Below are 144,179 nucleotides of genomic sequence, written 5' to 3'. Positions count from 1 at the left end.
AACGTCATAGTATAGTATGGCGTTTTTTTCGGGCAAAAAAAGTCAAAATTTTTTTGGACCTCAAAAACTCATAAAAAACGTCATAGTATAGTATGGCGTTTTTTTCGGACAAAAAAAGTCAAAAATTTTTTTGACCTCAAAATGTCATAAAAAACGTCATAGTATAGTAAGGCGTCAAAATCGGACAAAAAAAGTCAAAATTTTTTTGGACCTCAAAATGTCATAAAAAACGTCATAGTATACTATGGCGTTTTTTTCGGGCAAAAAAAGTCAAAATTTTTTTTGACCTCAAAATTTCATAAAAAACGTCATAGTATAGTAAGGCGTCAAAATCGGACAAAAATAGTCAAAAAAATTTTTGACCTCAAAATGTCATAAAAAACGTCATAGTATACTATGGCGTTTTTTTCGGGCAAAAAAAGTCAAAATTTTTTTCGACCTCAAAAAGTCATAAAAAACGTCATAGTATAGTAAGGCGTCAAAATCGGACAAAAAAAGTCAAAAATTTTTTGGACCTCAAAAAGTCATAAAAAACGTCATAGTATAGTATGGCGTTTTTTTCGGGCAAAAAAAGTCAAAATTTTTTTGGACCTCAAAAACTCATAAAAAACGTCATAGTATAGTATGGCGTTTTTTTCGGTCAAAAAAAGTCAAAATTTTTTTCGACCTCAAAAAGTCATAAAAAACGTCATAGTATAGTATGGCGTTTTTTTCGGGCAAAAAAAGTCAAAAATTTTTTTGACCTCAAAATGTCATAAAAAACGTCATAGTATAGTAAGGCGTCAAAATCAGACAAAAAAAGTCAAAATTTTTTTTGACCTCAAAATGTCATAAAAAACGTCATAGTATACTATGGCGTTTTTTTCGGGCAAAAAAAGTCAAAATTTTTTTTGACCTCAAAATGTCATAAAAAACGTCATAGTATAGTAAGGCGTCAAAATCGGACAAAAATAGTCAAAAAAATTTTTGACCTCAAAATGTCATAAAAAACGTCATAGTATACTATGGCGTTTTTTGAGGCAAAAAAAGTCAAAATTTTTTTCGACCTCAAAAAGTCATAAAAAACGTCATAGTATAGTATGGCGTTTTTTTCGGTCAAAAAAAGTCAAAATTTTTTTCGACCTCAAAAAGTCATAAAAAATGTCATAGTATAGTATGGCGTTTTTTTCGGACAAAAAAAGTCAAAAATTTTTTCGACCTCAAAATGTCATAAAAAACGTCATAGTATAGTATGGCGTTTTTTTCGGGCAAAAAAAGTCAAAATTTTTTTTGACTTCAAAAACTCAAAAAAAACGTCATAGTATACTATGGCGTTTTTTTCGGGTAAAAAAAGTCAAAAATTTTTTCGACCTCAAAAAGTCATAAAAAACGTCATAGTATAGTAAGGCGTCAAAATCGGAAAAAAAAAAGTCAAAATTTTTTTTGACCTCAAAATGTCAAAAAAAAACGTCATAGTATAGTAAGGCGTTTTTTTCAGGCAAAAAAAGTCAAAATTTTTTTCGACCTCAAAAAGTCATAAAAAACGTCATAGTATACTATGGCGTTTTTTTCGGGCAAAAAAAGTCAAAATTTTTTTCGACCTCAAAAAGTCATAAAAAACGTCATAGTATAGTATGGCGTTTTTTTCGGACAAAAAAAGTCAAAAATTTTTTTTGACCTCAAAATGTCATAAAAAACGTCATAGTATAGTAAGGCGTCAAAATCGGACAAAAAAAGTCAAAAATTTTTTTGACCTCAAAATGTCAAAAAAAACGTCATAGTATACTATGGCGTCAAAATCGGACAAAAAAAGTCAAAATTTTTTTTGACCTCAAAAAGTCATAAAAAATGTCATAGTATACTATGGCGTTTTTTTCATACAAAAAAAGTCAAAATGTTTTTTGACCTCAAAAAGTCATAAAAAACGTCATAGTATAGTATGGCTTTTTTTCGGGCAAAAAAAGTCAAAATTTTTTTGGAACTCAAAAAGTCATAAAAAACGTCATAGTATAGTATGGCGTTTTTTTTCGGGCAAAAAAAGTCAAAATTTTTTTGGACCTCAAAAAGTCATAAAAAACGTCATAGTATAGTATGGCATCAAAATCGGACAAAAAAAGTCAAAAAAAATTTTGACCTCAAAAAGTCATAAAAAACGTCATAGTATAGTAAGGCGTCAAAATCAGACAAAAAAAGTCAAAATTTTTTTGGACCTCAAAATGTCATAAAAAATGTCATAGTATAGTATGGCGTCAAAATCGGACAAAAAAAGTCAAAAATTTTTTTGACCTCAAAATGTCAAAAAAAACGTCATAGTATACTATGGCGTCAAAATCGGACAAAAAAAGTCAAAATTTTTTTTGACCTCAAAAAGTCATAAAAAATGTCATAGTATACTATGGCGTTTTTTTCATACAAAAAAAGTCAAAATGTTTTTTGACCTCAAAAAGTCATAAAAAACGTCATAGTATAGTATGGCTTTTTTTCGGGCAAAAAAAGTCAAAATTTTTTTGGAACTCAAAAAGTCATAAAAAACGTCATAGTATAGTATGGCGTTTTTTTTCGGGCAAAAAATGTCAAAATTTTTTTGGACCTCAAAAAGTCATAAAAAACGTCATAGTATAGTATGGCGTCAAAATCGGACAAAAAAAGTCAAAAAAAATTTTGACCTCAAAAAGTCATAAAAAACGTCATAGTATAGTAAGGCGTCAAAATCAGACAAAAAAAGTCAAAATTTTTTTGGACCTCAAAATGTCATAAAAAATGTCATAGTATAGTATGGCGTCAAAATCGGACAAAAAAAGTCAAAAAAATTTTTGACCTCAAAATGTCATAAAAAACGTCATAGTATAGTAAGGCGTCAAAATCGGACAAAAAAAGTCAAAAATTTTTTTGACCTCAAAATGTCAAAAAAAACGTCATAGTATAGTATGGCGTTTTTTCGGGCAAAAAAAGTCAAAATTTTTTTGGACCTCAAAAAGTCATAAAAAACGTCATAGTATACTATGGCGTTTTTTTCGGGCAAAAAAAGTCAAAATTTTTTTTCGACCTCAAAAAGTCATAAAAAACGTCATAGTATAGTATGGCGTTTTTTTCGGGCAAAAAAAGTCAAAAATTTTTTGGACCTCAAAATGTCATAAAAAACGTCATAGTATACTATGGCGTCAAAATCGGACAAAAAAAGTCAAAATTTTTTTTTACCTCAAAATGTCATAAAAAACATCATAGTATACTATGGCGTTTTTTTCGGGCAAAAAAAGTTAAAATTTTTTTGACCTCAAAATGTCAAAAAAAACGTCATAGTATAGTATGGCGTTTTTTTCGGGCAAAAAAAGTCAAAATTTTTTTTGACCTCAAAATGTCATAAAACACGTCATAGTATAGTAAGGCGTCAAAATCGGACAAAAAAAGTCAAAAATTTTTTTGACCTCAAAATGTCATAAAAAACGTCATAGTATACTATGGCGTTTTTTTCGGGCAAAAAAAGTCAAAATTTTTTTTGACCTCAAAATGTCATAAAAAACGTCATAGTATAGTATGGCGTTTTTTTCGGACAAAAACAGTCAAAAATTTTTTGGACCTCAAAATGTCATAAAAAACGTCATAGTATAGTATGGCTTTCTTTTCGGGCAAAAAAAGTCAAAAATTTTTTCGACCTCAAAAAGTCATAAAAAACGTCATAGTATAGTAAGGCGTTTTTTTCGGGCAAAAAAAGTCAAAATTTTTTTCGACCTCAAAAAGTCATAAAAAACGTCATAGTATACTATGGCGTTTTTTTCGGGCAAAAAAAGTCAAAATTTTTTTCGACCTCAAAAAGTCATAAAAAACGTCATAGTATAGTATGGCGTTTTTTTCGGGCAAAAAAAGTCAAAAATTTTTTTGACCTCAAAATGTCATAAAAAACGTCATAGTATAGTAAGGCGTCAAAATCAGACAAAAAAAGTCAAAATTTTTTTTGACCACAAAATGTCATAAAAAACGTCATAGTATACTATGGCGTTTTTTTCGGGCAAAAAAAGTCAAAATTTTTTTTGACCTCAAAATGTCATAAAAAACGTCATAGTATAGTAAGGCGTCAAAATCGGACAAAAAAAGTCAAAAATTTTTTTGACCTCAAAATGTCATAAAAAACGTCATAGTATACTATGGCGTTTTTTTCGGGCAAAAAAAGTCAAAATTTTTTTGGACCTCAAAATGTCATAAAAAACGTCATAGTATAGTATGGCGTTTTTTTCGGACAAAAAAAGTCAAAAATTTTTTGGACCTCAAAATGTCATAAAAAACGTCATAGTATAGTATGGCTTTCTTTTCGGGCAAAAAAAGTCAAAAATTTTTTCGACCTCAAAAAGTCATAAAAAACGTCATAGTATAGTAAGGCGTTTTTTTCAGGCAAAAAAAGTCAAAATTTTTTTCGACCTCAAAAAGTCATAAAAAACGTCATAGTATACTATGGCGTTTTTTTCGGGCAAAAAAAGTCAAAATTTTTTTCGACCTCAAAAAGTCATAAAAAACGTCATAGTATAGTATGGCGTTTTTTTCGGGCAAAAAAAGTCAAAAATTTTTTTGACCTCAAAATGTCATAAAAAACGTCATAGTATAGTAAGGCGTCAAAATCAGACAAAAAAAGTCAAAATTTTTTTTGACCACAAAATGTCATAAAAAACGTCATAGTATACTATGGCGTTTTTTTCGGGCAAAAAAAGTCAAAATTTTTTTTGACCTCAAAATGTCATAAAAAACGTCATAGTATAGTAAGGCGTCAAAATCGGACAAAAATAGTCAAAAAAATTTTTGACCTCAAAATGTCATAAAAAACGTCATAGTATACTATGGCGTTTTTTTCGGGCAAAAAAAGTCAAAATTTTTTTCGACCTCAAAAAGTCATAAAAAACGTCATAGTATAGTATGGCGTTTTTTTCGGTCAAAAAAAGTCAAAATTTTTTTCGACCTCAAAAAGTCATAAAAAACGTCATAGTATAGTATGGCGTTTTTTTCGGACAAAAAAAGTCAAAAAATTTTTCGACCTCAAAATGTCATAAAAAACGTCATAGTATAGTATGGCGTTTTTTTCGGGCAAAAAAAGTCAAAATTTTTTTTGACCTCAAAAACTCAAAAAAAACGTCATAGTATACTATGGCGTTTTTTTCGGGTAAAAAAAGTCAAAAATTTTTTCGACCTCAAAAAGTCATAAAAAACGTCATAGTATAGTAAGGCGTCAAAATCGGGAAAAAAAAGTCAAAATTTTTTTTGACCTCAAAATGTCAAAAAAAACGTCATAGTATACTATGGCGTTTTTTTCGGGCAAAAAAAGTCAAAAATTTTTTTGACCTCAAAATGTCATAAAAAACGTCATAGTATAGTATGGCGTTTTTTTCGGACAAAAAAAGTCAAAAAATTTTTTGACCTCAAAATGTCAAAAAAAACGTCATAGTATACTATGGCGTTTTTTTCGGACAAAAAAGTCAAAATTTTTTTCGACCTCAAAAAGTCACAAAAAACGTCATAGTATAGTAAGGCGTCAAAATCGGACAAAAAAAGTCAAAATTTTTTTGACCTCAAAATGTCAAAAAAAACGTCATAGTATAGTATGGCGTTTTTTCGGGCAAAAAAAGTCAAAATTTTTTTGGACCTCAAAAAGTCATAAAAAACGTCATAGTATACTATGCCGTTTTTTTTCGGGCAAAAAAAGTCAAAATTTTTTTCGACCTCAAAAAGTCATAAAAAACGTCATAGTATAGTAAGGCGTCAAAATCGGACAAAAAAAGTCAAAATTTTTTTTGACCTCAAAATGTCATAAAAAATGTCATAGTATAGTATGGCGTCAAAATCGGACAAAAAAAGTCAAAAAAATTTTTAACCTCAAAATGTCATAAAAAACGTCATAGTATAGTAAGGCGTCAAAATCGGACAAAAAAAGTCAAAATTTTTTTTGACCTCAAAATGTCATAAAAAATGTCATAGTATACTATGGCGTTTTTTTCGGGCAAAAAAAGTCAAAAATTTTTTGGACCTCAAAATGTCATAAAAAACGTCATAGTATAGTATGGCGTTTTTTTCGGACAAAAAAAGTCAAAAATTTTTTGGACCTCAAAATGTCATAAAAAACGTCATAGTATAGTAAGGCGTTTTTTTCAGGCAAAAAAAGTCAAAATTTTTTTCGACCTCAAAAAGTCATAAAAAACGTCATAGTATACTATGGCGTTTTTTTCGGGCAAAAAAAGTCAAAATTTTTTTCGACCTCAAAAAGTCATAAAAAACGTCATAGTATAGTATGGCGTTTTTTTCGGACAAAAAAAGTCAAAAATTTTTTTTGACCTCAAAATGTCATAAAAAACGTCATAGTATAGTAAGGCGTCAAAATCGGACAAAAAAAGTCAAAAATTTTTTTGACCTCAAAATGTCAAAAAAAACGTCATAGTATACTATGGCGTCAAAATCGGACAAAAAAAGTCAAAATTTTTTTTGACCTCAAAAAGCCATAAAAAATGTCATAGTATACTATGGCGTTTTTTTCATACAAAAAAAGTCAAAATGTTTTTTGACCTCAAAAAGTCATAAAAAACGTCATAGTATAGTATGGCTTTTTTTCGGGCAAAAAAAGTCAAACTTTTTTTCGACCTCAAAAAGTCATAAAAAACGTCATAGTATAGTAAGGCGTTTTTTTCAGGCAAAAAAAGTCAAAATTTTTTTCGACCTCAAAAAGTCATAAAAAACGTCATAGTATACTATGGCGTTTTTTTCGGGCAAAAAAAGTCAAAATTTTTTTCGACCTCAAAAAGTCATAAAAAACGTCATAGTATAGTATGGCGTTTTTTTCGGGCAAAAAAAGTCAAAAATTTTTTTGACCTCAAAATGTCATAAAAAACGTCATAGTATAGTAAGGCGTCAAAATCAGACAAAAAAAGTCAAAATTTTTTTTGACCACAAAATGTCATAAAAAACGTCATAGTATACTATGGCGTTTTTTTTCGGGCAAAAAAAGTCAAAATTTTTTTTGACCTCAAAATGTCATAAAAAACGTCATAGTATAGTAAGGCGTCAAAATCGGACAAAAATAGTCAAAAAAATTTTTGACCTCAAAATGTCATAAAAAACGTCATAGTATACTATGGCGTTTTTTTCGGGCAAAAAAAGTCAAAATTTTTTTCGACCTCAAAAAGTCATAAAAAACGTCATAGTATAGTATGGCGTTTTTTTTCGGTCAAAAAAAGTCAAAATTTTTTTCGACCTCAAAAAGTCATAAAAAACGTCATAGTATAGTATGGCGTTTTTTTCGGACAAAAAAAGTCAAAAAATTTTTCGACCTCAAAATGTCATAAAAAACGTCATAGTATAGTATGGCGTTTTTTTCGGGCAAAAAAAGTCAAAATTTTTTTTGACCTCAAAAACTCAAAAAAAACGTCATAGTATACTATGGCGTTTTTTTCGGGTAAAAAAAGTCAAAAATTTTTTCGACCTCAAAAAGTCATAAAAAACGTCATAGTATAGTAAGGCGTCAAAATCGGAAAAAAAAAGTCAAAATTTTTTTTGACCTCAAAATGTCAAAAAAAAACGTCATAGTATACTATGGCGTTTTTTTCGGGCAAAAAAAGTCAAAAATTTTTTTGACCTCAAAATGTCATAAAAAACGTCATAGTATAGTATGGCGTTTTTTTCGGACAAAAAAAGTCAAAAAATTTTTTGACCTCAAAATGTCAAAAAAAACGTCATAGTATACTATGGCGTTTTTTTCGGACAAAAAAGTCAAAATTTTTTTCGACCTCAAAAAGTCACAAAAAACGTCATAGTATAGTAAGGCGTCAAAATCGGACAAAAAAAGTCAAAATTTTTTTTGACCTCAAAATGTCAAAAAAAAAACGTCATAGTATACTATGGCGTTTTTTTCGGGCAAAAAAAGTCAAAAATTTTTTTGACCTCAAAATGTCATAAAAAACGTCATAGTATAGTATGGCGTTTTTTTCGGACAAAAAAAGTCAAAAAATTTTTTGACCTCAAAATGTCAAAAAAAACGTCATAGTATACTATGGCGTTTTTTTCGGACAAAAAAGTCAAAATTTTTTTCGACCTCAAAAAGTCACAAAAAACGTCATAGTATAGTAAGGCGTCAAAATCGGACAAAAAAAGTCAAAATTTTTTTGACCTCAAAATGTCAAAAAAAACGTCATAGTATAGTATGGCGTTTTTTCGGGCAAAAAAAGTCAAAATTTTTTTGGACCTCAAAAAGTCATAAAAAACGTCATAGTATACTATGCCGTTTTTTTTCGGGCAAAAAAAGTCAAAATTTTTTTCGACCTCAAAAAGTCATAAAAAACGTCATAGTATAGTAAGGCGTCAAAATCGGACAAAAAAAGTCAAAAATTTTTTTGACCTCAAAATGTCATAAAAAATGTCATAGTATAGTATGGCGTCAAAATCGGACAAAAAAAGTCAAAAAAATTTTTGACCTCAAAATGTCATAAAAAACGTCATAGTATAGTAAGGCGTCAAAATCGGACAAAAAAAGTCAAAATTTTTTTTGACCTCAAAATGTCATAAAAAATGTCATAGTATACTATGGCGTTTTTTTCGGGCAAAAAAAGTCAAAAATTTTTTGGACCTCAAAATGTCATAAAAAACGTCATAGTATAGTATGGCGTTTTTTTCGGACAAAAAAAGTCAAAAATTTTTTGGACCTCAAAATGTCATAAAAAACGTCATAGTATAGTAAGGCGTTTTTTTCAGGCAAAAAAAGTCAAAATTTTTTTCGACCTCAAAAAGTCATAAAAAACGTCATAGTATACTATGGCGTTTTTTTCGGGCAAAAAAAGTCAAAATTTTTTTCGACCTCAAAAAGTCATAAAAAACGTCATAGTATAGTATGGCGTTTTTTTCGGACAAAAAAAGTCAAAAATTTTTTTTGACCTCAAAATGTCATAAAAAACGTCATAGTATAGTAAGGCGTCAAAATCGGACAAAAAAAGTCAAAAATTTTTTTGACCTCAAAATGTCAAAAAAAACGTCATAGTATACTATGGCGTCAAAATCGGACAAAAAAAGTCAAAATTTTTTTTGACCTCAAAAAGTCATAAAAAATGTCATAGTATACTATGGCGTTTTTTTCATACAAAAAAAGTCAAAATGTTTTTTGACCTCAAAAAGTCATAAAAAACGTCATAGTATAGTATGGCTTTTTTTCGGGCAAAAAAAGTCAAACTTTTTTTGGAACTCAAAAAGTCATAAAAAACGTCATAGTATAGTATGGCGTTTTTTTTTCGGGCAAAAAAAGTCAAAATTTTTTTGGACCTCAAAAAGTCATAAAAAACGTCATAGTATAGTATGGCATCAAAATCGGACAAAAAAAGTCAAAAAAAATTTTGACCTCAAAAAGTCATAAAAAACGTCATAGTATAGTAAGGCGTCAAAATCAGACAAAAAAAGTCAAAAATTTTTTTGACCTCAAAATGTCATAAAAAATGTCATAGTATAGTATGGCGTCAAAATCGGACAAAAAAAGTCAAAAAAATTTTTGACCTCAAAATGTCATAAAAAACGTCATAGTATAGTAAGGCGTCAAAATCGGACAAAAAAAGTCAAAATTTTTTTTGACCTCAAAATGTCAAAAAAAACGTCATAGTATAGTATGGCGTTTTTTCGGGCAAAAAAAGTCAAAATTTTTTTGGACCTCAAAAAGTCATAAAAAACGTCATAGTATACTATGGCGTTTTTTTTCGGGCAAAAAAAGTCAAAATTTTTTTTCGACCTCAAAAAGTCATAAAAAACGTCATAGTATAGTATGGCGTTTTTTTCGGGCAAAAAAAGTCAAAAATTTTTTGGACCTCAAAATGTCATAAAAAACGTCATAGTATACTATGGCGTTTTTTTCGGGCAAAAAAAGTCAAAAAAAATTTTTTACCTCAAAATGTCATAAAAAATGTCATAGTATAGTAAGGCGTCAAAATCGGACAAAAAAAGTCAAAAATTTTTTTTACCTCAAAATGTCATAAAAAACATCATAGTATACTATGGCGTTTTTTTCGGGCAAAAAAAGTTAAAATTTTTTTGACCTCAAAATGTCAAAAAAAACGTCATAGTATAGTATGGCGTTTTTTTCGGGCAAAAAAAGTCAAAATTTTTTTTGACCTCAAAATGTCATAAAAAACGTCATAGTATAGTAAGGCGTCAAAATCGGACAAAAAAAGTCAAAAATTTTTTTGACCTCAAAATGTCATAAAAAACGTCATAGTATACTATGGCGTTTTTTTCGGGCAAAAAAAGTCAAAATTTTTTTTGACCTCAAAATGTCATAAAAAACGTCATAGTATAGTAAGGCGTCAAAATCGGACAAAAAAAGTCAAAATTTTTTTTCGACCTCAAAAAGTCATAAAAAACGTCATAGTATAGTATGGCGTTTTTTTCGGACAAAAAAAGTCAAAAATTTTTTGGACCTCAAAATGTCATAAAAAACGTCATAGTATAGTATGGCTTTCTTTTCGGGCAAAAAAAGTCAAAAATTTTTTCGACCTCAAAAAGTCATAAAAAACGTCATAGTATAGTAAGGCGTCAAAATCGGAAAAAAAAAAGTCAAAATTTTTTCGACCTCAAAAAGTCATAAAAAACGTCATAGTATAGTAAGGCGTCAAAATCGGAAAAAAAAAAGTCAAAATTTTTTTTGACCTCAAAATGTCAAAAAAAACGTCATAGTATACTATGGCGTTTTTTTCGGGCAAAAAAAGTCAAAAATTTTTTGGACCTCAAAATGTCATAAAAAACGTCATAGTATAGTATGGCGTTTTTTTCGGACAAAAAAAGTCAAAAATTTTTTGGACCTCAAAATGTCATAAAAAACGTCATAGTATAGTAAGGCGTTTTTTTCAGGCAAAAAAAGTCAAAATTTTTTTCGACCTCAAAAAGTCATAAAAAACGTCATAGTATACTATGGCGTTTTTTTCGGGCAAAAAAAGTCAAAATTTTTTTCGACCTCAAAAAGTCATAAAAAACGTCATAGTATAGTATGGCGTCAAAATCGGACAAAAAAAGTCAAAAAAATTTTTGACCTCAAAATGTCATAAAAAACGTCATAGTATAGTAAGGCGTCAAAATCGGACAAAAAAAGTCAAAATTTTTTTTGACCTCAAAATGTCATAAAAAACGTCATAGTATAGTATGGCGTCAAAATCGGACAAAAAAAGTCAAAAAAATTTTTGACCTCAAAATGTCATAAAAAACGTCATAGTATAGTAAGGCGTCAAAATCGGACAAAAAAAGTCAAAATTTTTTTTGACCTCAAAATGTCATAAAAAATGTCATAGTATACTATGGCGTTTTTTTCGGGCAAAAAAAGTCAAAAATTTTTTGGACCTCAAAATGTCATAAAAAACGTCATAGTATAGTATGGCGTTTTTTTCGGACAAAAAAAGTCAAAAATTTTTTGGACCTCAAAATGTCATAAAAAACGTCATAGTATAGTAAGGCGTTTTTTTCAGGCAAAAAAAGTCAAAATTTTTTTCGACCTCAAAAAGTCATAAAAAACGTCATAGTATACTATGGCGTTTTTTTCGGGCAAAAAAAGTCAAAATTTTTTGGACCTCAAAATGTCATAAAAAACGTCATAGTATAGTATGGCTTTCTTTTCGGGCAAAAAAAGTCAAAAATTTTTTCGACCTCAAAAAGTCATAAAAAACGTCATAGTATAGTAAGGCGTCAAAATCGGAAAAAAAAAAGTCAAAATTTTTTTTGACCTCAAAATGTCAAAAAAAACGTCATAGTATACTATGGCGTTTTTTTCGGGCAAAAAAAGTCAAAAATTTTTTGGACCTCAAAATGTCATAAAAAACGTCATAGTATAGTATGGCGTTTTTTTCGGACAAAAAAAGTCAAAAATTTTTTGGACCTCAAAATGTCATAAAAAACGTCATAGTATAGTAAGGCGTTTTTTTCAGGCAAAAAAAGTCAAAATTTTTTTCGACCTCAAAAAGTCATAAAAAACGTCATAGTATACTATGGCGTTTTTTTCGGACAAAAAAAGTCAAAAATTTTTTTGACCTCAAAATGTCATAAAAAACGTCATAGTATAGTAAGGCGTCAAAATCGGACAAAAAAAGTCCAATTTTTTTTTGACCTCAAAATGTCATAAAAAACGTCATAGTATACTATGGCGTTTTTTCGGGCAAAAAAAGTCAAAAATTTTTTCGACCTCAAAAAGTCATAAAAAACGTCATAGTATAGTAAGGCGTCAAAATCGGACAAAAAAAGTCAAAATTTTTTTTGACCTCAAAATGTCATAAAAAACGTCATAGTATACTATGGCGTTTTTTTCGGGCAAAAAAAGTCAAAATTTTTTTTGACCTCAAAATGTCATAAAAAACGTCATAGAATAGTATGGCGTTTTTTGGGGGCAAAAAAAGTCAAAAATTTTTTTGACCTCAAAATGTCATAAAAAACGTCATAGTATAGTATGGCGTTTTTTTCGGACAAAAAAAGTCAAAAAATTTTTTGACCTCAAAATGTCATAAAAAACGTCATAGTATAGTATGGCGTTTTTTTCGGACAAAAAAAGTCAAAAATTTTTTTTGACCTCAAAATGTCATAAAAAACGTCATAGTATAGTAAGGCGTCAAAATCGGACAAAAAAAGTCAAAAATTTTTTTGACCTCAAAATGTCAAAAAAAACGTCATAGTATACTATGGCGTCAAAATCGGACAAAAAAAGTCAAAATTTTTTTTGACCTCAAAAAGTCATAAAAAATGTCATAGTATACTATGGCGTTTTTTTCATACAAAAAAAGTCAAAATGTTTTTTGACCTCAAAAAGTCATAAAAAACGTCATAGTATAGTATGGCTTTTTTTCGGGCAAAAAAAGTCAAAATTTTTTCGACCTCAAAATGTCAAAAAAAACGTCATAGTATAGTATGGCGTTTTTTTCGGGCAAAAAAAGTCAAAAATTTTTTGGACCTCAAAATGTCATAAAAAACGTCATAGTATACTATGGCGTTTTTTTCGGGCAAAAAAAGTCAAAAAAAATTTTTTACCTCAAAATGTCATAAAAAATGTCATAGTATAGTAAGGCGTCAAAATCGGACAAAAAAAGTCAAAATTTTTTTTTACCTCAAAATGTCATAAAAAACATCATAGTATACTATGGCGTTTTTTTCGGGCAAAAAAAGTCAAAATTTTTTCGACCTCAAAATGTCATAAAAAACGTCATAGTATAGTATGGCGTTTTTTGGGGGCAAAAAAAGTCAAACATTTTTTTGACCTCAAAATGTCAAAAAAAACGTCATAGTATAGTATGGCGTTTTTTTCGGGCAAAAAAAGTCAAAATTTTTTTTGACCTCAAAATGTCATAAAAAACGTCATAGTATAGTAAGGCGTCAAAATCGGACAAAAAAAGTCAAAAAATTTTTTGACCTCAAAATGTCATAAAAAACGTCATAGTATACTATGGCGTTTTTTTCGGGCAAAAAAAGTCAAAATTTTTTTTGACCTCAAAATGTCATAAAAAACGTCATAGTATAGTAAGGCGTCAAAATCGGACAAAAAAAGTGAAAATTTTTTTTCGACCTCAAAAAGTCATAAAAAACGTCATAGTATAGTATGGCGTTTTTTTCGGACAAAAAAAGTCAAAAATTTTTTGGACCTCAAAATGTCATAAAAAACGTCATAGTATAGTATGGCTTTCTTTTCGGGCAAAAAAAGTCAAAAATTTTTTCGACCTCAAAAAGTCATAAAAAACGTCATAGTATAGTAAGGCGTCAAAATCGGAAAAAAAAAAGTCAAAATTTTTTTTGACCTCAAAATGTCAAAAAAAACGTCATAGTATACTATGGCGTTTTTTTCGGGCAAAAAAAGTCAAAAATTTTTTGGACCTCAAAATGTCATAAAAAACGTCATAGTATAGTATGGCGTTTTTTTCGGACAAAAAAAGTCAAAAATTTTTTGGACCTCAAAATGTCATAAAAAACGTCATAGTATAGTAAGGCGTTTTTTTCAGGCAAAAAAAGTCAAAATTTTTTTCGACCTCAAAAAGTCATAAAAAACGTCATAGTATACTATGGCGTTTTTTTCGGGCAAAAAAAGTCAAAATTTTTTTCGACCTCAAAAAGTCATAAAAAACGTCATAGTATAGTATGGCGTCAAAATCGGACAAAAAAAGTCAAAAAAATTTTTGACCTCAAAATGTCATAAAAAACGTCATAGTATAGTAAGGCGTCAAAATCGGACAAAAAAAGTCAAAATTTTTTTTGACCTCAAAATGTCATAAAAAACGTCATAGTATAGTAAGGCGTCAAAATCGGACAAAAAAAGTCAAAATTTTTTTTGACCTCAAAATGTCATAAAAAACGTCATAGTATACTATGGCGTTTTTTTCGGACAAAAAAAGTCAAAAATTTTTTTGACCTCAAAATGTCATAAAAAACGTCATAGTATAGTAAGGCGTCAAAATCGGACAAAAAAAGTCCAATTTTTTTTTGACCTCAAAATGTCATAAAAAACGTCATAGTATACTATGGCGTTTTTTCGGGCAAAAAAAGTCAAAAATTTTTTCGACCTCAAAAAGTCATAAAAAACGTCATAGTATAGTAAGGCGTCAAAATCGGACAAAAAAAGTCAAAAATTTTTTTGACCTCAAAATGTCATAAAAAACGTCATAGTATACTATGGCGTTTTTTTCGGGCAAAAAAAGTCAAAATTTTTTTTGACCTCAAAATGTCATAAAAAACGTCATAGAATAGTATGGCGTTTTTTGGGGGCAAAAAAAGTCAAAAATTTTTTTGACCTCAAAATGTCATAAAAAACGTCATAGTATAGTATGGCGTTTTTTTCGGACAAAAAAAGTCAAAAAATTTTTTGACCTCAAAATGTCAAAAAAAAACGTCATAGTATACTATGGCGTTTTTTTCGGACAAAAAAGTCAACATTTTTTTCCACCTCAAAAAGTCATAAAAAACGTCATAGTATAGTAAGGCGTCAAAATCGGACAAAAAAAGTCAAAAAAATTTTTGACCTCAAAATGTCATAAAAAACGTCATAGTATAGTAAGGCGTTTTTTTCGGGCAAAAAAAGTCAAAATTTTTTTTGACCTCAAAATGTCATAAAAAACGTCATAGTATAGTAAGGCGTCAAAATCGGACAAAAAAAGTCAAAAAAATTTTTGACCTCAAAATGTCATAAAAAACGTCATAGTATAGTAAGGCGTCAAAATCGGACAAAAAAAGTCAAAATTTTTTTTGACCTCAAAATGTCATAAAAAACGTCATAGTATAGTAAGGCGTCAAAATCGGACAAAAAAAGTCAAAATTTTTTTTGACCTCAAAATGTCATAAAAAACGTCATAGTATACTATGGCGTTTTTTTCGGACAAAAAAAGTCAAAAATTTTTTTGACCTCAAAATGTCATAAAAAACGTCATAGTATAGTAAGGCGTCAAAATCGGACAAAAAAAGTCAAAATTTTTTTTGACCTCAAAATGTCAAAAAAAAACGTCATAGTATACTATGGCGTTTTTTTCGGGCAAAAAAAGTCAAAAATTTTTTTTGACCTCAAAAAGTCATAAAAAACGTCATAGTATAGTAAGGCGTTTTTTTTCGGGCAAAAAAAGTCAAAAATTTTTTTTGACCTCAAAATGTCATAAAAAACGTCATAGTATAGTAAGGCGTTTTTTTCGGGCAAAAAAAGTCAAAAATTTTTTGGACCTCAAAAAGTCATAAAAACGTCATAGTATAGTAAGGCGTCAAAATCGGACAAAAAAAGTCAAAATTTTTTTTGACCTCAAAATGTCATAAAAAACGTCATAGTATACTATGGCGTTTTTTTCGGACAAAAAAAGTCAAAAATTTTTTTGACCTCAAAATGTCATAAAAAACGTCATAGTATAGTAAGGCGTCAAAATCGGACAAAAAAAGTCAAAAATTTTTTTGACCTCAAAATGTCAAAAAAAACGTCATAGTATACTATGGCGTCAAAATCGGACAAAAAAAGTCAAAATTTTTTTTGACCTCAAAAAGTCATAAAAAATGTCATAGTATACTATGGCGTTTTTTTCATACAAAAAAAGTCAAAATGTTTTTTGACCTCAAAAAGTCATAAAAAACGTCATAGTATAGTATGGCTTTTTTTTCGGGCAAAAAAAGTCAAACTTTTTTTGGAACTCAAAAAGTCATAAAAAACGTCATAGTATAGTATGGCGTTTTTTTTCGGGCAAAAAAAGTCAAAATTTTTTTGGACCTCAAAAAGTCATAAAAAACGTCATAGTATAGTATGGCATCAAAATCGGACAAAAAAAGTCAAAAAAAATTTTGACCTCAAAAAGTCATAAAAAACGTCATAGTATAGTAAGGCGTCAAAATCAGACAAAAAAAGTCAAAAATTTTTTTGACCTCAAAATGTCATAAAAAATGTCATAGTATAGTATGGCGTCAAAATCGGACAAAAAAAGTCAAAAAAATTTTTGACCTCAAAATGTCATAAAAAACGTCATAGTATAGTAAGGCGTCAAAATCGGACAAAAAAAGTCAAAATTTTTTTTGACCTCAAAATGTCAAAAAAAACGTCATAGTATAGTATGGCGTTTTTTCGGGCAAAAAAAGTCAAAATTTTTTTGGACCTCAAAAAGTCATAAAAAACGTCATAGTATACTATGGCGTTTTTTTCGGGCAAAAAAAGTCAAAATTTTTTTTCGACCTCAAAAAGTCATAAAAAACGTCATAGTATAGTATGGCGTTTTTTTCGGGCAAAAAAAGTCAAAAATTTTTTGGACCTCAAAATGTCATAAAAAACGTCATAGTATACTATGGCGTTTTTTTCGGGCAAAAAAAGTCAAAAAAAATTTTTTACCTCAAAATGTCATAAAAAATGTCATAGTATAGTAAGGCGTCAAAATCGGACAAAAAAAGTCAAAAATTTTTTTTACCTCAAAATGTCATAAAAAACATCATAGTATACTATGGCGTTTTTTTCGGGCAAAAAAAGTTAAAATTTTTTTGACCTCAAAATGTCAAAAAAAACGTCATAGTATAGTATGGCGTTTTTTTCGGGCAAAAAAAGTCAAAATTTTTTTTGACCTCAAAATGTCATAAAAAACGTCATAGTATAGTAAGGCGTCAAAATCGGACAAAAAAAGTCAAAAATTTTTTTGACCTCAAAATGTCATAAAAAACGTCATAGTATACTATGGCGTTTTTTTCGGGCAAAAAAAGTCAAAATTTTTTTTGACCTCAAAATGTCATAAAAAACGTCATAGTATAGTAAGGCGTCAAAATCGGACAAAAAAAGTCAAAATTTTTTTTCGACCTCAAAAAGTCATAAAAAACGTCATAGTATAGTATGGCGTTTTTTTCGGACAAAAAAAGTCAAAAATTTTTTGGACCTCAAAATGTCATAAAAAACGTCATAGTATAGTATGGCTTTCTTTTCGGGCAAAAAAAGTCAAAAATTTTTTCGACCTCAAAAAGTCATAAAAAACGTCATAGTATAGTAAGGCGTCAAAATCGGAAAAAAAAAAGTCAAAATTTTTTCGACCTCAAAAAGTCATAAAAAACGTCATAGTATAGTAAGGCGTCAAAATCGGAAAAAAAAAAGTCAAAATTTTTTTTGACCTCAAAATGTCAAAAAAAACGTCATAGTATACTATGGCGTTTTTTTTCGGGCAAAAAAAGTCAAAAATTTTTTGGACCTCAAAATGTCATAAAAAACGTCATAGTATAGTATGGCGTTTTTTTCGGACAAAAAAAGTCAAAAATTTTTTGGACCTCAAAATGTCATAAAAAACGTCATAGTATAGTAAGGCGTTTTTTTCAGGCAAAAAAAGTCAAAATTTTTTTCGACCTCAAAAAGTCATAAAAAACGTCATAGTATACTATGGCGTTTTTTTCGGGCAAAAAAAGTCAAAATTTTTTTCGACCTCAAAAAGTCATAAAAAACGTCATAGTATAGTATGGCGTCAAAATCGGACAAAAAAAGTCAAAAAAATTTTTGACCTCAAAATGTCATAAAAAACGTCATAGTATAGTAAGGCGTCAAAATCGGACAAAAAAAGTCAAAATTTTTTTTGACCTCAAAATGTCATAAAAAACGTCATAGTATAGTATGGCGTCAAAATCGGACAAAAAAAGTCAAAAAAATTTTTGACCTCAAAATGTCATAAAAAACGTCATAGTATAGTAAGGCGTCAAAATCGGACAAAAAAAGTCAAAATTTTTTTTGACCTCAAAATGTCATAAAAAATGTCATAGTATACTATGGCGTTTTTTTCGGGCAAAAAAAGTCAAAAATTTTTTGGACCTCAAAATGTCATAAAAAACGTCATAGTATAGTATGGCGTTTTTTTCGGACAAAAAAAGTCAAAAATTTTTTGGACCTCAAAATGTCATAAAAAACGTCATAGTATAGTAAGGCGTTTTTTTCAGGCAAAAAAAGTCAAAATTTTTTTCGACCTCAAAAAGTCATAAAAAACGTCATAGTATACTATGGCGTTTTTTTCGGGCAAAAAAAGTCAAAATTTTTTGGACCTCAAAATGTCATAAAAAACGTCATAGTATAGTATGGCTTTCTTTTCGGGCAAAAAAAGTCAAAAATTTTTTCGACCTCAAAAAGTCATAAAAAACGTCATAGTATAGTAAGGCGTCAAAATCGGAAAAAAAAAAGTCAAAATTTTTTTTGACCTCAAAATGTCAAAAAAAACGTCATAGTATACTATGGCGTTTTTTTCGGGCAAAAAAAGTCAAAAATTTTTTGGACCTCAAAATGTCATAAAAAACGTCATAGTATAGTATGGCGTTTTTTTCGGACAAAAAAAGTCAAAAATTTTTTGGACCTCAAAATGTCATAAAAAACGTCATAGTATAGTAAGGCGTTTTTTTCAGGCAAAAAAAGTCAAAATTTTTTTCGACCTCAAAAAGTCATAAAAAACGTCATAGTATACTATGGCGTTTTTTTTCGGACAAAAAAAGTCAAAAATTTTTTTGACCTCAAAATGTCATAAAAAACGTCATAGTATAGTAAGGCGTCAAAATCGGACAAAAAAAGTCCAATTTTTTTTTGACCTCAAAATGTCATAAAAAACGTCATAGTATACTATGGCGTTTTTTCGGGCAAAAAAAGTCAAAAATTTTTTCGACCTCAAAAAGTCATAAAAAACGTCATAGTATAGTAAGGCGTCAAAATCGGACAAAAAAAGTCAAAATTTTTTTTGACCTCAAAATGTCATAAAAAACGTCATAGTATACTATGGCGTTTTTTTTCGGGCAAAAAAAGTCAAAATTTTTTTTGACCTCAAAATGTCATAAAAAACGTCATAGAATAGTATGGCGTTTTTTGGGGGCAAAAAAAGTCAAAAATTTTTTTGACCTCAAAATGTCATAAAAAACGTCATAGTATAGTATGGCGTTTTTTTCGGACAAAAAAAGTCAAAAAATTTTTTGACCTCAAAATGTCATAAAAAACGTCATAGTATAGTATGGCGTTTTTTTCGGACAAAAAAAGTCAAAAATTTTTTTTGACCTCAAAATGTCATAAAAAACGTCATAGTATAGTAAGGCGTCAAAATCGGACAAAAAAAGTCAAAAATTTTTTTGACCTCAAAATGTCAAAAAAAACGTCATAGTATACTATGGCGTCAAAATCGGACAAAAAAAGTCAAAATTTTTTTTGACCTCAAAAAGTCATAAAAAATGTCATAGTATACTATGGCGTTTTTTTCATACAAAAAAAGTCAAAATGTTTTTTGACCTCAAAAAGTCATAAAAAACGTCATAGTATAGTATGGCTTTTTTTCGGGCAAAAAAAGTCAAAATTTTTTCGACCTCAAAATGTCAAAAAAAACGTCATAGTATAGTATGGCGTTTTTTTCGGGCAAAAAAAGTCAAAAATTTTTTGGACCTCAAAATGTCATAAAAAACGTCATAGTATACTATGGCGTTTTTTTCGGGCAAAAAAAGTCAAAAAAAATTTTTTACCTCAAAATGTCATAAAAAATGTCATAGTATAGTAAGGCGTCAAAATCGGACAAAAAAAGTCAAAATTTTTTTTTACCTCAAAATGTCATAAAAAACATCATAGTATACTATGGCGTTTTTTTCGGGCAAAAAAAGTCAAAATTTTTTCGACCTCAAAATGTCATAAAAAACGTCATAGTATAGTATGGCGTTTTTTGGGGGCAAAAAAAGTCAAACATTTTTTTGACCTCAAAATGTCAAAAAAAACGTCATAGTATAGTATGGCGTTTTTTTCGGGCAAAAAAAGTCAAAATTTTTTTTGACCTCAAAATGTCATAAAAAACGTCATAGTATAGTAAGGCGTCAAAATCGGACAAAAAAAGTCAAAAAATTTTTTGACCTCAAAATGTCATAAAAAACGTCATAGTATACTATGGCGTTTTTTTCGGGCAAAAAAAGTCAAAATTTTTTTTGACCTCAAAATGTCATAAAAAACGTCATAGTATAGTAAGGCGTCAAAATCGGACAAAAAAAGTGAAAATTTTTTTTCGACCTCAAAAAGTCATAAAAAACGTCATAGTATAGTATGGCGTTTTTTTCGGACAAAAAAAGTCAAAAATTTTTTGGACCTCAAAATGTCATAAAAAACGTCATAGTATAGTATGGCTTTCTTTTCGGGCAAAAAAAGTCAAAAATTTTTTCGACCTCAAAAAGTCATAAAAAACGTCATAGTATAGTAAGGCGTCAAAATCGGAAAAAAAAAAGTCAAAATTTTTTTTGACCTCAAAATGTCAAAAAAAACGTCATAGTATACTATGGCGTTTTTTTCGGGCAAAAAAAGTCAAAAATTTTTTGGACCTCAAAATGTCATAAAAAACGTCATAGTATAGTATGGCGTTTTTTTCGGACAAAAAAAGTCAAAAATTTTTTGGACCTCAAAATGTCATAAAAAACGTCATAGTATAGTAAGGCGTTTTTTTCAGGCAAAAAAAGTCAAAATTTTTTTCGACCTCAAAAAGTCATAAAAAACGTCATAGTATACTATGGCGTTTTTTTCGGGCAAAAAAAGTCAAAATTTTTTTCGACCTCAAAAAGTCATAAAAAACGTCATAGTATAGTATGGCGTCAAAATCGGACAAAAAAAGTCAAAAAAATTTTTGACCTCAAAATGTCATAAAAAACGTCATAGTATAGTAAGGCGTCAAAATCGGACAAAAAAAGTCAAAATTTTTTTTGACCTCAAAATGTCATAAAAAACGTCATAGTATAGTAAGGCGTCAAAATCGGACAAAAAAAGTCAAAATTTTTTTTGACCTCAAAATGTCATAAAAAACGTCATAGTATACTATGGCGTTTTTTTCGGACAAAAAAAGTCAAAAATTTTTTTGACCTCAAAATGTCATAAAAAACGTCATAGTATAGTAAGGCGTCAAAATCGGACAAAAAAAGTCCAATTTTTTTTTGACCTCAAAATGTCATAAAAAACGTCATAGTATACTATGGCGTTTTTTCGGGCAAAAAAAGTCAAAAATTTTTTCGACCTCAAAAAGTCATAAAAAACGTCATAGTATAGTAAGGCGTCAAAATCGGACAAAAAAAGTCAAAAATTTTTTTGACCTCAAAATGTCATAAAAAACGTCATAGTATACTATGGCGTTTTTTTCGGGCAAAAAAAGTCAAAATTTTTTTTGACCTCAAAATGTCATAAAAAACGTCATAGAATAGTATGGCGTTTTTTGGGGGCAAAAAAAGTCAAAAATTTTTTTGACCTCAAAATGTCATAAAAAACGTCATAGTATAGTATGGCGTTTTTTTCGGACAAAAAAAGTCAAAAAATTTTTTGACCTCAAAATGTCAAAAAAAAACGTCATAGTATACTATGGCGTTTTTTTCGGACAAAAAAGTCAACATTTTTTTCCACCTCAAAAAGTCATAAAAAACGTCATAGTATAGTAAGGCGTCAAAATCGGACAAAAAAAGTCAAAAAAATTTTTGACCTCAAAATGTCATAAAAAACGTCATAGTATAGTAAGGCGTTTTTTTCGGGCAAAAAAAGTCAAAATTTTTTTTGACCTCAAAATGTCATAAAAAACGTCATAGTATAGTAAGGCGTCAAAATCGGACAAAAAAAGTCAAAAAAATTTTTGACCTCAAAATGTCATAAAAAACGTCATAGTATAGTAAGGCGTCAAAATCGGACAAAAAAAGTCAAAATTTTTTTTGACCTCAAAATGTCATAAAAAACGTCATAGTATAGTAAGGCGTCAAAATCGGACAAAAAAAGTCAAAATTTTTTTTGACCTCAAAATGTCATAAAAAACGTCATAGTATACTATGGCGTTTTTTTCGGACAAAAAAAGTCAAAAATTTTTTTGACCTCAAAATGTCATAAAAAACGTCATAGTATAGTAAGGCGTCAAAATCGGACAAAAAAAGTCAAAATTTTTTTTGACCTCAAAATGTCAAAAAAAACGTCATAGTATACTATGGCGTTTTTTTCGGGCAAAAAAAGTCAAAAATTTTTTTGACCTCAAAAAGTCATAAAAAACGTCATAGTATAGTAAGGCGTTTTTTTCGGGCAAAAAAAGTCAAAAATTTTTTTTGACCTCAAAATGTCATAAAAAACGTCATAGTATAGTAAGGCGTTTTTTTCGGGCAAAAAAAGTCAAAAATTTTTTGGACCTCAAAAAGTCATAAAAACGTCATAGTATAGTAAGGCGTCAAAATCGGACAAAAAAAGTCAAAATTTTTTTTGACCTCAAAATGTCATAAAAAACGTCATAGTATAGTAAGGCGTCAAAATCGGACAAAAAAAGTCAAAATTTTTTTTGACCTCAAAATGTCATAAAAAAGGTCATAGTATACTATGGCGTTTTTTTTGGGCAAAAAAAGTCAAAATTTTTTTTGACCTCAAAATGTCAAAAAAAACGTCATAGTATACTATGGCGTTTTTTTCGGGTAAAAAAAGTCAAAAATTTTTTGGACCTCAAAAAGTCATAAAAAACATCATAGTATAGTATGGCGTCAAAATCGGACAAAAAAAGTCAAAATTTTTTTTGACCTCAAAAAGTCATAAAAAACGTCATAGTATAGTATGGCGTTTTTTTCGGGCAAAAAAAGTCAAAATTTTTTTCGACCTCAAAAAGTCATAAAAAACGTCATAGTATACTATGGCGTTTTTTTCGGGCAAAAAAAGTCAAAATTTTTTTCGACCTCAAAAAGTCATAAAAAACGTCATAGTATAGTATGGCGTCAAAATCGGACAAAAAAAGTCAAAAAAAATTTTGACCTCAAAATGTCATAAAAAACGTCATAGTATAGTAAGGCGTCAAAATCGGACAAAAAAAGTCAAAATTTTTTTTGACCTCAAAATGTCAAAAAAAACGTCATAGTATACTATGGCGTTTTTTTCGGGCAAAAAAAGTCAAAAATTTTTTCGACCTCAAAAAGTCATAAAAAACGTCATAGTATAGTAAGGCGTCAAAATCGGACAAAAAAAGTCAAAAAAATTTTTGACCTCAAAATGTCATAAAAAACGTCATAGTATAGTAAGGCGTTTTTTTCGGGCAAAAAAAGTCAAAATTTTTTTTTACCTCAAAATGTCATAAAAAACGTCATAGTATAGTAAGGCGTCAAAATCGGACAAAAAAAGTCAAAATTTTTTTTGACCTCACAATGTCATAAAAAACGTCATAGTATAGCAAGGCGTCAAAATCGGACAAAAAAAGTCAAAATTTTTTTGACCTCAAAATGTCAAAAAAAACGTCATAGTATAGTAAGGCGTCAAAATCGGACAAAAAAAGTCAAAATTTTTTTGACCTCAAAATGTCAAAAAAAACGTCATAGTATAGTATGGCGTTTTTTCGGGCAAAAAAAGTAAAAATTTTTTTGGACCTCAAAAAGTCATAAAAAACGTCATAGTATACTATGCCGTTTTTTTCGGGCAAAAAAAGTCAAAATTTTTTTCGACCTCAAAAAGTCATAAAAAACGTCATAGTATAGTAAGGCGTCAAAATCAGACAAAAAAAGTCAAAAAATTTTTTGACCTCAAAATGTCATAAAAAACGTCATAGTATAGTAAGGCGTCAAAATCGGACAAAAAAAGTCAAAATTTTTTTTGACCTCAAAATGTCATAAAAAAGGTCATAGTATACTATGGCGTTTTTTTTGGGCAAAAAAAGTCAAAATTTTTTTTGACCTCAAAATGTCAAAAAAAACGTCATAGTATACTATGGCGTTTTTTTTCGGGTAAAAAAAGTCAAAAATTTTTTGGACCTCAAAAAGTCATAAAAAACATCATAGTATAGTATGGCGTCAAAATCGGACAAAAAAAGTCAAAAAAAATTTTGACCTCAAAAAGTCATAAAAAACGTCATAGTATTGTAAGGCGTCAAAATCGGACAAAAAAAGTCAAAAATTTTTTGGACCTCAAAAAGTCATAAAAAACGTCATAGTATAGTAAGGCGTCAAAATCGGACAAAAAAAGTCAAAAAAATTTTTGACCTCAAAAAGTCATAAAAACGTCATAGTATAGTAAGGCGTCAAAATCGGACAAAAAAAGTCAAAAAAAATTTTGACCTCAAAAAGTCATAAAAACGTCATAGTATAGTAAGGCGTCAAAATCGGACAAAAAAAGTCAAAAAAATTTTTGACCTCAAAAAGTCATAAAAACGTCATAGTATAGTAAGGCGTCAAAATCGGACAAAAAAAGTCAAAAAAATTTTTGACCTCAAAAAGTCATAAAAACGTCATAGTATAGTAAGGCGTCAAAATCGGACAAAAAAAGTCAAAATTTTTTTTGACCTCAAAATGTCATAAAAAACGTCATAGTATAGTAAGGCGTCAAAATCGGACAAAAAAAGTCAAAAAATTTTTCGACCTCAAAAAGTCATAAAAAACGTCATAGTATAGTAAGGCGTCAAAATCGGACAAAAAAAGTCAAAAAAATTTTCGACCTCAAAATGTCATAAAAAACGTCATAGTATAGTAAGGCGTTTTTTTCGGGCAAAAAAAGTCAAAAATTTTTTTGACCTCAAAATGTCATAAAAAACGTCATAGTATAGTAAGGCGTCAAAATCGGACAAAAAAAGTCAAAATTTTTTTGACCTCAAAATGTCAAAAAAAACGTCATAGTATAGTAAGGCATTTTTTTCGGGTAAAAAAAGTCAAAATTTTTTTTGACCTCAAAATGTCATAAAAAACGTCATAGTATAGTAAGGCGTCAAAATCTGACAAAAAAGTCAAAATTTTTTTTGACCTCAAAATGTCAAAAAAAACGTCATAGTATACTATGGCGTTTTTTTCGGGCAAAAAAAGTCAAAAATTTTTTTGACCTCAAAATGTCATAAAAAACGTCATAGTATAGTATGGCGTTTTTTTCGGACAAAAAAAGTCAAAATTTTTTTTGACCTCAAAATGTCATAAAAAACGTCATAGTATAGTAAGGCGTCAAAATCGGACAAAAAAAGTCAAAAATTTTTTTGACCTCAAAATGTCAAAAAAAACGTCATAGTATACTATGGCGTTTTTTTCGGGCAAAAAAAGTCAAACATTTTTTTGACCTCAAAAAGTCATAAAAAACGTCATAGTATAGTAAGGCGTCAAAATCGGACAAAAATAGTCAAAAAAAATTTTGACCTCAAAATGTCATAAAAAACGTCATAGTATAGTAAGGCGTTTTTTTCGGGTAAAAAAAGTCAAAAATTTTTTTTACCTCAAAATGTCATAAAAAACGTCATAGTATAGTAAGGCGTTTTTTTCGGGAAAAAAAAGTCAAAAATTTTTTTGACCTCAAAATGTCATAAAAAACGTCATAGTATACTATGGCGTTTTTTTCGGGCAAAAAAAGTCAAAATTTTTTTTTACCTCAAAATGTCATAAAAAACGTCATAGTATAGTAAGGCGTTTTTTTCGGGTAAAAAAAGTCAAAATTTTTTTTGACCTCAAAATGTCATAAAAAACGTCATAGTATAGTAAGGCGTCAAAATCGGACAAAAAAAGTCAAAATTTTTTTTGACCTCAAAATGTCATAAAAAAACGTCATAGTATACTATGGCGTTTTTTTCGGGCAAAAAAAGTCAAAAAATTTTTTGACCTCAAAATGTCATAAAAAACGTCATAGTATAGTAAGGCGTCAAAATCGGACAAAAAAAGTCAAAATTTTTTTTGACCTCAAAATGTCATAAAAAACGTCATAGTATAGTAAGGCGTCAAAATCGGACAAAAAAAGTCAAAATTTTTTTTGACCTCAAAATGTCAAAAAAAACGTCATAGTATACTATGGCGTTTTTTTCGGGCAAAAAAAGTCAAAAATCTTTTCGACCTCAAAAAGTCATAAAAAACGTCATAGTATAGTAAGGCGTCAAAATCGGACAAAAAAAGTCAAAAAATTTTTTGACCTCAAAATGTCATAAAAAACGTCATAGTATACTATGGCGTTTTTTCGGGCAAAAAAAGTCAAAATTTTTTTTGACCTCAAAATGTCATAAAAAACGTCATAGTATAGTATGGCGTTTTTTGGGGGCAAAAAAAGTCAAAATTTTTTTTGACCTCAAAATGTCAAAAAAAAACGTCATAGTATACTATGGCGTTTTTTTCGGGCAAAAAAAGTCAAAAATTTTTTCGACCTCAAAAAGTCATAAAAAAACGTCATAGTATAGTAAGGCGTCAAAATCGGACAAAAATAGTCAAAAAAATTTTTGACCTCAAAATGTCATAAAAAACGTCATAGTATAGTAAGGCGTTTTTTTCGGGTAAAAAAAGTCAAAAATTTTTTTACCTCAAAATGTCATAAAAAACGTCATAGTATAGTAAGGCGTCAAAATCGGACAAAAAAAGTCAAAATTTTTTTTGACCTCAAAATGTCATAAAAAACGTCATAGTATACTATGGCGTTTTTTTTGGGCAAAAAAAGTCAATTTTTTTTTTGACCTCAAAATGTCATAAAAAACGTCATAGTATAGTAAGGCGTTTTTTTCGGGCAAAAAAAGTCAAAATTTTTTTTGACCTCAAAATGTCATAAAAAATGTCACAGTATAGTAAGGCGTCAAAATCGGACAAAAAAAGTCAAAATTTTTTTGGACCTCAAAATGTCATAAAAAATGTCATAGTATACTATGGCGTTTTTTTCGGGCAAAAAAAGTCAAAAAATTTTTTTACCTCAAAATGTCATAAAAAACGTCATAGTATAGTAAGGCGTCAAAATCGGACAAAAAAAGTCAAAATTTGACAAACGATCTGCACATGGATGAATTTTTCATGACTTCATGGATATGCTGAATCCCCAAAGCTTCTACTTGCATTCCTTTAAGCAGTTTATGCGAGATTCTGCAATATTTTAAATGTATTAAGATAACACTTCTGTGCTATTGGCAGTGGTGGAGGAAATTCTGAAGCTTAGTACTTCAGTACAAATATGCCGCAAAACATTTACTCAAGTGAAAGTGGAAGTACTACATCAAGAATCTTACTTTAGTAAAAGTACTAAGTACTTACTTTTAAATTTACTTATTATTTTTATATTTACTAGTTATTTACTTAGTATTTTTTTAAAGTAAAAGTACTCACGCAATGGGCTGTCTCAATGTCGGGGCTGTGCCATTTTTAAAAAAAATTACTTTATTGATCCCTCCTGGGGAAATTACTCTCTGCATTTTACCCACACCAAGTGAACGAAACACACACACAAGCATGCACATGCACTAGAGACGCTGGGGCAGGGGGCTTCACTAGGAGGAGCCCGGGGAGCTGGGGTGAATCGGTGCTTTGCTCAGGGGCACCACAGCCATGGTCGCAGAGGCAGGGGAGGCGCGTCTGCATGGCTAAATTAGTGATTATTTTCATTGGTGATTAGAAGCTGGAACCATTTAAAGTTTGCTTAAAAAAAATAAGTAATTAATCGGAAATACAAAACAATTTTTTTTGTCAATCAACTAATCGCTTCCGCTGTAGGTTGGATACTACTAGAGGTAAGTGAGAAAATTATTTTGTAATTTAGCTAAAATGACCCTTTAACGACACTAGAATTCTGCATATGAGAACATGAAATCTAAATTGTGAAGTTGTTAAAACCATTTATTCTCAAGGTCATGTCAAAAGTCTGCACACAAAGACACAAAAGCAGGTTGGAAAGAAATGACAGTGAATTGTCGGTAAGTTTTTATTAAACCTTAAGTACAAACTGCAAAAGTAAAAAACTGTCAATATAACCAACATGAGACTCTCTTTCCGAGTGGAGGGAAAGGCCGAGATGCGGCACTAATAAATTAAGTCACCAGAGACCCCACTGTGAGCAAGTATTTTATACTGTAGAAAATGGAAGAAACGAACAAAACAATAAAAGAACTGAAAAACAGGAAAAAAAAATCCCATCAGAATAAAATATATTGTAAGGCCATAAAAACTTGACAACCACTTTTTTTATGTTGAAAACACCCGACTTGGTATTTCATTAAATAGTCCTAAAACAGTTCAGTCTTCTGCGAGGGACGACAACCAACAAACTGGATTATAGGATTTTTCCTTGACAGTCACCACTGGCAAGCTCAGTGCAACATGAGTAGCTACTACATTTTTGTTGAATTTTCAGTAATGAAAATGTAAAAACCCATTTTTTTTTTTTAGTGAACATATCTTTTTTCCCTTTTCTTTAAAAAAGTAAAGCTAAACAAACAAAACTAGGTTGGGGGCAGTCGTTGGCTACTCAATATCTTCTTTCTTAGTGATATAAGCAGCACTTAAAATTTTTATACACGTTTACCAGAGCGACCCTGTAAGCATCAAACTCACACGGATGAAGAAAGGGAAATGTAAGGCTTTTTCTTCATCAAGCACTCTCCTCTGGAACTTTTTCTCACTTCTTCTCTTTATTCCTTCCTTCCTTCCTTTCTTTCTTCCTCAACCCCAGAAAAAGGCTCAAGTATTTAAAGAAATTTACAGGATTATGTACAAAAAAAGTTGATGTTTTGTTTGTGTTGGACTTTTTTTCCTCTCTAAAAATCACTCATAATATATCTGAAAAAGGGAACAAATGCAAAAGCCAAAAAACAAAGGACAATAAAAGAAAAAAAAAACTAAATTGGATTTGATATTTCACATTTTACACTCTTTAACTAGTGGCTCTACTTGAGATAACACATCAGATCAACAAAAGTAAAAAAAAAAAGAAAAGAACACAAAATAATAATAATAATATAATATAATAATTAATGTTTACTGGTACAGATGAAACAAGAGGACTGGAAGAATGGAATGTTAACACGATTGCACATCTAGAACCAGAGAAGCCTGAAAGCTTTTCTGCCCTGTGGGATGGGGGCGCGTGAGCTAGCTGTTAGCCGACAACAGGCGCTAACCCCCAGATTTTAAATTTTTGTGTTGTTATACAGTAATTATAATCAACAGCACCAATAAAATGGATCTCCTCGCTAAGTATCAGGCACAGTTTTCACTTGCTAGCGAAGGAGGGATCCCTCCATACTACCAGGAAGTGAGGTGAGCGGTGACCTTACACAGGTCAAGCAGCTGTAGCTCTGCCCCTTCTCACATCCACCAATGAACAGAAACATCGACAATGACAAAAAAAAAAAAAAAAAAAAAAAAACACAGAAGACTTCTTGCAAAAAAAACTAGGCTAAAATTCAAAATAGAACTTGAAAAAACATAGCCAACCAACATCATTTGTCTTTCAAGTTTTTACCTCGCATCGCCAAACCCCCTTTTAAAAAAAAGGAGAAAAAAAAGCAATGCAGGAGCTGCATCAAGAACACCTAAAATCAATAAAAAAGGACTCTTCTTCCTCAAACCAAGGACAGAGAGAAACTTTGGGTAACTACTCGTTATCATTTTCATTTCAGAAAACTAGGGAGGAGAAAAAGAAAAGGCCGCCTTTTCATTCGTCCCATGTTCACAGTAGAGTGACGTGTGATGAGAAGGGATGGGGTTTAGCGGGTTCAGTCTCAGGGGAGAGAGGAGGGCAGGAAAGAGTGATGCAAGAAAAAGGTAACAAATGTAACCCATTTCAGTAAAGGGAGGATGGAGGTAAAGGGTATAACAGGGCCCATCAAGTCTTCTTGTGAACGTTACACTTAATGCTTGTAATGCTGTTGAGGACGACTTCAGGAGGGGCGGGGTAGGGGATTCTAAAACCATCCAGAATAAAAACAAATTCTTCTTTCACACTAGTGCAAAAAAGACAACTTGTTTCTCTTTTCTTTCTTTTTTTTGTATAAACAAGCCTGTCATACTAAGGGGGAAGGTGAGTATTTTTTGGAAGGGGGGGCCTGAGGTCAGGTAAGGGGATTTTCAAAGCTCAAAACAAATAATCTTAAATATTGGGTGGTGGAGGAGGGATTGATAGTGATCCTGCTTAATGTAAAAAAAACAAAAAAAAAAGAGAGTGTGGGGAGGGTGTAGGAAGGGGTGGGGCAAGACGTGGGCACAGCGCACAGGGTGGCGATGTCAAGGAGTCCCCCTCAGGACACAGCCGCGGCCTTGGGCATGTGGCTGGAGGACAGGCGTGCCAGGGACACCTCCACAGTGGCACGCTTTCGGGGGCCTCGTTTGGCCGGTGATGCTTTGGCGGGGGGTAAGCCAAGGCAGGGTTCCCCTCCTCCTCCACTGATGACGACTCCTCCACCACCGCCACCGCTATTCTTTAACATGGCCCGGCCACACACCTGGTTCACCAAACTGTTGATTTGCTCCTGAGGGGGACCCATTCAAAATTAAACTATTTCAACAATATATATACGATCACATACTCTAAAATCATTTTGTTGATTCCTAGCTTAGGAATTAACAACACTGAGACAAGAAAATAAAGTACATGAGCACTGTCATGGTGCTCATAATCTACTTCCTGGAACAGTGTAAACCTAGCTGATGTCTCCCCCATCTGGACAGAGAAAGAACTGAACCACAGACAAACAAAACAGCGGCAGCTCACCTCATCGTATCGGTACATCATCTTAAGGCCTCTGCAGGACTTGTGCTTCTCCACATAACGCAGGGCACACTCCAGACAGAAGACCACATTGTCAGTCTCCTGAACCACCTGCGCAGACGGAAACAACCACACGCTCAACTGAGAATTCTCTGAGTTACTGTAGTGGGAATGTGATGAATCATTCATATGTCTTCCACTGCTACTGTATTATTCCACTGGCAAGGTAGTTAGGAAGTAAGTTTGCATATGATGCAATATCATGGCATTGAATTTGATATCACTGCTGTAAAATTTCATCAAATTTATTTTACATACTTTCGAAATACTGAGCCATACAAAGCACAAGAAAATGTATTCTCTGCAAATAAATAGGAATGCTATTATGCATAGCAGGTAGTAGGTAATAAGGACAGTATATAGGCAGTACAGTATAATGCATAATAATACCTACAAAAACCATGTTTATTATTGTGTGGGATGGAAGTAAAATACCAAAATGTATTCAAGGCTCTGTAACATTTTAGAAAACATGTCCTCATATGTTAAAACCATAACTTCTTAAACTCCTGTGCTCTCCGCTCTCACCATGGACAGGTAGCAAAGGTGCTGACAGATCTGGCAGCGTCTCTCTGAAGACTCCAGTGCTAGCCATTTCCCACGGGGCTTCTTGCGTCCGTCACCGGGGCCTAGGCTGCCGTCATGCGTGCCATAGCGAGCGGAGGAGTGCAAACCTGCGTTGTAAAGTTCCTGCCGTTGGAGCATCTCTATGTTCCTATTGGACAAAAAAAAACAACAAAAAAAACCCCCAAAAACAATGCTTGTGAAGTTAGAAGCAGAAAACCTTTGCTGTCATCGTTTAAAATCTGTGCACAAACTGTATCATGGTACATTAAGTTGGGTGTTTTTTCATTGCTCTGGGGAAAAACAGAGTGGGACTTCCTCTATTAAAAAAAAAGAACATTATTTGCATTGGAAAAAATAACACACATAAAGGAACAGAAGATATGAATATACCAGTCATGCAAGATTTAACAGCTTCCCTTAAGGATATGGAAATGACAGAGCTACACTTTAAAAGTTTTGATGAGCAGATTAAATTATACAGGAGTAGTATAAAGTAGTGATAGTAATGTGTGTGTATGTATGCACTGCCGCATCCTACCTGAGGTCTTTGAGAAGGGCGGAGATGGTGGTGAGGAGAAGGCCATTGTCCCTCTTGGATTCGGCTGTGGCGATCTGGTACAGTAGCTTCTCCATGGAGAAGGGTTTGGCTATACGACGACATTTCAGGTCCTGCACACAAAATCAGAAGAGATAATAAATTCTGATTCTCTTTAAATCACCAGGAGGCTGTTTTTGATGCATTTGTTCTTTTTTTCCCGCAGTATACATCATGTATTAAACCAGTTTTTCAATTATATACACACATCCAAATACAAATACGTATCTAAGGGAAATGAGTTATGCTCCAACAATGTTGATAATGTCCTTCAGTGTGTTTGCAGTGTAACCACAGACTCTGTACACTGAGATCAGTGTTTCTTGAACTCTTCTGTTTCTCATTCTTAAGTAAAAAATGTTCATCATCTGAAAGAAAATGTTTCAGGCATTGCACCACATTATAGTACACTGTATGTATGTCCTATTACCCTTGAGAGTAATCTTTTCTGTGGCTATGAATATGATGGTATTGCTGAAGGTATATGTTCTTCCATCACCGTAATGTCCATAATGACAGTAAGGAACATTTTCTTCTTCTCTATTACAGCTATAATCAGGTCCAATGGTCCAAAGGCTTTTTCATGATCAGAAAAGGAAAAAAATCTAAATACACCTCCCGGGGAGACTTGCAGCTGCAATTACTCCTCACAGTTCAACACACTGGCTGATTAAAGAATCAGGCTCTAGTTTCGAAGTTCATTTATCCATTTCAGTTTCAATCAAGTCTGCATAAATCAGAGCTTTAACTGCCTCTGTCCACAGGGGGCCAGTGTTGTGAGGAATTACAAAGCAGGAGTGAAATAAAACAAGCAGCTGTAAAATCTGTAATACTCATTCCAAAGAAACCCAAGACATTTTGATTTTAAATATCATATTTATAAAAAAAACACATTTCCATCCCGTTGCACATTTTGTTTTCCAAATACACATTATGTTCCTTTATTAATTTAGTACAGCACTTGGTACTGCTCTGCCCACACCAATTCATATGCTGACCTTTGCGGCCTGGTAACCCAGGTTCATCCAGTGCGGTGTGGCAAAGTGCACCGTCTCTGATACGCTGTAGCCACAGCACACTTTAGAGACAAAGGCACCGGGGAAGCAGACCACAAACTGCCCGCTCCGCTGGACCGTACGGTAAACCTTGATACCTTCACGGCACAGTACCTCTGGAGAGATCTGGAAGATCAAAAAGGAAGAGACGGAGAGAAAGAAAAGTTTTTAATTTCTGTAATTGTATATTAAGTGGCTTCAGAAAGTAAAGTCATGAAAGACTCAAAATGCTGCTAACTTTAAGATGTAATCAATACATGACAAATAAAGATGGATGGAGTGTGGATAGCTTGATATTAGAATTGGCATTCATACAAAGAAAACACTGACCATGATGTTCTTCTCCAACATTTCTAGTCCTGGGGTGCCATTGGCCTGAAGCAGTGTATGGACCACCTTGTCCAGCTTAGCCTTCTCCTCAGCAGGGATAGAATACCTGCAGGAGGAAGATGCCCAAACAAAAGACATTATTTTTTTTCCAGATGGCTCTCCTATCTTATTTAGGGCCCTATGATTTCCGCGATCACTGAATCGCGGAATTGGCTGAGTAGAGCGGAGTCTATTTTTTTGACGCGGAATATCACGGAATTTGACATAATTTGTCAAGTTGTGTCGGGTTCCGGGATGTTCCGCGTTAAAGAGTGGATTCCGTTTTGGTCGGCCGATTCCGCGATTTGGTAATCGCGGGAAATCATAGGGCCCTACTTATTTTACATTTAAAAAAAATTTACATGAGAATTTAGGGCAGATTTTTCAGTGTGATCTTGCAAACACAACACCAGCGATTCTGAGGAGAGCCCAGCACATACTTACCAAATGCAATCAGCACCAGTGTGTAAGTAATCAATATATGGAAGGCGATTTTGGTCTCGAGACCAGCATGAGGTAGAAAAGACCATGCCAATGTTTAGCCAGGGAATGGTCACCCCTGGGGAGACGGACGGGTTTATAGAGAGAGAAACAAGAGCATAGGTTGTTACTTACTGTAGATTACACAGGAAGAGGAGATGTATCTTAAAAAGTTATTTATGCCTATGTGTGCATTTTTATTTTGCTGCTAAATGTGTTGTTCTTTGAGATTGCTACAGAAAAGCTATAGCCTTTATGCTGCCTTTACATGTGTCCTTACCAGGCACAGCACCCAGATGCCTCAGAATGGATCCAGAGTTATTAGGGAGGACAGTGAGGTTCCATCCATGTCTGAGGTCAAGAGAAGAGAAAATGGTAATTTGTAAAAAGAATACCTAGACATGACGGGTAAGATTAAAACCAGTGGCCACCAAAAATCAAGTTTACAGTCTTCCAGCACACAGGTAGAATATTCTGTCACACCTGAGTGAGGTGAAAGGTCCATGTGCTACTTACTTTGAAAATGGCTCTGACTTTCCTGTGGGGAAACCACTGCCATGTGTACTGGTGTCCACCTTCCCACAATGCACTGCCACGTGGCAGTCTCTCTGCTCCACAATCCTCCAGTACTCTTGCTGCAAGAAAAAAAAAGATGGAAAGCTGATCAGCAGAAGAATGCATGAAACAGGGTCCAGGTTTCAGGTGATGCTTCATCTGACAACTAGCGTGATCAATTTTAAGCAAAGCCACTAGAAGCCATTTTGGTCACTGAACTTTACAGGCAGAACAAGCTTGATAAAAATGTTAGCATGCTAACCTCAACCTCAGCAGCCCCTGGTTCCTTGTTAAAGCACATGGTCATGGTGTTCCGGGCTATCCTGAAGAAGTTAGTCAAAGACACCGATTTCCCCTGCAACAAAGAGGCATTAAACATCATGAATCACAGCATGCTACGGGGGTATGAAGAAAAAAAAAAAGAAACACATGACTCTACATATTTATGGTCTTTGGTCATGGGAAAACAACTACAGGGAATAGGAATTGGGAGTGTGAATAAAAGAATGAGCAAAGAAAATATTGCTGAACATAAATGAACTGCATGTTCTCTTTCCCACCATGTTTGTAGAAGTCAAAAAGTCAGAAGGAAAGCATTACAGTCAAAAGAATGCATGTACTCGCACAGAAATGTATCAACTGTACATGCATATGTTATGTTTCTCTATAAGTCTCCACCTCTGCGCCCCCTCTATAAGTCCCCAGATATATTTCGCCTGGACTTGACCCTGTCTCCCACGGACACTCCTGCTACAGAGAAGCTTTGAAGGTGGCCATAAATCTGCCGGCTCTTGGGCCTGGGGATGTATGGATCCTGCTGAAAGATGACCTTGCAAATTCCTCATCCTCACAGTGACAGTTTGTCTTTCTTTTCTTTTTTCCTTCATAGGTGAGCAGATGTTTCCTCTCCATTTTTTTTAGTGCCTGACATTCTATTTTTATGATTACAATAGCTACAGAGTTGTAAAATAATGCAGTTAAATAATACAGCATAGTAGTGACCTAGTAAGCACTGACAAGCTGTTCTTTGGGCCAGTCAGTAGCAGCACTTATGCAAGCCTTTCCTGGTGTAATTAGAGATAATTATACTCTTGACATGCACTTTGTTCTCTTGATAGAAAAAGTGAAATGTAACCTCCTCCTGGGGGCCACTCTTGATGAAAAAGGCATACAAATCTGAGTTGCAGAGAAGATTGATGGGTCATATTTAGACAAGTCTGTCCTGTCAGCATGGTGACAGCCATTCACATGTCACTACACAGAATAGTTCTTCTATAACTCAGACATCTATGGACTGTGCTGGGTCAGGTCTGCTGACAATATCTCAGTTCTTCAGAGGGAGGTCATACAGGGGGATTTAGTTACCAAAAGAACTGGAAGGAAAAAAAATCAAATGGGATCCAGATTCAGAAAGGGTGGAGTGTTGTGCAGTGTGAGAGTGAGAGACAAAGACAGCCAACACAGAAACAAAGTTATCTTATTGACTGAAATTATTACTGATTCACTCAATCAAGATGCTGTGGCAAATACATGCACACAAACAGTAACACATTCTGCATCTGTGTGCATACAGTACGCACAACAGAACCTGAATTCTCATATCGTGATGTATGTGTTTGCACATGCAGATTACTAAATACAGAAAGAACTGTTAGCCTGTTAACTGCATACACGTACGCGCCTTGTGGCTGGGGGGAAGAGGGGCTAGGTGGAGGATTTGGCAAGAGGACAGTGCATGAGGGGAGAGGGTTTGGAGAGAGAAAGAGGGCCGGCTAGAGGACTGGAGATCTGGGGAAATGGCTCAGAGCAAGAGCATGGGCTGAAGGAGAGGAGCCACGGGGAGAGGGCTCGATTAAAGCGTAGAGAGAGCTGGAGAAGGCGGGGTTTAAAGGGGGGCGGGACAGGGGTGAGGGGAAGGGCTGGTTTTGGGGGGTGGGGGGGGTGGGGGGGCTGCCTTCTCTCTGACCTACATTTCAGCCAGCCAGAATCAACACAGCTGCTAGCAGGCTGGGGAGGTGGGAATACATCTCATGTGCGTGAGCACATATACACATCCACACACACACACACACACACATCCACACACACACACACACAGGACTACTGACCACCTTACCACACACAGCTGCACAGAAATATGTAACAAAACCACAAGGTACAAAAACTGCTGTCCCTCATTCACACAGCAAAAAGCAGGTCTTTACAGTGCAGCTGCATGACACATTTACAAGTACTGCTGCATGTAAACAGGTGTGCAAACTTTTTATGTTTGCTTTTGTAAACCAGAAACTATGACTGTTATTAGCACGATAATGTTACTAAAAATACTGACTACGAATTTCAACTGGCATCAACATCTTTGCAGTTAACACCACAGTCCCCCGAGAGAAACCCAGCCATAGTGTGCTGTAGCAATTTATAGCACAGATTAGCTCCTTTTAAAGATAGGGTGCATATTTTGTCACTTAGGAACTGGCACGGTGACATCAAAACACTCAAACTTTAGTAGTGACAATATGAAAGGTGTAGACTGATTACACCTCATGTGTGACATTAGTCCTAATTCAGATAGTAGTGTGTTGACAGACATCTGGCTGAGCAGTAATGAGGCCTTTGAAAACTGCTGAGGTGCTGTCAACAAGCCACAATAGGACTGGTATTTACCATGTGAACAAATGTGGATGTTCCTGATTTTGTGCCATTATCAGAATCAGAATAACTTTAATAGCTTGTTAGAGAAGGACAAAAACTGACAAAAAAAATCAAACAAACTGTTAACAGAAAGTGTCTTGCTGATGAGTAATCTTTTTGCAGACCAATATGAAAAGAAGGACAACAATGATAAGAAGGCAGGCAGACCAGTAAGATGTGCTCACACCTTAGTGCTACTTCTGATGCAAAGATGACTTCACAGCAAATGCTGTTACCAATAACTGACCCTGAAACAGTTGTCACTAAGAGTTAACAGCTGTTAGGACCATAAAACCTCTTTTAGAAAGAAAAGAACAGAAAAAAGAAGGAAAGAATAACCAAAAAAAGGTACACTTACATGCCTCTTGTCTGTATGCTTCAAATGTGTGGCATAAACAGCAAATGTCTTCTTCATCCTCACCTTGTAAATACATTTGTGCTGGTCACTGAGAACGCCCATGTCTTCCTCGTGCTGCTCCTCTCCATGCTGCCTGTCCTCTTTGCCTTGTTTTTCCTGAGCGAAGAGCCGGCGCCGGCCCGCTTTGACCTGAGCCTCCAGCTCCTTCAGATGGTTATACACTCCATTGGTGCGCTGGTGCCCCGTTGCCCCTCCCACTATCCCACCTGCTAGCCCATTCTTGGGCTCATAGCGTGGCAGGACCAGAGCACTAGGTGCTGAGGAGTCCAAGAGACCCTCCAGAGGGCCCCGGCGCGACTCCAGGTTCTTTTTCTCCTGCAGCACCTCAGCCTGCAGTCGGAGGCGCTCCTCAGCGCTAAGCGAGTCATAGGAGAGGATGTACTGGAGGTAAGCCTCCTGCAGCTTGGCCAGTCGGTCCTGCGCTGACTTAGGGATGCGCAGAAGGTCAGCCAGCTTGGTCCACTTCTTCAGGTCCATCACCTGCTGCATGCCGCCCATGTCATTGATGAGCTGGAAAAAACGTGACAGGTCCACTTCACAGCCACCTGCGAAGAGCAGAAGGACAAAGAGGAGGTTAATTCAGAGAATGTGTACATAGAGAAGTGGTCTGTTTTTGCTTGTCTAAGCTCAGGTTAAAAAAAAACAGAGAAATGAAATCGAATCAAGAAGACTGCCATCTTGAAACATCTGCTCCTGTGGCTAAACATGCCTCCAGCCTAGTTAATTTGATTTGAAACGGCCATTTCAGCTATCAACTTTCAAAATGATCTGAACCATCGCTGCGCCAAACGGAGACACAAATTACTGTTAATGCAGAACTGATCTGCTGGGCACAGTAAAGGAAGTCATTTGGAACCAGGGCACCCTGGCTGGCTGAAGCCACTCCACTCTGGGTCACTGGCTGCCAGGTCTCTCTGGCTAACAGCCACATAACTGTACTCACTCTGGACTAATCTGTACACAGCTGTACACAAAAGCTACAAACATAGCACCGCACGTGCACAACACCAACCCATGTAAATCTATTAAAATTCAACAACAATGTATCTGCATTCGTGGGTTGCATGCATATGCTCATTTAGAAAACTCACTCATACAGCTTCTGTCTGAAGTGGGGCCATTTAAACTTCCATAAAACGCTGATTTTATTGTGAGAAATGGAAGGTGACAAGGCAATCTGGAGGAAATGTTGTTTTTGCAGCCCGTCAGGCCTCTCACCGAGTTGCTCCACGTTGTTATTGTCATCAATAAACAGGAAGATAAAATCAGGCGGAATGCCACTGGAGCTTTCAGAGCACCACTGATACCAATGGAAATAACAATATTTGTGATGCTTGCTTACTGATGGCTTTTGTCATCACGTCATAACGCCCAGAAAGATTGACAAAACAGTCAAAAACTGCAGGATGCTGAGAAGGTATTCATGCTTTATCTTCTTTTTATGTACTATATCTAGTTTATCTCTTTCTTATATTTACATTCCACAAAAGGTGTGACAGAAAATCAATCACAAGTGTAAGCAGGGCTGAGAGGAGGCCTCAGTTTGGAATGAGGATTGAATTCACTCCTTTAAAAGTTCTGGTCCTCTTAGTTAATTAGATTTTTTGTTTTGTTGTCTCAAGCACCTCCTGTACATTCATATATACATGTGTGTGTTTAGCTCACTTACCAATGACAGGTGGCTCATCCATGGTAATGCCCTGAGATTTGAGGTGCTTGCGGATGCAGGCCAGCCGCTGCACGTTGGGGCCCCAGCGCCGGCCCAGCATGTGGACCCTCTGCACCTGTGTAACAAAACGCATCTCCTCGCTCAGCTTGCACTCTGGTCGCCAGTCTGGAGGCGGGACTACGCGGCACATGCCAGCCGCCTCGGCCTGTTCCCTCACCGCATCCAAGTACACCAGGGGGTCCTGGAACTCCCGCGGCACTGGCCGGAAGACAGGGACTTCACCCAGCGCTGCCCAGCCCTCTGGCCTACTCCGCTGGCGCTCCCACTCCTTCTCCTGCTCACGTTCCTTCTGGCGTGTCATCTCTTTCTCACGCTCCCACTCCTTGTCACGTTCAGCAGGCCGCAACGCTGCTGGTTTGAGCTGTCCGGGGCTGTTGGTGGAAGAAAGTAGAGAGGAGGTGGAGGAGGAGGAGGACACAGAGGTTTGTTGGGAGTCTGAGGTAGTGCTGGCACGACTGGGGTTCTGTGGGTGATTCTGGCCTGATGAGGGGGAGGAAGAGGAGGAGTTACGACCATGAGACCTGCTCTGCTGCTGCTGTGCTTGTCGTATCAACATCAGCTTGCCGGCCGATGCCCGCTTAGGTCGCTGGTTCACCGGCTCCGCATTGGCTGCTGGTGTAGAAGGAGGTGGGGTTTGTTGAGGAGGGGGAGTAGGAGGTGGGGTAACAGGTGGAGTTTGTTTAGGAGAAGGGGGTGTTTCTGATTGATGTCCATTAGAAACTGGAGTGGTGATTTGTGTGGCAGCTTTCTCTTGATTGGCCACCTTCTTGCTGCTGCTGCGTGTCTCCAGAGGAGTCGGCTGAAGCTTGGCCTTCTTGGCCTCAGTGCCAGTGGTTTTGGCTTTCTGCTCAACAACCCCTGTCCCCACTGAATTGAGCACCACCTCCAGACGCCGCTTGGAGTTGCGCAGTCCCTCTCGACCTGGACACTCCCCCTGGCCCTGCTGGCACTGTCTCTGCCCATCCTCCTTGGCCAGGGTGTTGTGCCGCTGCCCATTTAGCCTCCCGTTGAGGCGGGCACCGGCAGCCACATTGTGCAGCCCATTGGATAGTAGCACCTGTTTGCGGGTTTTTGCATTGCTGTGGTGGGCTGGTGCCGCTGCTTTTCCTGAGTTGGCCAGCCCATTGCTGGCTGCTGGCTGGCTGTGCTGATTGTGATTGTTTGCTGACGATGGTGCCGAGGCGGCGCTGTTGTGTTTGTTGCTGCTGCTGCTGAGTTTGGTTTTCTTGCCCAGTTCTTTCTGTTTGGCTTTGGTGTAAGTGACGTGGCCCTTGGACACGGTGGCTGTGTACTTCTTCACAGTTTTGGACGGCAGTCGGAAGTCGCGGCTCTTTTTGGCACCACCAACAGCTTGTGCCGAGCCTGCCCGCGTCAGCCCGTTCACTTTAGAGACCTGAGATCCACAGAAAGAGTGGGAGAGAGAAGGGACACATTAGATGAGCAGGTTAAATCAGTTTATCATAATGCTATGGAACAATCATGTATAAAACACACTAGGGAAAGATCTTAGAAAACAGGAATCTTTGATGGAAAGGAAATGCGGTGGTTTGCTAACAGAGCTCAAAAATTTCAAAGCATTCTGTCTGATCAGATCTCTGCTGTACTGTGTATTAGGTCACATGCCTGTGAAAATTAGAACTACTGTTAGATTATATTAGTATTATATTGCACAAAGAACACAATAAAAACAAAACATGCCCACACACAAATAGAATTACATAAAAACTACAATAAGAGACATGAAAGGGCACAGGCACACCCACACTCAACAATGAAGAGGCCAAACATTCAGATGCTGGCAATGAATGGCCAAAGCTATCTGTGGAAAACTACGCTATTCATTAAGGAACCAATCAACTGTCCAGCTTACTATACTTTCAAATGCAGTACACTTTTGTAAACTGCAGCTAAAACTGCTGTCAAAACCACTACGTCCCGAGATAAACAACCATTTGGAATGGGTAGGAAAAAAAAGAGATGGTAGACATGAGAGGGAAAGCAGGGATGGCTCCATGGTTGCTGTTAGCAGATGGCTGGACAGTATGAGGTAGGAGGTGGGGTCACTGGGATGGAATAACATCCCATCTGAGAACATAAAAACAGCCTTTTATTTGCTATGGGTTTCCTTAAATGCTATTTTTGTGCTATGAATAAAGGTTCAGCCTGTGTGTTTATGTGTGTGCATGGGAGCGAGATAGAGAAAGGGAGCGAGCGAGTGTGTATGTGCATGTGAATGTGTGTGTGAAGTCTTTGAGCTGCAGATCAGAGGTTTGGTACAGTGGTGTCTGGTTCCATGGCTGGCTCGCTGGCTACAGCTGTGGGAGGGAGCACGGTCACCCTCTCCCTCAGAGCACAGAGCCTCACAGCCGGTTCAGTACATGTTAAAAACCATTGTGTATTTCTGTCTGTCTTTCCATTTGTGCCTTTCTTGCAGTCTGGCCTTTTCTGATGGCTTCACTCTCTTTCACGCTCTTTTCTCACCATCACTTTATTTCCTGCATCTCCTTACATGCACTTATACTTCCCCTATACTATGCATTTCTAAGAATATCCCTTTTTGTCTCTCCCTCCTCATCTCTATGTTTTCATAGCCCACTTTCAGTGCTGCCAGGAGTTTCTCATTCCCCTTTTCCCTCTCCTTCTCTCCCTTCCTGTTCACTGGTGTGTGAGAGAGGGCCCTACAGAGTGTTAGGAAAAAAATTAAAGATCATTATTTGGCTGCTAATATCTGAATAGACTGTGCTGGTGTTCAATGTTCTATAGATGTTTTAATTTAAAGCGTGTATATTTTCGTTCTGTGTTTGGTTACATTTTATTTTGAAAATATTTTCAAACAACAAATTATCTAAGCAAAGTAGGGATAGACACGCTTAGACATAAGCCATCGTAGATCACTGACTGTCATTAGAAGACCTAAAAATGTAATCTATAATCATGTTTCACTGTCATCTATCTACCATATCTGTGTGACCAGCTGAAAGTAAAATGAAGGAGGATGGGAGAGATGGAGTTATCAATCACAGTCGGGGCGCCACAGGAGGGAGGTGACAGCCGGCCCATTGACAGGTTTGCCTTTGAAGGGCTCTTGTGTCACACTTGTGTGTCTGTGTATGTGTGTGCGTGTGTGTGTGTGTGTGTGTGTGTGTGCATGCACATGTATTGTATTGTGTCCGTCTCAGGTGGCGGGGGGCCGACACAAAGACCAGGCCATTAAAAGATAAGGGGGGACTGAAACCTAACCCTGCCTCCGTCAATCACTCCCCCCAACACACACACACGAACATACACACACGCCTCACAATAGAAAAACAAGGGGTAACAAGAAAAGAGTGAGGAAGAAAGGGGCATTTGCAAAAGAGAGAATGCAGCAACAATATGAGGCTGCACAGAAAGTGCTACCTAAAGAGCACAGCTGTTTTCATGTGGCACATACTGTATTGTATGTCCAAAAAACTTCACGTTGTGATTTCAAACTGACTTATGACTTTATTGTTTTATAAGCCAAATCAATACAAAGTTCAATGTGTGTGTTTATTTAATGTTACACTGTTACTATGCAGCAGTTGTCCAGACAGCTGCTATATTCATCCAACCTCAGTTTGCTGACAAAGCGCTGAGTCCAAGAGACGCGCTGTCATGACCACTTCCTGCCACAGGAGGGCTCAGCGGACCAGCTGTCTTTAAGGGGGAAAGGTAAGTCTCCCTCACTTTTCTCTCTTTAATTATTTGGTCTGGTGGAAGAGGAGGATGGCAAGAGAGTGATGACGAGAGGAGAAAAAAGAGACAGAGTAATACAGAATGATGCTGGGGAAGGAAGGAAGAATGAGAGGGAGAAAAAGAAAGATAGAAAGAAAGAAAGGAAACAACGGATAAGTCAAAGCATACGGAAGTTCATTCCTCCTAAAAGCCACTGGTAGAGAGAATTCAAACCCAAATGAAAAGGACGATGAACAGAACAAGAAAGACAATGAAGCCAAAAGAGAAAAAATAGAACACACACACACACACACACACAGAGGCAGGCAGGCAGCCTGTTCTGGAGTGGATTTTGGTCGCACGTGAGCAGGGAAAGGGGAGGGAGAGGGAGGTGGGTCTAGATGACATCATGTGTTGCTATAGCCCAGCTGAGGCCTGGCAGGAAGATTTTTAACAGGCAACATCTGCAGGAGCCGGCCCTGAAAAGAAGAGGGGGGTAAAGAGAGAGAGAGAGAGACAGACAGCGAGAGAAGGCCAGCAAGAGGATAGAAGAAGACAGGAGAAAGTTTAACCCTTGAAAAGCCCTGCTGACTGACAAAAGTAGCAAGATGCAGGAAAAGATTGCACGTGTGGCATTTTTCTGTTTACTACATCATTCTGAGGACAACTGAATAAAACTTACATTTTTAAAAATCTAAAATCACAGATGGTCATGGCCAAATTTCGACTTCTTTGTCAGGATGTAGTGGAGCCTCTCTCGCTCCACCGAAGGCACCGGTGGTTCTGACAAGCACCTCTTTAAAAATGTAACTACACATGAGGAAAATAAAGGTACCAGACATTGCTGACAGAGAAGACAACATGCTCAGAAATGTTCTTTTTTTTTATGATCTAGCAAAACCATTTCCAGTGTACGCCTTCTTTTCGCCACAACTATCTCTATCACCAGGAGCGTAAAATAATGTAAACACCATAACTTTGGCTAGATAATGAATGCACTCCATAGTTTGATAGCATCCAACACATCCATCATGTGTTATGTTGGTGCAATGACAATCAGTGGTTTAAATCTTATGCTGAATTATAAATCAATTCCTATACTGGACTTATTTATGGTGCGACAGCCTGAACACCTCGACGGTGAGGCATAAATCCGGCTTAAGCCCTCTTTCCCCTCTGCTGTCTTATTAGGGCGCGACGTGATGCGGCCCTAGGCAGGTTGACTTTTAAGCAGCTCGAGAAAGGTCACTATGAAAGCCTTGTACTAATAAAACACACTGCAAAAACCCCTTTCACAAACTTACAGGGAGAGATCTACATTTAGTACAGTAGCAAAAAAACGCATTTTACAAAAAAAGAAAGGGAAACGTTACGTTATCCTCAATGAGCATTTCATTTTTAGTGGTTTGTTTGTCATCTATTGTAATTAAATACCTGTTGTAATAGCATAAGGGAGGTTAACTGAGGATGTCTGCGAACAAACAACTAAACAAGAAGGTGCGGAGTGCTTTTCAAATGATGCAGAGTCGGCTAAATGGTTTGGCCCTGCACACCCCACCTGCACTCACTGCTATGTAAAGCTGCTTTGCTGACATCCCCACTTTTGTTATTTAATTAAAATGGATAGAATCATGTTGTTCTATAAAAGGTCCTGTTACGGCGCATGTATTTTTTTGATACAAGCTGCTATTAAATTAGGGAGAACTGAATCACAGTGAATTGAATTATGATAATGCCTTTAGCCTTCGGTTTTACACACAGAACCCGTAGTTCGTTTTACGGCTACATAATCACTTAACCTTTTATATGGCTTTTCACAGTTGGTCGTGTGTATAAATGTGTGTGTGTGTCTTGAACACACATGGTTGACACACATACTGTTCATGCTAATTGGAGGGAGAGGAAGAGAAAAAAAAAAGCACTAATCCTTCCAAATGACTGGAGCCATGTTGTCAAGGGCAAGATCCGTCTGTTTGACACAGGAACAGAGAGAGCGACAGAGTGAGAGAGTGGATCATGAAGAGAAAATGAGTGAAAGAGACGGAGAGAGCTGGAGATACAAAGAGAGAAAGGTGGAGTGAGAGTGCAGGAGGAAAAACAAAATACACAGTACGAGCGGAGTCAAAAGAATCACACAGGGTGCCAACAGCGAATTGAAAAAGAAAGAGAGAGAGTGTAGAGGAAGAGATGCAGAACAAAGACTAGTGAGTAAGCTAGGCTGAAGTTTGTCTTGGCAGGCAGTCGCTCTCATTGAGATTCATTGTCAGTTTTACTGGACAATTCCAGCCACTTTAAAAACCTGAAACACATGCCTGAGTCTGCATCGGTAGCAGCACATTACTACAACAACAACAACAACAACAACAACAAAACACTGCCCAGAAGTTGGCATTCGACAAGAAGGAAGAGGCAGGAGAGGAAATGGGAAAGAAGACAGAAAAGAAGAAAAATGGGCAAAAGCGGGAGATACACGATGAGAGAAAAAGACATGTTGCCTCAGCAAACAACTACTTCTGATTAGCTAATGTGATCATGAGAATGCCAGTTTTCTGAATAAAGCCACCTCTACCCATTCTCTTCCTTCTCCTCCTCTTCTTTCACTTTGCGGGGTTCCTTGAAACCTGCTAAGTACCATAGAGGGAGGCAGGCTTTCACAGCCCCTAGCCAGCACTACTAAATATAGCTGCAGTCGCGGCAGGCCAAAACACAATCATTACTCTCCCAGACACGATGGAGGAGAGGAGAGGAGAAGTTAAAAGTGGGCTAGACAAGAAGATAGGACCAGCACAAAGAGAGGAAAATAAAACGGAGATGGTGGAGAAGGCAAGGCAAAGGAGGAAATGAGCAATAAAAAGAAAGTGTAGGAGGGAGACAAGAAAGGCACAGGAGTAGTTAGGAAAAATTATTGAGAGGAAGATGAAAAAAAAAAGTGGCACATGGGTAAATGGAGGAGAGGAGTCAAAAGAGAGGGGCATTTCAAAAGGCATAATAGCCAAACAAGCATGCTGCACCTCCAGCTTGTTAATACAGAATATTCCAGTGTATCCCCAGTTATAACAAAGCTAATGCAAACCATTTACCTCCCATAGAAATGTCCACATAGTAGCATGCTTTTCATAGACGCTGCTGTCACATTTTAGGGGCCCTCTTGGAAAAGCTATAGAAATGCTTTCATCCTTTCTCTTTTCTTTTCTGTGTCATATTTAGCATGTTATGGCACCTATCATTTTATTGAAAGTCCACGTCTGAGTATTCCCTCCCTGGCCTTACAGTACCTGCTTGCGTAGCTCTTCAGCAGCCCTCCTCGGTGGCAGCCCGTTGGCTGAGCCTCGACCGCTGGCCAAGGCCTGTTGCTCCCTGGCATGCTCCCGTGCCTCTGCCCGCTCACTGCGCTCCCTCAGGAGGGGCGGAGGTGGAGGGGGAGGGGGTGGCAGTGGCGGGGCAGGCGCGTCCCTGCCGTGGGTCCCCGCCTTGGGCCTCGGACTCTCCCTGGTCCCTGCTTTACCGTGACTGTTGAACACTGGAGGGGAAGAGAAACAGAAGAATCAAGAGTTTTGCTTTTGTGATTTTTAGTTAATGCAGGGGAGGAGAATTTTTAGATGGGGGGGGGGGGGGGGGGGGGGGGCTGATTTGAAATTATCTGAAAATTTAAATAATTTGAAAATGAAAAAAAAATAAATAAATAACATTTAGTAGAAATGGTCTCAGAAGAAAATTGCTGTGGGAATTTGAATGTGGCAGCAATATTGTATTGTCTCTTGACCGGTGACCATTCATAATGCCGTTAACAGCTTTTAGTTGTCTAGAAAAACTTCTCTCAGCATATGAATCAGACATCTTATGTATGAAGATCACAAAAAGACATTGGGTTTCCTCTAAAAGCAAATCAAAGCTTTGCATGATTCACTGTTGAAATTTAGGAATGTATGTGGTATATATTCTCATTTTACAAGTTTTTTGTTTTTTTTTTTGTTTTTACACGTTATGCAAACTCACATTAAATTCTTAATGTTTACAACTGGTCACAAATAAATAAACAAAGTAAAAAAATTAAGCCCCTGCAAAGCAAACAAGAGACTGTGGAAAGTTCCTATCAGTTACCAAGGTCTAAATACCCTTAATAGGACGTATACTATGCTGTTTCAGACTACCGTCTACCTATGCCAATGCCAATATGTGGTCATAAGTCTCAAGCATAGTGCAGAATGGCTTATAAACCCCTGGCACCAAACCACAAGTGGAAAAGCCCGCACAAACATTGGAGTGACAGGCTTTTGGCTAACACATAGCCCCCAATCAGTAAAATATGCATGATTTAAGGTGTGCATGAAAACGTCTTTATACTACATGTCAATGAACCTGTTCAAAATGGACGTCGAGTACATCAACCCTCCGGGATGATGCTAAGCGGCTCCAACAGGAGCGAGGCAATTAACATACACATTCAATAGCTCTCTCTTCAGCTTTTATGACGGTCAATTTTAAGTTTCATGGCATTTTAATATCAACAGGCTGAATGGAAAGAATGACAGGAGGCCACAGCACAAACACACAGAGCATTTACAGTGCACATGCAATACACAGCATACTTTGGAGAGCAAGAAGTGTGTTACACGATCTGTATATAGATTTTTGAGCATCAGTGTGTGTTTCTGTCTGCAAAAGTTTTTGTGTGTGTTATACTGTATGTGTGTATCCCCTCAAAACCGCAAGTGAGCGTCCATGTGTCTCTTGAGCCCCTGGTTCAATGAAAAATGAGAGAAATCCTGACATTTTGAGAAGTGAGCTAAGCAAGAAACTGAGCCCAATAAAAGCTGTTTAATTTAGCTATGTCAACATGGCACACGGCCAAGAGAGAGAGAGAGAGGAGTGGAGAGATGGAACGCTGATGAATGGCCTACAATGAAGGGCCCTTCCTGTCTCTCTTTACCTCCCAGAATAAAATGTTTCTCTCTCCTTCACTAATTCTATTTCTCCTTTTCCTCAACTGCTTCCCCCTCCTCCTTCCTCTCTTCCCCTCCCGTCTCCTCCCTGTGAGCCCATATAACCCTGCTCATGCTGGAGAGCGGCCCAAGCTGCATATTAAAGTGTCACGTTTGACACCTATCTTAATACCGCAAAATGTACCAAGGTGTGTGTGTGTGTGCCTGATATCCAACACAGCATAAACACTGTCTAAACACTGAAGCAATGACCCAGTCTTGACTGTGTGCACACCTACAAATGTACACAAACGCCCGTTTGTGTCCTTAACCCCCTCATCTCGTATTGTCCCCTACAAAGTATATCTGCTTATTTCCCTCTTATCTATTTATTTAGCATATCACAGAGAAGGCGCCAAGCTGCTTTGCAAACAGTGTTGGTATATGAGATAAGAAGGGAGAATAAGCTGTCCTCATGCACACTACAAGCCTGGATTTGTTCAAACAGGTTTTACTATCCTACTGTTCGTGCTCCTTATACAGAAATGTGCAAATGTACAGTTTATGTTTCACGCTGCAGCTACAAATGTTCCTGTGAGAATGAGAGAGGAGTAGATGTGAGTTGAGGCACTTGATGGTGAACTACACAAAAGCAGAGCACAGTTCTCCGAGAGTTCAACGCAAGCAAATCTATGGACCTATCTCCGTCTTTCACTCTTAATCCCACCAGTCTCTCTCCTCCTCCACATTCCACTTGAGAGGATGACAGAGGAAAGAGCTGAGCAAAGCGTTCACCTTTTGAACTTTTCTGGCGGTGATTCTACAAACTAAGGAAAGAGCGAGAGAGTCAGGGAGGGCCGAAAGGAGGAACTATGAAATCCAGCCCTTGTTTCATAGGGAAATGCCTGGCCGGAAGGATTGTATGTCTGCCAGGGAGAGAGGGCCTCCAGGTTAAAATCGTTTCTGTAATGCTCAGTAGAAAAAACTGTGGACTGAATACTACAAGATGAATGGATGGACCATAAACACACGATATGCCACTGTAAATAAAAATGGGACATGGGAGAAATATTTTGGATTCTATTAAATAAACATGTTTTACCTTATACACTGCAAAAAAAATCTCCATCTTATCATTTTTTATCCGTGACTGAGCCCTGAAAGTATGATTTTCTGCCTTTGCAGTAAGATTATTTGTTTGAAGGATTTTCCAGCATTAAGTGTTATTTTTCGGGATTACATCTCTGCAGCACACTTGTTTTTATAGTCCTCAGTGTTGGGATTGTGTACGAGTCTGTTCTCATAGGCTCAATTGCATGCATGCAATTTCCTAAATGCTGAGCACAAGTGTGTATATGTGCACTCATCCAAATGTTTATGTGACCCAAGGGGTGTACGCATGCTGTCACTGCATTGTGAATGAGTGTGTGTGTGGAGGGCCCCGGCCAGCTGTTGCAGTGTGTGCATAAACACCTTGTTAGGGCTTAGCAAGCTAAGTGTTAATTGGGGTGGAAAGAGTCGATGAGCTGCTCTGCTATCCCATGTGACTTAGCCCGTCTCTGCAGTGGAAAACAAGAGCGCAAACTTAGGAAATTGCTCACGCACACACACAAACAGGGATACACACACACACAGACACACACACACAGACAAGCGCTACTACTCTGTCTTTTGTCCCATGATTCATTCTATGCTCCTGTTTGGAGCAAGTTTTTTCTCTCCCTCTGTTGTAAATATCCATCTTTCACTCTCTCAAAATCTTCTTTCAAAATGGATCTTTCAATTCCTCTCTAATTATTTTTCTGGTCCATCATTCCTCACTCCTCCCCTTTATTCTTTGCCCTCACCTACCCCGTCATCCATCTCTCTCCTCCCTCAGTGTGCCCCATCTTTTCCTCCTCCTCCTCCTTCACTTTCATCCCCTACACACAACACTCTTGCACACCCTGTCTTTTATTTTCCTCTCTCTCCCCTCCCTCAACTTCACCATCTCACCCCCTTCTTCTCAGACAGTAAACACTGGCAGTATCTCTGTGGTGCATTAGATCAATTGAAACCATTCCCTTGTCAAGTGTGTGAAGACAGGAGAAGTGTGTTGGTAATAAAAATATGGCATGCTTTGTTCCAAGCTCTAGTCGCGTCCTTACCATGCCCATTGAGCGGCTGCCTGGCAGGGAGCTTGCCCTTGCGGGGTGTCGAGTGGCAAGAGGAGGAGGCCGAGGCTTGGCTGCTGCTTCCCCCACCGTGGGAGTGGATACCACCGCCGTTCCTCACCTCCTCCTCCTCCTCCTCGTCCTCCTCCTCCAGGTCCTCCTCCTCCTGGGAGCTTCCGAAGTAGGCCATGTTGCTGGGCAGTGCCGATGAACCTGAGTGCAGAGAGGTGGAGGAAAGGAGGAGAAAGGGACAGAGAGAGGGAAATGAATAATGAAGAGGTAGGTTGGGGGAGGAGTGAGGAAGGGAAAGGAAAAGAGAAAGAAACATTACAATTTGAAATAAGAAAAAGCTGTTAAAGCGCAGATTTACTGTAGGTAAAGTCTATGTCCAAGATATAACACCCCCCCGCCCCCCCGGTGCCCATGTGTGGAAAAAATATCTTCTTTTTTCATTCTAATCTCAGACATTGCAGATGAGTCAACATCAACGTGTAAGTGGTGAAATATTAATGTAAAAATAGAAGTTGCTCAAGGGTTTGTGAATAATGGTGATTGTGCTGCTGTTTTTTCATCTGTTATTATCCCAGCTGGTGGCCTATTGATGCTTTGTAAACTGCTCTGCACATCGCTGCGCCATTGTTGCACTCACTCGCACACTGAAATGCACAAACACACACACACACACACACAGCACAATGTTCGGATGATTTGCAAAGCCACGACAGTTTTACCTCAACAGCATTTGCACTTTTTCTGAATCAGGCTAAGTCTCTATTGATTTCATTGCTTCTTAAATCTCACATTAATAAGCTGCCTCTATGGACATATCATTTATCAGCTGACCCTGACCTTTGTTTCTGGTGTTTATCTTGTTATCCCTTATCCCTAATGTTACAATGCTTTTCAAATGTCAAAAGTGTGGTGCTGGTTTTAGTTACATCACTGGTGCGGAGGGAAAGGGAGGGGATGGCTTGCAACACATTCTGATAGCTACAACTGAAGCAAGAGCATTAGGAGTATATAACAAGCCATCTCCCCACAGAGACTCTCAATGTTGACAGTTTTATTGAGACATATATACTGTACACAAGCTCAAATATCAAACTTTGTAAAACAGTTACTTTAGAAACGTAAGAGTCTCTCTCTCTCTCTCTCTCTCTCTCTCTCTCTCTCTCTCTCTCTCGCTGCTGAGCTAATCCCAAATCTGTCGCTTTCACTCTTCCAAAACAGGATTACTGTCAATCTCTCCCCCTATTGGAGAAGAAAACTGACGTTCTCTCTCTTTCCTTTTTCTGTCACACTCAATCACTTTCATTGTCATATCTGAGAAATCTAGCTCAATACATGCTGGGAGGAGGTAAATGGTGTTTGGCAGTGGATAGCCTATAATGTTACCTCAGCTGAATGCAGACACACACTCACTCTCATAAAAGGTCATAAAGCCCAAAGCTATGTTATTAAATCTCATAATGTTGCACTTGTAAATCAGTGTGCAAACAGCTGGTTCAGTCATACAGATGCAGGAATAAAAAAAAAAAAAAAACAACAACGAAGGGAGCCTTGTGGAGAGCAGCAGTGACTGGCACCGTATGTTTGGACAGAAATAATATATACATGGGCCGAGCTGTAAATCACTAAGGGTTTATTTTCTTTATTATTTTATTTTACTGTATCATGCCTCAGTGGGCTTCCAGAAACATCATAAAAATCTTTTCAGCAATGTGCTGATCTTTGCCACAAATGAATTGTACTGATAGCTTCTGAACTGACAACCTAGTTGAGCCTTCCAACTCTCACCGCAAGAGGAAAATCAGCGGGCTTGTTTGGGTCACGCTCCATGCTTCCAACTGTGTTGGCACCAAACAACATCTGTGTCTGAATTTATTTTTACTAATGTGGACTGAGGTTGAGTTTTATAGTATAAACTGATGACCTGTTGGCAAAGTGAGAACAAGCATATGTTGTCATGTTGGCAAAGAATTCAAATTCAAGATCAGGGTTAAAGGACTTGGAAAAATACTTGAATTGATCAACTTGTAATTCAGAAGTATTGTATCATCTTTGGCTAAAGTTTGGAAAGGGTTTTTAGCATCAAACAACAGATTTCTCCCTTATTTCTTACAGTGGACATGGACAGTATGAAGAAGACATAAGATTTCTGCAACTATGAGCCCTCCCTATATACACACAGTATGGGATATGGGCAAGACAGCCTATTCTTTATTGTTAGCCAAGTACTGCTAAGAGATAAATGAAGGATATGGACCTTTTCCTCACACCAGTAGTCTGTGTATATGTGTGCATGTCTGCGTAACCTTGAGAGATTAGTAAAAGGTTGGAACAGTCTGCAAAATTTAATAAAATAAATTTGTACAATTAGGATTTGTAATTTTACAAAGTATGTTTGTGATTGTTAGTTTATTGTTAACAAGAATGTGCAGTTATGCAACATAGCTTTAATTTAATCTGGCTGTTTATGAGCAGGAAACACTGGATTTTATGAAGTTGTGAGTCCTTTATGACTAAATCGATTGTATCGCATGAGCAAACTACTGAGGTTTTTATTACCTTTTTAGGGGGCACAGTGTTTAAAGGGCATTAATGGGAAGAAATGTGTGATTACATGACAATTAAAATAATGTTAAGCTTCTGAAAAACAGACTGAATCCAACTAGCCTGCATTAAGCTATTGAGAGTACTTAAAATTACACCGAGTGAATTAAGAATTAGCCGATCCAATTATTTAATTAGCGCACTTGTTATGGAGGGTGCTGCATACTTATCTTAGATTTTACACATTCAATACATTATTAAGTGGCCTAATTAAAATACAGAGATAACACAAGTATGAGGACACCAAAATAATTCAATTTTCTTCTACACTGACACAAGGGATATCTTATATATTAGAACAAGACAGAAATGAGCAACAAAACTACACAAGTAGTTCACAAAGTCTCTATTTGGACAATATGTTTTAGATTGAAGAGAATACGCTCATTCATTAGGTCATCAGTGAGAGTAATGTAACCATGCACTGAAGCTGCTGTGGGCTGTATTATTGTTTAGTAACCATCCTTGTGTAATCGATATCTGCACAATGTCACACACACAAACACATCTGCAGCAAAGAGCCTGGCTTGGATACACTAAACATTTGTGTGTAAGTGCATATGTGAGGATATCCTTAGTACTTAAATGACACCCTGACTAAGCCTGGGCTTTCTAATGACAAAGGAGAAGACGTGGTGTAAGGCTTAACTGCTGTTAACCAGTACCACACACACCACAGTACTGGTGAAGCATTCTACTTTAAACAGCCTGCACTGCAGAATAAAGTACGACAATAAAATAACTCAGGAGAACAAAAGCTAGAAAATCCCTGTTCTTTCTGTACCAACAAACTGCCATAAATCAGCTTCTTTAATGATGTTTATTTGATAGATAATAAGCATATTGAAATGATTACTCCATTATTCTCCTCTAAACCACATCAATTCATTTTCATTTGAAAGTGCGATTACAACTATTATTGGCCAGTCGGAGGGGATCTGTGGTTACCACATGTCACTTCACATTTATTTTGTAAGCTTAGTTTAAATATCATGCTCATATCTTTCCAAACATTGAAAAGTAGAGCCTAGTAATAATAAATCTTGTTGTGCCTTGGATCACACTTTTCACACAGCAGCTCTGCCAGTTTCTAATTATCTCCTCAGAGAGCAAGGGAAAGAAAAAAAATCTGTAGTGGCAGCAGATTCCCTGAACAGATAATAATGGAGTTTTACCTGCTCTCTTTAACTTCTAAAGGAGGTCTACAGAGCAAAAAGTAACTGTTCAAAAATGGTGAAATATGGCTCTTACATAATCCACAATGACCCACATGGTAGGAGCTATTGCTCTGCTAGCAGGTGTAGACTCTCCCACTGCAGCTTTTAAGTAAGAGGCCCAGACAGCACAAGTCCAATGTGTGTTTCTGTTGCAGTTTCTTCGCAAACGGCATCTGAACAGGATTCAGTTTATAAGTGGTTGAACCTATGTAGCAGTGTCACTTTGTCTAATTTTCGGCTCTTCCTGGTTGGGTCACACACTTAGACCCTGTCCATACCTGGCATTAACATGTGTTTCAGGTGATCCGATCACATGTGAACAGCTCTAAGTACGTCCGTTCACACCTGACATTAGAATATGTCGCCACATGCATCTCGAGTGACCACTTGGTATAGGATCTTACTTCTCCGCTCTGTATATAAATAAACACGTACATCAATTCTGTTTGCAAAGACTAAATGTGCTGTTGTTTTTACTGGGCAGGAGGCAGCAAAGCTCCTAACATGCAGGGTCTGCAGGAAAGAAGAAATCAAAACAATACATACATTCACACCTGTACTTAGAGCTGTCCACTTGCAATTGGATCATCCGAGATGCATGTCAACGCCAGGTGTGAACAGGGCCATACAAAATAACATATTCAAAAAGCCACACACATGCACCTAACGATGAACAAAGACGCAGCACAGACACCTCGTTTATCCTGGCGACAGAACAAACGTTCTTCTCTTAGACCAAACAAACACACCGAGGCGGCACACACACTGGCCCAATCAGCTTCTAATGACTTGCTTCATTAGCTAAATGGCTGTAATTTACTGCCCTGAGCAGGGGTCAGCAGGCCAATGGCAAACAGACCTCAGGGGCGCCCAGGGGCAGAAATGGAGGGAGAAGTGTGTGTTTGCTTGGGGGTGCAGGGAAGTGGACATGATCAAGTAAAAATTTGCAAACACAGCAGTGGAAGTGTGTGTATCTTTACAGTACTTTTATCCATCTGGGGCAGGGATGGGGTTTTGGGAATAAATACATTCAATACAAGGTCCTCAGAAGGATGGTAAGACGACTGTTCATATGGAGTAGAAACTGAAAAGAGGAAGAGTTATACTGCAAACTGTGAACCTGAAAATGAAAATGGGAGACAGAAAGAAATACTGTATTTTTTAAAGCTGCAGAATGTTAGAAAGAAGCATTACAGTAGAAGACGAGGACCAGACAACAGACTGAAACAGATGTCACTACCTCACAACTGTCTCCTTTAATATATTCAAGATCCCCAAGACAAGACTGTCTAGGATTCAGGAGAGAGGGAGAAGGGAGAGGAGACAAAGAAAGACAAACACGCCAAAAAGATCTAGTGGTCCAATATCGACCACTTGCATTCCGACTACAGGAGTGGCAGCAATACTTCTGGGGGCGATACAAGAGATTTACAGAACCCATCTCTGTGCCAGAGATGGGTTCTGTAAATCAGCTCCCAGAAAACATACACACGAATACACATACAAACACACAAACATGGTGAAATAACACAACTCAGTCCTTCTCCAAGATCTCCAACAGGGCTTGAGCCCAATCCCCCAATTACACCAGCTTTTCATCCACCTCATTCCGACTGCAGACAAATCATAATTAGGTCTGAAAGAGTCTATTAGGATTGTCATTTTTAACGGGGCTTTGGGTGGGGAGCATAATTACAAACCCTCCATTCTCTGGCTACCCTTCTTTTGTCCCCTTAACTGGAACTGAAACAATGAGGACAATTTAAATAGTCAATCAAGAGGGTTTAGCTGCCATGGGGGCATATGGGCGTGCCGACTTAGAACAAAATGCCACATGTGTGCACAGGAAGCGTGAGTGTTGTTTTTAAGAGAAGGTCAGACAAATGTAGGTTTTCTGGCATGGAGAGGAAAAGTTATCTCCTACAGCTGGGCTCTGCCAAAACCCTTCATCAGTCTCTTAGGGGAGAAACAGAGAGAGAGATAGAGAGACTGAGAGAGGGATTACATCTCCAATTGACATTCCTGGATGTCAGCAAAATCATTAACCCCACAAACAGTGGCTCCGCTCTTGGGGGAGAACACAGAATTAGCCGGTGTTGCACTACAAACTTCTGCGCAGCGTCAGCTGTGACAAGAAAGTCACAACTCTACACAGTTTCCAGGCTTTAATCAAACAGAAATCATACATTAAAGGGAGAGAAAAGTACCTCATCCCTGAGGGAAATTCGGTTGTCACAGCAGCAACGCACTTGAGAGACACATGAGTGGCTGTTGGACTTGAAATTCTATTCCCAGGAGTGAGAATATGTTTCTAGTTAAGCAAGATTCTCAGACAATAAAAATACCTTCATACAAAATCAAATTTAACAATCTAGCTACAAAGATGGAGGTCTCAAGCATAATTTCCTTAATTCCCCATTTGCCTCACACATGTAATCATGTACTAGGAATCCAAGGTCTTTGGTTCACTAGGTCAGAGCTTTGGGGTTATGTAAGCAGAGCAAAGAAGCTGGACTCGCTGAACCTGAGAGAGAGAGGCACCATGCTGGGGCTGGCAGGCATGGAAGAAGGCCCAGAGGGCAAAGAGGGAAACACAGTGGTGGTGCACACGTACACTGGCATGCTGGCACACGGACACATACACACAAATTCACAGGAAAAAAAAAATCACACTCCTGGAAATGAGTCTTATGTAAGAGACTCATTTCTATGAGTGTGTGTGTGTGCAGACAGTTGTTTATTTACTCCCTAATCTATTCTTATCTCATCTATGTCAATGAGTATACTGTATGCATGTGCGTGTGTGTGTTTGTCCCAACTGAGAATAAACCTGGGAAAATAACTTATTTTTCAAAGGCATAAAACAAATTGTGGAAAACAAAGATTACTGATATCCTGTGTTGAATATTTTTTTAAAATAAACACTTGCCAAAAAAGTTAAGTAAAGGTTAGAAACCACCAATACCATAATTTGTGCAGTTTGCATCCACGACAACAATCATTCCTGAAAGACTGTGCTAATTAGTAGGTATCTCAATTTGAAATGAAACCCCTGAATGACTAAGACAACGTGGAGCAGGCACATATTGAGCGCTTCGCTCTGAATCTATTGCACTGCTTGATTTATTCTTCTCCTCTCAGTGCTGCCCCCACTATGGCAGCAACAGCACTACACCCTCTAGGTTACCAGAGGCAGACAGGGCCAAAGGCAGACTGTCTGGCTACCACCCAAATGGCTTTCTCCATGGATATAAACAGCCCAACTACAGGCCTGGACCACACATAAACACCATTCTGAGAACACAGGCAGGGACTGAGCACTCCGGCTTGTGTGTGAGCGTCAGCGTGTATAGATGTGTGTGTGTCTGTAGGAGAAAGAGATGAGCAGTGAGATAAATGCAGAATATAGGCCCTAGACAGTGTGGGAGGTGAGCATACATGGTGTGCATCCTTCTATACAGTAGACAGAAATCTTGTTTTTCGCTTCTCTGTCCGGTTACTCCCACGTTGCATCAGAATAATCGGGTACCCCTGCTCCCCCCTTGAGGAATTGAAAATAACTTTTTCTCAGATACAGCAACAATACCACCACCAGCAGCCAGCCAAATCATTATCATGAAAAAAAAACTCCCAAGAGAATAAAATGCTGTCAATTACAAGCTCAAATTAGACGCAAAGGTACATGAGCACGATGCAAAATGCTGGAAAAGTTAGTTGTGATTTCACAACACTGAGAGACACAAGAGTCCTGCTTTCTCAACAACTGCTTCTCTCTCTTTTTTTGCTTACCTTATCTCTTCAAATTGTTCATGTTTTAACCACTTTTATGTAGCTGTCAGAATAAGTGATAGATAGAAGGCTTTGGGGTGGATGCGTAATGTTTACCAGATAAGATAAGCAAATACTGCAGTGGGTGTGTGGGGGTGCAGGGGTGTGTGTGTGTTTACACGTTGTGAACATTTGACCTGGGACGAATCCCAGAAATCACCACTGATGGGGTTTCAGGGTAGAAATGTTGCTAAATGTCCCATTATAACTTCAAAAACTAAGTCAAAATCAAAAGGAAAAGAAAGGGAATTAGGGAGATAATGGATTTGAGATTTCCATAACACGGCTAGCAAATCTGTCAGAGGCATTTTGGGAGCAGACATGAAGGAGCCTAATGTGTGTGGTGGTCAGATCACCAGAGACATGTATCAGAATCTTAAAGGGGATTGGGGGTTTCAGACGATATCAAAGACTTGAGTCCCTTTGAAAAGATTAACCAGGGTAACACAGATATCCTCATAGGCTGTGTCGCGTCACATTTCCTGGATGCTGAACGTGTGCAGGTACACGCGAACACATTAACACGCACACCCACCATGGCAGGGCACACGGGAGATAAGCAGAACATCAGTGGTGAGTGTGGATTTTTGTTCACACACATGCTTGAATACACACACACACACATTCACAGACACACAACCTCAAGGGTTCTGCTGACATTCTCCCATGTCCCTGTCTTGGTAAGGGTCCCAGCATATGGGTCATATGAGAGGCCAAGGGGAAAAACAGAGCAGAAGAAGCCCATACAGGAAAATGTCATCCTCTCAGCATGGATAGCAGACACACAAAGAGACACATATATATGCATATACACACAGAGCTAAACTGGGTCTATAAATACAGCAGTAAAGCAGGGAGCAGCAGAGTGGAAAAAGCCCAGTGGAAAACCATTCAATCGTTAGCTTAGCAGCCTAGCTCTAAAATTAGAATTAGTCGTGCAGTAGAGTACAGCAGAGCCTGCACACACAAGGACTGGAAATCAGATTGCAAAGCACCATTCCTAACCTTAATTATAAAGAAAGCAAAACAGCAAAAACTGAGCCAGGACCAGCCACCTGCACCTAATTAGTCTACCACTCCACATATAAGGGTGGGGTTGGTTTAGCACCCAGAGCTTAGAATAAGCTCAACTTCAAAGTATACAGGACATTATATCATTAGCCTATGTAACATCCTGGCCTATATATGCAAATCAAAGCCCCTCTCACCGAAGGCTTCAGTCAGTTTTAGCAACCTCCAATTACATGTCTTGAATGAGTCCTGTAAGGTTAAAATGACATTCCATAATGGGAGTTCTCTCATCTGAACAGCAACGTATAGCCATCACGTCCCAACAGACTTGAATCTAAATTTGCCTCTCCTGAATCTTTAGCCTACTTTGTGAGCTGGGCAGAGGTTAATAATGATAACAGTAAATTAATCTGAAGCGAGGCATTTTGTCTTCCAAATGAGTTAATTCTGGGTGTGAGGACATGTTTAAGAAAAAAGGTGAGAGGGATATTTCAACAAAGGAAAACATTAAGATAGCAGCGAGAAGTCACAGCCAAGGTTGTTTGAGAAAATTGCCCTAAACTTTTTATTATTCAGGCCTTGAATATGACACTCCCTCTTCTTTTATATTTCACAAGAAAAAGGACGATTTGAGGCAGACATGAATGGAAGGTAAAGCTTGTAATTTATTGGTGTATAGGGTCAGTGTGCTTCCTTACATTTTATGTAGACATATATCCCTCGCAGGGTACCTACACACTATGTGATGTCAGTACCAGAAATGTGCATATTATTGTTTAAAATCTGCCAAAGGAGCAACTGTTTTATAAGAAATTTTAGTGCTGAACCCATTTGAAGGTGCACATAAATCCTGCAACATTTAAGAATTTTACTCTACATATCAACCATTATAGTCTCTTACTGCTTAAAAAGCACTTTTGCTGTTATTATTGCAAATGTTACATCATTTTGGAACATTATTAAAACCTTAAAATCTCTCTCTTTTTAAAAGGTTTCACCTAGGCTTGAGTTTATAAATTCCAGGGTTTGACGTAAAGGGAGTTCATGGGTCTTTGGCCGTGACACTTTCTCAGCAAATAAAGTACCAGTAAGCAGAACTTAAGAGCTGTAGCAGAACTGAAACTTTTTGCAGCGTCCTGGCAGTGGACTAGCCTTCTCTGCTTGCTGGCCAGCAGAGCATAGATCATAAGTAACATGAGTACTTCATTAACTTCAGAGGAAAAGGGAACAGGACTTGTTAAGCTTCTGTGAGTATGTACAGGGGGGCAGTTTATTTGGGAGTGTGACAACATCTTAGTGCCTGAATTTAACCCAAATAGTTTCTCCTGCAAAGACACTCCTAGTTAACAATGCTGCTATCTGTGGCATGTGCGCACACACACAAAGACACACAACCAAAACTGCTAATTGCTCTGCCATGGCTTTTACAGTTCATTTGACATTAAAGGTGCTACATAGTGTCAATGAACCTGTGTTGTGTTTTTAGTGTAGAGTGCGTGACTGTGTGAGTACTCTGTGCACGAACAGCTGCTGTGGTAGGTGATAGGCAGGGTGTTAAAGAGACAGATAGTTGTTGAGAGGTAGGATGGGGAGACGTGTAAGCTGATGAAATGCAGGATAATCTTTGCCTTGGGCAAGTACACAGTTATTTGTAGTATGTATGTGTGGTTTTGTGTGTGTGTGTGTGTGTGTGTGTGTGTATGAGTGGGTGGAGGGTGATTAAAACCTGACTTAACAAAACTTATAATATGTAGTCTTGATTTGCTTACGTGTGCATCTTTGTGCGTCTGTGTGTATGTCAAAAATAAAGAGCAGAATAAAGCACTAGACCACAGTTCAGGTTTCCCTTGTTGTTTATATGAGACAATCCATCTCGGAGTTACCGAACGTCAGCACTGGGCTGCACACACAGTATGACAGGTCTTGGGAAGGCTTCATCCTGATATTTGGCAGTTCTTGGGTGTGTTCGTACACTTGCTACTAGACACTTACATACTGCAGACCTTTCCAAAGACAGCTAAACAGTAGCAAAATGTTGTCCAGCCTCAGAGGTAATATAAAGCAGAGACCTGTGTCCTGGACCTGTATAAAACCCTCTAATATTAAAACGAGGCATATCTGCTGCTTCCTTGTTCAACAACATCCCTCCAGCTCTGCTGCTTGTTGTAGGTGTGCATGTAATTATGTCTCCATCTGCTCCACTCTGCTGTGCCTTACCTCTGAGGCAGAGGAAGGTGAGAAAGTCCTCCGTCTTGGGCTTGCGCCTGGACAGGTCCTGAATGGAAGAGGACAGGGATGATGAGGAGAGCGACGAGAGGGATGAGGAGGGCACGGTGGCCAGGCCGGTGTTCAGGCTGCCTGGGTCGGCCACTTTGACGGGCGTACTGCTGGGCGAGTTGGGCTGCGACTGGGCAAACTTCCTCTGAGCCTGGAGCCGAGGTCTGAGAGGGAGAAAACAACAAAGAGGGAGAGTGTGAACAATATGATATGTGGCATTTAATTACAGTTGAGCATATCAGTGTTCAACTGACAGGGGTGGAAAACCATGACGAGAAGGCTGCCATGACTGCTTGAGATAATGGACAGTTTAATACAGTTCACCAGATTTTATGTTCTATGTTCACATGAATAAAGCACTATGGGCTTATTTGAACAATAAATCACATGGATTTTATGCAGTCAAATATTATTATACATAACAAAATACATGCATACACAAAAACTCACACACATAGAAGTTGCTACTATATTAGCCCAGTGTAATTACAGTATATTTTGTGTATCTGGTGTGTTGTGGTGCTGATATCATTCATCTCTACACATCTCAGCCAACGAAGGTTGTCCGCAGCTGATTAAAATCACACTTTTGCTCTTTTACACACATTGACACACACGGCCTCTCTCATCTTCTTTATTACTGTGGCCCTACGTCTATTGTCTCACTGTAGAGTGGACTGCTGAAACAATTACCCTCTAGTGAAGAACGGATCGAGTGTGAGCCCATCGTGATCACTTGGATGTGCAGGCACCCACACACTCACTGGCTGACATGGTCACCGAGTGAGTGTGTGGGTGTTTGCGTGGAAATGCGTGTATTTACATGAGGCAATTACATGTGCATAGCCACAGATACACACACATGTAGCAGTTGCTGTTTTATTCCTGTTGAGCTGTAGTGAAAGATAATTAAGCCGTCTATAAGGCAGAACCAGAGCTGTCAGTGGCAGCTGATAATAACCAAATACACGGGAACCGTCTGCCAACACAACCACACAGTGAACAACGTAACATTCTTCATCTCCCTATCTTTCTGTCTTTCTTCATCTTTTCCTCTTTTACTCCTGTCTCTTCCTCACTTTCCACCATTTTACCCCCCCCTTGATGCTGTGCTTGCTTTCCTCTGCGGCCCACAAAGCCTTTGAGATGTCTCTCTCATTTTTCTCTCTACTTGTCTCTTTTCTCCTTTCTCTCTTTATTTCACAGTGTGTGTCAGTGGAGGCGAGGGATGCAGGAGAATATTAAAGAAGTGGATCTCTGAGAGAAAGCGATGGACTTACCCGTCACACCATCTCCCTCAAACACAACACACAGGGACACACACTCTCACTTGGACATTCGCTCTCACACCCTTGACATGCAGACACGTGCGCACACATCCACAAACCATAGAAGTCCTAGAATTGTCAGGCGCACACATGGACCAGCAAGCAATCGATTAGTGCTGCTGTGTGTGTGCGTGTGTGTGTGAGCATGAGTTACGCTGTCGATGTTGAGGAGTAAGGATAGAAGCAATGTGATATCCTGGTATTATTTGTCAATTTGCCGTGGACAGGATTGAAGTAAGGGAAGATAGGATCACGTCTGGAGAACACCCACAATGCATTTGGCGCAGCCACTGAAAGGTACAGAGCTCCGATTACACTTCAATCAGAGAACAGTGCGGTGTCAAAACATGTCAATTTCCTGCCGTGACATGGGTGTAAGCTCAATATGTGAGAAATTGTGAGATGATCGCACGCACAAAGTGCTGAATTCGGATGCAAGGTGTGAGAGAACTGAACAAACAAACTGTTTGCACATGCCATGTTTGTTTACAGTCAAAATTTCTAATTTGCTTTGATTTTGTGCAATCTAATACAAAATTTCCTAAATTTGCATGATACTCACCATTTAAACTAATTTTGTCTTTACACCCACAAAATACAGATTTTTAGTCTCCAAACAAATGTGACAGTGAAGAATTTAATCACTATCTTTACTGAATAGAAGGTATTATAAAGCTGCCTTATTTCAACATTTAGTTCAAAGATAGGTAAGTACAGGCGGTACTGCTTCTCCCCTGGTATTATGGAACAAAGAACGTGATTATTCAATAGGAAAAAACAACACAATGGGGATGGGTGTCACTTCATGCAAGGCTGTGATGTATTTGGAAAATTATGGGGGGAAAAAAAGAAATAAGGTAACAAGGCACATGAAGTAAAGAGCTGATGTACAACCAAAAAATGAAAAAGGGAAAAATAAGCAATGCAGAAAGATGAAGTGAGGCTAGTAAATTGAAGAGAGAAGAAGGGGCATTGAATGAGACTGGACATGAGAAAAAAAATGAGCATATGAAGAGGAAATGAGAAATCATCAGAAGATTGAGGAAAGGTAGTGAATGAACAACACACTGAAGTGAAAATCAAAACACTCTGAAGGCTAGTTACAGAAGAAAAGTGTGATAAACAGCTAGAGAAAAAAGCGCAAAGGGTGACAGTGTGAGAGGGTTAGGGTTATTTCACACATCCACATTGTGTCTGCAAGGCTGGCCTTTTGTTGTTGCCTGACTGAAGAGACCGAACATATACATACACACACATACAAAAACTTCTGTATACACACAAAGACACAAGAAACACTTCTCAACAACCCAACTTCAAGTCTATCCTCATCAAACTTTTACCTGTGACCATTAGGGATGGAAGATGCAGGTCGCACTGACAGAGAGAAGTATGAAGAGGGATGAGGCCAAAACCAGAAAGTGAAATGAAGTGATGGAAAGAAGGGAGAGGGTGAGAGGGGGACTGAAAACAGGGAGGTTTGCGTGACTACAAGACTGGGAAAGATGTTGAGTGTGAGGGGGGAGATAAGTAAGAGAGAGAGGGGAAGGAAATGGTGAGAGAAGAAAAAGACACAGTATCCACAGAGAAAATGCAATCACAGTTTGGTAAGTTCAACCACAAACGTGCCACTACATCCACTTCAGCATTTCGTCACAGTGCGTTCTGTGCACTTCTATATATTGGCACGCACACACACACACTCACACTCACACACACACACACAGTTATGCTGCATACAGACGTGAAAATCCAAAAATTTCGGTGCAATTTGTTTTACAGGTTAAAATATAAGAAAATTACATTTTGAAAAGTTAACACAAATTCAAGAGAAGTGCTGGGAATTTAAACTGTGGTTTACAAAGACATCTAAAGGTTACACTGGGATTTAAACCAGTTAAATCTAAATTATATAAACTGATTTTATGATAAATACAGAACTGTGTTTTAGTTCAAAGCTTTAACAAAAATTAGATGTGCTTGAGCTCCACAGTCTGTTTTCCAGTCTGTTATCAAATCACCTGTCCAAACACTGCACAGCCAACCTGTGTGTGATAGAAGGCTCAATTATAATATTAACTGTTATATATACATTACTACCTGTGTAACTGCTCACTAAATCACTCTGTTGGCTACATACACTGAACTGTATTTTCGCTCTCTCGCGCTCACTCTTTGTACAGCCAGCACCTCTTTCGTGTTCAAGTGCATTCTTCATTGTTCATCCATGGTCTTTCCCTCTCTAAATTAATTCTTTCTTACACCTAACATCTTTTTTTCTTCACTTCTTCTATTCAAAATGTGACTGAAGACAGAAAAGCATTCAGAGTTGGAGTGAGTGTAAGAGCACATGCATGGTTGTAGATTTAAATGGACCTTGAAAGGACAGTTGTACACAAAAAACTCCACATCACACTATCTCCTCACCACATCTTCAGATAAATACATGGATTAAAGTAAAAAAAAAAATCTTCTGACTGAAATTTTTTTCGCGCTACAGCCAAGTCACATGCAGTGTGTGAAACAAATTCCAGGTTAGGTTACTTGACACCTGCTTAAGAAATACTAATGCATAGGACTTTAGCACCAAATGCAGCTATCATGTTTAAATGCTTGACCAATACTATTTTACAGGAGGAGGATTTTAAAAAGCTTTTCTATTCTATCCTATCTATTGCATCTATTGCATAACTTTTCATTACATGTTTTTATTTTTCTTATTATTTCAAGTAAACCTTTTACCTATAAGAAAATAGAAATAAAAAATACATCAACAAACAGCACCAGGATTAAATAACAAAGAGTGCAAATCTCTATGGCACATTTTTTCAGTTCAAGAGCCATTATCTCAGTTTAAGAGCCATTATCTCTTTTTGATGAGCGGCAATACCATGTGTGCAAAGATAGGACGCATGGGAGTTTGACACTGACGGTCTCGACAGTGCGCACCGGTCTTCAGCACAGGACTTAATGAGTTCGACCAGTGGTTGGGCGATGGTCAACGACAAATCATGTTCCGCAATAAACGAACATATGCGTACTTTGTGGTTGCAAACACGGTCTGCCATGGATTGTTGCGCCTCCGTTGTTGTTATTGTGGCACCTGGCAGTGAGGATGTATTTTTGAGAGCGCGAAGGGCAGCCTTGTGAGACGCATCAGTCTGATGGCGAGTCAGCACTTTATTTACACAGCCATTATTTCCATACATAATTTTTTGTGGCAAACAACACAAAAACAAGCACCTGGTTGTCTAATCTTCTGGCACCATGAACCGTAAGGCTTGCCATTGTCTCCCGTTTCTGCCAGCCACGCCCATCTCCATTTATTTTTTTGTGTTCGGTCAATATCCCATACATCGGAGCAGTTGATCATTATGAGGGAGTCCATGCTAGCTTAACTTTGGCGCCACAGCTGTGTTTACATTCCACTCTTATATGGGACATGCGCAGACGCGTACGCACGTGATTTTTTTTTTTTTTTTACCCGGATCTACATTGATCTCATAAGTTGCCTCTGTGAACTTCAAATGACGGGAATCCGTTGTAGCGACGGAGAACTTTAATCCATGTGATAAATATCAAGTTTATATTCATAAAATTCCTTTAATGCTCAGCGATGCCTTTTTCGAAGACATTACCATGACCATGTGTGAACACCTGTATGTACGCATGGGTGTACAGCTGTTGCTATGCTAATGCCGGGTTCAAATGTGCAGTCACCCAACCCTATCCCATCATCCTATAAATTCAATCGTCTGCAATTTAGTATCGCACAAGAGGGGAGGGATGCAGACTAAACTGTGCTATGAACACTTTCTAAACAATAAGCAGAGGGGAGACTGAGCTAAGCTTCAGTGGTAAGCCAAACCCTGGACAGTTTTATTGCTTCAGCCTTAGATGAATAGGATCTTCTTTAACTGCTTCAAGAAGGGAGAGAGAGACAGGGGTGATAACTGACTCACATATATATATTTATATACACACACACACACACACACACACACACACACACAAAATAAAAAGACGAAAACATAATGAAGCACAAACAACTGTGCAAGAGAATAAGGACAGAGACAGATGAGCTAATAATGCAATATGCTTACTACATCCTGTCTAGACAGTCATCCAGAGCCTTTTCAGAAGAGCCTCAGGTTTTCCTGGGAGAATCCTCTGTTATCTGTTTCTATTAACTAACATGGGAGATGTGCTGGGGGGTGTTTCCCAAACTATAACAAACAATGAAAATACATTTCTAGTTACAGGTAATTCTCCGGTAATTGGACTAAATTCTGTTTACATTATGCATTTGCAGTTGTCATCTTCTTTCCCTTTTAATGGTATACAGAGACATGGCTAATAAAAAAAAAAACGCAATAAAAACAGATCTACTTCACTGATGATGTGATTATGCAGGGTTTGGCAGGGAATCTACAAGCAGGGGAACAGATAAATAAAACCATAGCACCTCACTTTACAAAGACTACAGCTTTCAGTAATACGTAATTATTTTAAAGATGACACTCAGCTCTCTTCTTTGGAAATAGTACTCAGGTGGGAAGGCAGAGTTAGTGTTGTTATTATTAAGGATGCAAGGAAATTAGAGCATGAAAACAATTACAGTAACATCTGTTTAACAAATTCAAACAATTTCCTTTTTGGATCATCCCCAAAATTTAGAAAGACAAGGAGTCAATCCAGCATGCCTGAGAAAGGTCTGGGTGTAGCAGAAACACACACACGCGCACGAATGCACACACACACACACACACACACACACACACACACACACAGACACTTCAGGGTCCTGAGCACCAGGTAAATATTGAGAAATCAGCATGGGAACAATTTGCAATGACATGACTGTTTTTGTAAGTGGTGCCACCACGCTACAGGCTGAGGGTAACATGAGCCTCTGATTTAGCCCTCTGTCTGCCCAGAGGAGGGCTGCCTGCCTGTGTATGTGTGTGTAAGCCAGGGTACACTGTGTTCCCAAGTGTGTCGAGCTATAGAATACTCTTTGGTACAGTGCCACGGTAGGAAAGTAAGGCTTACGCAAGTTAAAATTAGACTGATTGCCCTGATTGAAGGAGAATGTGAGGAGAGCCACAGAGACACAGGGAGGGAAAAGAGGAAAAGAGGAAAAGAGATCCAACAGCCGCAGAAAAAGCAAAGAGATTACAACAGGATGTCCCCATTCATCCCTTTCTAATCCACCTTTCATCCATCCCTTCCTCCCTCCATCCCTTCCTGCTACCCCCCCAGCTATCTACCCTTCAAAGGGCTGTTCTAATGTCTAATATTACGTATGCCACCGTAGCTGCTAGAGCATTGATTATCTCTGAGAGAGACAGAGTGAGAAAATTTGACAATCCTGTCAGCCGGAAATCCTGGGAAAGACGAAAAGGAGAAGAAGAAAGGAAGAGGATAAAGAGCCATATGTGATTTCCCTCTGACATAAAAAATGAAGTAGGATGAAAAATGGGGTGGAGCTGGTGATGAAGAGACAGAGGGGACTCGGACGAGAGAAAGATGAGCTACAGCTAGGATAATGTATTGTACTCGCAGCACAGCTGTGGACAGTTGACACAGATCACACACATGCACATGGACCCTGTCAATCAAAGACAGTGTGACTTCGAGCTCTCTCCTTCAGTCTCCATCTTATCAACACCTTTCCAGTGACGACCGTTTCCATGGGAACTGCTGCGATGGCAGGACGACCGGTAGGAAGACAGTGTGGTCATCTTGATTTATCCTACAAGGGTGTTTGGAAGCATCCACCCTGCCTAAGTATCACTGGGCAAGACACTGCATACACTCTCTACCGCCTCCAGGGATGATGATTAGTAACTGACCCATATCTCTGACCCCCGTCAGCGGAGGGAAGCTAGTAAAAAGTGGATTTCTCTTTTACACTCAGTCAATAACTCAATAACCCTCAGTATAGGAAAGTAAGTAGAAACCCCAACCCCAACTGGCTCCTTAAAACCAGTTTACTGTCAGCTAAAGCATATCGTCACGGGACAGGAAACTACATGACTAAGCATATTTGTTGTGTGTTTGTGTGAGTGCAGCTGACAACAGTTGATTTATTAAACAGCATAACAACTCATTTGTGCATAAAATACTTATAATAGATGAAAAGGAAAATACTTTAAATGCCAATTAGGCAGGGCTAATTGTTGAAAAAGTGGCCTCCCGTGCACGTTTGATTTATTGAATACGCTGCTGGCTCAGCATAGCAGCATCTTTCAATTCTTTACGTATATTAAATATTGATGAATGGAGTCCAATATTTGCAAGTACAAGCAATATATAATTTAGTAGAGCAGAGGGGACAGCAAATAGACATAAACACTGTTGAGACTTGAACTCAGCAGCATATAATAGATGTTTTAATTGCTCAAGCTTGGGGAAACATTTGTATTTTGTATTTGTCATTTGTGTTAATGGGTGAAATCTAGCTTGAAATATGTATAACTAACACAAAATACCAAACGTGTTTGTGATTCTAAAGTTAGCCTGATACTCAGGTTTAATTAAATGGAAAGTCAGTTCTTTGATTATATGGACATTTACAGCCAGATTCCGTTTTCACCTTTAAGTTTTTCATTTTTCACTAAACTAAGCATCAGAACTAATCCTTTAACGAATTACTGGGTAAAATGACACAATGAATAGCAAGAAGCTTAATGTGAGAAGGCCTTTAATGACATGTGTGTCTGCGGCCCGGGGTCACATACTGTACACTGTGTCCCTTGTAGACAATGCCTGGGTCCTCTACAGAGGAACCTTGGCTGTTACGTGTGGCAGTCACTGTGTGGTTTGGTTTCAGACCTTTGCTGTACCACTGAAACCTGATATTTGGATAAGGCTGTGGAGTGGAACCTGAGCTAGTAGACCTTGTGTTGATTTGTGCAAATGTGTCAGCCTCTTACTTTAATAGCTCTCTCAATAGTATAAAGTTCTTTGGATACAAGCAGTCACTAGCGATGCCAAAAATGTACTACTGATCGAAAAATAACTGTCTATCTTAATTGCGCCATTCCAAAAAACTCCACATAACCCACTAAAAAGAGAATGAGAGAAAGACAGACAGACAGCAAGACAAATAACAAGAAAGAAAGACAGCAAAAAAAAAAAGCAAGCTTTGGTGGAGAAGCATGAAAGTGTACCAGGCCAGAACTGAGCGTTTACAACAGCCAAATAATTATTCTCTGCATTTAACTTATGTAGATTAGACTGACAGAAATTGCGGCAAAAGATACAACAAACAGACAAAAACAATACACAGGGAAAAAAAGCATATTTGAATAAATGCACATTTCCATAATTTGCATTTCAGTAATCTGAACTGTTTCAGGAATTCAGCAGATACACCAGTCTAAGTAATCCTCAAGCTATGTCAGACATTCAAAATCTGGCTACTATTTTTCAGTCTTTTGCAGAAATGTAAATGTAAATCAAGCAGAGCCTTGAGCATGCCCACAGTGTGTCCAAGGTTTGATAGATGTTGGCATGAGGCTGGACTCAAGTCAGACTTTTGTGTTCCTTCCCATGGTAAAGGTTATTGTGTGAGGAGAAGAGCACTGATCCAGAGTCTATACCTTAGGGACTGCATTAATTGGCTCCAGATGGCCCGCATGGTCCTTATAAAAGACTACCTCACTGCAGCTGGCTCTGTGAGCATGAGTGTGAATGCGTGCGCATGTATTTTTTGGTGTGTCTGAGTCCATTTTGTCGACATCAGAACAACCTAAATGTACATGTTTATGTAGATAAGAGTGAAAAGAGTGAAAAGCATATGTTTAAATGCAAAATGTGTGTTCAATCACTGTCTCTACCTACTCATCTGTCTATATTTATTTCTGCATATGTGTGTGTGTGTGTATCTGCCGGTCTGCTCAGAGCAAATCCATCAGTACATAAATGAGTGAGAAGAAATTGTGTGTATGCACAATTTCTTAAGCCCATAAGATCTTTCAGTCTTCAAAATCTAATGTTGAAAGCAATGATCACACTCTAATTGACACCATGTGTGTGCTAAAGCATGTGCGTAATAGAGACAAAGCTCCAAGGTTACTATGTTTTAGCAGGAATAAAAACTTTTTATTGTATTTTATCGCATATAGCAGGATCCCCAACTGTTATCTATTAGTTTGACATGTAACAAATTAAAAGAGCTCTCATCCTGTGTGTCGGATGAAGAAAATTAAAAGAGCATAATGACATATGATGTATTCAGCTTGAGCTTTCAAAACCTATTTTGTAGAGAACTAGTTTCCCAACACAAGCCCTAAAATGGCTGATATGTGTTCAGTGTCAACAGTCGTAAGCGAACACTCACTTTACTCATTGTTTTTATTGCTTTTCTGTCTCCGTTGCATTTAGGAGAGGGATGGCCCTGCAGTGAACTGACCCGCTGACCCTGTGACCTTCACATATGCAAACAGCCCCTCTGTAGACCCCAATCACATATACACAGAGCATGTGCACACCAAACACAAATAAACACAATCATTAGTCAAGGCCGCCAAGAGGACAACTAATGCACACGGGCCCAGATATTACTCACTATACTGGACCAAAAAGAACACACAGTAGTTCACTATAACAGAGCTTAATAACAATGATAGTGCTGTATATATTTAAGTATTTCTGTATATTTTGTCAGCATATGTTTCTTAGTGCTGAACTGCTTTGCTTTGACATCAAGAGTAATGTGATTCAATGTTATTCAGAGGTGTGATAGTGTGTGTGTCTTTGTCCAGGCTCAGCTGTGACAGCTATATGCTTCAAGCAGTCACAATAAGGCTGATGTGCATTTGAGATAAAAGACATATCAGGGCCTGAGTGCATATTTAAATATAACCTTGGCTTTTCACTTGGCCATTTTTTTTTTGAATGAGAGGGGAGATGGCCTGATAGGCAGATGTGCAGAGAAAAGACATCTTGACAATAGATCCAGCTTAGCTGTATCTCTGTGAATATATAAATGCTATATTAGGTCAGATGGAAGTCACCATTGTCCCTTTTGTCACGTTAAAAATGCTAATGTACAGAAGTGGCCCTGCACTTAAGCTAAATGGCACCAAAATTTCAAAACACCAAATGTAGCAGGAGGTTTTGAATTTGTGATAAATGACATGGCAGAAAAAAAGAACTGAACAGTACTTTGTGATCTTCTTCCTTCTCTGGTATGGCCAAAAAGAAAAGACAAAATGCTGCACTTAAATGTAGGCTTTGTTAGCAGTCAAGGTCCAGCGCTCAAGGCTATTTGCCAAACCCTCCCCCCCAACCCCTTCATCACGCATGTGGAACGCAAACCTTATGACCTCTCACCTTGCAGTCCACTTTAAATCACCCGCGGGAGTAGCTGACCACAGCCAAGTTGGGTCAATAAACATCAGACATGGTGCTATTTGTGCTTAGCAATCAGTCTAATTAAGCCTGCGTCACACATGCGGACCTTGAGCGGACTCACTGCAGACATAGGGGTCTGTGGCTCAAACAAAGGATCAGGGACAAACAGAATGCAGTGGCTCAAATAAAATAAACATAGGTTGATAAATTGAATAGTAAACATTCATTTTCAAATGTTTTCTACTATTTGAATTTTAGCTTTTTGACTTTTGACACACACACAGATTGCTCCTAACTGATCGATCTCTCGTCTGTGTGTTTGCCAATTTACTGAAGATCCCCAAGTTGGGATGACAAGACTGACCCTTTTAATGGGTCACTGCATTCTGTAGCAAAGCACCTCTATCAGAAAACTTTTTTCTTTTCATACAGAACCACCAGCTGAGCTGCCTGTAATAGTACAGCAAGACTGGCTTTAATTGGACACACAACTTGACACATAAGGTTATGCTTCTCATTGAGAGGTGTCATCTTAAAATTACATATTATTATGAAATTATAGACTGGTTTTAATACACTGATACCAATCAGATACTGATACTACAGTTGTCAGAGTCATCTTAACACCTGGGGAATTTTTCCTTGTCCAATTCAAGGACAGATGGTGTTGTAATTCTGTGCAGATTCTTAACCCTCTTGAGGCAAATTTGTGATTTGTGACATTGAGCTATATAAATAAAATCTGACTTGACTTGACCTGACCTTGGCTTACAACAGATATTCCTGCAGCTAAAAAATATGCACACTATAAAAAGTCTTTTATGACTTTATGATGGCAGCCCCGGTTGCACCAGATACAAAAATAACAATGTACGGTAAATCCCTTGACGCATTTAGCATTTCTTTTTGTATCATGCCGTAAAAAGCCCCACGCAAACCAGTTGTAACATGGTTAATCTGTGCTACAATCACAGAGCTAAACACTTGTGTTTGACAGTGATTATGGGAGCGAGTTTGTGCGCTGAGTGACATTATGCACTGCGGTGGATGGTTAATGCTCCTTCACCCTTCCATTTCAGCCGAGCAGAAGGCTTTCATAAAGCCGCAGAGAGACAGCGACAGCGAGAGGGGAGTTTAGAGAAGATTTTGGAGACTGACACTCTGACATGCAGAGGTGAGTCACTCACAGGCTGACAGAGAAAGAGGGAGACAGAAAAACAAAAAGAGAGCTGATGTAAATTGTACTGGAATAAGCACAGACACGGTATTTAGTGGTGCCCCAAACAGAGCCTTCATTTGACTACACAAGCAAAGATGCTGTTTGAACTGACTGGCTAAAAGCACACTGGACTATCTATCCAGCTTTCTACTAAGCTCACTCTAAGGTCCATGTACGTCTCTGAGCCTGTTTATGTGAGTGCTCCATCTTTGTATTTATTTAACCATTAGCTGTTAGTAGTACAGCTAGGTATTGCACTGCATGTAGGTCCCCTCGCAATACCATCCAAAGCAAATCAATAGACACATTATGGCCCTCTATTAACACACACTTGCACTGTGTGCGTGCAAACCTACACACACATGCATATAATCCCTCATAAATGGAAATGGTGATTATGCATTACTGACAAGAGTCATTGGTTACGCTAGACAAGACAAGTGTGTGTGTGCGTGTGTGTGTTTCTGTGTGTGTGTCTGTATGTGTACACACTTGGCATTCATTAAGTCGAAACAAAACAAGCGGCAGCAGCTGAGTGTTTGAGTGTGTGTCTTGGCTGAGACAACAGAGAGAACAGATTCAAAGAGAGCCAAAAGTGGGGTTCAGTAAAGGGGGTGAGAAAAAAAAAGAAAAGAGAAAAAGAAAAGGGGAACAAGGAAAGAGAGAGAGAGAGAACACAGAAATGAACTTAAGAAGTCTATGAGGGGCACTCAATGTCTGATTCATACACACTCTAGCCACACTTTTGCAGAGCTTCATAAGTTTGTATTCATTTTTTGAAACTCAACTGGCTGTGTTTCCTGAGCCACGCCATGAAAACCTCTTCTAAGCATTAATTAGATGAGCTGAAGTGAGATGCATCTTGATCTAATTGTTCTGGTTTCATCACATTAGATTGAGTATGCAAGACTTTTTCTTTATTTCTCTATTTAGAGGCTCAAAATATCTTGCAGAGTAACACTTGAGACAATTTAAAAACCAGAATTCCACCTACATTCTCCATTGTATATACAATCAAGCCACAATGATTTCCTGATCTTTTAAAAGAAAACCACAGTGGAGCCATGTTTAGATTGTACCCATGAGAGTAGTAATACACAATTAAAATACCAATGAGTACCAATGAATGATTTAGTCTTTTTCATTTATGACTTTAAAAGATTTACGAGATGCTGACTCAGTGAAGAAGCCTGTGTAACAGCAGTATGTTTTATGACTGAACTCAAGACTTCTTTCAAGGGTCCTTCAAAATGATTTCATTTAACTGCAAAAAGTTTTAGTAATACGTGCAAAAGATAACCTGTGGTAGTCTAATAGCCAAAACAACAACTTCATGAAAAAGGCTATTTAAAAGCCTGTTCTGGGAATAGTCACACTTCAGTGACTAGTAAACATACAGACAGTTTTTTATATAAACCTAGATCAAATGTGGGAGATGAACAGAGGTGCAAGAATATAACTAGGTCAGTAAACCACGGCAGAGAAGATGAGACTGTACTAGGTTGTGAATGTAAGTTTGTGTGTGTGTTTGTGTATGTGTGTAGGACCTACTCTTGGCAGGGGAACCCCATTTAGAGAATATGGTCATGCTGGTAGGAAAGGGCTACAATGAGCTGGCATGTTTGAGGGGATGTGCTGCCAGTCTCTCCACCAATCTCAGGAGCATGGGAAGGCAAACACAGAGTTGATCTCAAAGACTTCTAAAGGGGGTCGCTTCCTGCCAAAAATGACTCGCACCTGTCCTTCTGTCTCTGCCTCCCTTCCTCTCTCTCTCCGCTGCTCCTCCCAGTCTTCCCCCTCTCTGTCTGCAGTCTATCCCTTCATCCTCTCTCCACAGTGTGAAACTTTTTCTTCACTCAAAATTGGAACCAGCCATACCAATGCTCCTCCCTTCTGTTTTGGCCAGTGCCAGGTGTAAAAGCTCCTGGCATCATCTCAGTTAGTCCTGTTCAGGAACAGTGCAGGGCACCAATGCCAGGGGCACTGAAGTCACCCCTCACTCATAAAGCACACACACACATGCACGCACGCACACACGCACACAAAACAAGCTTTTTTTAAGGGGGCATGAGGCATTGCCAAGTACTGGCTAGGCTTGTGTTTCATTTGCATCAGATAGAGAGCCTTTCTTCATTCACTCCTGCTGTGTGTTAGATTGTACACGCACAGACACACACACAGTCAACACACAGTCAACACACAGCACTATAATACTATAGGCCATCAGTTAACCTTATTTCTTCAGTGCTTTTCTTTTTCAGTTGGTAAAGTGTAGACCAGCGTTTATGCTTTGCTATAAGCTAAGCCACAGGGGCGCTTGGTTTCAATTCAGTACTTTTGGTCATTGTCAGTTAAACTGTCCCCACAACAATTTTCTCAATTTTACTCACTGCACAATCCGTATTTATCCACTCTGACTTCAAGATCCAGACTTTCTGCTATTTTCAGAAATAGCACAATTTCTTTCTTCCTCTTATACTTTTATTATTCTTTTATAGTCTACAAGGTCTAAATTTTGAGTCTCTGGAAAGACCTCCTTAAAAACTTTTATTTCTTATCAGCTCTTCCAGTGGCCTTCTGTTTCATAGCCAGGTAGATGAAAGCTTGTAATGACCGAGCTCAGATTTGGAGGTTACAGTATCGGATGACAGCTAGGGGGACTTAGGCAGGTGCTTGACACGCAGTGAATGGAGCCTGTATGGGCCGCTCATTACAGAAGGACATCTGCTGCTGTCCGGCCTCCCAGACTCCGCCCCCAGCTTTACACTGATGCTTTGATGCCCTGTCAGTGTGTGTGTGTGTGTGTGAGAGAGACCAGCAGCAGAACAAAACAATACACACAAGCACACAGACACGCACCCACGCTCATAAACATACACACACACACACACCTGCCACCTACAGTAGCCGGATGCTTGAGAATAAAAACATAAGAAATAAAAAGGTTTATGACTGTTTGTTTGCAGCACAAAAATATAAGCATGAATCTAATAGTGCTAGTGCACTCTGTACTGTATGGTGTGTGTGTGTGTGTGCATGCAGCGTTAAGGCAGAGGAAAGACATAAGCTTCGAGACACACACCAGTCATTTTAATCTGCTCACTCTATAGAGCATGGGTATTTGTAAATCATATTTTCCAGCTTGTGATTTCAAAACCTGCTTCATGGTGAATGCATTAGAAGCATCACATTTTCCAAAGATCCTTTATTCCATTTTCCAAGAATGTTAGTCTAAGAGAGAGCAGTGTTTTCTACCAATCTTGGTGAAAATTGCTATTTTTCACGGCCAAAATTTGTTTCAATAATTCACTCGTGATATAAATGACTTCATAAAAAAATTATGCCGGGCAGAAATTAGCAGCTTATTGTACTCTGCAACAACTTCAATTTTTAAATAATTCTTTTAGAAATGCACGGCAACATTCCTTTAAGTGGCTAATTATGAGTGACTGAAGCCGCATTTGTGTTATGAGATGAGGGGGTGTGCTCATTAAAAGACCTCAGTGCTCTTTAACGGGTGGTACTATTTACACTTCTTTGTTGACTGTCATCTTCCATTACAGAACTAATGGGCGACTTGCTCTTCTCCAAACATTTTACTGCACACACTTATGAGTGAGGGAAACAGAGAGAGAACTGTTACTGGGGAATTTGTTGCACAGGATGCACAGGGAGTACGGGGAGACAAAGATACTGAATTACAGAGAGAAAGAGCAAATAAGAAAAAAAGGAAGAAAAAGCATGTGTGTGTAAAACAGTATAGAGAACTTGGTACCATGTGGTAGCTTCTTAACCCTCAGAGCTTAAGAATTAAGCTGCACTAACAGTTTGTAACATGTGTGCAAAGTTTCTCATCGCGCTCACAACCTGACACATTCACACTCACAGTATCAACCGCAGCAGCAACAGCCGCCTTTGGCATGAACTCATGTTCACGGACACCAAACAGGCTCACAATTCTACACCAATGCAAGATTCAGGGCTCTATAAAGCTCTTTAACGACCCAATGACTCACAAACAGGATTTGAAACCTTACACACACGTAGCCTCACCTCTTCTTTGCAGGACTGTCACAGTACTCCCTGCTCCCATCCAGGCCCTGAGAGCGCAAGGACCCATCTTCTTTGTGGCTGCCCTTTGATCCCGAGCCGTTCAGCTGCCCATTGGCTAGGGAACCTGAAAACACAAAGAGCCAAAACAAAGGGTTAGAGTCTGGCCAACATATATTTAGAAAGACCACTTGTTTGAAATCTTCCACCTCCAGATATCCGTCAAGGTCCTTTGTCAGTAAGCCATTCTTGGGGCTTAATATTTTTTAAAATATATCTAAAGTCTTTGGGGAATAAACAATGTTTTCATCTGACAGTGTTAATAAAGCCTTCTGTTTCTGTCTTTGATATGATGCAGTGGAGAGGGCTGAAGGCAGAGTAGATACAATTTCTTTTGATAAGATTATGGTAGCTTTGCTTTATCTGACAGTGTGTAGTGTAGAGAATATGGAAGAAGACAGAAAGACAGACAGAGTGAAGAGGATAAATACAGAGAGAATACAAATTATTCAAGCCTTTAGATTGAAAAATAAAAAATACACTGAGTGTCTGCGCTGAATACATCCACAGTCAGTGCTAAAATATTAGACACAGTGTCCAACCAGTGGATGTGACTCACAAACTATTGCAGCATCATGGGGGTCTAGTTTTGCATGGACGGAAAAGTTACTCATTTATTTCTCTCTCCACATTTTCCCTTGTTAAGTACAACTGCTGCTGACGTATGTGATGTGTGCCCTTTGACAAAGAATTAAAAAAAAAAGAAAACAAGCCCAAGGCAGCGCGGGAAGTGAACAGATATTGCTGGACTTGACATTCTTACTGCGTCCAATTGACAGAGACCTAATTAAATATTTAGCAAGCAACCCAGGAAAACAAAATAAGCCCCTAGACAGATTCTTAAATCAAAAGCAACAACAGGCACCGAGAATTCAAATTAGGTCAAACAGAGGAGTGGAAGTCAATGGTAATTAAGGGAGACAACCAAATTAAATAGATATCACAAGGCTTGATTTCCTCGTGGGTAGTTCTTGCAGTTTCTGGAATGTGTCATACAGGCCTGTCTGATTCAACAATAAAGCATGAATGAGCAAACTTATCAGGGAATCAAGTGAGGAAGTTCACAGAAGAAGAATGGAGGAGCTGCCAAGGAAACCGTAACCAACTGGAGACAGGGCAGTCACATAAAAATTGTGGAGATGAAATATTACCTTGCACACCTGAGAGCTGAAGATTTATATTGATTCAAGATTTGACATTGACAGTAACTCATCATATTCATCACATCCAACCACAAAAATACCTGACTGGACTTTGGTATGGCAGGTTGTTAAATTATCCACATTCATTTTGCAAAAACAAAAGATAACTCGCGGAACATTCAAGCAGCTGGGGGTTTGTTTAACCAAGAGAGCTGCTGTCATAAACCTTTTCATTCTCCAATACCTTCCCGATAATATGCCACTCTCTCATTGGACGAGGGATTTTCGCCCTTCCCAGCACACCCAGTGAAATTCCATTTGACTGATGCTTCACTGGGATGTGTCAGTCAAACTGCACTGCACTCTCCTAATAGTGGGTGTCAAAAGAAAAATAAATTAAGATAATAACGACAGTGGAGCAGGGGTTAGGATAACTGGCAACTTGAATGATATCCTGTTAGCGAGGACGCTACTGTTGAACAAGCCCAGGCATTGTGTCATCTGAGAAAGATGGGACAAGGAGGGGAGTAGTAAGATCAAATGACAGCGTAGGAGACAGGATGAAGATGAGCAATTGTGGAACAGGTAAAAGATGTTTTGAAACATATGATTTAACTGAGATTTATAAATGTGCTTTGGGCTGAATGAGCACACACATGCAGACACACGTTCTCACTATTGCATACACACATAGGCTGTTGGTTTTTCTCACACGCAGGGCAGGTCAGTACCTGAGAGCGGAGGTACAGTCATCAAACACACATCGTTGCGGTCACAGAGTTAACAAGTGCTGGCGTGATGACTAAGGCCATTGCACTTTTGGCAGTGCTTTATGTTGCTGTTGGAGAGCCTCTAAGTCTATAGGCCACACATGAATCACTGCCCTACAATGTCTTGGTTGGCACGAGAGGCTTACATCTGTATGCCTTTAATCAATGAAGAGTTTCACTTAAAATCCTTTGAAGTTTTCCCTTTTAAGCAAAAGTACTATTTCATAAAAAGAAAAAAAATTCATATGGCAAGAGAAAATTCAATTAAACTGCATTTGTAAAATATTTCCTTCATTTCATTAAGGATAAACTCCAAAGATAAAAGACACATTAAGACATTTTTCAGTATTTAATATGTGTCTGTGGCCATGAAAAATGTGTTTAAAAGAGAAATTTAGGGAAACTGATTTAAAATGATTAATTAGTTAAGGCAGTACAAAGGAGAGATGGAGCAAAGATTCTAATCACAACTTCTGGACGATATGTTTTGTCAGTGAAACTTGTATCAGAGCAAAAAGCGAAGCAGCTCATTAACTTTAATTGTGCTCTGAAAATGACTGACGCATGATGTCCCCACAGAACGCAAACAAACAGGCAGAGGCCCATTTCAGCACCCCCCCTTCTCCGCTCTTTCTACCCCCCGCCTCCTCATTCCTCCAAAGAGTTGTTTGACATATGCTGGTTGCACATGAATGATCATCTGAGGGGTAGAGCTGGGAATCTTGGGAAGGCAGAGGCCTGGGGATGGGTGAGTGTGGCAGACAAGCAGGGAAGGGAGCCAAGGACCACTGCCTAAAATCAAGGTCCTGGTGGTGATGGTGGAGACCTATGACAACAGGCCGGGGTGGCGTTGTGGCAGAGGTTAAGACTTGGGAGGGGGGGGAGTTGAGGCAGCAGAGGGCAATGCTAGTGTGCCATCCCAATAGCTGCTCCTATGGGGGGTTTCTAATCAGATTTATGCGTGCTTAACTAAGCCCATCGCCTCGCTATGTTCACCTCAAAGTCTCGAGAGAGCAGGAGTGAGAGAGCAGAGGTACATAGCGTAACATGGCATATCACAGGGCTGAGAGGAGCCTATTAGTGTGAGCCACAGTAATAAGTGGAACTATAGCAGAGCAGCCATGCCATAGGAAGGACAATCACTGGGGGAGAGCGTGCCCTTATAGATTCTTGACTACACTTACAAACACAGGCTTAATGTGAAAATGAGTGCATTGCCATGCCTAATGGACAGAGAATGATATAAGGACTGTGAATATAGCAATGATAAAATACTTACTTGTTTCTCTGTTAGCAGATGTATGGTAATAACGTGGCTTTTAACTTCCCTCTCATTAATGAGCAATTCTGTACAATTTGCAGTTGAAACTCTAATGTTATACAAGACTTTAATCTCCTTTTCGCTCTTGTAAACAAGAGCACTAAAATTCTATTTCATGCCCTTTCTGCAAGTAATCCCCAATGCCTGTATACAATTAAAATCGGGGGATAATATAAAAAGAAACAATGGGTAGTTTTATTTTAAGAAAACTCCCAGTAGTATCCATTCCCAGAAGTTTTTCAGAGTAGAAGCAGATACTAAAATTGACTGCCTGGCAAGAGGATTTGAAATAGCCCAAAATATATTGCTCTTCCTTCCAAAATTGGACCTCACAACACTGCATGACACTTACCACAAGCCAGAACAAAAGCATACAACAATGTGCAGTTAGAAACACGGCATCTGCTTTGTGCAGTTCAAGGCTGTAAATCTAAAGCATCAAAGGCAAAGATGGGATTTTGTAATGGCTTGAGCTGCTGTGGAGAAAAGAGCACGCGGGGACAGAACAGATGCAATCTCTTTCACTCCCTTGATTCAATACCTAAACTCTTCCTCCTTTGGCTGTGATTCTTTTATTCATCTCCTTTTATCCCACCTTCTATCCATCTCTCCGCTGGTACTCCTTCATCTGTCCTCCTCTGCCAGGTGATGCGATCACCAGAGAGAGAATAGAGGGCCCACACAGTGTTTTAGCTGCCACGGCTGCCAATCTGGCCATGCAAGGAGCAAGCGGCATGGGAAATACAGACAGACAGCAGAGTGACAGCAGAGTGAGTGCTGAAGGAAAGGGGACGACATGCATAAAAACGAGAAGGAACAGCAGGTCCTGAGACTGGCAGAGAGACTGGGAGAGAAAGAGAGGGGACAGTCAGAGAAATGGGCAAACCCTCTCTTCAGGTTCCCTCTCGGTTTTTTGGCAAACAGCCAGCTCCTCCATCAATAGCACTCAGGGAAATAGAGAGGGAGGATAGGGAAGGATGTGAGGGGAGTGGAGAGGTAGAGACGAGAAAAGCGGAGGGAGACGGCGAAGTAAGGAGGTACAGGAAGAAGATGTGGCTTCAACAATTCGGAGAACCAGAGAGGAAGGGTGGTAAACAGTACAGAGGGAAGGAAAGGGAGGTGGTGATGGAGGAAGACTGGAAAGAGAGGGAGGGGGGTTTTAGGTGACAGATTCTATAGATAGTTAAGACAGACAGGGCAGAGGACAGGAAGGACAAAGCGGAAACAAGGGAGATGGCGAGAAACAGGGAGACAGAGATGGATGGAGGGAACAGGAGAGAAAGAGAAGGGCTTCGGTGAGGGGGAGTGGTGGAGATACATAATCGAGGACATTGAGCAGCGGGAGGGAGAGAGGAGACGGGAGCTTGCAGAGAAGGCAGTAACCAGATCTGCATGGGGGGGGGGGGGCGCAACCGGAAGAACAGACGGATGGAAGGAGACAGGGATGAAAAAAGGAGAGGAAGAGGAAGAACATGGCTGTGATGAAGACAGAGGGGGTGAGTGGGTGAACGAGCGGAAGCGTGGACGCAGAAGGGCATAATGTCATTTGTTAAATAATGCAGGGAACAAGCGCGAGAGGCAGGAAGTGTGATGGACACAGAGATGGACGGCTGCCAACAGCGAGGGGTAAAGTAGCTTGGGAGATGGTATGATTGCTGGTTATGGGCAGGGAGAAGGCTGGGTGGGTGGGGAGATAGACTGCCACACACACACAGACACACATACAGCTGACTGACAGACTGCCACACCCCCTTCTAAAACAGATAGCCACTGCTGTCACGCAGTGACGGAGAGAGAAGAAGGAGGAGAAAGGTGGAGGTTGGGGATGGATGGAGGTATGTGGGGAGGTAAAGATGGAGAGACAGATGCCTGGGGAGGGAGACAAACACTGCTTTTCTAAGGATTACAGCCAGGTATTGGTCTAACCTCCTTGCGTCAGATGATACCTTTTCCCCAGAATGGTGGATGCTTCTGAAAATATACTGAAACAGGACCTTGTCTAATGATCAGCAGATTAATAAAACAGAAGAATGACAGAAGTGTCAACTCTTTTGATAATCAAAGAAATTTTCTCAGCACAAATGACAAAAATTCTCTAGGACAAGCAACACACTTTCCTTAATATTAGTATTTTCTGACATTATTTCTAACCAAATGATTAACTGATAATCATTCAATCACTCATCATTCTGATGATCAATCAGAAAATCATCAGCAGAACAATAAATAAAGAAAATAATTGCTGGTTGTCAATTATTTTCTGTAAACTACAGTATGACTGCTACATAATTTCCCATGGAAATGCCTTTAAATTGCTTAGTGTCTCCAACCTGAATTTATAGTGATGAACAGAAAAAAAGCAATAAATCCTCACATTCGAGAAACTGAAATCAGCAAACATTTGGCATTTTTGCTTCAATTTTCCTTGATTAACTTTCTGCCAATAAATAATCTGTTAAATAATTATTTATATATGACAGTAATCTCTAATCCAGCACCTAATCCAGCTCTGTGTCTGATTATGTACATGCATGGTCTGACTCTCCAAAATGGCTGATAGTTTCACAATAACGCCTGTGTGAGACCAAAAACTGTGGCACATGTCTGGCCCCAGCATAAGCCCAGACTCTATAACCCACAGTCCTCTAAAACAGCAGGGGCTGCCCATTCAGGATGTTGCGCGCACTGAGTGTGATCTTCCAAAATGGCTGACAGTTTCACCACATCGTCTACGCGAGACGGGAAACTGTGCTGCTCGTACAGCCTCCAAAGCCTTGCTAACCCACGATGCTCTAAAACAGCAGGGCCCGTCTATTCAACCCGGCTCCCTTTTGTGTCAGCGCAGGCTGCTGTCGTTACCCCCGGTGCGACGGGCCGCCAACGCTTTCTAATGAGTCATTTTTATTCAGGCGATAAGGTCAGCTACCCGCGGTGGCTTAAAAGGCCCTGAGGAGCTGTGGAGTGGCAGCTACGAGATGCCAGACAGACACACAGAGATACACTAGCTACAGGGTGGGGAGGGGGCACTTTGCACAGACACAGAGGGAAGAAATGAAGGTGTGAAAAAATATATAATAATAGAAAAGAAAAAAATAGGGAAGGGAAAAAAGGTATAAAAGATAAGCCACATTTCAAAAGAGATTTCCCTCCTGTCTGTCTGCCTGTCTCCATTTCTGCCTAGCTGGATGACTGGCTGGCTTCCTTGGCTGGGCGTGAACTTTCAGAGGCTCTTTTTTCCTCCTGTTTCCTTTCTTTCGGTGTCTGGGTTGTGTTAATGTCAGCTGAGAATAGCTTCTGAGGCACGTGTGAAGTTCAAATCTCTGCTGTTGGCTGGCTGAGGGCTTTTTATGGGTGGGAGCACCAGTGTCAAACAAAGACATGGTGGCAGCTCGCTTCAAAACAAGCCATTCATCCCCCTGTGCTCTCACTCTTTTTGTGTTGTTTCAGGTTTACATGGCACAAAGGCAAAATCCCTCAACTGTTACTGTAGCTGGCTTCCACCTGGAATTGGATTTCTGTCCAACTAAGCAACTTCAAGTATTAATTCATGCTGGGGTTTGTGTTGCTCCATGCTTTAATGAGTCTGGACCCCAAAGTGAGTGTAAATGTCCAAGCTGGAAAAGATTAACAACACTTCTACACATGTTTTTCTTGTGTGTGTAGCACTGTGGAAGACCTCATCAGAGTCCCTCTGCTTGAAGTGCAAACAACATTTGAAAACAAGTGGTAAATACTTTCAGTTCAAGGGTTCCTTTCAGGATGAGACACCGAACCAGCAAAGCGAAAGACTACAGCTCGCTGCCCACTGACCCACAACAAAAGGCAAATGAGAGTCCTTGATCATTTGTTCTCATTGGATTTTCTCCATTTAAAGTAAGATCAGGTTCCGCTGTCAAAGAAAACTTATTTAGTTTTCACTTGCAAACAGACTAATAAAACTGTCGCCTGCAATAAAAGGAATGAAGAGCGAGACTGAGACGCTCACCTCAGCAAAGCCAGACAAAATTGGCAAGTCTGACATTTACTCCACAAAATGCTAGAGTAGCAAAGTTCTTTGCTTCTTTCATTTGGTCTAAACAAAGTAAAAAAGTTTTCAACATGTCACATCACTGCATTTGAGCATAGCCTTTAATTATTGCGGGTCTGTTTACAGTACAGTGTGAGAGAGGTAATTCATTTCATTCTACCTCTTTGCAAAGTCATTATTTTGGCTAAATACAGATTTCCAACTAAGGGATGGGTGACAAATCATACACTGAGTCTAAAGTGATCTCCACTTAAAGAAAAGATGATTAAACTTGTTCTGACAGTGGCTTGCATTGGACTATGTTTCTAAACCTCTGGCTTCAGTTTGAACTTGTAGGATAAGGCGGAAATTTTACTTTGTGTCCAGTGAATACATCTATAAGAGGGGCATATTTTATTTCCTGTCATTCACAATGTGATAGTGAATACACTAAATTACCAAAATAATATACAAAAGTTCACATTTAGCAAAACATCTGTCTCAGTAAAACAGAGGTGAAAAGTCATAGTAGTACAGCTCCCTCACACAGAGGATGTGGGTATGAACTCACCATTGGAGTTTGTGGTTCCATCACCATCCAGCTGCCGTTTCTGTGCACTCCTAAATTCCTTTAGGGAGAGATAAAGCACCTTTCTCATCACCCGCTCCTCCGACCACGGGATCCCATCACTGTCATCCTGTGAAAACATCCAAACAGAGAGAGAATATATCAGTCCAAACTGTTATCACAGACAGAAATAGTGTGTATGGTTTCTTTATTCAATTTTCTAAATAACTATTATGCTCTGTTTCTGTACTTGTGGGAAAGGATATTTCTGATAAACACTTCTGAATTCTCACGTTGCTCTTTGGAAAAAAAAAAATCAAAAATCAAACCCAGCTGACAAGGCAATCAACAGTTCATTAATAAAAAAAACACGACGGCCTTGCAAGTTGGACAATTGTTTATGCTGAGCGCTTTCCTTTGTTTCTGCTGGCAGATAAACAGCATGGCCATAAAAGAAGTGCGACCTCAGGTCAAGGTCAGGAAATGCTTACGGGCCACTTTTGTTAAGATATCCAAGACAAAACAAAACCTTACACGCCAATGCTAGCACATTCTGTATATTTTAACCCCATTCAGCAAATTACAAAACACAGTGTTGCTCTGTATAATTTCTGAACTATGGAATTCATTTATTTGAAAAAAAAAAAAAAAAAAGCAAGATAAACCACCAACAATAACTGCAGCTAGCTAATATTTTAGTAGTCTGAGGAATATGGATTTTAATGGGTGATTTTTATATTATGCATTTACCTATCTAAATAACAATGAAAATGGGAAACACAAAAATGTTATGTTCAGTGTGGAAATGCATTAAAAGTTATGACAGCTGTAGTGAAGTGAAACAGACAAAGTTTTAGTATAATGGGGAATCTCCATACAGATTGTTCCGCTTGCACCCCTCCCCTCCATTTCCTGCTATATCGTGACATTAGCATGGCACAACATTAGCATAACATAGCATTAGCTTGCTGCTAGACACAGGGCAAGACATTAGCATAACAATGTACGAAGGACGGCATCGGCGCACAATGCCATGATAGGAGAGTGTTATGGTGATGAATAGGTAGGAAGCAAATGAAAAAAGCATCATGGGACTGTGAGTTCATGTGTTGCTAATCTCTCCCAGCGAGACTGAGACAGAAGATGTTATTGTTGCAGAGGTCACCAGAAGTCACACACACATATGCACAACACATCCTTTTCCAAGACACGCAACCCCCCCCACCCCTTTCCAGTCAATTTCAATCTGAGAAGCAAACATGACGGCACAATATACAGCACATCAAAGCTGCAATTTATTCAAAACACTATACTATTGCTCGTATTTAGTTTTAACTGCTTAATAGAAAAATATTTCACTGCAACAAGCATTGTTAAAAGGGTCTTTAGAAAGTGTCCAACAGCAATAACCATACTTCTCTCCCCCCTCACTCCCCTACACTCATTGCTCTGGCAGCTGTGTTTGATGTCGAACAATGCTAATGACTAAAGGAAATGAGATTAGGACATGAGCAACAACAAAGAGGTATTAATAAATAATGGAAACTGGAAATAGCTTTTCTCTAGTCATGCCATGGGGCTAGTTGATTTCAGCTGTAAGGTTTGAGAAAAGAAAACACTTTATGTCTTTGTGCAAAAAGTTAATGTATGCTAATGATTTGAATTATAAAACACATTTTTGATCCTGTTGACTCATGCCAGCGAGTTTCCTTATGTCTAAGTCAAATGTAATGTGAGAGGCCGGTGTGAAAAGCAACCTGTGTGGGATCATATTCTGATCATCCAGTTGACTCAGATCATTTAAGTTGGCTCGGCTAAGTGGCTGGCAGACATCACGGTGACATCAGCGCTGGCTGGGGGGTATTAAAAAAAAAAAAAAAAAAATCTCCACCTCACAAAAATAATTACACCAAGACGTTTTATCGCTGCTGTAATGACAAGATAACAGTCACAGCATTCCATTAAGAGTGCACAAGTGTGCTCTCAAAAAAAAAAAAAAAGCAAGAGGAATTCAGATGACTGTGGTTGGGGAAATGCAGAAACTGTATTTCTGTCTGAGTGTGTGAAAGAGAGAAAGTTAATCTCATCCTAATATTATGCATCCTCCCACAGCCAGAGAATAAAATGCTACTGAAATGACTACTGCTCGTAAATGTCTTCTCCCTTTCTGTCTGGCCAATCCCCTGTCTTGGATACTCTACTCACACACAAACAAACATGCACGATAGAGATGTTATGATGGATAAAAAGTGTCTTCTGATCAGTGCAGACCACCTATTGGTAATTATAGCAGCATCAAACCAAGGTGTGTGCAGATGTATCTGTATGTTCGAAACACTGAAGTAACGTTCAGGACAATCTTCTACCAAGGTCACATTTCTGCACTGTTACAATAAATACATTTTATTAAAAAATAAATAAAAATAAAGTCAGTTGCATTTCATAGCTTACTGTGTTTTGGGTGTAAATTCAGATCTGCATCATGCAGTGAACCTCTGCCTGGTCACCCACCACCACTTCACAGACTCTAATGCATCAGAAAGCCAAAAGTGTTCTTTATGGATTACTTAAAAGACACAGGTGGGCCATGAAAGGTAAGGCTGCAAGTGAAGAACTATTTCGATAATTGTGAATATGGTTTACTATCTCCATGTAACTGAAAACTTTATGTAATTAAAACAAAACTGATATGACCTCATTCACTCACTTGATTCATTTCACAACTCTTAATATTTTTTGACAGTATTGACAAACCTGACATGCTTTCGTTTGTGGTTTTATTTTTTTTTGTTTCTTCAGCAGATAAAAATAAGCTTTTGCAGAGTATTGTTTTGATTTCCCAGGTCTGCTCAGGGGCGTCAGCAGAGGTACAGAGAGGGGGTGGGCGGCAGCAGGGGGACAAGATTAAAAGCTGGGTGTCTGCACATGATGGAGCTGATGGGTGACAGCCACATCTGCCTGCATGCAGTACGCATGCTGGCACACGCACACACACACATATAGGAGAGCGGACCGTTCAGTGCACTGATGCTTTGCAGCCTCTGACAGAGGTTGATAGGGTGTGTTTTGTGTGTAGCGTGCAGTCCCTCATTACACTGTCACACATGGCTGTGTGTGCATGCACACACACACACAAACACACTAGTGAGACAGGTAGTGCAAGTATTCAATTATGCCATTTTCTCCTGTAGTTAATGTCATCTAATCCATTCTGTTTTTGTGCATGCCTATGTGTATGTGTATGTGTGCGTGTGTGTGTGTGTGCGTGCACGGGAGCAAAAGCCTGCCAGGTAAGCACCAATTACCTCGACAGCTCACTGGCACTCCTTCCCTCGTGGTGTGGCATAAGGCCAAACGTACACTGACACACACACACAGCATTGACAGTATATCCCAGGGTTACAAACACTCTCACACATACTGCTTCTATAGTATCCATATCTCTACCTGACACAAACACAAGCAGAACACACAGCTGTATTGAGAGTGAAAACAAGCTAAAATTTTCCTCCCTCCAAAAAACTGACCTCAAAGTTCATCTGCATTTCTCTTTCTCTCTGGTTTCCTCTCAGTTGTTGGCTGTGTGCCACAAATATTTCCTGAGCTGTGTACACATAGCAACGAGGTATGGGAAAAAAAAAATGCTGACTGACTTTTCATCAGCTGAGAGAAAAAGAGTGAGTGTTAAAGCTCTGCTCTATTACAGCCGCTGTACCTTTAAACTCCAGAAAATTGTTTAAATGGGTTTTCACAGCCTTTGCTCAACTGCAGGTTAACTATTCGTCTGACCTGAGAGGAAGTTTGCCATCTGTTTTTGGCCAAGGTGTTCCATTTCTTTCTCTGGATTTCCAACCTCAAAAGCCAGCTCAATCCTGTGTGTGTGTGTGGTGTCTGTGTGTTTTCCAGGTGTAAAATAGAGGGGTGATGGGACAGTAATAGCATGCGAAATCTCTCCTAAGACATTCACACTATGCCTGCCAGAGGGTAAGTGTAGCATGACAGAGGAAGGGAAACATCTACTCAAATAAGCAATAAAACCAAATTGTGTTGCTTCTCAGTGTCTCATTCAGACATTGCAGGGTGTGTGTGTGAGTTTTTGAGGTGTTGCCAGAGCTCTTTAGAGACAGCTCTTAGACAGAGCAATGCCAGCCGAGCACTACCTGGCACCGACACACACATCTACACCCCGATCAGCTCCCATCAGGCTAGTGGAATCCCACTAATGAGCGCAGGGACCTTTTCTCTGCACGTGTGTGTGTGTGTGTGTGTGTAACCAAAAGATGCATCAGGAACATTGTGTGCCTACTGTCACCTGACAACCCCACACCCAACTCCATTGGAATACACAGGTAATCCAACCTGCAAAAACCACACAAATACACAGACAGACACCTTTTAGGCATCCATAGGTGTTTGAAAAGTATGCCATATATAGATCATTACATCTCTTCCTTTCTCTCTCTGCCTCTCTCACTCTGTCACACACACACACGTTGCAGTAAATCCAACATGCACTGCACAGTGCTAGGAAGTATACCCACATTATATCTTTCCCACTGGGCTTCTTAAAACACTTTACCCAATAAAAGTTCTGCAAAAAAATGAAATCCAAAGGAAAGAAAATATCACTGCAGTTTCTGCTTCTTGTAACATTTAAATTCTTTTCCTGAGCATAACAAGCTTTAATGCTTGAAAATGTAATGTGATCTCCAGCAACGGTTTCTGTTAATTACTTTCATAATCAATCATTTCTGTTGTAAGATTAAACTAAGATTATATTGAAAATATGCACATTAGAGTGAGAAAAGACCCAGTGAATAAATACCCAGAAAACATCTCATCTCTGGAAGTTTTACTAACAACAAAACAATCACAACTAAGTGAATAAACAGAATTTTGAAAACTGTTCTAGGAATTCAGCAAATCTTAAAAAGCGTACTGCTCTGTGCCAATGATGAGAAGGCAAGAATCTGAGCAGGATTAAATCTATCACTGCATCTGTATCTGTTCAGCTAACTGGATGAAAAGTGGGGCTGGTTCCACTTCATAACCTCCGCCTTGTTCAAACATTCCTCCCTGCAAAGCAGGCAAATCCAATAACAGTGATGGCTGATGAAGAAACAAGTGGATTGCATTGGCTGTTTGTAACAGTGGATGCCGAAAAAAGATCCTGAATGTAGTTGTAGATACAAGGGAAGAGAGAGATAGATAGACAGAAGGGGGATGATATCGAGTTCTGAAAACTTCAAGAGAAAAAATAGACAAAAATATCATTTTTACCATCAAAATCAGAGCTGACCATTCATCTTTTCAGCAGAAATCAATGACAGAAATATAAATTTCCCCTGAGACCTTGTTGAAGTCCCATATGAGAATATAATACACAAACAATGGATTCATTTCACGCAACAAAAACACCAGTCCTAACTATATTTTATTACCAGAGTACAAAAACACCCAGGGACTTGAAAATTCAAAGCAGTACTTCAGCAGCATTTTGTAGAAATGCTCACTGAAAATGTGTATGGAACTGCTTTTTAACGGCATTCACTGAAAAAACACATACTGTGCCTTTAAGAACACCACAGAGCCTGTGTGTGTGCTGTGCACTGGGTCTGTGTGTAAAAGTGCGACAGAAAACCAAGGCACGCTAACGTCAGCTCTGCAGCTCATACGTGCCAAAGCGTACTGTACAAGAGAAACCACTGATTAAACAGCAGATAAAACCTGTTTGGCAGTTTTTTGCGTACTTCAGTTTTTATTGTATATTTGGTGTAGACACCAAGGTAACAAAGCCACAATTAGTCAAAATGTTGGTAAGCATTACCCACCTACTCAGGTAGTGGATGCTTGCTTACTCAAACTCACATAAAGCAAAATCTTGGAGCTAATACATATGTATGGGTTCACGCACTCACACATGTACGTACATTTCTGCGTGTATGCCTATGCAAGCGTTCACACTAGCTACTCTAAAAATAGCGCTTTGCTGCTGCCGACTGTGCGTATGTCATGGCAGAGGAATGTGGGCCACGCGCCAGCTGCGATCTGCTCTACAAAACCAGCCCAAAATCTGTTATTCTAACACACATTTCCCCTTAGAGGAGAGATGGATGGATGGATGGAAGGATGGAGGGAGGAGAAATGTTATTTTAACAAAGCCTGGGTTATTGTATCCAGTAGTCAGGACAGTTTCTACCCTACTACTGCCTTTTCTTTTCCTTTCTCTTCCTCCTTCCACATCGTGATCCTTCTCACTCCTTCACCAACACGTGGGCCCCAGATGACTGGCTGCAAGGAGTGCAGATGACAGTGATAACAATTATTTAACTGCCAAATACATCACTGTACCCTTTCGTAGGGTCACGACCAATCATTCGTGGATTAGAAACATTTAAGACATCTTTATTATGGCCCTGTGGAGAAACAAATACAACTGCAAAGTATTAAAGAAAGCCTTGACAATGCAGCAATAGGTCCAAATTGTGCCCGCCACAATACTGGAGGGTTCTTCAAAGCAATCTTGGGAGTGAAAGATGAAAATGGAAACAAAAACCTCTACATAGCATGTTTGTTAAGAAGTGATTCATTAGAAAACTGACATGAAAGCTTTTCATCTGTAATTAGAAATAAGTATGTTTTTTTTTTTCATGCCCACTGCTCACTTTTTGTAAGTGATGGCTTCGGCTCCCCAGAAACCACTCAGGCACTGAGCAACAACATGTGACATGCTTTTTAACTGTTCTAACATCAGCATGATTTGCTAAACAATACCAACTTCCTCAACTACGAACCACGTGCTCGCTCACAAATCCCACATTCCAATCCTATGTCCTGGTCCCCAAGTCCCTTATAGCCCCAAGAAGACCGGATGCTTAGCTCAGAGAACAGGCAAACAGAAAAGGGGTCTGTGGGGTTGCCGCGGACAAGAGGCCCTATATAATCGCCTCATTACACCAAAAGCTCACTACATCGGAATGCGTGTGTGCATGTGCAGCCACAGGGCCTTCCCTTTAAACTAGCCATGCTGGGATAGCCCCAACAGTTCCAGAGCATTTCCATCTGCAGCGAAGGGGAGGAATGCCACATGGGCTTGAGGGTACCTTCTGCAATCATGTAAAAGGCTTAAACCACAAAATTTCCCATAAGCAGAAACGCTGCTGAACACAACTTCCTCCAATATCAACAGTATTACAACTGAAGTATTACAAAAAAACAAAAACAAAACAGGAACAATGCAATATGAAAAGAAACAGGCAGATGCTTTCTGGATGCTCAGATACTCAAAAAGATTTTGAGTATTTTCCCTCTGCACTTACATATGCAGCAGATAAATGTTTCTCTCTCTCAGAACAATGCCTTCTGTCTGCCGCCTGACCATGATGGTCTCTCCTGCTGAGTTCAGTGTCACACACACACACACACACACACACACACACACACACACACACACACACACACACACACACACACACACACACACACACACAAACCTCCTGTGTCTCCACTGTCAATCATATCAGCTGTCTGCATTTGCCCACACAAGCACGCACACACCGTCTGAATCTATCTGAGCGTACACAAGTGACAGACTGCCAGCGCCATTCAGCCCTGTCGAGCATGAAACGCTATCAGCCTGGTAAAAGTGGAGCACAGAGGGAGAGAGAGATGGAGTGAGGGAGAGAGAGATGGAGTGAGGGAGAGAGCTTTTAAATACAGACTGTGACTGAGTTTATTTTGACTGAAAGAAATAAATGTCACAATGCTTTGAAGATCCTGTGTTTGTGTGTGTGTGTGCGTGGGCCTGTTAGTGTACGAGTATGCATGTGTGTGTGAGCAGAACAGGCCCAGCTGGCTGCATAATAAGGGATTTAAATTGACTGGGTTGCCCACCCACACTGGCCCACGCTGGCTATGTGACCAACTGACCCCTGTTATGACCCTTAACCTCTCTCTCACACTCATAAGAAGCACCAAACTCACCAACCAACAAGAAGCCTCTCGGTAGAGCCCGAGCCTCCGCCAATTAAAGTATTCCCCAACTTGTAAAGTTGCATCCTGTGTATTTGTTTATTTTCTTCTCAATTTCATTTTGAATAAATGAAAGCAAATGCAGTGGTTTGCTGTCACATCAGAAAACACCAGCTGCCTGACTTTTCCGCTGTCACATGAATGCAGCGCAACACTTAAAAAGCCAATTGTTTGACTACAAAACGTCCCAGATCAACACCATGTAACCAAAATGTAATCAGTTGTTTACTTGAGCCATCTGTTCACCTAATTCCGACCAAATTTTTTTTATTAACTCTGAGATGTGTTTAGAAACAAACAGACAGTATTAATTTGTGGAGTTATAAACCAGAAAACAAAGTAACAGAAGGGAATGAATATCCAACTAATTAGAAAAAAATATTAAATCCTTACTAATCTGTACAGTTGGTTTGTTTATTACATTCCTGGAACACTTACTGCATTTATAGCAGTATTGACAGATTATCTAACAGTACGTGGAAGGAGTTTCTTAACGTTTGCTTCCGGTCTCAGTGCGTGGCACACAGCACCAGAGGAGTTATACAGTAAAAAGCCCAGGCGCAAAGCAACTGTTTTCCTGTTCATTCGGTGCCACAAAGCCAAGGAAGGATGGTGGAATTGTTGCTGAGGGAATTTTAAGAGTCTCTCATAAAGTGAAATGTTAAAGTAACAGTGTGGTATTAGCTTTGCACTGGTGTCTCTGTCAGTTTCACAGCCTTGTTGCCATGGTTTTTAGGGCACAGTTGAGGAAAATTCTTCATATTCTGAAGTTGCATTTGGCAGACTGAGAGTGCCGGGCCATGTCTGGTCTTACAAAAGGCTAAAATACCGGTCTCATGGCAGAATTGTGTGTTAAAATAGAGCATAAAGCAACCCTTGTGTGCATGCGCTCTCTGCGATTTGACAGGTTGCATAACAAATGGCTCCCATTCAATAATAACAGCCTCATTCAACACACTTACCCTCCAACTCTGTCACGGTATCATTTTCACTTTGGCTGGTAGCTGCTGACCGAAGGTTTGATTCAGTTCCCTGCACTGCGAGCTGATACACGCACACACAGTGACCGTGGTCACGTGGACAGTGAGTTCTGATTGACGACGGACCCCAGCATGCTGTCATTCATCATGGTAGCAGCGACAATGGCTCCTTCGCCTCCCTGCTATTCCCACAGGAGCCTTGGAAGACCTTGCTGCTGATCCCTCTTAACAGAACTGCATTTCTAACCTTCTTACCTCCACACACCAGCTGCTCAACAAAGGCAAATATGAAGTAAATATCAGTAGCAATAGTTTATTTCTTTAGATTTGTGCAGCTTAAGGAAATCCAGGAAACATGACACCAGGCGCTGTGTGTCTCTGGAGATTAGAAAAATCCTTCCACATAATAAAAGTTCCTGACAGATCATTCATTTACTTATATTGAAGTCAAAATTAAATCCTTTGTGTTCAAGTGTATTAACAGTATGTAACAGTATATGAGCTATGCAAAAGAGCACAATATGGAAGAAACCTGCGTGGCTAAGATAGTTTTCTGTAACACTTGTATGTACATAGTGACAAGCAAAGTCACAGTTTTTTGCTGTTGGACCTACAAAAGGCTGGCTTTAAAAATTGATCAAAACCTAATCTTGTTTCACATACTGGAAATAAACTGGGCTCTCTCTATTCTATAGCTTCTCCGATTTCCACATTTTGCCTTTATACATTGCATATTCTGTGTGTGTGCATACAGCCATACGCACAACATGTTTCAAAGCATACGCAAGTTAGTGTGTAGACACATTCTACCACAGAATTAAAGCCCTCCCACTCCCACAAACACAAGGAGGGCACAGGAAAGCAGAACAGGAAACAGAGTAACCTCATTAGCCTCATGCCTCGTCTGACAGGAACAGCCTGCAGGCTAGCAGGCTTGTACGAACACACAGAAAACCACCGGCCTCTGGTCAGTTTATGCAGCATACGTCTGCTACTAGGGGAAGATGCCATGTGTATGGAAGCGAGCTATTGTGAGAACAACGCCGAAGGGGAACTTCTAGAAAGTCTGTATGTTAGCCTTGGATAGTCAAACTCATCAAACTGACTGTAGGTTTACATCTGGAATCCAGTTAGGTAAGGCTGTAAACAATCAGGCAGGAAGAAGCGCACAAGCACTAGAACATACGTGCATGCAGGCACATTTACAAAACAACAACAACAACAACAACGACACATAGCCCGAGGCTTTACACTCATTTGGCCTTGCAGAATTTTGCACGAGCACAGACAAGCTGATTTACTAGAAAGACTCATTAATTCCCCTTTCCACAACCAGAACATAAAAAGATACTGAGCATGTGAAAAAGGGCCACCGCTTGCCCACACAATTGAGGAGCTAAATAACTGTGTAGTGGGAGACACAAGTTACATCAACCCAAATGAGTTCATTTGTGGAAAGAAAAAAAAAAAGAAAGAAAGAAAGACGTCACTTCAGCAGCATGGCCCGCTCTCATCTCCTGTGCCCTCCTCGCATTGCTTCAAACCAAAAGTTCAATCTCAGCGCAATCATTTTTAGATACACTGAACGGTGGTGTCTCTTGATGTGAGTGCGATTAAGTCTTTGGAAAAATCGATAAGCATCCATCTGCGTGTGTGTGTTTGTGTGTGCTGCTGCAGCACTCTGGCAGTACTCTTGGCCAGGCCTATGAATTAAGTTACATACCGTTTTTGTAGCCGCAAAATAACCTCTTTTTCTTTATACCCCCAGCTCTCTGTTACACACACACAAACACACACACAAGACACCAGTTTCCTTTATCTGATCTAACAGTGTGCATTGTGCCTGCAGTGTAACAATTTACAAAAGCAGCCCTGTGGGTATAAATGAGCAATGTTCATTTCAGGAATTTGCAAAGTTCACCACAGGTGATGGTCAGCTGCTTTAGTTATTTTTGTAATTTTTCCTTCCTACAATTCGTTAATGGTGCCAATACTTTTAATGGTTTTGACAACAGTTTCAACTCCCTCATGCTCATCAGACAACCCAAACATCACCTTATGTGTTTTACATTTTTGAACAATGATAAGAAAAATAACAAAAAATAAAGCTTTTTATAGCCACCACTATCTTGGTGTAACATCTTATTCAATGATGAAGTAACAACCTCCAATCCCAGAAAATATGTCTAATAAAATTTAATTTAAATCAAGGAAAGAATAACACATTGCTTTGTGCTTTTGCCTTTTGCTTGTTATGGTGGGTTTTGGGCTAACCTCAGAGCTACACCTTTATCCGCTCAGTCTGACACAAATGGCCACAGGCGTCATGTGCTGATGAAATGTTGGGCGTGTGTACATTGGTTCCTCTGCAAGTCTGAGTGATATTTACCTAAAAACCTCCTTTCAGCATTGTTATACAAAGGCATTAACCTGTATTTTCACAGAAGCATGTATCAGCCTTCACAACAGACTTTAGTAACAGCAGCAGCAGAGTAACACCATATTTCAATCTCATGATACAGCATGTAGAATTATTCCAAGGCAGAAAAACAAAGAGCCTTGTTCTGACAGAGACACATTTTCAAAAAAAAAAAAAAAGGTGTAAGACAAAACTGACTCAAGTGAAGGACCAGGAGCAGCTCATTCACATGACTGGCCCATAATGCACCACTCCATTTTTGCATCCCACACTACCTCTTTCTCCAACACATGCATGCAGCCAATATACTGTCCAGTGTTGTTCACTGAGATGGATGACTGCCCTTGATTGGACTGGATCCATGTATTCACACTGACCCATATATGGAAGCACAAACACAGCAACATTTTATATTTAAATTTGACTTTGAATAGCAGAAAAACTATGTAAACAAGCAAAAAAAGCAGTGTCATGAAGAGAAGAGAAGAGAAGAGAAGAGAAGAGAAGAGAAGAGAAGAGAAGAGAAGCACACAGTGGCTCCTGTGTGGCCTCTCTGGGCCTGGTGCCGGTTGGCATTGGTTGGCATCACCCCCTCTGCAGCTGGTGGCAATATTAACCCGCCTGTTGGCAGACGGCTGGTGGGGGCACGCGGGCGACAAGTAGCCAGGCTGGAGGTGGGGCAGTGCTCTGTGCATGTGTGTGTCCTGAAATGCCCTCTGTTGGCCCTGATGCGTGTGCACACTTATGGGTAAGTCACTTGAGGGTTAGTCTGACTTTGTGTATGCAACTGTATGCACATGCCCTAGGTGTGTGTCTATATATATATATATATATATATATATATATATATACATATACATATACATATATATATATATATATATATATATATATATATATATATATATACATATATATATATATATATATATATATATATATATATATGTGTGTGTGTGTGTGTGTGTGTGTGTGTGTGTGTGTGTGTGTGTGTGTGTGTCTACACACAGATTACTGCAGTGGTAGATGGCGTGAGCATACAGACCATAAACAAACCAAACTGAGCCAAGATGAGAACATGAAAAACACACTGCAAAATCCAGGCTTGTGGATAACCTTGGAATGGAAGATATAAACTCAACTCAAAAGGTCAGATTCTCAGGTTAAACTTCCGCTATAGAATAATACAACTTTTCTACAACTGTACAGACAGCTTTGTTTGTCTGAAGGTGGTGTCTGGTTTAGTAGTAGAAATCATTAACTTATCATAGTCATTAACATGATTTGTCCTTTGACGATTAGCAAACGTTAGTCTATGTGATAGCAATAACATTTGTATTTAAAATTACATTCGACTCTTTTGGGGTGCTGATCATTCCACACCAGCCACACAATCAATGTAATACTTCAAAAAAAAAAAAAAGAAAGAAAAAAAAAGAAAAAGAAAAGGCAATGCTCTAACTTCCTTTCAAAGCAAAGATAGCCATTTTCCATCAGTGTGACTGGGGCTGATGACAGCAACAACAGAGTAGCTTGTACAGCCCATGTAAGGTCAAGTCTCTCTCTGGCTGACAATCTCACTAACAAGGACGTAAAAACACAGCACCCTTTCTACACTGTACACACACATAGATACACAAGTCTGTCACTGAAAGACTTTAAAGCTCAAACTATACAAGTGTTCGTCTGGATCATTACAGGCTGACTGTGTACTGTTATGTACACAGATACACACACACACGCACAGTCAGGGCCAAGTGGTGCACATCCATCCCTTCTCCTAGCAGCTACTTCTGACAGGCAAGTCAGTGCTATCTCTGTGTGTGTGTGTGTGTGTGTGTGTGTGTGTGTGTGTGTGTGTGTGTGTGTGTGTGTGTGTGTGTGTGTGTGTGTGTGAATGTGTATGTGTGTGTGCGCGCACATGCACAGTTGTGGGTTGTTAATTATATGCCTTCAAAAGTAGCTTACATATGAATCAAAATCTGAGCCGAAACACATAAGTCAGGAAACTGAACCTCCTACACATCATCCTTTTCAACTGCAATGAACAGGAATATATCTAAAGCCCGCCTTCTAAATTTACCTCATCCGCCAAGAACGCTGAATGTCTGCAACAAGCGGTATACTACAAACTCAGCTAATTCAGAATGTATGTTCAATTTTTAAAGACTGGGTACTCAGCAGTTGGAGTATTTTTGATGACATGCTATTAACAATACTCTTGGTGCAATTTTTCATGTAACTTGCCAGACAAATGAGACCATTCCAACAAAGCAATAATTAGGCAACATAACTATTATTTCATAGACAACACAATTATTTCAGTCTCCCATTGCTAAAAGGGGGGAAAAATGAATCAAATTGTTGTGAATAAGCCACAAATATCACTTGGGTGACAAGTTAATTATCCCAATTTAACAAAGCAAATAATTATCCTTTGGCTCTGGGTCGACTGAACTATTTTCCTTATGGAAATGAGACTCCATGTGCACACAGAGGCTTGCACTGCATGGTGGGTAGCTGACGTCGGCAGAGTTATTCAGAAAAGAACTAAGGGGACGCTCTGCTGTGGGTCAGTAGTAAAGGGCGGTCATTACTTTGTTGCCTCTCCTGGTCATTGAGGTAATTCAATATCAAAGGGAAGAGAGGAAAGGGAGGGAGTGTGTGAGTGTCGTAATGCTCTTTTGTTTTATGTGGCTCATTCTGTGATGACTCTATCCTGTTTCTCATCCCGTATTAAACGTCCTAGTATGTACATGATATTTATCTTGAATGGTTACACACATTCAAGTACATGAGTGTACAAACACATTGCAAAGTCCACCTTTATAATTCCAAACTCACATAACAACACAGGTCATGTACATGTACACACAGACACATGACCGAGTGTTTTGTTCAACAAAATGGCTGCTTTATGGCCTCTGCAATCCCTGTTACATACCAATGAGTTTTTCTTAGAAACTGGTGACAAAGAACATCTCACGTCCTTTCAGTTATAAGCCTTATGAAAAAAGGCAGCTGTGAGTGGTGTGCAATATCCCAAACGAGTGGCAATATTCAGCGAGTGGGCTAAAGTGGACCGGAGCCAAAATCATCTCACAGACTTCCATTTTGCCAAAATTACCAATCACAGCCAATAAAGTTAGATGAAACTGCAAACAACAATGAATCTGTAACATAAGTAATGAGAGGCGGCAACACATAAGCATACTCACAAGCAAATCCACACACACATACACACAGGCAGCTAAAATCTTTTTATTTACTGCACCATTCAAAACACTATGCTAGTCCACAAGCAAAGTGCTAGACAAGCACTCTGTAATAAATCTATAACCGTTCACAGGGGAATGGAAAAAGCAACCTTTACAGCGCAACCTCTTATTCACACACCCTCTCACCGTTTGACTCCCTTTATTGCAGTCCAGATGCATTCTGTTTATTTACCCTGACACTGTGGCCCAATTTAGCCTGAATGAGGGAAATTAAATTGTGAAATCGCTACACTTCCCAGCCCTCATTTCATCCATTAAATTGTCATTGTTGGCCAGCCATTCACGAGACACAGTGAAACAAACGTAACGCTCAAGGAGCACAGCAGAAAGCCAAAGGACATGGCGGAAATTGCAGCACACTAGGTGGGTGGGAGGTGGGGTGCCCGAGCCAAATGAGAAATCATTAACTTAAACATTCAATGAGATGGATTAGTGTTTTTAGCAGTAAAATGGGGTCATGTGGGTATTTAGAGTGCAGGTTTTAAAAAAAGCGCTGTGGCTTGGAAGTGGACTAAGAGGAGAAGGGATGAAATCTAACAAAGATAATGTCAGTTATATATTATACTATACAATGGTTGATATATGGTCAATGTATGTGTGGAAAAACACAAATAAATAAAAAAAAAAAAAAGAAACACAAAAGTTGACTTGCAAAAACAACCACCTAATTACTCATCAAAGAATATCCTGGGCTTTTCAACAGAGAAGTCCAGCTAAAGGTCAAGGGTCAGGGGCAAGCAGGTGGCCTGAAGGGGTCAAAGTTGACCTCCCGGCAGACACATCAGTGGGCGGGCCTAGGCCTCTCTGCTGAAAGGACCCGTCAATCACAGTCACTTATTTACCATGCGTCGATCTCTGTTGGCCCCAGGGATCCAGCTTGCTATTTCTCTCCTGGCCTCTTTACCCCCAACCAGAGCCAGATAAGGGCCTCTTTACATGACAAAGTGCAGTGGAAGACCCGCACAGAGAAAAGAAAGAGGTTCCTTTCAGTTGCCGATGGGGAGCAAATCCTCTGCCCACAAGAGGTTGTGGTCACATGGTTCTAATTTAAAACTGAAAGGTGAAATGGGAACTTTAGTTTTCCTGGCCCAACATCATATCAAGTTTCTTGCACCAGCTTGATCGCAAATTAACTTAAAGCTGGCAGGGCCATGATGTCCTGGATCACTGCTTCTAATCTTTAAAGCTTGGAGAAGAATGTCCCAAAAACCATTCTTCAGTTTCCAGTCAGTCAAAATATAAAAATATGACCTATTAAACCGGGTCGTTCTGAACGATACAACTCTGGGCTTCTCCACAGCATGTTAGAACTTAAGCTCGCAGCCGAAAGCTCGCTGACCTCGTTCTGAACCTTGCCCTCACTAATGATGTGAAATGTGCAAAAGTTGTTGGTGCTTCAAAAGAGACAAGAAGACAGAAGCAAACCATCTCCCTTTTGTCTTCAAATGAGCTTGGATTCAGAGAGATGTTCTGGCACGTGAAAGCGAACATTTTTGAAAGGGAGAAATAAGATGTGAGAAAGGGGAAGCCTGGTTTCCATGGTTTACAAAAACTGGCAGACAAACAAGGCGTCTGTTATGAGTAAAATCTGAAAAAAAGAAATATATTAGTACAGGGAAGAGGAAGGATTTGGGGTTTGATTTTGTTTTGAGTCTGGGCTGGAGAAACTCCCGATCTAGCCATCTGCCCGTGTGAAAGCAGTCGGAGGAGTCAGACAGTTTCTGCCAGCGAAAAAGAAAAGAGGAAAAAAAGGGGTGTCACGGGGGAGCTGGTAGAGGAAGAGAGGGAGGGAGGACAGGTAGGCATTGTGTCTCGAGTTCCCCTTTCTATTCATTCACACTGGTTCCTTTTTGGCCTCTTGGGGGGATGGTAACTGAAGAGGGTGTTAGAAATGTCTTGCTGCTCGGAGGCTATCATCTGCGGACAGGGAAGTTTTGTCTGCGGTGCTCTGTAGGGATGAAGGAATTCAATCAACTGGCATCAGTAGAGGACAACAGAGCCCACTGAATATCAATAGGGGATTTGGGATTTTAAAGAGACGTGCCACACATTTGCAGGTGAATGTATGTTGCCACAAGCTTGAGATGCTGAAGCAATGGCAGCAAAGACAATGGTGCTTTGTAGGGAAACTTTTATTAGCCTATAGCCTGTTATTTGAATGAGAAGCTAGAGAAGCTGGTATGAAATTAAGCATGACCATAGTCGATCTCAGGATGACTGTAATCTCTGTGAATTTTTCAAAAGCTGAATACATATACAGATTGAAAATAAAGGGCAATGAAGTACCTCTACACATGCAGCATGCAGCACACGCTCAGCTGGTTTCTGTGGCACTTAAACAATCCACACCATGAGGAAAATACCTGTTTACAATCTGACAGAGTTATTAAAATGGTGATTGCTGATTTACTGGTGCACTACTGGGGGCATTTAATTCAAGACGAGGTGAAGGTACGATGGCAGGTGGTCCCAGAGGCCCACTGGAATTTCTCCTTGGGGAAGTTGATTTTAAAACAACCCCCCCACCCCGGCTCTCCACCGTATTTCACACAGACTTTTCAAATGTGAGCAAATCTTCATCCATCACTGACAGCACGGCAAAATAAACAATCATACCGTAGATCAATCACTGTCTGTTTAATGCTGAACAGAGCAATGGGCTGCGGAGTGGCGGAGTGGCGCAGTGGCGTGTGCGCTCACATAAGTTCACAGTGTGCAATATGCATGTTTTTTTTTTTGTTTTGGTTTTTGAGTGTGTGCAAAACACGCAATCAGAGGAAGGTAAACAACAAAAACCAGATGCCATTACTTTCTGTGATGTTGAATCTGAGCTCTGTGCAGACGGAATCTAACCCAACAACCAGTGAAAACCACACTGGAGCCTCTTTGCCAGCAAATGACTGCATGTGGCCAACTCTAGTCACTAGTCAAAACTTTCTTTTCCAAATTTGGTGATACAGCACAATCATCACACCATCATTTCAGCAAACTGAGTTTAAAATTATTCTCAAATGTAGATTCTTCTCTACCCCACATAGAAACAGAAACATTAAACACTACTGTAAATATGGACACAGAGAAGTGCATCAGGCCCTGTCCTAATATCAGTGCCGTCAGGACCGATCCTGTCTTTAATCTAAACCTTAGATCTGGGCTCTTTACCACCGTGTCTGCTTTAGAACCAAAGTCTACCGGCCGTCATCACCTGGCCTTCCCTCCTCTCATCTAACACTTCATAAAGACCATTCATCCCACCATCCTTTCATCCTTCTATACCAGGGGCCTCGTTAATCCTCCTCTCCATCCTGACCCTGCACCACTCTACTGGACTGGGACAAACTTCAAAGAGGGGGAGGGAGAGAGGGAGAGGTGGTGTGTGTGTTTGTGTGTGTGTATGTGTATGTGTGTGTGTGAGAGAGAGAGAGAGAGAGAGAGAGAGAGAGAGAGAGAGAGAGAGAGAGAGAGAGACAGATTGGGTGGGTGGGCAGCTGTGTTGTGCTTGGCCTACACCACAAAGCCTTTAGAGGACAAGGGCCCACACACACTAATACACACACGTCGCTACTCTTTAAAATCCTCACCAGTCCTTCCACAGTTAAGCTCCAAAGAAAGTGGGAAACTCGGTAAAGTAAAATCTGATCAATCGACTACAAATCTGGCACAGTGCAGGGCAGTACACGCGGCTGTGACTAACACTTATTTTCATTACAGCGTAATCTATCAATTAATTTCTCGAATAATCAATTCACCATTGGGTCTGCAGAATGAAAGCAAACAGTGAAAAATGCCCATGTGACATCTTGAGTTGTAGTGTTGTAGCATCCAAAAACCCAAAACATTAAATTTGCTAAGTATTTGGCACCTTTCAACACATTTTTAGTTTCACACACAATACAAGTAATGTTTCGATTCACACCCCACATGTGAATTCAGTCTCTGGATTTGCAAGCTGAATCATAATGTACAACGTTTATAAAGCAAACATCTAAAGCACAATAACACAGAAGATTACTGCGAGTCAGAGGTATCAAATGACAGGGACACATCATTTTCCCACAGGAAGATGCACTATTTAACCAGCCAGGATAGAATTACACCAGTGAACTCTGATGAGCAGCCATTAACTGGACTGGTACACAGTGTGCTAAGCTAATGCCCGGCCCCATATGGGCTCCAATGTGCCTAGGGAGGGGCGCTAACAGAGAGAAGGCTTTGACAGACAAGCCCCAGCTAAAAGTGACAGTCTGTGTTGGAAATAGACTCACACACATGCATCAAATAACAAACACACACACACACACACGGCTGATGACAGCTAAGGGAGTCTGACATGCCTGCCACTGCCACTGGTGGATGTATGTTTATTTTATTAACCTGCCACAGACTCGGCAAGAGGGGGAGGGAGGGAGGGAGGGAAAAGAAGGAGAAAAGGCTAAATGTCTGCGTGCACGCTATGGCCTGTAAATGTACATCTACCTTCATATATGTAAAACATTTCAGGGTTTGTGCTAATCTGTACTTCTTAGATTTTAAAGCTTTTCCCTCCTCACAGCCTACAGCACCACATCATGTGCATGTTTTCCCAGTAGGAAGGTGCTTCAGACTGACATTTTACTTTGTGTCCGACTGCGACCTATTGTGTCCAGATACAAACACAACAAAAACTCAGTCTGTTACAACCGAGGCCTCACTTTACCACAGCGTAACAAAAGGATAACACGGGTGAAAATGATGGGAACAGACAATACGTGACACACAAGTGGGATTTATTTTACCAACACGTTTCCATTATGTCTTTCACGTGTGACAACTGTTGCTCTTAATAAGTAGCAACTCTTTTGTTGCATTCGCTTGAAACTCCTTAACGCTAACGCTGATGAAGCAATGTTGCCAGAGTGTTAGTACCCGACCATGAATTCTCACAAGATAACAGCCTTATGCAGAAATGAGCCATTCCTGTATCACCTGTTCATCTTGCCAAACCTCATTTATGACACAGACCCCACAGTATCGGCCATAACGGCCTCACTTATCATTAGACAGGCTGGTAACTGACACCCAGCCATGCGTGACACACCCTGTCTTGATACTAGCCAGCCCTGCTCTGCTTATTATTGATGTTGGCTCCTTTCCTGACGAGATTCTACATAGGAGTAAAGAGTGTGGATGTGCCTGTGCCCCACAGCCCCACGGCTCTTAACTGATTCATGTGTTTTAATAAAAATCTCAAACTCCACCCCGCCCGGAGGAATGCACCTGTCACATGAAATCAGCAGACGAGGAGTGAGAACAATGTGGGGCTTTGAAGACCCCGTGCCACAGCTACCAAGACACACAGATGCAAAGCAAAAGAACAGCACAAAGTGTGCGGATAAGAGGACAGACAGTTGCAGCTGATGTGGGTCTGCACGTGAAAAGCATGTCAGTAGAAAACCATGCTCCTCTCGAGCTGTGAATGAGAGAAAGAGAGTGTGTGTCGTCCTTTGTGAGCTGTGTGTGGGTCAGCTGTTGCTCTTGGCCCAGTTTACCCGCACAGCCTGGTGGCTTCACGGCACTGTGACACCCTGTCCTCATGTCCCCATTTCTCGCTCGCTCAATCTCACAAACACAGCTTATGATATAACGGCCCATTCACTGTGACAACAGCAGAAACATACTCATGTTATGAGGGACCAGGCTCCTTTTAACAACGTACTGAGTCAAAAAATACTTCACTTCTGGCTGACTGGCTGAGACCATTAAGAGTGCTTTTCCATCTACCACCAGCACCTTTCCAAGAAATAAGGTGCCATCAGTGTAAGTACCTTTAATTGTGCCCAACGCACCATTTAAACCAAAGCTTGTGTTTTTACATGTCTTGAGCTGAGTTGCGTGATTTACAGAGCACTCATAAAATGTGCCATTTAATTTAAGCCCATGTTCTGTTAGCAAATCCTCACAATCGTTTTCCTGTATTAGCTCAGTGAGAAGCCTTCGACGGTTTTATTTCTTCTCTGTCGTTTATAACTGCGGATTGGAAAAAGAGAGGAGGGAGTGAATAAGAAGGGAGCCCAGCAGCGAAGCAGAGGAAATACAAGGGCATAATTGCACGCCACTTGCAATCAACTTGAATTCTGCTTTTGTGCTGATTAAAAAACAGAGAGAATAAATGTGCTAAAGACATCAGAAATATGGAATCAAATCAACATACCACGTTCAATTTTTTTAACAACCACTAGCACCATTATTTTCTCTTTTGTTAGAGTAATTGTCAACTTGCATTAAGACAAGAATAAAAACATTTTTATATTCAATATGCAACTGCACCCAGGCTAACAACTAGGAGAAAGTGGACCCCACCCAAGGCTATAGAGCAAGCAAAATGTGCCAAGTATAGATACATTGTGGGTCAGGTGTAGCATGGGAGAGGTGCTTTTGGTCTTGTAACAATTGGCACAAAGCAACAGTTCAGCAGAAACTTCCTGTCCAAAAATGTGACATTCAAACTAATTTGGAAATTTTCATCAACCCCTCCTGACATGAAACAGTTTCTACACAGAGGACAATATGTCCGGTAAAATCAAATATTAAAGAACCAAAACTCAAAAAATTGGAAATTTCAGGTTCACTTTTTCCATCAGCAGTAAAACATTACATCTGATCATTCAGAACACATTACAACCACTGCTTGAATGTGGCCCAATTAGCAGAGTGTTAAAAACTACAACGCGAGGGGCGTTCTCTGAGCGTGACATGGCAGCCAGATGCTCGTTTGCCAAATAACAAATGCTTGTTCAATTACTCTTACCTGCCAAAAAATGGTCGTAAATATTGCTGTAGGCAGGCGAGGCTGGCTGGGGAACAGCCTGAAGCTCTCGGGCCAAATAGGCTGCTGGCCCTCACAGTGTCTGGTTGTTTTTCCTCACCCTCTCCAACCCCGAAACATGCCCTTCCCCACCTGACTCCACTCAGCTTTGCCTCTCTCCCACATGCACTCAGGCATAAAACAAAAACACACACTACCATACTACCTGCAGCAAGAATGCATCATAACGATTAAGATGTCAATTCAAAATGCAGCAAGAAACTTCCATCTCTTGCCAGGCTCTCGCTATTACCTTTGCCCCCCTGGATTCAGGAGATGCAGAGGGACTCCCGTCGCCCACAATTTCCTATCCTGTGAGCGAATATACGTTCAGTGTCACACATACACAGACACACACCCGAAGTCTGCCAGCCTGGCGCCTGACGCCAGAGGTAGGAGCAAGGAAGCAGAGGAAAAGGGAGAAGGGGAGATGGACAAACAGAGCATCCAGGAGGCGCCGCCACAAAGGGCTTCTAAGTGAGGTCATCTTTTTCCCCTGGTTGTCATTTCTAACCATATCTCAGTCAGCCCCACCTTCCATTTAATGCCCTCTATCTATTCCCACTCAGCACATCAAGATAATAGCAGCTAAATATAAGCTAAGATGATTCCTGATGAGGCCCCACTTTAAAAAGAAACCTACTTTTCTATCCCTCAAAGCTGAGAGAGAGAGAGAGAGAGAGAGGAATACTACTACTACCACCACCCATGGGGTGGGGGGCTCCGCCGCTTAATGAGATTTGGGAATGCTGGAGGGGATGAATGAGCTGTGAAGCCAAAGCGACCAACCATTTTGGTTTCAATAAACTTCTTTCGCTTTTGAAAATTTTAGCCTTGGGTTCTTGATAAATGAAGTGTCGAGCAGCCATTGGTGGTATTTCCTGTGTGGCGGAAAAAGAAATATTCAGCAGATTCAGAAAGGGATGTTCTTTGGAGCAGGGTCTTGAATGTGGGTTTTTAAAGGTCATGTCAACTGCAGGGCCAAACAGTAAGAGCAGTAGGATTTGCGAGCCGTTTTCACAGCGCCCTCATAATTTCGGTCACACTTCTCATCACATGTATTTGACAGTAGTCTTAACTTGTAACAGACTGGTATATATCACACTGGTAAGTAAACAAAACGGTAATAAGAGCTTGTGAAGCGACAATGCACCCTTGCACTTATACACGTACGTACACATAACACTGCGATAAAGAGCTCAGGCCTTCTAGTAGGTAAAGTGGCCTTTTATGCTTCATTAAACATACTGTGATTCCTTTGGCCCTGCTACGTTTACCCAATTTAGACAGGAAATGACATTGTGTTAGTGTTACCCAGGAGTGGAGGGTGGAGTGTGGAAAGAGAGAGAGAGGGGAAGTGACCACAGGGGGAGAGAGAAGAACAGGCTAGAAGTAAGCAAGATTAGATTAAGAATGGAGGGAATGGTCTACCATGAAGAGAGGGATTGATAAAGTGAATTAGTGAATTAGCACACAGGAGAGGTGCACAGAAAAGAACCCCAGCATGGCATTACCTTGGCTATAACAGCAAAGAGAGGAAGACGGGTTAGATAAAAGGAGAAAAAGTGACAGAGAGACAGAAAGACAAAGAAAACAGCATGCCGGAAGCAGGCACACAAGCCTAATCACATTAACACTGACTGAAGGAAGGATGGAGGGAGAAAGGAGGGAGCAGAGTGCTGTAAGACAAACCCATATTGGAAATCAAGTCTCGTTCTGTGAGCTAAAAGGTCAGCGTGGCCATGGCGTGCATGTGTGTGTGTCTCTGTACTTAACAGGTTGAGGCCACTGGAGAGCCCAAGGTCTGCAAAGTAGGAAAGAGGTCGATAGTGCATTATGAGACAGAGAGAGAGAGAGAGTCTGTCTATTTGTACTCCGAAGCAGCAGCAGAGACAGTGTCTCCACTGGGAGTCAACACCCGCCTGCATCAGAGTGTGTGCGCCTGGGTTTGACGGGAGGAGGCTGAATGAATAGGCAAGCCAAGCAGCACTCACAAAGTGGCTTCAGAGAGATATTTATATCTTCACCAAGTTCCCCAAAATACCAGCTCCAGTGGCAGTAAGGAAAAAAAGAAACTTTGAGATACAGACACACAGTCTCACAGCTTTAGAGGGCTTGTCGTTACTGTGGCAGACATTACATCATGAGGCGTGGCTTGAGAATGATCTGGGAACGATTCTCACATTTGTGTCCGGCCCTCGTCCAAATCCCAAATTCCCATCCTTCCACTTCAGCATAAACAACAACCCACATGGATTAAGCTGCGATGTGAAATCGTGCTAATGAAGGCGAGAGGGAGAATGTAGTAATTATACCCTCATTCGCATGTATGGAAGACATACTTCATTGATTTCATTAGGATATTAAAGACGGCGAAAGGACGGGCGGGAAAAAGGAAGCGCGGGAGGGAGAGGAATGGTGAGAAAGCAGAAGAGACAGAGATGTGTGGGAGTGTAGTCACAAACTGACTGGCAGTCCTGCTGAGGGCTAGCAGGAGGTGTGCGCACGCACACACACACACACACACACACACACACACACACCACACACACACACTTATTCACGCAAACACGCTTGCACACATGCAGAGTGGGCCAAGGCATCTGTGCTGGAGACCTGTGTGAGTCAGGCTGACAAGATGACGAGCAGACAGACAGAGAGGAATCGGGCCCGAGTGAGAGAGAAGTGATCTTGATGTGCAGCCAGTAAATGTGGCTTCATCACAACAGAGCTGAGCAAGTACATAACTTGTCAGTCAGATACACTCACTGAAACACACACACACAGACAAACACGCACAAACACACTCACAGGGTGTAATAGTAGAAGGTCAAGCAGAAGCACATGAAACCAGATTATCTCTCCTGATCAAGTATTACTGTTTTCACTTGTACTCCTCGCTGCAGTACAGCTGGGACATTTGATCATATCGCCATCCACATATACAGCCCGGCAAAGACACACACAAGTATATACAGAAACACACATGGAGATGGCTCACTCTGAAATTATGTACTTTATTGGTCTATTTCACCAGATCCTTTGGCAACACTGTAAACAGCTTAATATCATGTGGTACAGACTGTGTTCCAGCAGTAAATTTGGGGAGCAGCTGCATGAAAAATTTGCTATTCTATATAATTGAGACATATCTGTTTCATTATCTGTGTTGCTTTCTCTTCTGCGCAGTCAAGCAACAATCTTCTCTCACACCAAACTATTTTCAGTGACTACCTGATTTACCATCTTTTAAGGGAGACACACGTTTTTGGAGGACACTCCAAACTCCCCTGCAACTCAGAGGGAGGGTGATCCAAACATTTTACATTCCAGAGCCAACAAAAAGCTTTGAAATAATCCTCCCTCTCTGCACTCAAAGCTCCCCTGCCTGCTATAAATCCATATAAGAGCATCAGCGTTTCCGTATCGTAGTGTAAACTGCATTCCAGCACTGCCCTCACAGTGTCCCCGCTTTGAAAACATGGACAAGACACTCTGGCTCCGGCTGTGGCCATCCATCTCCATTTACATTTACTCCCCACTGTGGAATCAGTGTCAAGATATATTTTTCTTGTTGCAGTGGTCCCCTGGGAAGGGCATGTTCATCGGATATCTGCAAATCTCCCTTCCCTGCCCGTCTGGACTGTTGAAACAGATTTCCAAAGGCTATTATTAGACAACATCATCCGATTCAAAGCCCTTAGACACAAATGCATGCTTGCACACTCTTAGACATACGCAAACAGACAACTTCCTCAACCAAACTCAGTGACCCTTTGTTTCATCTGCCATGTGCAGGGCGTGGGGGAAGGGTTTATGCACCAGGATCGAAATGAGCTCAAAGGCGGACCTAAATAACTGGAGGAGCATGGTTGGGGGAGTGATTAGTAAGACAAGGAGAACGAGCGACAGTAAGAGCAGCTCACTAGTTTAACACAAGGCTGTCTGCGTATTGTCATAAAAACACTTCATATGGCGTCCCAACCACATTAAACCGCCTCGATTTATAGGCCGCCCACTTTATTGGGTCTCCAAAATGACTCCAGCCAAATGGGCTCTTAATGAAACACGGAAACCCAGTGAGAGAGACCTGTGCAATGTATGCAGTGTCACTACTGAGTAAGATGCGGCTGTGCTTTGATATGGCTTAGAAAAACACCAGCCGGGGAGGGGAGAGGTGGGGAGTGAGGTCAGCGGCGTGTCAACAGGCAAATGACGTGTCTGGTTAAAGGTCTACCATTGCTTAGTTCAATACGTGAGGGTGTTGTGACTCAGATCTGCCCCCTCTCAAATCATTTGTGTCACTGTCTAGAGGAAGCTTTGTCAGTTAACCCATCTGAAATTGAGAGTGATTAATAGCTGGTGGCATCTTTGTCCTTAAGTTTGATACGAAGTGTTGCTGTGACTCAGACAAGCTACAAGAGACAGAAGTCCTCTGAACCACAAATGAGATTTTGATATTCACCACAGACCGAGCTATAACAATCTGTTTAATATCCGAAAATTCTTGGCTGTGTTTCATTCTTACAGTGCAATTCTATCCTGTTTTGTCAATTTTGGTGAACCCACCCAATGACAGGCCTTTTACTGGCCACAATTACTGTCTGTCTATAGCTGGGAAACTGTATACTCGAGAGGATGGGTCAAACCACAAAGACAAATGGCAGAGCTAATAATAATGAAAACAGAAAACACATTTTAACCAAAGCCAGAGTTTCAGATTCATCTCAAAAGAACTTTCTGTCTGGCCACGTCACAGCAGTTACCATTACATCATCAGCCCGTGCAGCGTCTGGGAAATACCTCCAGGGGTTTCCTCGTGTTTGTCTCAGGAAAAAGACGCCACTACAATAACCACAACAAAGCTTGATGTCTTCATTGCGGATAAGCGGCGCAGGAGCCTGCTCACATGCAGGAAATGCAAAAAGTTGCGCTAATGGTGGCTGTGTGGGCATGCTGTCATAAAGCTTTGAGAAACAGAGTTGACAGGTTTTTGTGCAGCGAAGAAGATATTCCACTGGTCATGCGCTGCACGGCTGCCAGCTTTTCAAAGCTGCCCTCTCTTCTTCAGCATTAAGACAGGGCAAAAACCACAGTAGTCACATGTGAGAGTATTTCCATTCCAATTTTATCCTGCCCTCCCCCAACAGTCAGAAAAAAAAGACACAAATCTTTGATTTAGCCCAGCAATGACCCCCCCCCCACCCACCCCACCCCTTCCTCCCACGTGATTGTGGTGTTCCTCTCAGTCTTCGTATATCTGCTTCCTTGTTATAATCAAGACACTTTTTTTCTCTCTCTCTCTCTCTCTCTCTCTCTCTCTCTCTGTGTTTCTAACACACTCACACATTCACTCACGCACACACACACACACACACAAAGAAGTTGGACATGTGCCAGAGTCTGAGAGCCAAGGAGCACATTTCAGCAGGGTAGAGCACGTTCTGGGCTTCAGACGATGGCTTACATGGATCTTCCACTCAAATGTCACTTTGCACTGGCCTCAACTGCAGATTGTTGTTCATAGATTTCACCCACGAAGTAGCTGGGACAGCGTAAAGACAATCAAATGTGTGCTTGTGTGTGTTTCGGTACGTGTATCCTTATCTCAGCGGAGCAGGAGGAACAAGTTCAAAATGATTTGCGATGCATTTATCCTGCCCTTAAAGCTTAGCACCTAAATGCATAGTGTGTATACACACACACACACACACACTTCTCTTTTTGCCCTAGACAAAGGGTCACTGAAAGCAATCAATCATAGCATGGCACCAAAAGAAAAACGTTCACACTCGTCTCACTGCAGAAATAATCAATCTTAATCTATCGTGTCCCTTTCATTTCACACTGACAGAGGGAGTGGGAGGAAAACTGAATCAATAGGAGAGAAATGTGTTGTGGCGACAATGACGTGGCATTAGGTGTGTTTGTTTATGCAGAGATGTTGAGGTCGACAGTAACATTCCTGGGATTCCTGAGGCTAAGCTTTGGGTTTGACCTGAGAAACCTGATAGTGGAGAGGAAGAAAAGGGGACAAAAAGAATTTCACAAGATGGCCACTAACAAAAAACAAACAATGGCATATTAACAAACTCTTTCTCAAACATTGGCACTGGCACTGTAACACTGAGCTTGGTGTAATGTTGCTAGGCTGGGTATGAACTCTAAACGCCCTCCGAGGTGGGGATAAGGGGGAGGATTGGGGGGGCGCTGTGACTCTGGACCTCTAAAACCACAACTCCCAGGAGGCTCTGGGGATTTATTGACCACAGGGGCAGTCGGGGGAGTCTGGAGATAACACGGTCTCTAACCTGACCAACCTGGGGAAAGGAGCAGAATTAGTACAGGAAAGGCCATAAGGGAGTGTCTGAGAGTGTGTTTAAATGTGTGTGTGTGAGCCTGCACAGAGAAGTGTTCCTGTGCAGTGGAGACAGGTTAACTGCCAGTGTCTGCACACAACGGAAGACAGGCCAGAGAGCTGCCGCCCCAAACATCCGTTATTTAGGGAACAGCCATTGATCTCAGTCTTTCTCCCTCCCCTCCTGTTTCTCCCTCTCTCTACATCTGTTCCCCCTCTCTCTGCTTCCCTCACACCTGCTCTCTTGCTCGCTCTCTCTCTCTCTCACCTCCGCCCCCTGTCTCCCTTTGCCCACCACTTAGTCTGCCTTCACTCTCTGCCTCTCCCGTCTCTCCTTGCCAAGCTACGTCAGTCAGCAGCTCGACCACCGAGCAAAATCACTCTACACTGAATTATAAGTCCTGTTTTTTTCCTTGCCTTCCTCCTACCCCCTGCAAGTAGTAGGTTTGTGTGGTGAGGAAGCGGCTTCGACTCAGTGTAGTTTTGACAGTGTGTTACTGATAGCCACGCAAACCGCATGCACAACATGAAAAGGGCTCTTGGATGTTTCTTTTTTTTTCCCCCTCTCTTCCACTTCCCAAGATTGTTTTCCCACACAGTCAATCCCCCTGCGCTTCTGCAGAATGATGTGAATCGCAGGAGACCTGTGTTTTTTCGCCATACAACCACCAAGTGGGAGACTAAGGAATTTTGACGATTGTCAGGGTTTCCCCCCAGTTTGCAATCGCTCGCTATTCGGGTTCCCTTTCCCACTAAAGTTTCGGAGCGTGGGGGAGGATGGTATCCTGTCAGAAAGATCCAGGAATTCTCTGTGTGAGCACTCAGTACAGTGAGGACTCAGTGGGGAGAGAGAGGCCGGTACACTGAAGTCATTGTAAGCCAGCCAGCCACCCACACGTGGTTCGCTAGGCTAGCAGATACATATCCACTCTCATGACTTCAGGGACAAGAGCTGTGTCCTGAATCCACACTATACTGACACCACAAAAGTATACATTATTTATGTATGCTGTAGTTTGCCAACTACAGCACCAACCTATGTTAAACAAACTGTAAATTTGGATTGTAGTTGAAAATTAAACTTTTTTTTTTGCCAAGATGTTTCTGGAGCAGCCCACAATGAGTTTTCTTTTTAATTCCTTTTATGCATTATGATACAACAGTTTTAATCAACAGTGGACTCAACAAAAAGGCAGATTAAGTTTGCATAGCCTTTGAGAAGGCTGTTTTGGTCACTTTTCCTTAAAGAATGAATGAGATACTCAAAACCTGCTTAGAAGCAGTATGTATTATGGAAGCGGGACGAATCTCAGAGTTATTATGGAAATATGTGACAATATTAGGATGCAACAAAGAAGAATATGCTTAAGTTGAACGGTTATCAAACCCAAGTAGTCAAGCTAAGATGCTGCACTCTGAGGTGTAGCAGTTGGGTTTTGTGTTTTGTCTGTATAAACAAGCATTTTATCACATTAGCGCCTACACACACTCTCCAGCTTCTCTGGTGTGACTCTGAGCTTTGCATTATATCAGTACAGCTCATCACAATGGAGGAGTATGTGTGAGTGTGTGGCTTAGCATCACCTCGGCTTTGCTCGTCACAATGGAGGAGTATGTGACAGTGCATTTACGTGTGTACTAACTGTTCTCCCCCTGGTTCCCACACCTCCATTTACCACCTAGGTCACATCCGCCACTTTCCTGGTAAAGTGAATGGCTCCTAAGTCGATGGAAGGCCAATACAGTCAGAGCAAATATGGCCTGTCGTTTCAAACAAACGCTACTCCCCTGCTCGCACACACCTACGCACACTGTCACTCACTCTGTCTCGCATACACAAACACCAGTTCTCTGAAATTACCATCTACAAGACATAATGATGTGGCTTGCTATATAGAAACAGCATGGTGCCATCTCTCTTTTGTTATGCATGGATAAGTGGGATCAAAGACACTAGCACCATACTGGGGCAAATGTCAGGTTCCGTTACCAACTACTGCTTTTTAAAAAAAAAAAAAAAAAAAAAGAAATCAACAGCATGACCATGTACAGTCCTGTATGGTAAAAGTCACATTTTGTGATTTTGTGAAGCTAATTTACTGGATATGAACTGTGCTAACTGGGTTCCATCTTTGGCCAAAACCAAAAGAGACGTGGGATCTGTTTCCTGGCAATCGAGTGTCAGCACCAGAGAGCTGAGTGGACCAAACGTAAGAGGCTGTGGATGTGACTACTCTTTGGAAAACCAGCATTGACGTAACAAAGATTTCCCCTCTCTAAGCTCTTGATGTTTATTGGTGATGGAGACTTTTCTTGCCAATTGTGTCATAATGAAACTCCTCTGAAATCAGGTAGTCTTCCTGTCAGTACAGCCGAGGAGGAGGAGGTGGTGCAGGGGAAAGTGTAAAGATGACTAAGATTAAAAAATTATCTGAAAATAATGTTTTTGCAAGAGCATATGACTGAAGCCAAAGATACTGTACTCCGTTTCCCTTTATACACACTTGTCACATGGTTTATTCTGAAAACAGGATCAAACACATTTAGAAAGCCAAAGTGAAATTTCTTCCAGTCCAAGGACATTGTACAACATGTGAATTGCTGGTTAAAGTAACTATTTTTACCACAGTTCCCAACACTACCATTCAAAGTACTTTGCATGACCAAACCACAGGAGGCCAGACAGGAGGCCCCTGCCCTATCACTGGGGAAACCCTGTGCATGTTTGCGTGCCAGGCATCTCTCCCGCTGGTTTGAATAATTAACTTGGGGCCTGTTTATCCTCTGGGCTTATTCAGAGTTGCTGGACCGTTGCTTCACCCTTTTTAATTCCTTCAGGTTTTGGCTAAAAACATGGAGACGGTGCTGGCTCTTATGGGACTGTGCTGAAACACACCACACACTTTCTCCTCTTCAGGGTGTGAAAGTTTGTGGTTTGTGGTGACCAAGTCATTTCAGAAAGAAAACAAAAAGAGAAAAGACTCCCTTGCAGGACAAGATGATGCACAGCTTCTCTGATCTTTTCCCAGTTACCTAAAACATGGGGATTTCTGCTAATTGTGTTCATGCTTTTTGAGTCTGAGTGAAGGGTGTAGGTACAGAGTATAACACATATGATGAGAAACATATATAAAACAGGAGTAACAGTAATGGAAAACCTCAGTTATGAGAATAGTTGCAACGTAATGGAACATGCTGTGTTTTTCATCATTTTCTTCAAGTTTACTTATGAAATTTGTTCAAATCTTACTAATTCTGACCAGATTTTCGATAGACAGCCTACACTAAAGGTTTCAAGATAGCTGATAGTCTGAGTGAGAGAGTGTGAGACACTGCCATGTCACTTTTTGGTAGCCTTATACAAATAAGCTGTCAAAGTAACTTTAATCCATGCAAGTTAGCAAAAATAAATATAACTAACATGTATTTGAAGTTTTCCCAACCCGAAGTCACTTAGAAGAAGGGGAAGTAAAGAACCTCAGCAAAACACCAGCATTTCCGAATCAATGTTTTATTGACGTGACTGGTAGCGAGCAGCAGTTTTTATTGTATTTGGCAGGCTATTGATTTGAACACGTGCTGATCTCTGCGCTCATCTATATTCATTTGGACGCTTAAGGCATCTTAAAGAAAGAGAGGGAGAAAGGGTGCTTGTGGTCACAGGTACACTCAGACGCACACTTAAGAAAGAAAATGGAGGACCAATCCCTCGAGGCAATGCTCCATATGCACAGCGTGGTAACATTTCACAGCATGTTGTTAACACGTAGCTTTACTGTGTGTTCAATCAACCAACACTTCTACAAAGACAGATCTGAACATGAGTTAGCACCTAAAGAAAATCATACAAACAGCTTCAAGTGTATTTAAACCAGATCTTTGCAGCTTTTTACAGCACAGATTTTTTAAACTTGCATTTAAAGCATGTTTGCTAATGTATACATTTCATATGTTGTTCTGCCTTTATAAAACATAGCTAGGCAAAACGTAGCTCTTGTAAAGTGTACAACATACCCAAGGACATAGCTCAGCAGCCATTACGGAGCAATCTCCAGCTCTGGTTTCACTTCCCATTAGCCATTCAGAGCCATGACAATACCCAGGGGGGAGGCAGCGCAGCCCTGGCTTTTCCCCTCTGCCAAGGCCCTCATATTAGTCAGTTCTCTCTATATATACTCCACTAACTCTTCCACGAGGCCCATGTTTTGCAAGATGATTATATTTTTCACTAAATGTCAAAATTATCCTACCTACTCTTCCTGTGTCATATGGAAAGAGTGCGTGAAAGGAGACACTCAAGCCCCAACCTTAGTGACCCTGGGTAAACATCATCAAGGGCAGAGAGGTTATGCGCTTTCACATAATGAAAAAAAAAATCCTAAAATGAAATACAAAAAATAAATCCTTCACATTTGGAATAGAATTGTTTTGCAGTGTAATTGTACTGCAAAGATCTTATCCCTGCCCCGAATCCCTGTCCCAATGGCCAGGTCAGTCTTACCTTACCCCTGCCCTGAGCCCCTGCCCTTCTTTCCCCAGCTCCAGTCCCAGATTACCCATCAATCCCATTTTATTCCACTGGCTCAGACAGTCCACCAATCAGATGGCAGGATGGCGAGGATTAAGATAGTGGATTGGCTCGTGGGGGGGAAAGGGGTGGAGCAGCTCAGCCATCCCCTAACAACAGCAGCGTGCTCTGAAATGAGTGAGCACGAGAGACAGAGAGAATTCACTCGTCCAGTTTACCTTTCTCTAGTATTTAGTTCTTCCTCTCCCTCTTTACCAGCATCTCGTGCCAAAGTCCCTCTGCCTTTCTCTGCATCTCGCATGCACACTTGTTCCGTCTTAAAAATAGTGCTTTCCTCGCCCAGTGTCTTCTGCCCCTTTGCTCCCTCGGCTGTCAGTCTGCATATGACTGCTGACTCTGTTGCTCACAGGGACACTGAACAGAGCTCTGCCAGGGCCTCAGCCATCAAATACACACACACACACACACAGACACACACACAGACACACACACAGACACACACACACACACGTCTGATGCTGTGGAACCCGGAGGAGGTCAGGCTGGTTCCTGGCGGAAGGAAACAAATTACACACTGTGCTACACATGCCCACACACTCACACACAAATGCATATGTGCGCACACACATATGCAGTTGCACACTCACGAGCTGCTCCTCTCGGGTTGAACGGCGTCTCTTCGCTGACCTACTTCTTTACTGTCACTCAGAGGCAAACACTGGGCACACTCGCACTCAACAGAAACTCTGCAATAAAGCCTGCAATAAAGACAGCTGTTCGCATTATGTGAATGTTTAGGATCAAGAGGGGGCTCCTAACCTCACCAACCCAACCACCTCCCCCCCAACCCCCCCGCCTCGTTTGCCTGTGGTGAGGAGTCAGCAACAAAAAGAGGCCCCCTTCTGTAGACTGGAGGTGTTAACAGCCAGCTACAGCCTCAAGCAGCCATCTTGTCTGTTTGTGTGTGTATGAGAATAATAGAATGAGAGTAAAAATGAGAAGCAGAAAGATGTCTGGAGAGAGTCTGTTTTATTATTATCATCACACAGGCGCCTTTCAGCTACCCAGTATGAATGTCACCATTTTTGGCATATTGTCACTCTTTAATTCTATCCTATGATCCTCTTATGACAGTGAAAGATCCTTTTTTCATCGCAGCTGTGGGCATCTCTATTCAGATATGCTTCAGACCAAAAATGGCCTTGACATGCTTTCTCTGCTGCTTTACTTTAGGAGTTCCTTTTAGAAATAGAAAATGTTTATTTGAAACTGATAGAGAGGATTGTAGCACTTCTTCTTCTACCAAGTGCATCAAGCATGAACAACATTCTCTTGGCCTCTGACAAGTCCACTTGTGGTTTGTTTGCAGGTTATTTCTAACAACGGGAATCTTAACTTGTGTGTATTTAATTCTTGTGCTGTAAAGAGTCTCTCAGTTCAGCTGTGTGTCAACTGCCATTCAGTCAAGATAAGCAACTCTTGGATTACAGCCTGTGACTACAGAACACAAAAGCACAAAGTTCTGCCATTCATATCCAGCATCACCAAAGAAACCCACGGGACAGCAGTTATATTTTCTTTTAATTAAGCAAATCCTGTTTGGACACAAGATTGAAAGTTGTCTCAAATTATAACTTCAGGAATGAGGTCTAAGCGCAGGGTTTCATGCTCTAAACATAAGAGATATCTGGATGGACCATCTGCTTTAAAAGCCAGTTAAACATGGAGTTTCAGGTAATTTCCAGCGAGAACTTGATATATATGAAGTCTCTGGCTAAATCAATGCAGTGTAGTGTTACCGTGCAGCTGTGGTGTATTTTCTGATCGACGCTGCGGTTTGCCACTTTCATGGATTCAAAGCTAGTTGATCACAACTGTTTGTGCCGTAACACCTGCAGCTAAAACAGGTGAATATTAAGAGAGGAAGAGAGGTGCTTCCCAGACACACAAAAGCCTTATCACAGAGCTCCAACCATTGCACACACACAACCGAGACACAGGAAGCTCACAGAGGGGGAAGCATGTGCCCATTGTCAGGGGGTCTCATGAGCCCCCCTGCTCTTTCAGCCTTGACAATAGCTGCACTGATAACACCTACCAGCTAGAGAGATACAAAAGGAGAGGGTGAAGGCACAGAAAAGGGACAAAGAAAAATAGGAGAAAAAGGCACTGCAGCCAGTCGGTGGATATCCGCTCACTTCCTTGCCTTGCCGATCACTTTTCCCCATAAGAAAAGTAAAGCCTTACACGAGTGCAACTTTTTTTCCCCCCTCCTCTCATGAGACAGTAAACAGCTCGCTCCTGAAAAAGCTGAGCTAGGCTGATATATCTTGATAGCCTTGCATTGGGTGCATCAGTCAGCCAGTCATTCAATCACACAGTCAGTCAGCCGCTGATGGGTCAGGCTGGGTACGCTCAGAATAAACTCCACCAGTGAATGACAGCTGCCTTCGTAAATCAATCCATCTGACAAGTTATTCATACATCAACGCCCTCGTTTATGGAAATCATATGCAAACTCGCTGTCGAGCACTAGATGCATTTACAAGGGTTTGACTTATTCAATTCCCCCACAAGATCTTTTGGTGTTTTTGCAGTGCAGAAGAAAAGAGATAATTTTTACGGCAAGCTTTTTACTAAGAAGGGGAGAGAATGATAAACTGCACTAGCTTGGAGATCTCTACAGTGTAGACACATGAAGCACACACACTCCTTAGTAGAGACGAACGGAGACGAAATAAAAGCTAAATGTGTCTGACATCAAATTTAGTACTTGAAAACCTAAAATCTAATTTTCTTTACAGCAGCAGAGGTTGGAGAAAAATAGATTTTAAACACTCTTATGATCTTGTAACCACAGGCACAGCTAGGAATTCTGGGTCTCATGTCAACAGCTTATTCCAGGTCTGAAACAATAAACATCTAATCCCTGTCATGTTACAGGGCCCCTGTGCAGCTCTGGGCCCCCTGAATCGATCAGGGTTTCCCCAACCCCATACGGTGCCCCTGCCTGTGACACAAGTGAAAGAAGTAATCAATGGGATTTAGTGTGTGCTACAGATGCAATAACAAGACCGGGGAATAAAAGATTTAGAGCCGCGTGAGAGCTTACTTGGATGGATGACTGACAGATGGGTTCAGTGTCATGCAATAATTCTCATGAAACAGGGCGAGTGTGCATGGTTGTAGGTTCACAACCAGTGAAACAAGCAGTTTAATTTCCCATAACACCACCTTGGCCAGTAGTTCTACTTGAGATGATATGCAACAAGGCTAAACTGTTCCGTTAAACCCTGCAGACACTCAATCAGGGTCAACAAGTTTGACCTGAGTGAAAAACACTATGTGATCACCTCAACAACCTCTTGTATTTTTCCATTAATGATACCACAGTGACGGTTCTGTGTTAACCTTAAAAACAAGCCCTTGACTTGTTGCATTTAACTAAACTAATTCAATAAAACGAGGTGCCAAACAATTCTCTCGCTCCAGTTTAAACAACACTGATCAGGAGAAATGGCACGTCACGTAAGAGGAAGTTGACACTGAGATTAAAAATTCAATATAGGCCAAGTCACTCGATATCACTACCATCATATTTCAGCCACACTAATCAAATTCACAATCATGACCTCTGGGGAATATTAAATGTGTATATAACGTGTCATCTCTGAAATGTTTTGCAGAGGAGATATCCATCTACACTGGTAAATACAGCGTAAAGGCGAGCCAGCAGCAGTTGTAGTAGCTACAACAAATTCACTCCCCATAAAAATGAGCAGTGGATGGATTTCACCGTGCAGCTTGCCAGAACCACGGGAGGGAGACTAAATGATTATGTTACAACAACACTGCTCCAGCTTTCAGAAAACAACAATCAGGGTCTAGGTAGGATATTGCAGCCCAGCAAAATTAAAGGGGAGTGGGAGTCAGACAGACTGAAGGAGGGAGAGTGGGAGACAGATTTTATGGAGATCATCTGGGGCTGAGTGTCTCTGACAGTGCTGCAGAGCAAGCAGAGTCAAACAACTACAAAGTAGACTGCCCTGAAATTCATACATCCTCTTTATGGGGTTGACAGGAGGAGGAGGAGGCACGGAAGAGATAAGCTCCTTCTATGTCCAAGCAGCTATGACAGACTGATCCCGTGCAGAATATGACCTGCCAATCAAACTGTCCTACGGCCTTTTCAACACGCTAAAGTTTAAACCCCAAACGACAACACTTCCTCTCAACAGACAGAGTTGCACCACTGGGGACAAAAGAAAAACTATGTCTGTGCTGTGCCCTGGAAAGGGTTAACCGGCAGCAGGCTGAGCCTAATGCATATTGTCAGGGAGATAAGATTACGAGTTAGTGTGGTGGTTAATGGAAGCCACCGCAGCCCTCCACTGACAGTTGACAGGAAAAGCAGGAACAGGGCCTGACCATGGTCACACGAATACCCCTTTTAGCAGCGAGATTTTAACCTGCCTCTGCGGCCAAAATGTATGGGTCAATGTGTATCATTCAAACTGCCTTCACAATTCCTGACTAAGGAGAAACTGAATTGCATTTCAGTGAGTTCCTCGCTTGTCCTAGGACATCAGTGTCCGAACTGCAACAACCAAAAACTAACCTGTGACATATATAAGCCTTGTATAAATGGGCCACAAGTGTGGCCCAACACATCTAGCACCCACATCATATTTTTATTGCCAGTATGAAAATATTTAAAGGGACAAAGACCACATATCTATCACTTAAAGCAACATTTTAATATAGACCTACACAACCATGTCACGAGTTTAGAAGACTGACACTAGATTCAAAACCAGGCCATGCTTGTTCACACAGGAAAAAGAAATCACTTAGGGAAGCCATGAGTGATAAGACCATTTTTATCATGCAAAATAGACCTGCAGATACTAGAGTTAGGGCAGTTGCACAAAGTTGCGGTGAGAGTTTAGTATACATATAAAATTTTTAATTAAAATTCAAAATATGTACAAAACAAAAGGAGCAGCAGCTCAAACCATTCACAAACGTTACTAAGAATCCCAGACAATGTAGAAATTTGCCATGCAGATTCCAACTGCTCATTTACAACTCACCTAGACCTCATAGTGCTACATCCAAAGCCTATTTTCTCTGTATTCTACTGTGTCCAACATCTTAAGCCTTTTTAAAGCCTCTGTTTGTGTGTGTGTGTGTGTGTTGCTGTATGACTGCAGATTACAGTGTAGCTAGAGAACGTTATGAAACAAAGCCAGGGCTTAGGCAAGGGAGTTCCTCTGCTTAGGGACTAGTAGTGCAGGCCCAGGAGTCCATTCCCTGGCACAACCGCTGGCACACACAAAAAAAAAGGACAAGAGGCAATTAAGAAATGATTTTCACCTCGCAGCTTGGGACAAAACCCCTGTACCTCACCCCACCCCCCTTTTTCCCCTCACTCCACTATTGCACACAAAGGCAAAGTCTCTCAGGCCTGAGGGGCCCAGAGAAAGGGGGGATGAGACTGACAGACTACAGGGGACAGAGAGAGGGAAGGTGAGAGACGACAAGAAAAGAAGGAGAATGAGAATAGTGAGAAAAGGTAAAGGGACGTTTGTGTGCAAAAGAGAAGGAACAGGCATCGTCGGGAGAGGTGGAGTGGAAAGCAAAACTGTGTGGGAAAGAGGTGAATAATGGTTTTGGTACAGTGGGGATGAAGAATGAAGGTGATGCATGAGGGGCGATTAGATGGCGTCAGTTTAGCTAGCAACCTACAGAAGGGAGAGAGGTGGCCACATGCCCATAGCAGGCTCTTTCATTGGTAATTGACCTCAAAGGGAGCCTGGATGGGGAGTGAAATAAATGAATTTAGGTCCAAGCACAGAGAAGAAAGAGGTAGGTCAAAAAATGTCAACCATATACCGGCTCAAGCTCCATGGCTCGAACGAGTACAACTTTATCATTAGCCTGAGAAATATTTTGATGATAACACTCAGCAGCTGTGGGTTTGTTGATGAGTCACTTGGCTTGATGGTAGTCATCCACGAATTAGATAACTTCATTAGTGGATATAAATTCAGTATGACTGAGCCTTTCAAATGAATCCATTAGTGACGCTGGTAGTATAACGGACCAAATACACTGGGTTAAACAAAGTTTCTCACACACTAGTCAAGGCTGTTCTTACTTGTCAGTGGTTTATCATGCAACTTAATAAACCTCAAGAGTAAAATCTCTACTTCATCATCTGACACGCAGTCCACCCTGGTTGTGGCACAGTGCTTAATGTTACGGTTTGCACCTGTTCCTGGAAAGACTTGCCATTTCATTCATGACTAATTTTTTCCAATCTGTAAGGATATTATGAGCTGATTAGATGTATAGACATAATCCTTTATTGTTTAAACAATACAAATGGTTTAATATAGACATTTAACGCTGTAGTTCTAGTAGTTTGGTTCATCAGATAACTGAAAAACCCTAGTGGTATCTTGCCATGTAGATAGTTTTGGATTTACTTAACAGCAACGTGTCTTACCAAACACAACATCCATTTTATTATGAAGTAGAAGGAAACAGTCCCAATGAAACCCAGAACTGAAATGATGAAACTGGGTTAACTTGCAAAAAGAAAAAAAAAATGTGAAGCTACACCCTTTGATACCACTATGGACAAGTGAGAAAATATGGCCCATTACTGTCATTTAGTTTCAAGTTGCCAATTAACATGCACAAGATGTTCTGAGTCACAACAGTCATAATGAAACACACCACTTCAGTATAAGTATATGTACACATACTTGCTACTGCTCCGTTATAATTCATATTTGTTAATACATCTGTGTATGAGTGACATTTAATAAACTCACATATCACATCTCCACCTCAGCAACAAGACCAGAATTTTCAACCAGAATTAAAAACGACTCTCATATATGATGGAATGGTATGAGTAATATGAAATTCCACAACTTGATTTTAGTGACTGAACAGTGGGGGTGTTTGCTCATAATGAAAATGACTGTCGATAATTGTAACATAACTGATCTACTGTCAGGAAATTGGCCAATAACAAAAATTGTGATAGGTTACAAGTATCTTATGACTAATGCAATTTACTGAATAGATGTCACAACGGCTAGATAATACAAGCAAACTCTCTGAAAAGGATCTACAAATGAACAACAAACACTTTGGTGTGTGCTTAGAGCCAACACTTTAGTCTCAAGGAAAATTAAAAGTCTTAAATTTCCAAATTTCTATTTAAAAAAAATTAAACAGAAAACAAACACACACACACACACACACACAGGATGTCAACTTTTGTACCTGAAAATTCCCTTTGACTAAATTTTCTCAGTTTCACTACTACACACTTGATCTCTCCGACTCACATGATTGCAAGATAGATCTAGTAACTTCCCCACAATGCAGCCAGATGCTCCAACAACAATATAACTTTACTCGTCATCTGCTGCCTTACCACACCCTCATGAGCTGAAACAAAAAGGAAGAGCTGTTTGACTTGCTCAGAAACCTTGTCAGCATGTCAGTTTCTATAGAAACCTGGGGGTGGGAGGTATAAGTCCCCCCCAATCACGCACATACACAACAGAGACATACAGGCAAGTGGTTGGGGGGGGGTGGGGGGTATACTTTCTCATCACCATGGTAACTTCCTGCTAGTTGGCTTACAAATTATATTTACCCCGAGTTTGTTTCGATTTTCTCTTAAGTGCTAACCAACACCTGCATTACTCATTTCCAATGTATGAAAGTGAGTGTGCGTCTATGACAGTCGGGCTTGGATTCAACCAGTGGTTACCTCATTTCCTATCCACGTTCTCAAACAATTAAATCTATAAACAGCAAAGGCTCACGTCAGCTTTTGTGATGTGCATGTGCTTTTTCAGAAGCTGCATTTTATTTAGAGGGTTATTATGACAGATCAGTAGACAGGCCTCGCCTTTACCGCCATCACTGTGGATATTCCACTTGAGATGGTGCCTAATTTGATTATTTCTATCCTCTTGGATTTCTTCTCCTTGACGATCACAGGTTGTGATTTCCAGGGCTGGCCCTCTCCCCCCTGTGCCTTGTGATGTTTGATCCAGGGCCAGGGGAGGCTGGCCAGACATTCAGCCCAGACTCTGGCGCCCTTCCCTCAGTGTACCATGCACTCTAGCCCCCTGCTGTGAGGCCTGGAGGAAATCATGCAGCTAGGAGAATTGTGAAAGCCCTCATCTATTGAGCAGAGGTTAAAAACAGGGGGAACAATACCTTTGACTCACACTCTGCTTCTCTCAGTGGAAAAACTTAAAAAGCACCTATTGCTCAAAAAAGGAAAAAAAAAATCAATAGGCAAAAAAAAGGAAAATCAATATTCCTGTACTGACTCTTGTCAATTCATACTGTTTTTAATGCAGCCTTCCATTTAAATGAATAAAACAGAAATAATCCTAAGGATATGCTTCACATAAGAAGATTTAAGTGAGAAGAAACATTTAAGCAGAATATCACAGCAAAAAACTGTAATGTTTGGAAACAGCAAAAAAAAAAAAAAAAAAAGATGGACATTAAACACGGAAAATCTGTCCAGCAGCTCTGTAAATGTAATTTTTGCACAGGTAATACAGAAAGGACAAGATTTACCAGGTGCAAAATAGGGCCAAAATTATGCAAGTGCTTGCATGTTAGTATGTTGGGGTGTGTGTATCTAGTAGGGTGTTAGTTCACACAGCTGTGTAAGATCAAACTGGAGAAGATTCCAAAGTTTCCTTTGGCAGACCAAATGAAAACAAAACGGATGGAAGAATGTGAGATGCCCACTGAGTGGGAAACCGAGAGAAGAGAGCTGCAAAACTGCCAGCAACCTAATCATGTCGCTTAGCAGTCGGCTCCTTCAAGCAAATGATTACCGCACGCAACACACATAGTAAGTAAAATTAAAATTGAGTGCGAAGGGAAAAGATCCTGCCGATCGTGCAATAGCTCCTCCTCTGCAACTGAGTCAATTTCACATCTAGGCGAGGAGAAAATACCCCCGCTTCTTCCGTCCTCTCTCCAGCGCTATCCCACAGTAAAGCTCCCAACGCCTCTTTCCTCTCTTTGTAGCTGCGCTGAGTAATAGAGTGAATGAGCTGAGCGGGAGGAGGTGAGAGAGATAGAGTGGAACAGAGGAAAAAAATGTACTTGGTATTCCATTACAAGACAAGATTGGGGGGGGTAATGTGTTTCTCGTGGTGGATGGAGGATGGGGGTGCAATAGGATAGATGCAAAAGGAATGTGTATATATTGATCTGCAAATCAAATAAACCGTTTATTCTGCCTCTTACAGTGCTCAACCACCAACCACCACTACCTCTTGTTTTCTCACATATGAGCTGACGCGGGAACCAGCATATCCGACAACTCAGCAACACAGACCCTTCCCCCAACTATGTCTCAGCATTACAACATGCTCCTGCCCAGTCCTCTAAAAACAGTTTGGAAGGTATAATCGGTGTGAGTGAGGGCCAGATGCAGTTACCACCTTTTCTTTAGCCAGTCATTTTCTCCCAAATCAGTCAAAAACCACAAGATTTACAACTGCTATTCTGTCTTGAATCAATATGCTTTGTATAAAACCTCTTTACGCCACACCACCTTCACCACATCTTCTACTGTTTTTTTTTTTTTTTTAATCGTTCAGTGAGGGCTGAAAAGTAGAGATTAGGCAGCAACAGTGGTCACCCAGCCACTTTGCTCCACTGGCTCATTACTCCCCTGTTAGTGGGATGGGGAGGGGGTGCCATCCCGAATTAAGGTCTCGCTTGCAAGGGGCAAAATGCTTGGTGAAAAAGGGTTGCATTCGAGAGCTCTTTAACGGAAGGGAGGTCACTGTTCCACAACTAGCCATGCATGTTGGAGAGCCACAAATGACTGCCGTAAAAAAAAAAAAAGAGGGATAATGATAGTTAAATATATATATTAAAAAAAAAGATCACTAGAAAATACCCTCATGAGAGATTAAATGAGAGAGCCAGTCATCGGCCAAGGCAATGCTGTGCCAAAGAGGACCTGCATAGAGTGGCCAGTGGCTTGTTGGCTGACGGAAACAAACTGCTCCATCATAAAAAGAATGATTCATAGATTACTACACTTGGTAGAAACCTCATGAGACTAACACATAACAAGAACAGTTATGAATGTACACTGAACGGTAAAATGAAAAAGTCAGCATATAGCTTTTTCTTGAGAAGGCCAACAGCAGAGAGCTTCAGGATTTCCTAATCTTAGCATCAAAGTCAGGACGTTTTATGATGGTGCCTGCAAAGTCTTACTGGCATATGTTTGACAGTGAAACTGTGGTATTCCTGGCAGAAAGAGAGGGAGTAATGGAGGATCGATACTGACTGAGCCTCTGCTCTGTTGCTTCATCCCTCGAGGCTTAATTCACTGGATGTGTAAAGACGATGGTGTCACAATAGGGGATCAGATGGGATTGACCACAGGATGAAAATGTAAGGAGTGTTTATTAAACTGATGTAGCTGAGATGAAGAGCAGGGAGAGGGTGAGCGGAGATCAGTCAAGAGGTTGTCTGAGTGATGTACATAATGGTCATTAAAAGCTAATGCCATATAAGCTACAATAGCTTGGTGATTCAAAAACAGGTGAAAAACAACTTAATGCCTCCTATTTCGGCTTTATAGAGCTTAAAGGAAAACCCAGGGCTAAGCTGAAATTTGAACTACAAACAAAAGTACCTGAAGATATGTTCAATTATTTTGTGTATTTTTCTCAAACAAAAAGACGTTTCACAATGTCTGAAGAAAGAAAAAAAAAGGTAAATTTAAAAAAAGAAAACTGTTAATTGTTTTCTTTTCTTTATGCTGTTGCTGAACGTCCTTCATGGGCCCCCATAAAGCCTGCAAGGCCAAACCAAAGACAAAGCTAAAGTGTTGATTCAGCTTCATAGGGATCCTGAATGGATAAGCTGTGGCAACCACTCACTCATTCACACACATACACGCACGCACACACATGCACATGCATGAGTGAGCATGTGTGTTCACACACACACACACACACACACACACACACACACACACACACACACACACACACACACACAGCCTCTCAGGGCCTGACCAGCTGTCTTGCTCCCCCATCTCCATCCAAACCCACAGGAGCAGGAGCATATAAATCACTCTGCAGAATGAAGACGAGCACGGAGGGAACGCACGTGGTGTACGTGACACACAAACACACACACACACACCCCCGCCTGCATTGGCCGCCCACAACTGCACTGTTTCCAGCCATGCCTTGTGTCCAACTATTGGAGCATATGCTGTAAAACACACCTAACACAGGCCTACGCACACACCGCTCATGACAGAAACACACATTGCGTATAACAAAGACAGTCACGCCCAGTTGGTCATTACTCCTCTAAATCTACACTGACGATTTCCACAAGACACCTTGCAAGGCTGGCCTTAAAACCAGTTTATCTCACCTGCTGACTGCAAGTGTATGCCCAGAGACCTTTGCCTCTGCGTGTGTGAGTGTGTGCCGGTGCCAGCAAAGAGAAGGAGATGGTGCTCAATGCCAACAGCTGATAAGAGAAAAGGTCATATTGCATAACAGGGAGTTTGCACCGTGTGTGTGTGTGTGACATAATTCTGTAGAAAACAGACGTAAGAGAAGAATAGGGAGGCAGAGACAGTAAAGGGTAAACAGGGAGAGAGTCTGTATTTATGTCAGAGAAAAAAAGCTGAGTGGTGATGCATTTGGCCGCTGAACATCCATCGCCGTTCCAAATTGAAGCCGGCAGCTCACAGAGCGCCTGTAATGATGCAGTAAACTCTCTGTTGGCAAAGCAGACTTTATTTAAGGGAGGAAAAAAAAAGCTTTCCCATCTCCTCATTTCAGCACGAACTTAATAAATACATAAATAAATAAGGCTGAATTAAAAGAGGCTGGGCTCGCCAAATTCACTCCCAGAAATTTTTCTGGCAGAGCTTGTCAAATTGGCAGGCCCAGAGAGAGGAGAGATGAGGCCAAAGGGACGTGAGGCTGGGCCTGCAGCGTGGGAAGGACTGCTTCCTCCCTGCGTTAACAGCGAATGGCTGAGAAGGGGGACACTAGAAATGCAATTATCACTAAGACACAACGAGATATAAGGCAGCAGAACACATCTGGTTATGTGTTGTGTGTTCTGACGGTTGCTAGAATTTAGCGCACACAGTGTGAGGTATATAGTACGCTTTATGTTTACTCTGCACAAAGTGAGTGACACACAAACTCCTAGTTTGTTTCAGTTATGTTCCCATTGTGCGTAAGTTGCTGGCAATCTTCATGAGGAGTTTTTGTATTCTTGGCAGTTACTTTTATGCCATGCTGATACAGTTTGGCAACATAATCAAAGTAGCTCTGCTTTGATTTTTCTCTACTGATTAAAAAAAATGAAGCTGGGTGACGTTGCTTTCAAATTAAAAAGCATTGTCCTCTGTTGCAATTTGTGTGAGGCTAGCCCTGCTCTGTCCTACTCGTTTCAAAACGCTCATCACTTTATAATCTGCATGGGGATTCATTCATAGAAAAACTGTCCTTTATGAAGCGATGCAGAGAAAATGAACAAGCACATGTGGAAAGCACTTTTATCTTTTACTGTAGAGCCTTTCACAGGTGCCACGTGGAACGTAACCATAGTGAACGTGGTCAAATAAACAGGCAGTAAAACGCTGCTTTTGCCACAGTATACTTTGGTTTGCCCTGGTAGCCATAGTGATGAGGAGGTTGCAAAGTGAACCCTGCCATGTTGCACACGTGAGGAGAGGGGAGCTTATGAAAGAAGAATTTGCATTAAAACATAAGGTTAAATGAAGCGCATTGAGGCTCAGGCACGGTGAAAAAACAACCCTGTGACCCTCTCTTCATGGTCCTACATGAGGCCCACATTTCATTTGGACAGCCCAAGAACGAGAGAGCGAGACAGAGAGACAGGGAGAGAGGGAGATAAAGAGAGGAAAAGGAGGAGAGGAGGGGGAGAGTCTGTGCCTTTGCACTCCCCATTCTGCCCCCACTCTCTGTTTTTGTTTCCTCTTTTTGTGCATGCTCAACGCACACACTCACAGTGCAATGGATTTTCAACTTGGCCCTCATCAGTTGTGCGCCTGATGAAACAAACACTGACAGCCTCTTTACATTTGTAAAGGCCCCTGCAGCAGCTGTGCTTGTCCCACACACACCGTGCATGCACACAAACACACACTCACACACAACCTTTGAATCAGAGGCCTAGCCCCAGCTGGGGCCTACAGGAAGAGCCGACTCTGCACAAAATGGCCCTGGCTGCACTCTGCCGTGCTCTCCTGCTATTCTCGCTTACATGCATTCACAAACACACACACACACAGTGTGTGTCATGTTTCGTTAGACAGAACAACACTGCCACACATTAGCTCTTGGTACCTCAGTCATTACACAGCATCTCCCCGTCAACCACTAGCATAAAAGGCAAACAAAAATTAAGAAAATGAACCTATAAAAGATATTTTTAAAAACATCTGACTAAGAGCAAAGAGAGAAAGTGCACATGCTTATTCCTGCAGTGTCACTCAATCTGACTTTAGTGACTAAGCATCTTTGGAGGGAAAAAAACTGACAGGGCAATTTGGCTTTTCTTTTTGGTTCTGTTCACAATGACATCTATCAATCCTAGTGGAAAATGACGATTGCCTTGCCTTGTTTGCTTTTATTAGGGACTCACCCCCCCCTCACCCCCAATCATTTTATGACGGATGAATTTTAATATCATTCGCAAATAGTGGGTGTTTGTTGGGCACAAGGTGGGGGTGGGGAGGGGGGTAACAACTCACACCCATGTTTCAGGGGAAATGGTTAAGCCAAGCATGTATAATTGTCTTACGCTAATTAAGGGGGGTAGGGGGGAGGGGGTGATCAGTAGGGGCCAAGAGTCCTGTCTCAAAGCCTCTAGGGGGGGCTTGGGGATCTGGACTCCTCCAGGTTGTTGTAGAAATGCACATTTGTGAGCCTTATTTGGTCCAGGCCAGACTTAACGCATCAGCTGCAGCTGCCGAAAACACATGACAGATGTGACACACATGCACACGCACGCATGTACACACACACACACACACACACACACTCACACTCTCTCTCTCTCTCTCACACACACACACACACACACACAGGACAGAAACATGCATCCTGCAGTCGGGCACACAGACACACCATTTTCCCAGCCCTGATTCTCTGGCTCCAATTCTAATTATACATCCAAGTTATGAATAGACCAAATAAGAAAAAAAAAAGCCCATCCAGTTTTAGAGTGTGAGACACCGTTGGCTGTCACAGTCTGGCTCAATTTTAAGTGGGGACTTTTGTTTCAGTTAGTCTTTATTTCTATGGCACATCCTGTTTCCTCAATTCAGAGGAAGACAGACAAAACTTTACAGGATCAAAAATTTTGTTATCTTTGCAATATTCAACCCACTTTTCCAGCGTATGGAAATTAAAGTACTGAAAGTACTTGGTCATGGCTAGAGAAAAATCACTGTCATGGGTGAACTTTAAAAAAGTCATTGCTGACTACAAATACAGGACACTATGGGATGGTGATGACTACAGCAGAACATATCTAAAAAAAAAATTGAGAGAGGCGCAATGTGTATCACGTTAGATTTACTTTTTCTGTCATTTTACATATCAGTTTGTCTTCTTAAGGATGACTCACATTTGTGTTACTTTCCAACAAATAAATGTTGATGCCAATATATTTATCCATAGACAATGTATGTTTTGGGTAATACAGATGTATTTAAATTACATCCTTTTAGCGAAGGGGGTTTTTTTAAAAAATTTTTATCTCTGTTATAAGATGATACCATACATGGACATGGACCACAGAAACCATTCCAAAAGTGATAAATTAAAAGCTCAATGATATGCTCCTCTGGAGTGGGTGTTTGCTAGTTGTCATCATCTATTTGTTTATTTTCACCAGAGGCAGAAACCCTGTGGACACTTGAAAGACTGAAAGAAGTTCTTGAGAAAAATGATTATTTTTATCCTATGCTTTAATTCGACATGAATGTTTAAATTTACTTCAGAGAAAAACAACATTTCAATGAAGAGGAAATCTTCTGAACACACGAAAACAGACCTCTCCGCATTTAGACTAATTGTTCGCTTGCTCATACAAACCTGTTGCTCGGTTTGGCCTTTAGTAACATTTCCTTTTACCACAAAATAAATATTGTTCTGTTTTCGATGTATTCAGTCACAAACGTGTTTGCAAGGGGAAGCACACTTTTGTAGAGACACTCCACATGTTGTTTGGATGGGGGTTGTAGGGGGAGGGAGGGGGGGAGCGGTTAGCTCTGCTGACTTCAGCTTCAGACAACATATGCCTCGTGCAATTAAACACAACTACATGTCCATTAATCGCGTGACTGTAATCCACAGCAACTATTTATAAACAGATCAAAGAAGTGTAACAAACTTTAAAGCCCAGGCACGGAGGCCCGGCGTGTAGTCCTCATGAAAAAATGATGCGTGTTAACTTAGTCGCGCGATATGCTGAGCCACTCACACTTTGCAAGATTTAAAAGTCTTTGTTTCATTCATGGAGGAGGACAAATGGGTGCTCAGACCAAAGCCCTGAACCGAGACTACAATCTGAGCCCCAGGTGGGGCTGAACTGTTTTATTTCACAGTCCCCCCCCCCCACAAATTCACCAGTGTTACTTGCAGAAAGAAAATGGTTGCTTCTTGGTATCGCTTCATACATGAGCCTCTGCAATGCGACTGCACACAGTCGCTTTAAAAGACCGGATCAGTCAGAAACAGCACTCAGTCAACATCGTCCGTGTAAACGTTGCTGCTTCGTGTTGATTCGGTAGTCGAGGACGAGACCCTAACGCTTGTAAGCTTATCCCCCGTAGTCCTGCAAAAAATGGAGTTATCCCTCAGCGGGCTACTGCAATATGTTTCGTTCGCAGAGGTCACACGGAGACCTGCAAAATTAGCCTACAGGGACCCTGACGGACTTATCACAAATAGTAGGACTGATAGCAAAGACAACCTCGCAACAGCTAAAGCCCGTAAAGTGTCCCTGCAACGTTTCAAGTGGTGGAAACTGGACGGAATATGCTGAATTGCATGGCCCCCTTTCCTCCAGCTCTCCCTCACTCTTTATGGAGAAAATTAAAGAGCCACAACAGTCCGCGAAACATGTCGGTTTGCCAGCCTCACAGCAGAAATATATATTTGTGCGTGTGTGTTATGCACAGCACCAACAGACACAACGCTATCCTCAACACCAACTCCACATACGAGCTTCGGCATGAGGATGGTTTTACATATACATATATATATATATAAATTCTCACGGTGAGAGCCCAGGTTAAAGCGGAGATGAAAATGCTCAGCATGGGACGAAATGGAAGCCGAAATAGCTGAGCCATGGCCTACAGGCTTGTCTTCACGGCTCTGAATAGGAAGAAATGGGGGGCGAACAAAAGCCTTTTCTGCTAACACTTTGCCAAGTCCATCAATTTAAAACCTTTTATAGCTTTATCACGTAGCCAGGACACACGATGCATCCCCCCATCACGCGTTAAAACGAGTCAAAATGAGCGAAGCAATCCCTCCCCACCACCTCCTCCTCCTCCCCGAAGCACCCGATGTTCAAATACCCTAAAACATGTCTGGTGTCGAAGAAACGCTGCAACACAGACATTGAATAAACATTGCTGTCTCTTTAAATAAAAACCATGTAACTGTTAACACGTTGAGGTAACTTATAGCCGATAGATTTTAGAGGATATTTGACCCAAATAGTACACAAGCTGCCTGACGGTAACCTTCACAGTCCATGATGAAAGTTTATGCATTTTCATCGAGACGAGGAAGGCAAAGTTGAATAGAGCGACTGCATTTGTGAGCATTTTTAAGGCAAATGTGGTTTTACTTACGTATTTCTTTTGAATGATATTCCGCTTCGGTCTTTCCTTGCTCATCATGCAATCCCCAAAAATGTTTGGCTATAGAGAGAATGGCCACATGAATTTCTTTCTTTGACTCTCGCCTCTCCCGGAGCACCACCAAATGACGATTTAAATCCCCGGCTCGGTAGGAAAAGCTTGCTGGCTTTGCAGGATCCTCTTTCGGTGTTTCCCTTAAACTATTCGGATATAAATCCCAAAAAAATTCAAGGGTCGACGACGAACAGAGACGGACTGAACCCAAACTCACTTGGGGATAACATAGTCAAAACAAATGCAAAACAATAAGTTCCATTCGCCAGAACAGCTCGGCTTCTCGTCTCTGCGCACTCACTCCCGGCTCTTTTCAAATACATGAATATATGTGAGGTGATGTCAACAAGTTACATCTTGTTTGAGGTGAAGATACGATGAGAAATTAATAAATAAAATTAAAAATAAAACGTTAGGTCACGTCTTTTTGGCTGGAGCCTGCGGTCGACGAGAGAGCTATCCAGCGGCACTGCTCTACTGACTGAGAGCAGCTCCTTTCTTCGCCAGCCTCAGCCTCTCAGCCTATCACATCCTTCACCATTCAGCGGCAACTTCAAAATCCCACTGAGACAAGCCTAAACGCCAAACGCCGCCAAATATTCCTATACCATATTCTTTTATTGACTTATACTGTGTTTGTTGTGATTTTCATGGACATTTTGTCGTTATCTCACGTTAAATGGTGCGTTTTATTTCCTATAACATTAGTGTTGAGGCTTAATGCTTTAGGTGCATTTCAAGAGGAGGACTGGGTGGTCACAATTGAGTTTATACTACCTTTATACTGGTAGTATTTTAAATCCAGCGTTTGGATGATTAAGGTTTATCTATAGTTTAAGCTAAATGAAAAACGGGCTTAGATTGTTTTTCATTTCCTCATCATGATCTTAAGAAGAGCAATCACGTCTTCAACATACAGAATTCATTGTGTTTGTGGTAGTCTTATTTGTAAGGCAAAAAAAAAAGACAAATTTCAAGAGAGCTAAATAAAGAATTCTCAGAAGAAGCCAGGGGCCAAAAACTAGTAGGGGTTCCCAAATTTTTATGTTAATGACAGCTCCCAACCCCCACACTCCACACCACCCCCACAAACTCTGACCATGTGGTTAAACATTAGAGCATAGACTTGCATTTAGGAAATATCTGAGCAAACTTTGGTTGGTTGGCTTTAGTACCGAAAGCCTCAAGTCTGCGTGTGGTTGTAAACAGAGCAGGGTAATTCTTGCACGTTTGTCTCCTGGGCTCAGTAAATACATTAGCAATCAGAGGCTCCTTTCACACTGAAACAAAAACTGACTAACTGAAGCTCCCACTGAACTGATCAGCCGTCTAGCTGCATTTTCACACAATGCCCAACGAGAAATAAATGGCTATCAGAACACACTGTTGGCCTTGTTTACTTTCATGTTTTTCAGAATATTTACAAATTTTTTGAAGCTTACACCAACATCTTTGAAAAACATTTGTGTGTATCTCCACTCATGCATATTTGTTCAGATAATAGTCACACTTTTGTTTTATCCACTCTGCAATGACTGTGAGCTGACTGGGTGTCCTCATCCCCCTCACCAGAAGTGGGCTTGCTGTGTCATTACTTTAATAAACTGAGTGGGACGGTTGCTCTGTATGAACCCTGGAGGTAGTTAAGAGTAATGCGCGTGTGTAGTGTTACAAAGAGACACAGATTCATTTGTGGCCTATATGATTTTGAAGAGAGCTCTAACTGTAATGTTTCCTCATAAACTGACTTTTCCTTTGGTGCATCATCTGAGGGTATGTCTTTATCAGTTTGAGAATGTTTCGCCCCCTCAAGCACCCCTGCAGCGCACACCGGGTGAGAGGCTGACCCCAGACATCCACATTCACTGGCAATTTCGGGTTACAATGCCATTTTACCTGTATGCCTTTTCTCTGTGTAAGGAAACCAGTGTATAGGTATGACTAAGAAACGTTAAAAGCAGCTTCAGTATCTCTGTGAACCCCTCAAAGCTGGGCTACAATCAATCACCAGCATCCATGCAATCATGCTGATTTCATTATCATTCATGTAACGAGGAAGAGCTATCGATTGCTCTTCTATGTTTGATGTAGATTTAGCATAACGCACCAAATGATCAAAGCACTGAACTTACCCATGAATGCATGAAAAAAGACACCAAATCAATAGCTGACAGGTCAATATTTTGTGCATGTTTAATGCAGAGTAAAATGAATCCTAATCCTATATTTACAGGTAAATCCATGGACAGTAGACTATATATCAGAAATATTGTAAATCTTTGCAGTACCTTTCTATGAGCATATTCTTTCAGCCCCCTAATCAATGATGTCTTGTCCTCTGACAATGTCTGAGTCAAGCAGGCTATTTTGAGACGACGCTGTGGAACACACTGCCTTTAGCCCCCATCACCCTGCACTCTCAGGGGGTTTACCAGGGTCTTCTGCCCTGCTGGTGCTGACATTTAGGCCCACATGAATCAATGAGACAAGCTGTAGAGGGATGCCTGAATTTCACAGCAGCCCTCCTCACAGTTCACATTTAGCCCAAACCATGTACAGACAAACATTTTTAGCCTGATTTCCCCTTGTGCAGATTTCGTAAAACATGATGGGAGAACTGCTTTCTTTTTTTTTTTTTTGCTGTTCTGACAAAATCAAAACCATCTTGTTTCGAGTCCTTTAAAATTGTCTCTATTTTCAATCTTAAAAATCTTTAGTGTAGTGGTAAAATGTGTATCCTAAAACTGTAGCATCCAGTGTGTGAAAGACTTGTTAGAGACTGGTGTAGATCTGTTGTGGTCTGTTGTGTCAGTTGTGAAATAAATACATGATGGCCTCCATGAAGCACTAAACTTGTTGGTCAAATGCAGATGAGGATTTAGATGACTGATCTGTTTTTATTTGTAATTTATGCAAGTGAAAGCACACGAGACTGAGAGTGTGTTTGTGTCAGTATTTTTTTCTGTGTGTGTCCTTGAAGGGACAGCAGGTTTCAAAAGTGCTGTTTGGACTGCTCAGCGCTTGTATAAAGGGCTGAGACATTTACGCCAATGGATTTAAGAGTGTGTGTGTTTGTGTGTGTCTATATGCATGTGATGGAGAAGGCCAGGGATTGATTAGAGCTTTCACTCTCAATGTGGTTAATTGCCCAGTGAGGCTTAGCAGACGGTGCTAGCTAGATTGATGTCCGATAGCCAAGAAGAGGGGGAGTCGGAGAGTGTTTGTGCGTGTGTCTGTGTGTGTGTGTGTGTGTGTGTGTGTGTAAGATGGAGGGAGGGTGGGGCTGATTTACTGATTGAATGGTTAAATATTGCACTTTGTGGAAATAAACCCAAAGGAATTTCCTTCACATCTGCTGAAAATAAAAGAAAGAAATGGAGGAAAGAAAATACTCAGCCTTGTCACCTTTTGTTTTGTTGCCCATTAATAAAAGTTTTTTGTTTTTTTTTTGTTTGTTTTTACAGCAGGTACTGCCTCCCCTTTTAGAAGATGCTTCCTGTGGGTTTAGTATGACAGTGACCTGATGTTTTTAATTTCAGCTCAGTTCCCATTAACTTACTCAATCTTTAAATACAATTCATTCTGACAAAGAATCAAGCAGTTCAAATCCATCCTCAACTAATCTATCTCTGTTTAAGTAGAATTCTTACAACAGCTTGAATAGAGATAGATTTTACTCTTGCAAACAAAAGTTGTTAGGAATTGAAAAATTCCTATAAATGTTAGTATAGCAATGGAATAGAATAACATTTCAAATGAAGAGGAATGGCATTTGCTCCCTGGCATTTATAGAGGGAAACATGAATGCCACTCCTGATCTTTTATTCTTCAGTGCTTATTGTCTACAAGGTTCATAAAATTGTGTTTATTGTTCAATAAGAGAGGTAGGGAGGTGTATGTGTGCGTGTGTGCAGAGGGGGTGTTGAATTAACTCACTGAGTGCGACACTGTGGGACAAGCGAGCCACGGTGTTGGCAGGGTGGGTTGGGTGGGTAAGGAAGCAATAAAATCACGGCTTATAGAATTCCCTCCTTTTCATGTAGGCTGTTAAAAAAAAGAAAGAAAGAGAGAAAGAGAGCGAATGAAAATAGAGAAAAAATAAGTTACACTGCAAAAACGATATATGTCAAAGTAAGGACGATCTTACATTTCAGGGTTAAAATGCTGTTGGACTTGTGTTGAGAAAAAGAGAAATATTTACAGCTGCAAGACATCTTAATTTATAATTCTCTCTTTGTTAGGGTTTTTAAAAATAGGTATACGGGGCATGTCAAGTAAAAATAATCAACAAGATTATCACTGCAATAGTTAATTCTGACAAGTCATTACTCATTTTGCTTGCTACTCTTAAACAATGCAGGAGTCAGTCGACAAATTGAACCAAACTTACCAGTGTGGTAAGTTCATTTATACCTGTTTCCAAAAGAAAACTGGCTTGTTTCAATTCTGTAAATTAATTATTTTAAGAGGAAGTTAGGAGGATGAGGAATTCTTGTCTTTTTTCAAGGTCTTTAGATTTTTCTTTGTAGTCCTTTTGTAAGTTGTTAATGCCTTTACTGAGCTGAATGAAAAGACAGATAATGTAGTTTTAATCACTTTTAACTGAAATTTAATGTTTGATTGCGTAGGTGAAACTAGTGAGGATTAAAGCCTTTTACAGAACTTTTGTGGTCAAACTTTATTTTGTAGCAGCTGTATTTTTCTTTTTTCTTCTTGGTTTCAGGAGAGCTTATGAATTCATTTTTGTTTAAGAGGGATTTTTTTTTTTGCAGTGTTGACAATGGTAGACAGACTGGAGGTCATGGTGGCTTTAAACTACTCTGCTGAAATTTGAATCTTATAAGTACTCTCATTAAAGTGAGGTTAACCTTCTCCACAGCCACCCCCACCTCACACCCACCTCTCCCTATCCAGTGTTCAGGGACTCGTTGAGATCACAAACACAATTTATTTTTCGACAACCCCCCCCCCCAACACACAGACACACACAGGCACACACCTCCCCTTCTGAAGGGACTTGAGAGTCCCCACTCTACTACCATGGATAATTGGACACCTTCAGCATGAGAAATCCCCTGCTGAAACAAAACAGGCACCAGTGGTGTAGATTCGTATCAAGTTTGTCAAATATAAGCACAACAGTGAGGATGAGACAGAGGCAGACAGAGGCTCAGCTGAACCTTAACTACAAGCTAGATTCGAAGGATACACAAAACCCCTTTGGCAGTGGTTCTTTCTGATTCAATTCACATGTTGAATATCTCACTTCCTGAGCTGTGGTGGTTGTGGTGTAGTTAGGGCATGATCAGCAGGAGGAATATCCACGCCCTCAGGCTCCAGGGTGAAGTTGTCCTCAGGGCATGTTACTAGGATCAGCTCACTCTTCGCTGTGCCCTAAGTTGACCCATCTGGAAGCTAAATGCAAAACTGTCTGAAGATCAGAGTCAAGGGATGACTTGCTGTTATTTCTGCCCCCAAGGCTGTTGTTGTGTTTCACTAATGAGGCAGCTCTCCCTAAGCTCACCTTGCAACTGCAAACCCAGATAAGTCTAACCTGGTAAAATCCAGACATTGTGGAAAAACTAGACATTAAAATGGACTGGGATAGTTAGTGCACTTTTTTAAATGCTTAAACATTCTCCACAGTGGTCAGGTTGCTTAAAGGCAGAACATTTTGCTTTTTCTTCACTCACCACAACAAAGTTTTCATGGCTTCATCCTTGTCTTTATGGGCACCACCTCTTGGTAATGTTTCTACAGTGATGCCAATGAGCCAGAGAGTCAGAAACATTTTCCCATGCAGTTAAAGAAAAAAAAAAAAGCTGACTTCTGACCAAAGAACTTCTATTATCTCATTTTAATTAATGCTTCTGTTCTGATTCACGTATCCAGTGTTTTGAAATTTAATAACATCACCATGTGGCTCTCATTCACCCTCAGTGTTTTTGCCATCTGTATTTACTCATCCATACCAATGTAAGTCCAGTTTCCCCATTCAGTTCAACACTCTTATTCCCCTTTCTCACCTCAAACCAGCCTGGACTGGAGTACGGTGTGGATGAGAAGCTAAGCGTAAATCATTCCTGAGGCACAAGCAGCGTTGTAGCGTTGCCAGGTCTCTTGTGTGTATCTAGCCACACAGAGAGTAATAGCGTTCAGCCACAAAGGTTCTATAGCCCAGGAGTGACTGGCTGAGTCATGTGGGTCAAGACCTGCCACAGGTGGGGGATCCCAGGCTGAATAACCTCCCTCCCTGACGGTGGGCAGGCACAGCCTCTGCGCCCCTTTTCACCCACCCGGGACACCTGCACTGGACACAAAAGCCATCCCTCTCCAATTCTTTGAGGGCATGAGCAGAGAGAGGAAAAGGACACTAGGAAGAACGGAGCAAGGGAGAAAGAAATGGGGTTGGATGGGTCGAGGTGGGGGCTGTCTCAATCGTAGCCATGCGGAAACAAAGTAACACAAACTGGAGCCACAGCAGGGGAACAGCTGGAGCACACAGGGACGACTGTCTGGGTGGTCTGAGAGGGAAAGAGAAAGAGGGTGTGAGCTTGCAGGAGAAATGAGCAAGAATGAAAGACAGAGAGACGGTTTGGGTTAGGACAGAGATGCTGAAAATAGAGGCTGTTAAGGAGAGGTAGAACAGAGAAAGAAAACGAGAAGGGAGAAAACAACTGAGGAAAAGCAGCTACTTGTGAGTTTTCCCTTTATCCCTGCAATTATGGCAAATCGATACACATCAATATCTAATTATTCAAAGACGCTCCCGCTCCAATAGCCCCATTAGAAGCAGACATAAATGCAGGGGAAGTCACTGCTGTGCAAAAACAAATTACTGTACATTTGAAATCAGTGACAAATGTCTTAAACAACAGCTCAAGATGGGACGATAATTATGATAACTGGCTTTTCTCATTTTGCTTGGTAAGAACAGAGTTTTTTTACTATTATATTATTACTATTCCTACTCGCTTCATGCTGAAGTAAACTAAACATATTTTCACCATCTCTCCCAACCTTTCACAGCAGACCATTTTAAAAGTGGTCCAATCCAGCGGCTGTTATCAGAACAATTTAATTAATCCTTTGGCATTACCAAAGTTAGAGTGTTTGGTTATTAGGAAAGCATTTGATAACCTCCACACATAGAGGAGGCATTCACTTGCACACAGTGAGGCAATATCCCTGTGCTTTTTCATAGGAGGCTTATCACACCAACATGGTTTGCATGATAAAAAAGAAGGTAAGTCATGCGGGAGGTCCAGCACATTTGCATATCCCCTGGGTGCACAGTGTAATTTAGCTACATACGTCCCTTCCCTAATAGGCTGGAGTTGGCTTAACGCGAGGCTTGTGTTTTTGCAAGCGACCTTGCTTGATTGTCTATTCGGATTCACAGCTCTGCTCTGATTTGCAATTGAAAGGCACGTAATTGTACTTGAACTAACTGAATAACTATAGGTTTTTTTAAAAAGAGGATACGTGAGGGAGAAACATTTTTTTATGTTGGATTCTAGCTTGTCATCCCTGAGTGCCATCTTCTCTGTGGGGTATCGTTCATGGTGCAGTACCTCTCCTTGTATACAGTGGTGGTTGATGAATATGGTGAAAAATGCACGTGACTGTGAAGTCAGTCGGATTGCTTACATGTGCTAACTCTACCAATTCGGCCCATATCACATTCCACTGAATTCATAATGTTACTAATCTGCCCCCATGTTTCCCATGCTAATACATAATATATCTGACTCAAACAAATGGAAATATATTCATGATATGCATTCACTTATTCTGCACTAAGTTTGACATTCTCCTTTTGAATCCACAGAGACTCCTCACAACATTAGTAGGGCCGATACATCACCAACCAGAAGCCACCATAAATTGTGGATCTTCTTTGTTCCTGGTCATAGCCCACTGCTTATCTCCTATATTTGACTACCATAATTTGCCTCTCAAATGCTTTGCTGTATGATGCGATGCCTGCCTATATCTGAAAACACACATTCCGCTGGTGCAAGAAGTCTCGTGTGTGTTAATCCCAACTTGTTATCCATGACATCAAACCCAATTTATCCAGATATGACATCAGTTCTCAGCTCAGCGGAGAGGAAAAGAACTGGAACAAGAATTAATGTTATTTTTTAATCTTTATTAATAATCACCTAGCCATTCCTGCAAAACACTTACAACTTTTCTTGCTTCCCGATATTAAACAAGATTAGGATAGCTAAAAGGTTAATGAGATTCCCTTCTCTTGAACAAACTGTGCCTTATTTCTCCATTTCAGAGGAAGCCATAAACATCCTCCCTGTAATAACGAATGGTGATTATGCCAATGATATTAATTATCATTACTTTCAATTACTACACCCAGCCAGGGCCTGTCGGTTATGAGGGCAGCTCCCTGTGGAGGAGCCGCCACCCGCCGCCATACATTCATTAGCTCAGCAGAGTGATTGTGTCTCACTCCTTCTCCATCTCTGCCTTTCTTCTTTTTCTCTTTCTTCCTCCTTTCTTGGCCTTTGTTTCATCCTTGCTATTTTTCTCTGTCCTCTCTCTTCCACTAGCCAGTGTCAATGAGTCCAAGAAGCTCCACATACCGTCAAGGGTAGGCCAGTGAATGAATGAGGTGAGGTGGAAGTTAATTGTGGAGAGATCTCAGATGAGCTGTGAGGGAATCAGTGGCACAGATTGTATGGATTCCTCAGTTTCCTTTTACTCTCTCTCTCTCCCCCCCCCCCCCCATTTCATCCTTCTCCTCTTTCTCTCACTTTCTCCACTCATTTCTTTGGTTTAGCTCTTGTCACTGGTCCCTCACTCAATCTTGTTGCTTTGTCTCTCCTCTTTTCACTCTCCCTTACTCCTGACACGAAACATCCATTTCCGCCCCATGAAATATGAAGAGCGCCCTCATGAATTGTTTACAGGTTAGCAGCATGCATGCCAATGGCAGCAGGGGGACAAGTTCAGGTTTTCAGCGGGCGAGGAGCGGTGATAGCAGAGAGGACTGGCCCCACCAAATATGCTCATAAGACCCATATGGTCGGCTTATCTGAGGCCTAAAGCCTATATACGTTGTTGTGCTTGCATGTATCTTACATCTAAAACTTTATAATGTCAGGTTTGTTACATTACGATGCACACCAAAACCACTGACACACAGCTTTTAAGTCATTTTTTTATCTGAAAACTTCAGCTCAGCTGACTTATATATTTCTGCTTGTGAAAGATAAATTGTAGTCAACATGTAAGCCATATTTTTTACATGCCTGGGCACTGTAGCATGACCCCCAAGATGAAATGTAAAAATGGGATGTATTTAAAACAAGATATGCAGCAGCCTATTCAAGTTTGTTTGTTTTTTTTTCACCAAATCTACAGTGACTCTAAGAGTATGGTGGCAGTTGTGCATAATTTTCCAGTTTTCAGTTGTGGAGAAACAGACTCTAAGCTGGAAGCCTCTGGGAGGGTGTTTCCAGTGGCAGTAGTTGACTGATATCCAACATCACTAGTAGATGCATTGCCAACTTCTGGGGTGTACTACTGACTGGAGCACATCATAGGCCTGTATAGCCCATGAAGATTCATTCAAGTATTTTTTTTCTTCTTCTTTGCCCTTTCCCAACATAGTGTTGGTCATTATGGCAAACAAGTCAAACCTCATAGCAACAAACGGCAAATAACCTCAGCACAGAGTCAATGAGTGATGCAGGGAATAGCTACTCAAATCAGATGGGATTATTAAGATTTGATCTTTAAAATAAATGCCAAGGATATATAAACTGATTTCAAACGAAAATGAAATTTGATTTCAGTTCAGTTG

General features: G+C 40.0%; 1 protein-coding gene across 3 annotated transcripts; it reads right to left on the bottom strand.

Moving 5' to 3' along the window:
* Positions 1-28,539: 28,539 nt before the first annotated feature.
* On the bottom strand, positions 28,540-134,831 carry jarid2b (jumonji, AT rich interactive domain 2b). Of its 3 annotated transcripts, none has more exons than XM_041053376.1 (18): positions 134,288-134,831; positions 84,893-85,019; positions 77,026-77,149; positions 61,006-61,229; positions 50,114-50,332; positions 46,320-46,564; positions 39,289-40,741; positions 37,560-38,164; positions 34,773-34,865; positions 34,472-34,590; positions 34,236-34,306; positions 33,920-34,034; positions 33,437-33,542; positions 33,050-33,232; positions 31,995-32,125; positions 31,418-31,604; positions 30,833-30,940; positions 28,540-30,590 (listed from the first exon to the last, which is right to left on the bottom strand). In XM_041053376.1, exons 1-18 carry the CDS (start codon positions 134,333-134,335, stop codon positions 30,360-30,362), a joined length of 4,389 nt encoding a protein of 1,462 aa, XP_040909310.1. In that variant the 5' UTR covers positions 134,336-134,831; the 3' UTR covers positions 28,540-30,359. The 3 variants fall into 3 exon arrangements, with proteins under 3 accessions (XP_040909310.1, XP_040909311.1, XP_040909312.1); XM_041053377.1 differs by having other exon boundaries at positions 37,623-38,164; XM_041053378.1 differs by lacking the exons at positions 28,540-30,590; positions 30,833-30,940; positions 31,418-31,604 and having other exon boundaries at positions 31,623-32,125.
* Positions 134,832-144,179: the final 9,348 nt, after the last annotated feature.

This window comes from Toxotes jaculatrix, chromosome 13 (genome assembly GCF_017976425.1).
Source record: "Toxotes jaculatrix isolate fToxJac2 chromosome 13, fToxJac2.pri, whole genome shotgun sequence".
Classification (NCBI taxonomy): domain Eukaryota; kingdom Metazoa; phylum Chordata; class Actinopteri; family Toxotidae; genus Toxotes; species Toxotes jaculatrix.
Note: the sequence above shows the minus strand (reverse complement) of the source record. Positions and strands in the feature narration are given on the sequence as shown.

What these genes read in the sequence shown, in the direction of transcription:
- jarid2b (XM_041053376.1), bottom strand. Translation starts at nt 134,335, where the DNA reads ATGATGAGCAAGGAAAGACCGAAGCGGAATATCATTCAAAAGAAATAC. An exon ending in TGGAACCACAAACTCCAATG is followed by an intron (nt 77,150 to 84,892) that starts GTGAGTTCATAC and finishes TTGTGTTTTCAG; the next exon opens with GTTCCCTAGCCAATGGGCAG. An exon ending in GACAGTCCTGCAAAGAAGAG is followed by an intron (nt 61,230 to 77,025) that starts GTGAGGCTACGT and finishes TCTCCCTCTCAG; the next exon opens with ACCTCGGCTCCAGGCTCAGA.